The sequence below is a fragment of the Ostrinia furnacalis genome, unplaced genomic scaffold (assembly GCF_004193835.3).
Source record: "Ostrinia furnacalis isolate ACB-3 unplaced genomic scaffold, ASM419383v2 OfSCF4768, whole genome shotgun sequence".
NCBI lineage: Eukaryota > Metazoa > Arthropoda > Insecta > Lepidoptera > Crambidae > Ostrinia > Ostrinia furnacalis.
Genome location: NW_021135007.1, coordinates 1 through 115,009, shown reverse-complemented (window position 1 = coordinate 115,009; position 115,009 = coordinate 1). Strand labels below are relative to the sequence as shown.

At 41.5% G+C, this 115,009-nt stretch overlaps 6 protein-coding genes across 6 annotated transcripts; 4 read left to right on the top strand and 2 right to left on the bottom strand.

The window, feature by feature from the left end:
- Positions 1–2,061: 2,061 nt before the first annotated feature.
- On the top strand, positions 2,062–20,903 carry Indy (tricarboxylate transporter protein I'm not dead yet; the record flags this gene model as incomplete). Its single annotated transcript, XM_028314514.1, has 14 exons — positions 2,062–2,211; positions 3,275–3,394; positions 4,393–4,412; positions 4,456–4,581; positions 5,486–5,611; positions 6,640–6,765; positions 7,888–8,002; positions 8,498–8,589; positions 9,379–9,479; positions 11,813–11,905; positions 13,521–13,714; positions 15,040–15,177; positions 15,699–15,864; positions 18,287–20,903. Coding segments are annotated over 14 exons (1,746 nt in total), but the record flags the coding sequence as incomplete, so codon positions are not given.
- Positions 20,904–21,062: 159 nt separating this feature from the next.
- On the bottom strand, positions 21,063–24,938 carry LOC114359968 (protein I'm not dead yet-like). Its single transcript, XM_028314513.1, has 17 exons — positions 24,919–24,938; positions 24,269–24,398; positions 24,037–24,180; positions 23,820–23,947; positions 23,593–23,707; positions 23,386–23,447; positions 23,237–23,301; positions 23,098–23,158; positions 22,899–23,021; positions 22,634–22,748; positions 22,390–22,475; positions 22,219–22,331; positions 22,047–22,143; positions 21,682–21,871; positions 21,463–21,600; positions 21,138–21,273; positions 21,063–21,094 (listed from the first exon to the last, which is right to left on the bottom strand). The coding sequence occupies exons 1-17, from the start codon at positions 24,936–24,938 to the stop codon at positions 21,063–21,065; spliced, it is 1,755 nt and encodes a 584-aa protein (XP_028170314.1).
- On the top strand, positions 24,902–63,355 carry LOC114359965 (alpha-tocopherol transfer protein-like). The gene is made up of 5 exons (XM_028314509.1): positions 24,902–25,287; positions 27,059–27,183; positions 48,905–49,001; positions 60,620–60,761; positions 62,504–63,355. Exons 1-5 carry the CDS (start codon positions 24,995–24,997, stop codon positions 62,750–62,752), a joined length of 906 nt encoding a protein of 301 aa, XP_028170310.1. The 5' UTR covers positions 24,902–24,994; the 3' UTR covers positions 62,753–63,355.
- A 6,015-nt stretch (positions 63,356–69,370) lies between these two features.
- On the top strand, positions 69,371–71,935 carry LOC114359970 (uncharacterized). Its single transcript, XM_028314515.1, has 2 exons — positions 69,371–69,525; positions 69,784–71,935. Exon 2 carries the CDS (start codon positions 69,790–69,792, stop codon positions 71,668–71,670), a length of 1,881 nt encoding a protein of 626 aa, XP_028170316.1. The 5' UTR covers positions 69,371–69,525; positions 69,784–69,789; the 3' UTR covers positions 71,671–71,935.
- An 11,756-nt stretch (positions 71,936–83,691) lies between these two features.
- LOC114359967 (uncharacterized protein DKFZp434B061-like) lies at positions 83,692–84,264 on the bottom strand. The gene has a single exon (XM_028314511.1). It carries the CDS (start codon positions 84,262–84,264, stop codon positions 83,692–83,694), a length of 573 nt encoding a protein of 190 aa, XP_028170312.1.
- A 12,918-nt stretch (positions 84,265–97,182) lies between these two features.
- Positions 97,183–98,760, top strand: LOC114359966 (transcriptional regulatory protein AlgP-like). The gene has a single exon (XM_028314510.1). The coding sequence runs from the start codon at positions 97,183–97,185 to the stop codon at positions 98,758–98,760; it is 1,578 nt and encodes a 525-aa protein (XP_028170311.1).
- The last annotated feature ends 16,249 nt before the right edge of the window (positions 98,761–115,009 follow it).

Here is a 115,009-nt window from a genome sequence, read left to right as displayed (position 1 = left end):
CATACTCCTTGACAAACTACGTAATCGCCCCATACAACTTGACTTTCCCAAATGTTGCCAACTGCCCGAAAAATGCATTTGAAAAATCGAAAATATAAAACTTTTTACAAAATGGCCGCCCGCTCAGCCGCCATCTTGATTTTCCATGATTTCGGATTTTTCCCATAGTCTGGGTCGTATAACCGACCAAACCCTATTTTCAGATTTTCCCTGCCATATCTCCTTCTGTCCGTCCTTAACTTTAAAGACACCCATGTCGAAAAAAATACTTTTCCGCGTAGCTCCCAGTGTTGCCAGGTGATCGAGATGAAAATGGTCAAATGTCATTTGCACAACTCCTTTGCAGGAGGCGTCATCCAAATTTTCGACCGGAAGTCGTTATTTCTACTTTCGACATTTTTGGACCAAATCTCCTAAGGTATGGCAACACTGGAGAAATTTCTTCACCCAAGCGAAACCTCTTGACAAGACACACAACCGCCTCATACAACTCGACTTTCCAAAGTGTTGCCAACTACTCGAAAAATGCATTCTAAAATTTCGAAATTTTCAACTTTTTACAAAATGGCCGCCCGCTCAGCCGCCATCTTGATTTTCTGACATTTCGGATTTTTCCCATAATCTGGGTCGTATATCCGACCAAACGTCATTTTTATTTTTTTTCTGCCATTATTCTTTCTGTCCGTCACTAACTTTAAAGACACCCATGTCGCAAAAAATACTTTTCCCCATAACTTTCAGTGTTGCCAGACTTTTTTCATAAAAATGCTGAAATGTCATTCGGGTCCCCAAATGTCACCAGACTGCATTCCAAGTTTATGGAATTTTTGGAAATTTCCATTTTCTACTATCCGGGGCCGTGGTGGAAAATTTTCTTCCAAAATGGTAGTTTTTTCCGATTCATGGCAACACTCGAATAACAGACCAACAATCGCCCCGAACATTGTACCCCACTCCGGTGTCGCCATCTACCGGAAAATTGCTGTCAAAGTTTAGAAATTTTTTGATCGCAACAAAATGGCCGACGGCTCAGCCGCCATCTTGTTTTTCGATAATCTGTGAATGTGGCCTTGAAGCAGACTATATACGTCACAAAAACTCAAAAGAAGTTTTAAAAAAAAATGGCGCACCTCGGAATGACACCTCCTTAAAATCACCTCGAAATCGCATTTTCAATCCAAGATGGCGGCGCGGCCATTTTGTTTTTCCATTTTTTTCTCACATTTTTTAACTCATCTTGGCAACCCTAATAAACTCCCAAAAAGGAAAAAATTCAGGATGAAAAACAAAAAAGTTGTTGTCTCAAAAAATGCCGCCATTTTGTTTTTTGGTTCAAAAAATGTAAAAAACCTGGGTGTCAAAAAATCTTGTAAAAAACAAACACCAACAATTTTACCCCTTTCCCCTCTAAACACCCCAAAAATACCCCTGATCAGTGAGTGAGTCAGTGAGTAGGAATCGAGCTTTATATAATATAGATATACTACACATGCATTAATTATAAAAGATGTAGTAAAAATAAATGCTTACAGGCTTTTTTAGCCTACACCGTGAATAAAAATAATCAATATGAACAATAAAAGCAAGTTTTTTTTCTCATAAGAACAAGTGGGCAGTTAAAATCTGTTATGTTTTTTAAAGAAAAAAAATACTGTACTTTTAATTTAACTTTGCAGAACTGCAGACTAGCAATAAAACTTACAGAAGTTGATTTCATCAAGCTGTCACCACTGTGTAAATCTTGCAAAAGTTGGCTTGCCACAGCTATTTATACAGTGGTAAACAGCTTGCGAGTTTTATTGCTAAATCCCGGTCTGTGAGCACGTAGAATTTTGTCCATTGACCCCAAGCTACCCATCCTTATCGTTCGCGCGTAATTGTGTTGCTGTCGCGGTCGCACACTCACTGCGGGCGCCCGTCGCACAGTCGCGACAGCAATATAATTACGCTCGAGCGATAACGATGGGTAGCTTGGGGTCATTGGACGAAATTCTACGTGCTCACAGACCGGGCTTTAGTCTAATAAACCTCTCTTGAAATTCGTTCTCGTATTTTTTCTAGGCCTACAGATGCATGTACGTGGTGCTCATCATGGCGATATTCTGGGTGTTGGAGCTGCTGCCTCTGCCGGTCACCTCCATGCTGCCGATCGTCCTCTTCCCCACCATGGGAATACTGAACTCGGACCAGACCTGTGCTGCTTATATGAAGGTAATTTCAACCACAGGAGCAGGACATAAAGGGTCTCCCAGAATGGGTAAATCAAACTGCTAGGCGAGGTAGCTTTACTAATGTACTATCCCTAAAAATATGAAAAAAGAAATAAAGCGCATAAAGAAACAAAAAAAAAGTGAAAATAAATCAGCTTTGCCTAAGTATCTGACTATAATTGCTGTGTTAGGAGTTTATTTGTACTTTTTCTAACTAATATTAATTGTACATGATCGCTTTGTTTATTTGTAAACAAACTTTTGAAAATAATGACTAGATTTCGAGTTTAGACACTTTATTTAAACAAAAATTCCGAACTCAATTTTTTTTTTCATATTTTTTAAGGATAGTACATTAGTAGAGCTACCTCCCCTAGCAGTTTGATTCACCCATTCTGGGACACCCTGTATAGGCTTCCCCCAATGATTTCCATATGATGGGATATTGTTACTCTTTCACGCAAAAAAGAAGTTTAGAAGCCACGATAGCCGAACTAAAAAAAAGCTATTGAATGAATTTGAACGAAAACTGCAGTATCAAATATAACATATTGCCACAATTTCCACACAAATTGTAATAATCGAAAAGGAATTTGACATCAAATATTGTTTACTACCCATGGTACAAGTTTTGCTTAGTTTGGTACTAGAGGCGCATTGTAAAATACCCAAGGATATTTATTTAAATGTGTTTTTGAGACTTTAATGTTGATTCCATTATTTAAAAACTAGATTTCATTACAGAATCAACCTTTTTGTTTGAACACATACCAAAGAAACACCTTGTATAAAGCCCGGTCTGTGAGCACGTAGAATTTTGTCCAATGACCCCAAGCTACCGATCCTTATCGCTCGCGCGTAATTATGTTGCTGTCGCGCTCGCACACTCACTGCGGGCGCCCGTCGCACATTCGCGACAGCAATATAATTACGCGCGAGCGATAAGGATGGGTAGCTTGGGGTCATTGGACGAAATTCTACGTGCTCGGCGGCCAGACTATAGTATAATTTGATCTGTTTTGTATCTTTTTATGCAGTAAATAACTTTGATTTTGTATTCGCAGGAGACAAACATGATGTTCATGGGCGGGCTTATGATAGCGGCTGGCGTCCAGCATTCCAAGCTTCCGAAGCGAGTGGCGCTGTGGACTGTCCAGGTGGTGGGCTGCTCGCATAGGAGGTTCGTTTTCTTTAACCCTTTATAAGAAAAAAAAGTGGGAATATAGTTCCCACCTCTCGTTCCCACCGCTGCAACTCCCGTGTAGCCAGGATCTACAGCTTGACCGCCAATAAAAACCCAACCAATGGAGGTTAAGTTATACGGCAGTGGGAATATATTTCCCACCATGTTTTGAACTTTATTCCCTTCTATTAAGGTCCTAAAATACTGAAATATTTGGACTTGTTATATAAAAAAGGGAACGGGGAAAATATTATAAACAACTTAGTATACCTTCACTGAGAAACACAAATTTCCTGCAAACCTAGATATTACGATAATACCTACCAGGAGTGTCACAGTCCTGACACTCCTGGCATGTGACGTCATGTGAAAGCTTTATGATTTTCAATGTGGTGCCCCTTACAAATCATGTATTTTCAAAACTAAATAAATCGACGTCGGACTATGGGTTTTTGCCACTGGATTTTGAACTTTACTGAAATGAAACAAGTTTAAGAAATATTTTTCTCTACACTCTCTAAAGAGTCCCAATTTTTCTCATTGCAAGCTAAACATCGGTATCATGTTCACGACGATGTTCGATGTGGGTTTTTGCCACTGAGTTTTGAACTTTATTATGCAATAATAACCTCTATTACTTTGATGGTAGGGTCGGAAATCGTGTAATTTAAAAAATACTTAGCGAGAAATACGCGGTGCGTGTAATACACGACTACGTATTATGCAATAATAACCTCTATTACTTTGATGGTAGGGTCGGAAATCGTGTAATTTAAAAAATACTAAGTGGATCAAGTATTTTAAAAATTGGAATAGGTGCCACTTAGTACTGTAAAATACCTAGTGTGTGGACCTGTTCTAGTAAATACGTCTCATCTCTAGCTTGTATTGCCATACAAATAGTATGGGAGAGTTTCGTTTTGACAGTTTTAAAAAGTACGTCAATTGATTGGTTGTGTCAACACGTCTATTTATAAATAACGTGACCTTTGGCGTGAGTTAAAGTCCCAACAGAAGCAGTAAATTTTCTCATAAATAATCATAATTCATAACGTCTCCCAGGGCGCCAATTCCCAGCAACATAACCATCTGCTACTACCTGAGCATCGCCTACGCTTCGACACTCGGCGGCTGCGGCACTTTAGTGGGAACCGCCACTAACTCCGCCTTCAAGGGGATATTTGATTCGTAAGTATATTGTATTGTTTAAAAAATTCCATCATCATCATCATCATCATCATCTCAGTCATAGGACGTCCACTGCTGAACATAGGCCTCCCCCAATGCTTTCCATGTTCAACATCACGAAACTTGTCCATTGGTGAACGGTCAAGTGGTAGGAGGACTATCGCGTTTGCAATCACTAAATAGGTGCCTTTGCAGCTTCGTCGAGTAAATGGCGCCAACTGGTATAATATAAAAAAACCGTAATTGGATGCCTAGGGCCTAGGCATCCAAAAGCTGGCATCCAATTTATATGCCTAGGCCAAGACTTGGCCGACTATTGAAATTTAGATTAGAGAGTAAATTAGTGGTTATTAAACCTGATGGCTGACTTCCTAATCTTTATGATTTTTGTTGTGGAATTGTGTAAAGCAATCGTAATCATTTGACAGTTCATAACGTACGATTATTCTGTCAAACACTTTGTATAACTGACTTTACCGTACGTTATGAACTGTCAAATGATTACGATTGCTTTACACAATTCCACCTCTGATGGCTGACTTCTTAGGTCCAGAACAGACGGTGAAACGAAACTGCAACGAAACTGCAACTGCTAGTTACTTTTGAGTTGCATCTAAGTTTCTGCCATAGCGTCCGTTGAGAGACCACACATGACGCGACCAGTTTGAAACTTTCAGTTTCAGNTAAATATACAACAATCATGTTAATTAATACTTATGAAATAGTAAGTTGAATAATGTATCTTTTATTATATACCATGGACATTAGCAAAAACAAAAGAAAACTAGGTGTAAAATGGGATTGAAAAAAACTGGTCCAAATTAGCGGACTCTCCCTTATAAGCTGTATGTTTTCCTAATAAAGAAAATAAAATAAAAAATAACGTGACGTCACCGTCTCCCAGGGCGCCCATTCCCAGCAACATAACCATCTGTTACTACCTGAGCATCGCCTACGCTTCGACGCTCGGCGGCTGCGGCACTTTAGTGGGAACCGCCACTAACTCCGCCTTCAAGGGGATATTTGATTCGTAAGTATATTATGTTGTATTGTTTAAAAATTTTACTTACTTCAAAATTGTTTATCAAGCTATGTGTTCATTAGGCAACATTTGTTGATAAACACTGTTTATAAACAGTCCATAAACATAGGTGATGAAACATTGTTTCTGATACATGTTGCCGTGCTCCCCGCTATGAGTGTGGACGGCCAAGATTCAGAAACCTGTGTTTATGGTAAACTTGTTTCACACTAGTCATAAACAGTTTGTCAACAAATGTTGCCTAATGAATACATGGCTTAAGATTAATGCTTCAACCACACCAATGCGTGCAGATCGCCATCGCTGGCGCGATCATAGGGAAATGACAGGTCGTCAACTGTCATGGGTCACGCGACCTGTCATTGGCCTTTGATCGCGCCGGCGATGGCGATCTGCACGCATTGGTGTGGTTGAAGCTTATGGCAATATTGAAAAAAAAACTCATTTATATTTGCGAGTGCCATACATTAAAAACCGACATCCAATTTATATGCCTAGGCCAAGATTTGGCCGACCATTGAAATTTAGTTTAGAGGGTAAGGCGATTATCACACTGCGCCGCGGTCCGCATGATTTCATATAAAAAATCCCGCGCGCAGACGCGTTGTCAGTCTTGTCAGTGTGTTGTGCCGTGTGTGTTTTCTATACAAACTGAGGTACTTGCATACAATGATTAAATCTGTCGTCCCGCGTACCGCGGCGGAGCGCGGCGCAGTGTGATAACCCGCCTTAGTGGTTATTAAACCTGACTTCTTAGGCCCAGAACAGACGGTGAAACGCAACTGCAACGAAACTGCAACTGCTTTGAGTTGCATCTAAGTTTCTGCCATAGCGTCCGTTGAGAGACCACACATGACGCAACCAGTTTGAAACTTTTAGTTTCAANAGTTTCAGTTTCATTCATCAGAATCATCAGAAAGTTGCAGTTTCGTTGCAGTTGCGTTTCACCGTCTGTTCTGGGCCTTAATCTTTGTTTTTTGTTGATGATGCTCTAATAACATGTTTTTCTTCCCCAGCGAGTTCCCTGAATACGGTCCATCAGTGAACTTCTTCTGGTTCATGGCGTACAGCACTCCGCCCATGCTGATCATGCAGCTTCTGGTCTGGGTCGCGCTACAGGTCACTTTTATGGGCATGTTCAGGTAATGACCCTTATGCAGGCGGAATATGGGTGGTTTTGCAATAACGCCTGGCTAGCCACCACCATCTTACCTAAGTCTGTCGCCATAACAACAATGTTAACAGCATTGTTGTGTTCCGGCAGTTAGAGGTAAGATAGCCAGTTCCTCCGTGGTTGAGGATTCCGGGTGAAGCTCGCTTCCACCTTCGGCCTGATCGTCACTTACCATCAGGTGAGATACAGGCCAAGAGCTTCCTCGTTGTTTATAAAAAAGAAACACGCATTATAGGCTGCTTAACGAAACTTGAGGCGAACACATATTGACACTGATGTAATATTCAAATACAGAACACAGATCAACGGGACTTATCCAACCACACTTTCCCAACTAAAACTCCTGTATAGCCAGGATCTACAGCTTGCCCTCCCTTCATGGGCATGTTCAGGGAATAATATACCTTGTGCTGTTGGAATTGGAGTGGTTTTGCAACCACCGTCTGTCGGACGAGAACAGATCCTTGGGCAGTCGCTAGGAGGGACTGTGATACTCAAGTGAGAAGTGTGAAGTCAGTCTCACAGTTTCCCTCCACTTATGGTGGCTAGCGAGTGACGGAGCACGAAACTTTGGTGCTAAGTGCGGGGACCCTGCTTAAAAAATATACACTTGACGTTATGAGTATTCAGATATTATTGGTTAGTTGTGTGTATAGAAGTTATTGACTAGCATCTGCTCAGATATTAATGAAGTAACGAATCTTCAGATATTAATGGTAGCTTGTAGTGTATAAGGCCTGGTCCGTGAGCACGTAGAATTTTGTCCAATGACCCCAAGCTACCCATCCTTATCGCTCGCGCGTAATTATATTGCTGTCGCGACTGTGCGACGGGCGCCCGCAGTGAGTGTGCGAGCGTAACAGCAAAATAATTACGCGCGAGCGATAAGGAAGGGTAGTTTGGGGTCATTGGACAAAATTCTACGTGCTCACGGACCAGGCTTTAGAACTTATTGACATTTTAAAATGTTCAGAAGTATTTGGTCACTTTGTCTGCTCCAATATATCTGACGGCGACTGTACACAATCTTTATTCGACTGCATTTTTTCATTCCTATTTTTATTTATATTTTCTCATACTCTCCGCACAGGCCAAACAGCGAAGCGGCCAAGAAAGTGGCGCTAGCGTCGTCAGGCTCCTCCACCACCATGAAGGTCATCAAGGAGCAGTACAGGAACCTGGGACCCATCACCTTCCACGAGAGGGTGAGTTCACACTTGCTGATTAAGTGCCTGATAGTTTATCGGGAACTTATCTGTCAGATAAACTTCGATTGTTAGGTTTACGGCATGTTTCAATGCTTGCTGATAAAGTCCCATGTTAGTCTATCAGACTTATGCCCGTTTTCACCATCAATCCCTAATTTTTAAGTGACCCCTATGACATCAAAATTCCTGTTATTTGTTACCATAGGTCACTTAAAAATTAGGGCTTGATGATGAAAACGGGCATTATTGTCAGATAAACTACACCTGTAGGCATAGGAAATACAATTAGGTTTAAGACATGTTTCAACACTTGATGATAAAGTCCTGGTTAGTGTATCCGGAACTTATCTGACAGATAAACCATAACTGTAGGTTTAATTTTCACTTTATTGCTTACTTACTTTATTGATAAAGTCCATGATAGTTTATCAGAAACTTATCTGTCAGATAAACTAAAACTTATTTAGTGTTTAATTAACTGCTTGTCCTCAGTCGTCCGGTCTGCTGTTCATCTTCGCTGTGTTCCTGTACATCTTCAGAAAACCAGGATTCATGCGGGGCTGGGCTGACGTCATGACGGACTTGTAAGAACCATCATTTTATTCTGTTGTTCTGGCCCCTACCGTGGTTAAATTCCTCGACGAAAAGAAATGAATTAAAAATAAACACAGTAATGCGATTCCATACTCAAAGAAAAGAAGATTTCTTAAAATGTAATTTGACCAATCATGTATCTTACCATTATTGTATGCTCATGCGGCGGAACATAGCTGATCTATCATACAAAAGACAATGCCGGAAATTGGCGTCTTTTTTTTTCGCGCGGCCATCAACCAAACCTTGTTTTTTGATTACAAAATAGTATAATAAACCAAACTTACTATGACATGTATACCTCTAAACTCAGTCTGAACTGAGTTACGAGCATTAGATAAACACAATTTGAATTTAAATTTGAATTTGATGACGCCAAAAGCGCTCTGTAAATATGTCAAGCCAAAAAAATTGTGACAATTTATGATTACTTGTTTTGTGGGAGATCTTGCATGCGAACGTTTATTTATGGATAGATGATGACTGGTGTCATTGTAGGTAGACCTTATGAACGAAGGTTTTTAAAGCCCGGTCTGTGAGCACGTAGAATTTTGTCCATTGACCCCAAGTTACCCATCCTTATCGCTCGCGCGAATTAATATTGCTGTCGCGACTGTGCGACGGGCGGCCGCAGTGAGTGTGCGAGCGCGACAGCAACATAATTATGCGCGAGCGATAAGGATGGGTAGCTTGGGGTCATTGGACAAAATTCTACGTGCTCACAGACCAGACCATAGATGTAGAATATTCTCTAAAATATTCTGTTCTGTTCTCCTCAGGAAAGTAAAGGACGGTGTGACATCAATGTTCATAGTGGTGCTGATGTTCATCATTCCCATGTCCATGGACTTCATGAAGTTCTTCTGGTCTTCTAGCTCTTGTAAGTATTTCATGGAACTGTTTTCACTGTACACATACAGTGTGAGTCACGTTAAAGTGTACATATGAAAATAGATGAAACTAGACCTATTTTTATCGACAAAAAAGAGGTCAAAAAATTTTTGAGATTTTTTTTAAATTTTTTATAGTTTTTTTTTTCTTCCAATTACTTATTGTAAAGAAAACGTAATAACTTTTAAACTAAGCGGTATATCCTGATAAAATAAAAACAGTAATAATGCTAAATAACAGGCGATACTAAAAAAATACATAAAATACACAAAAAAAGCCAACAAATAATAAAAAATGATACTTTTTGAAAAAAACCTGCTTAAAAATTCGTGTTTTTTTGGTTATTTGATAAATTTCTCCAAAAAATGCCCCTATAACCGGTAGTTTTTATTACTTTGTATTGTTCTCTATCGTATTATCTTTGTAAAACCAAAAATCGCATGTCCCTATCCCTATCACAACATTTGCCATGATCGTTTGAACAAAGGCCTGCCACAACATTATTCTCCGCTACAGGTAGAGACAATTTTAATTTTAACTAAAATGCTTATTTTACTTCTAAATCTTTTGTTTTTATTTGAAATCTAACTTGTCTTTATCAAAATTACAAATATAGAGCCATCTTCAGTTTTGTTGTTAACGAATCGTTGAATGGCGCGCCCGGAGAGGCTTAGTTCAAACGATCATTGCAAACGTTGTGATAGGGATAGAGACATGCGATTTTTGGTTTTGCGAAGGTTATACGATAGAAAATAATACAAAGTAATAAAAACCACCAGTTATAGGGGCATTTTTGGAGAAATTTATCAAATAACCAAAAAAACACGAATTTTTAAGCAGATTTTTTTCAAAAAGTATCATTTTGTATTATTTGTTGGCCTTTTTTGTGTATTTTATGTATTTTTTTAGTATTGCCTGCTATTTAGCATTATTACTGTTTTTATTTTATCAGGATATACCGCTTAGTTTAAAAGTTATTACGTTTTCTTTACAATAAGTAATTGGAAGAAAAAAAATTCTATAAAAAATTTAAAAAAAATCTCAAAAAATTTTTGACCTGTTTTTTGTCGATAAAAATAGGTCTAGTTTCATCTATTTTCATATGTACACTTTAACGTGACTCACACTGTATAGGGTGTTTTTTTTAGAGGTATAGAACTTTAAAATGAAATAAAATACATAAAACTATATTTTATTCACATGGTATTGGTTTTGTTTAAAAGGTATTCTAATGCCATTTATGCTTCAAAATGATTTCGGGCCTAAGAGTGCTATGGTTGGCTCAAATGTAGCGTAATCGAGATGTCTAATTTTCAATTTCTTTTTCGAGCAACTGGGGCCATACATTGGCAATAACGCGACAAATCTTGGCATTGATTTCCGTAGTTTATCTGCGTAGTAGTGGACTTCACATATCCCCAGAGAAAATAATCCAAAGGTGTGAGATCACCCGATTGTGGAGGAAAATTCAAAGATCCATCGCGTGAAATTATGCGCTCATCGAATGTTTCCCGCAATAAATTGAATGTGTCGCGTGCTGGTTGGATGGTAACACCATCTTGTTGAAACCATAGCTCTGCCACATTAATATCATTCATCTGAGGAATGAAAAGTTAAGAAAATTACGTCGACCGTAATATGGACGTTTGTATGGAAAACTGAACCATGATTTTTAAAATACATTTTTGCACAATATGCAAACGTTGTTCTGAAGTAATTCTATTTAATTATGAAATGGAAAAACATACTGTCCACAACTGTACCACCAACTATCAAATATAATATCACTAGAAACAGTGTAACCAATTTAAAGTTGTATACCTCTAAAAAAACACCCGTTAGTTTTGTTATGTCTTATTTTTTAAAATGGCGAGAGGGGTACAATATTATCAAGGTGTCAAGATCGTTTCATCCACAAAGACGCGCTACACAAATTTTTGGTCTCGGTCGCGCTGGATGCGGGGAGTTTGATCCGAGCAATCCGAGCGGCATTATTGTAGTTTGCGTATACACTCGTGGCTAATATAGCGTGTAGGTACCGATAACATTCAAACATTAGCGGAATAATGTTGGGGCACGTCTTCATGGATGAAACGATCTATAAATTGAGAAGTGATCTTATTTTCAGAACTAGTATAAAGTATATTTAGAATAGGAATATTATTTGTGCCTTGGGCTTATTTTATAATCAGCTTTTGCCTGCAGCTTCAATTACAGAAGACTACCTCGCGTATATACCTTTTGTTTTCAAGACTTGATCCTAATTTTATTTGTGCTAGAAATTTGAGATATTTACATTGTGTTTACAAACATTTGTTTCAGACGAAGAGTTGGCAGCGTCTAAGCCATCCCCTGGTATTGTTACTTGGGCGATTCTGAAGGACAAAGTCCCATGGGGACTTCTCTTCTTGTTGGGTAAGTTAAAAGTACATTGAAAACTATTACAGAACTATCATAATCATCATTTCATGTAATCTCCATTGCAGAAGCCCGACTCTCTCCAACTTACTATAGGCAAAAAGAGGATTTGTCGCCTCTTTCTTACGACATCTATATCTATACTTATAATAAATCTGTAGAGAGGTCAATTCTGTAAATGAAATATATTTTCAAAATAACTATCAGGGGGTGATTAGTGATCGATACTGATGCCAAAAATGCAATCAGTAAAATTTTTGTCTGTCTGTCTGTCCGTCTGTATGTTCCTTATAGAAACAAAAACTACTCGACGGATTTTAACGAAACTTGGTACAATTATTCTTCATACTCCTGGGCAGATTATAGTATACTTAGGAATTCCCACGGGAACAGGAATTAGCGGGAAAATCCTTTTGTATGAAAAATCTAAACTGCTTAAGTTAGACGCTTGAAATTTGGTATGTAGGTACCTTAGTAAACTTAAAGCTTAGTTACAACAAGGAATTCCCGAAATTCCCACGGGAACGGGAATTCTCGGAAAAATCCTCTTGTATGAAAAATCTAAACCGCTTAAGTTAGACGCTTGAAATTTCGCATGCAGATACCTTAGTAAACTTAAAGCTTAGTTACAACAGGATATTGCAAAATTCCCACGGGAATGGGAGTTAGCGGGAAAAAACATTTGTATGAAAAAATCTAAACCGCGTAAGATAGATGAAGGGGGTAAAACGGGATCCACGCGTACGAAGTCGCGGGCGGCCGCTAGTCCACAATAAGAGTGGGAGTGGTCCTATTCTACTCTGTCGGTGTTTAAAACGTGGAAATCCTTGAGGGAGATCTTTGTACAGCAGTGGAATCCTTAGCCTGATATGATGAATTTTAAAATATTATTAAAATACGTTCTCCTATAAATGCCATATTATTATGACGTCAGCGTCAAACGTTCAGCGTCAAATATAAAGTAAGCATTGTGACGCGGCTTACGGCGTTTATAACACAGCCTTTTTGTGCCCTTAAATTTTTTATTATGTTATTTAACTGTAATTAAAACAATATTTTTCTATGCAATTTGAATAAGTATATTTTTGTAAACACTTGTAAAACGGGGTAAAACCATATCGATTCATTTTTTATAATAAACAAAAAACATTTGTAAAAGCTCAAGTCCCCAAAAGACAGGATTACCTAGTTCGGGGACTACTAGTAAGGCTAAGAACTCACGGCGCGATTTTCACGGCGGTGGTTGTGGAAATGCGGTTTTATTTAAAAACTCACGGGAGCGGTTATTTGCGCGGTTATTCTAAGAACTGACGGTGCGATTTGAAATCTCGCCGCGTACTAAGTAACTGGTACAAAATGGGCGGTTTTCGCGCGGGTGAAAACCGCCGAGCGGGACCCGATTACAACCACGCCCGCTGCGGGCGAAAACCGCGTCGTGAGTTGTGCATTAGTTTTTACATAAGTACATTTATCTGCATTCTACAGAAGCTACGGGCCCGCAACCGCCGCGGGCGCGTGTGAAAATCGCGCCATGAGTTCTTAGGCTTAGTCATCATAAAACTGATAATACTAAGTGTATTTTTCTGTGAAATAAATTTATTTATTATTTCAGGCGGAGGCTTCGCCCTAGCCGAGGGCAGCAAGGCCACCGGCCTGTCCTCCATGATCGGTAGCTCCCTCCACGGCCTCCATGGTCTACCGCATTCCTTAGTACTGCTGGTGGTTGTCCTGGTGACGCAGTTCATCACGGAGTTCACGTCTAATGTGGCCATCGCTAATCTGATACTGCCCGTGTTGGCTAATATGGTGAGTCTACATTTTATTTATCCTACACCACGAAATAATAGTAAGTACTACGTACAGAAAGTTTTCTTCGCGAAGATATTTAAAAAGATGTCTTCTAAAGCCCGGTCTGCGAGCACGTAGAATTTTGTCCAATGACCCCAAGCTACCCATCCTTATCGCGCGTGAGTAATTATGTTGCTGTCGCGCTCGCACACTCACTGCGGGCGCCCGTCGCACAGTCGCGACAGCACTACAAAATTCTACGTGCTGTTTCTAGGCTGTCACAGGACTATAGCTCTTAACGCCTTGTAATAACGCCCACAGTCGCGCGCACTAGACATGGACCCGCGCTACCTGATGGTGCCGGCCACGCTGGCCTGCTCCATGGCCTTCCACATGCCCATGGGAATGCCGCCCAACGCTATCGTGGCTAGTGTAGTACACAGCCCATATAGCTGGGCATAGAACTATAACTCTTAAAACGTTTGCATAACGCCCACAATCGCGCGCGCTTTACGTAATGAGCGTAACAGCTAGTCCTTTGGTTTAGCTGTCACAGGACTATAGCTCTTAACTCGTTGTCATTGCGCCCACAATCACGCGCGCTGATAGAAAGAGACAACGGTCCCTCCTGTCCTATTCCAACTATGATCTAGCTGTCACAGGACTATAGCTCTTAATGCCTTGTCATAACGCCCACAGTCGCGCGCGCTTAATATGATAACGCCAGCTAGTTTTAAAAAAAGATATCAACTGTTGTTTCTAGGCTGTCACAGGACTATAGCTCTTAATCCCTTGCCATAACGCCCACAGTCGCGCGCTTAATATGGTAGCGCCATCTAGTTTTTAAAAAAGAGATCAACTGTTGTTACTAGACGGTCCCTCGTAGTTTATTCCAGCCGAGTCATAGGACTATAGCTCTTAACACGTTCGTCTTGCGCTCACAGTCGTGCGCACTGAACAAACACCGTTGTATTCAGCTATTACAAGACCTTAGCTCTTTATCCCTTGTCATAACGCCCATAGTCGCGCGCGCTTAATATGGTAACTGCATCTAGTTTTTAAAAAAGAGATCAACTGTTGTTTCTAGGCAGTCACGGGACTATAGCTCTTATTCCCTTGCCATACCGCCCACAGTCGCGCGCTCTTAATATGGTAACGCCATCTAGTTTTTTAAAAAAGAGATCAACTGTTGTTACTAGACGGTCCCTCGTAGTTTATTCCAGCCGAGTCTATAGCTCTTAACACGTTCGCATTGCGCTCATAGTCATGCGCACTGAACAAAGACCGATCCATTCAGCTGTTACAGGACTATAGTTCTTAATGCCTTGTCATAACGCCCACAGTCGCGCGCACTAGACATGGACCCGCGCTACCTGATGGTGCCTGCCACGCTGGCCTGCTCCATGGCCTTCCACATGCCCGTGGGAACGCCGCCCAACGCTATCGTGGCTGGAGTGGCACACATCCCTACCGCTAGGATGGTAAGTCAGAATATTTACTTAGAAAACATTATTTTGAACTTTATTGCCTTGTGTTTAGATCTAATAAAAAAATCTGAAAACCCCTTCAAAATTAGTTCAGCCAAATGCGAGATAATCGTCGCGATAAAATCAGGGTTGCAATATCTTACTTTAACTTTATTAAACGTCAAAAGTCTGTAAAACTCAATATAAAACACTGGTTAAAGTCATAGTTACGGTTACAGTTAAGGTGATGCAACGCAGCCTTTTGTGTAAAAACACTAACAAATTAATAACAATCAAGTTGATATTAATCTTGATTGTATTAATTTGTTATTTTCAATTTTAATTCAGACTCAGAGATTTTGTTTAATTCAGACTTCGTAATGTGTGAAATTAAACTGTATCTCCATACAATAGGTTCGGGAATTCTTTATAAGGGTGTCCCAAAATTATGATGATATTTGGATTATTTTTTGAGACATTATTGTAGCCAGCATTTTTTTTCTAAATTGCAGTACTAACAAAAGTTTTCTCCACAGGCTGTCGGAGGTATCGGCCCGAAAATCATCACTACCCTCATCGTATGGGGCGCTTACCCCACATGGGGATCTTACATATTCCAGCCCCTCCAAAACGCTTCCAACGCCACAGCCTTGGCCAGTGTTGCCAACGCTACATCATTAGTTGCGAACGATACAATCGCAAATACTNTACAACCGCGCCCGCTGCGGGCGAAAACCGCGTCGTGAGTTGTGCATTAGTTTTTACATAAGTACACATCTGCATTCTACAGAAGCTACGGGCCCGCAACCGCCGCGGGCGCGTGTGAAAATCGCGCCATGAGTTCTTAGGGTTAGTCATCATAAAACTGATAATACTAAGTGTATTTTTCTGTGAAATAAATTTATTCATTATTTCAGGCGGAGGCTTCGCCCTAGCCGAGGGCAGCAAGGCTACCGGCCTGTCGTCCATGATCGGTAGCTCCCTCCACGGCCTCCACGGTCTACCGCATTCCTTAGTACTGCTGGTGGTTGTCCTGGTGACCCAGTTCATCACGGAGTTCACGTCTAATGTGGCCATCGCTAATCTGATACTGCCCGTGTTGGCTAATATGGTGAGTCTACATTTTATTTATCCTACACCACGAAATAATAGTAAGTACTACGTACAGAAAGTTTTCTTCGCGAAGGTATTTAAAAAGATGTCTTCTAAAGCCCGGTCTGCGAGCACGTAGAATTTTGTCCAATGACCCCAAGCTACCCATCCTTATCGCGCGCGCGTAATTGTTGCTGTCGCGCTCGCACACTCACTGCGGGCGCCCGTCGCACAGTCGCGACAGCACTAAAAAATTCTACGTGCTGTTTCTAGGCTGTCACAGGACTATAGCTCTTAATGCCTTGTCATAACGCCCACAGTCGCGCGCACTAGACATGGACCCGCGCTACCTGATGGTGCCGGCCACGCTGGCCTGCTCCATGGCCTTCTAGTTTACCTAGCTAGCTGTCAGAGAACTATAGTTCTTAACCCCTTGCTATTGCGCCTATAATTGCATGCGCTGGACAGAAACCGAGAATGGTCTTTCCTTCTGACTTATCCTAGCCGTGTATCTGTTGAGCCGTCACAGGATTCTAGCTCTTAACACCATGTCAAAACACCCACAGTCGCGCGCGCTTAATATGGTAACGCCATCTAGTTTTTAAAAAAGAGATCAACTGTTGTTACTAGACGGTCCCTCGTAGTTTATTCCAGCTGAGTCATAGGACTATATGGCTATATAGCTCTTAAAAAATAGCTCTTAACACGTTCGCATTGCGCTTACAGTTGTGCGCACTGAACAAAGACCGTTGCATTCAGCTATTACAAGACTTTAGCTCTTAATCCCTTGTCATAACGCCCACAGTCGCGAGCGCTTCATATGGTGACGCCATCTAGTTTTATAAGAGATCAACTGATGTTTCTCGGCTGTCACAGGACTATAGCTCTTAATGCCTTGTCATAACGCCCACAGTCGCGCGCTTAAAATGGTAGCGCCATCTAGTTTTAAAAAAAGATATCAACTGTTGTTAATAGACGGTCCCTCGTAGTTCATTCCAGCCGAGTCTATATTAACTGTCACATGACTATAGCTCTTATAACGTTCGCATTACGCCCACAATCGCGCGCGCTTGACGTAATGAGCGTAACAGCTTTGGTTTAGATGTCACAGGACTATAATTCTTAACCCGTTGTCATTGCGCCCACAGTCACGCGCGCTGGTTAGAAAGAGACAACAGTTCCTCCTGTCCTATTCCAACTATGTTTATATATAGTTGTCACAGGACTATAGCTCTTAACGCCTTGTAATAACGCCCACAGTCGCGCGCACTAGACATGGACCCGCGCTACCTGATGGTGCCTGCCACGCTGGCCTGCTCCATGGCCTTCCACATGCCCGTGGGAACGCCGCCCAACGCTATCGTGGCTGGAGTGGCGCACATCCCTACTGCTAGGATGGTAAGTCATAATATTAACTTTGAAAACATTATTTTGAACTTTATTGCCTTGTGTTTAGATCTAATAAAAACTTTTCTGAAGACCACTTCAAAATTAGTTCAGCCAAATGCGAGATTATTCGTCGCGATAAAATCCGGGTTGCAACATCTTACTTAAACTTTATTAAACGTCAAAAGTCTGTAAAACTCAATATAAAAACACTGGTTAAAGTCATAGTTACGGTTACAGTTAAGGTGATGCAACTCAGCCTTTTGTGTAAAAACACTAACAAATTAATAACAATCAAGTTGATATTAATCTTCAGACTTCGTAATGTGTGAAATTAAACTGTATCTCCATATAATAGGTTCGGGAATTCTTTATAAGGGTGTCCCAAAATTATGATGATATTTGGATTATTTTTTGAGACATTATTGTAGCCAGCATTTTTTTTCTAAATTGCAGTAGTAACAAAAGTTTTCTCCACAGGCTGTCGGAGGTATCGGCCCGAAAATCATCACCACACTCATCGTATGGGGCGCTTACCCCACATGGGGATCTTACATATTCCAGCCCCTCCAAAACGCTTCCAACGCCACAGCCTTGGCCAGTGTTGCCAACGCTACATCATTAGTTGCGAACGATACAATCGCAAATACTACCTTCAAACCGCTGCTTCTTCAAGAATTGGCTCTCAACTGCAGCGCTACCTTGGGTTCTTTGACCAAAAACGGAAGATTCAGGTGTGACGTTTCAAACGACATCGGAAACAGCACAGCACTAGCGTCGATAGCGAAAGGTATCTTCTCATGTGACTATATTAGTAAGCGTTAAACGCCAATAGGTCAATCTAGGTAATCCGCCATTTTGTGCTCGCCACTGTGATTTTGAAACTGAAGTTTTTTGAGGATGTGCTCCTCTAATGTAGATATACTTACCTACTTGTATTCACAAGTAAACTAAAAATGCAGGCAACATTAGTGAGTTGCCAGTACCAAAATAACTGGGTGTCGCCATTTCAACTGTCAGTTTGACAGCTAAGGAACATAATCTGTATTTATTCGCAATAATCCTGCCATTATAAAGCATTTGCAACGTAATGGTCAGTGTTTCGGTGTACAGTGCTGATGGAATTGAATCTAGTTAGTGCCATAAATTAGAACAATTAATATGCACAAATATATTTGAAAAATATTGATAACTATAAAACTTTATATAAAATCGCAGCATATTTGTATAGTAGTTTCTATCAACGATTTAAAATAATATATTTTATATAAATAAACTATGTATTACAGTTTATAATATCGAAACATGGGCCCTACAAAGCATTTAATATACCTACATAATATATTTCACTGAAAAGGCATCCCACCATCTTTTCAGTGATATATTTTACCAAATAATTATATGTATAAGTTATATATTGCATATAAATATAGCGGGAAAGCGGGTGTGGCTTAATAATAAACAAATATATATTATAACTAATAATATGTAAATTAATTGTAGTGTTTATTAAAGTATAATTATATTTTCGTTATGATAGTTTTTGTTCTAAAAATATTTTGTCTACTTATTATGTTATGTTTAAAATTTTATTACAAAAGTATAAAAATATCAGAATCCAAAAAACTATGGATACCTATTACTTCCAAAATTTATTCATGTCACAAAATTGAGAAAAATAATCTAAGCAAACATTGATATATTTAAAGATTGCTGTATTATATTGCTAAGCTATTAAGTGTATAAGGTTTCATAATTTCAATTTGCAGAATATGGTTCCATACCAATTTCTTAAGTTGTTGGTACGTATTAATTTATTTGGGTATGCGAGAGAACAGTGATATTTTTTCTGTTATTTATATAACTTGCATAAGTGTTTCGTATATTTATATTTCTGGGCTGTTTGTGGAATTTAAATTTTGTTCATTGGTATGAATGCCACCAGTTGTAAACCCAGTAACAGTTAAAAGGAAACATTTTACCAAAGAAAACGATATTTTTTATTATAGAATTTGTAAAATTTATATGAACGAACCAGAAATGTAAAGAATGCGTAAAATCAAAACAAAATACACTACAAGCAACAGATTTTTATTTCAATGTGTGCAAAACTGTAATTTATCTATGGAATGAAAGATTCGCTTGAATGTATTGAAAGTTGTGGATTGTGATTTTAGAAGTCGAGATGGTATAATACTGTATGGGTTTTTGTTAGTCCAGTAGTTTAAAATGGTGTAGTTTACCATGACAGTGTGCCTTAAAACTTGGTGATGATATTTCATTTTAGCAATCTGTATAATTATATTTTTTAGTTTTTGTGTCTACTGAAAATTATACATTTTGAACTTATGATTATCTGAAAACAGCACTCATATTTTTTTAATATATTATGATACAAATGCCCATATATAAGTTATATAAATCGTGTATAAGTAAATCATAGATGGGAAGTGCAAATTAGATTTAATGACATAAAGAACACTAATAATGATTTCATGGTGAAGATGCTATTAATTTTTGTCAAAATAGAAAAATACACGTACCTCACGACACATTGAACACAGTATCCGATTTGGACTGGTAGAAAAGACTGGTGTACAAAATATTTTATTGGTCAATAGCCAAACAAAATGTTTAATACAACAAACAATTTAATAAACTGTATTAAATTCTTAGATAGAAACCGAACCTTATATTTCGAAGAAATTCTAATTCATATATTTTTACTATTTACTCATATTATTGAGTAGTTTTTGGGCGTAGTTAGATGGGTTTTATAAATGCTACTATTGTTTGATATATTTATGTATTTTTATATTAGTATTGGACGTTTGAATCTCTTAGCTATGCCTAAATGTAGTAAAATGATATTCCTATATTGTTGTATAGAAATGTATGGAAACTAGTATTATGTTGTTTGTGACGAGAAATAATGTGCCTCGTGTGTCCTTATAGGTAATAATTTCTTAAGCCTTATATTTACTTAGGGACTTTATAACATCCTGTAGCCAGAACTAACGAGCGACATATAACATAGCAGATATTTACACTTCTCTAGACGTAATTGTCTGCTAGTAGTGTTACTTACCTTAATTTTAAAAATGTAACAAATCACAAATATCATTTCGCCAGTAGAGCGAGATTACATAAAGTTAAAATATATAAATGTGGTGCCCGAGGTTGTGAAAGTGCGTTATTTTTTGTCATAAATATGTTAGTGTACATGCTCATTTTGTAAATAGCGGAATGGAGAATTGTATTGTTAGTTGTTATTTTAATAAAAAATGTTCAAATAATTATAGTTTTATTTTTTAATGGTAACACCACAGAATAATAATAAGTACAACACTTCGTGTTAATACGCCAGGGCCCTACTAAGGGCTAGGATCAAGGGCTCATTTAGACGTTTTAATTTATTCAGATCATGAATAATGAATGCATTTTGGTTTTACTCCTGAAACAATAAAGTAAATAAAACGATCTCGAAATTAGACTACTTTTATTATCAAAATGTATGTATTCAGCCCACTCTGGGCGAAGGTGGATATCGGTCCATATAGCTTTAGACCACACAGCCACGGTAAACCAGCATACTGCTACCGCGATCACGGACGGACCGACACCAGCTGACATCTGCCAATAAAATAGTGTAATTTTGTATTGTAGTACTTATTTAAATTGAAACAAGTTTCATATTTGCATTTTCAGAAAAATTTTGGACGATGTAAAAGAAGGTTCAGACCAGATTTACCTATAATTTAACCACCTCCCTAAATCATTTAAATAACAAAGTTATTCACTTAGCTTAAGGAAAGTCCTTACCATCTTCCAGGGAGGTATAGCTACATAAGCAGCCACCATGGCGTTGACTGGCGATCCCGTGACGAGGTGGAAAGAGAGAGAACAGGACAAAGTGGCTGCCAGCATCAGGTAGTGTGGATTAACTGAACTGGCTACACTCTGTAGGAAAGGTATTGATGTAGATTTAATATGTCGGGTAAATAAAGTAAAGACGAACAGAACATGATTTCCAGTAGTTACCAGTCTAGCAATAGCCGGAAGCAGACAGTACACAGAGCACGAGTTGCTTGCGAACTCGCTTAAAACCTTGCAGAAGGAGATGACCAGCAAAGCCAGAACTGGTGCAGGCCAGTTGATAGCGAACATCAGCATGTTTCCAAACTCATCGGTCATACGGGATTCTTTCAAAGCCTCAAAGCAACTGCAACTACTTGCTGAGGATATACAGAGTAGTTATGGACTTAGCTAAGTGCTTAAAGGATCCACTGTTAAATAATTTAGTTGCGATAAAATAAGCTTCTCTTTTTGGTCAATCGATACAGGAATAAGCTGTGATTTATAGGTAGGAGAAGACTACTTAGAGGTTCTCAAATTTTTTCAGGAACTTACCAATAATAAATAAAACACACCAGCTAACATTATTTTGCACCATCTTCCAAGTTAGACATGATCTAGCTGGTAACATTGGCAATGGTTCATTACCTGTGAAATTTTAAGTTTTATTAATGTGGCAGTTCTGTTAACAGGACTAGACTACAAAAAAAATTAAATATTTACCCCGTTTCTTGAAAAACTTTATAAAACTTAAGTTCGTGGGTAATACAAATAAAAGAATAACACAGAACATTGACGGCGCAGAAGTTTTCAAATGGCTGAAAACAGTGAATATGCTGATAAGTACGACTATTTTTTTTACTTTAATAATGTTACTTTAATTATTTTACTTACCTATGAGATTGTGTATAATTATTAAAGTGCGCTGAATTAAATGCGGACTGAAGGATACATGTTAATAAAATTATTGCACCAACTATCTGAAATAAAGTAAGATTGTGATAGCCAATTAGGAATCAAATACATAGGTATCTTTTTTAACATGTTCCAAAAATTACTACATCAAGATGTAGTAGATTTTTAAAGACACAACTTTAACGGCAGGCTATGACTCGAAATGTGTTTAAAAGCTACATACTGCTTCATGAAAATGTATCTTCCCAAGTTGTTGATACTGCATCTTTAGAAGTGTACTAATGTATTCTGCTTCTTCTTCTGACATCCCTATTTCTAATGCTATATCGCTTCTTGCCCTGAAAAAGAATATCCATAAAAAGTATGATTTATACGTACTTACTTTGCCGACTACCTACGATCCGTCGCTTTTATTTAATGGTAAAGTAAACGCTCATAAGAATTAAATTTGCCCTCAGCGGGATTCAAACCAACAACTGTAGTTTTACCTGAACATGCCTAGGAAATAGAAGTTCATCCACATGTATAAAAGAGCCTCCATAAGCAAGACTGCTGGTAAATTGAGTAGGAATAAATGAGGAAATTCTATCTTCGGGCTTGATGGAAACAGACTGTATGAGAGAAAATGAAGTTAATCAGAAGGAAGAATTGTTTTTTATTATATTGGGGCCCAAGGCAAACCAGTACCTTTCACAATACAACTTAAAGATTTGATTTGTTTGACTCCCAGCGATTGTTGCTATGCTTCCTAAAATAAAATAAACCAAATTAAAAAAAAAAAAACTTTATGAAACTAATGCAATATGCAGACATTTTTTCGTCATACCAATGGAAGATGAATAGGCAATTCCTAGAAAATAAAACACAGTGAAATCGGTCGGTTTAGGACTTCTGAAAATAATTGAAATTTAAAAATTGAATTTTACAACAATTATTATGGACATTCAACATTTTATTTTTAATAAACTTACCTACTTCAGTTCATAATGTTTTCCGTTTGTTTTCCCTATTGCATGGTGCATCTCCAGTATTCCCATCTAGGAACAAGATTTTCTATAGGTCAGATAACCGACAGGAATTTTTATATTAGTTTGAGATGAGATGAGCCCCACAGGCCCACACTACTACCCTTAGTGCGGCCCTGACCAAAAATATAAAGTTATTTTAATAAATATTATTTACCTTCTCCAATTCAACAAGAACAGCTTTTACTAAGGGCATCATGAGTCCACATGCAATAATATCTGATATCCACATTGCAAGGAACATGCAACTGAAGAATAGTATGAAACTCAACCTAAAAAGGCGGGAAATTCATTATCTGTCAAGTTTAAATTATGTGCCAAAATTAGGGTTACCAGGAATAAATATCAAATGGAAATAGTAGATTTTCAATTAACGATTCGTACCTGTAATGGGAACATCCAAACACCATCATTAATTTGATGGCGGCTCTTCTATTTAGTTTACTTTCTTCAATTCCTACAGTAATCATCATTATGCTTATGCAGTCCAAGAGCTCACTTCTTATGAAAATCTGCAGTAGGTATTTAATTAAACTATTTTTATGTGTTTGTAAAGAAAGAGTTACCTAACTCAAGCATATTAATTGCCTTGAAAACTTACTTGATTTAAATATTCACTATCTGTTAATCCTGTACCTAAGAGCGTGTATAATGTGATAGGCATTAAAGAAATGACACCTGGATGAATTGTATCAGTAATCCAATAAATGGCACATACTAGAAATATGTAAAAACACTTGTAAGCCTGAAAATGAAGCAATATTGATTGCCTTCACATGACTTGTTTGTTGACTCTATTTTTAATTACTTACTGAAGAATGTAATTGACTTACATTTGTGTTAGCTAATACGTAAACAGGTAATAACAATATCGGTGTTGTAAGAAGAACACATAATCTCCAATATAATCTGCAGAAGAGCTTTAAACGAACCCTCTTGGTTAATATTACTAGGTTTGTATCCCTGAAAATAATTTAAGAAATAATAATCTGGGATATTTAGACTCCCAGTTAGTTGTTCTTATTGAAATGTAGTACTAACGAATCGGATTCCATATTATTATTACTGCATTCAAAAGTATATTTATATGGACATTTAATGAAACTACATACATCAATAATATTTTAATTTTTGATTGTTGATCTAGTTGGTTTGTGTGATATAGATAGAATTGAACACTTATTACGACCTTAATCTACACGATTACACCATTCTACATTAAAAAACATCCCTTTAAAATTGTGTTCCATTACCAATGAATTAAACAAAACCAAAATCTGTACTAATGCTGCTCTTCAATCATATCTTCAATTCATGCATGGATAAAATATGTCGTAAATGTAGTAATTATATTGCTTTTAATGTAGCAACACTTTACATTTCCGGTCGCTGGCAAAATCACTTGTGTCCATGTTCATAATCTATAAAAAGTTCAAAGTTTGACATCTTTGTTTAAATTTTTTAGTTGTCATTTTGTTGTTACCGCGAATGGTTGTACAACATTTTCAATTAAAAACTCAACATTTAATTTACGTATTCCAAGATATTAATCGTTAAAAATGCCTGTCGAGTTAGAATACGATTATGCAGCGGCTACATCGGCTATGGATACATTTTCGCAAGATGATATCAATTATTTGAAGCAGTGGACTCAAAATTTAGACAAATCAAAATATGTGCCGAAAGATTTGACTGATAAACAATTGGTGTTATTTTATAATGCTTGTTATGGGGATTTAGAGAGGACAAAAACTTGTGTGGAGAAGTATTATTCGTGCAGAAAGAACTCTCCAGAGTTCTTTGACAACAGAAAAGTGAATTCACCTGAAATGGCACCAATCGTGGAGGCATTGTAAGTATCTGTTTTCTTAATATTTTCCGTGTTGCATCTAGGTTTTTTGTTTCAATACTGCATAGTATTGTGTGCAGAGATTGTGACGCAATAGACGCACCTAGACTAACGTAAATAGATTAGCATTTAAATAGCACCTTAGCACTAAAATTCGATTTAGGTGACATTAAAAGGCTTGAAGTAAACAAACTGGCTTTTTATAAACACAGCATCATGTGGACTGTGTTGTAATAAAGGTAATCTATTCTTGAAAAAACAAGTAAAGGTTTTAAAACAGCAATTTACTATTACCTGTAACAGCTATTTTTATTCACCTACACACATCACTCATTTCATTTTACCCAAATCCATGCCTATTAGCATTACAAATTATTTCATCAGCAGATATTGCCATGAAAGTCGTCTTAAAACGCAATTCACATCATAAATTTACATAGTTTAAAAAACATAAAATGCACAGAATTTATTACAATATGGTCCTTATTTGCAGAGGTCATGATTTTACTTGATAATCTCTATTGTTCTGTAGCTTATTAATATCAATGTTGCATATTTATTATACCTACAACATGTTGAATATTTTATTACAGTAGTATTGCTAGTAGTTGGTCAAGTAATAGCCATATTAACACATCGATGGACAATAATGTCCATGGGCGTTCAGGTAGTAAATAATGATACAATAGACTTCATAGTTTTTTACTTCTTTTATTGTTAAATAATTAATGATTCCTGAAATATATGATAATACTTTATAATATAAGTACTGTCGCCAATAGTATTAACTGCCCATTGAAAGTAATGTCATCTCGTTCTATCGCAAAGAATTGCCGTTTGATCAGAGTGAGAGCAAAAATGGAAATGGATAGTTAACAGTGTGGGCATGTGTACATATGTTTTTCCCAATTTAATCAGACACAGTCCAAATTTTATTTTATTTTATTTATTTATTAGGTATATACTACAGTTGACAATCGAGTTTTGTTAGTAGATACTTAAGTACACCATGGTTAGTAGTTAAGAGCTAGATTGACAACCTAATTCTAAAGAAAGTGAAGCATCGGCTAAGTAACTTTTATTTTGAGACTTATATCTTATTTAAATCAAGATCATTAGACTTTCATGCCGAGCTGTGTCTCAAAATATATGTCATCCATTTACTTTGTACAATATACATTATTAATTGTGTCAAGGAATAAACACAATGCTAATTGTTTACAAACAATACACAAAGGTGAGGTTTGTTCATTGTCAATGTATGATGAGTTTTCATTTATGGTCTTGAAGGTTGCCATTAAAATATAATAAGTACCTATTTGTCTTAATTCAATTAGAAAAACGTGGTTAGTGGTTTGTTTAATGGACTTTTAGTAGACATGTACGTCTTTGAGGGTCATTATCAAGGCCTAGCTAGACGATGTGCCTAAATTCCAACTTGCTTATAATTATTCAGAAATTTTGCTTTATTCAACCTGTTTCCTTTTTCTGAGGGCATTGCTTTGGAGCCCTTCACACATTCACGCCAACGCCAACTTTTTTTTAATTGATCGTAAAAACGGTAGCCCTCATAGGCTAAGAACTCACGGCGCGATTTTCACACGCGCCCGCGGCGGTTGTGGAATTGCGGTTTTATTTCAAAACTCACGGTAGCGGTTATTTGCGCGGTTATGCTAAGTCACTGGTACAAAATGGTGAAAATCGCGCCATGAGTTCTTAGCCATAGTATAGCTCTACAAAAGTCTACAGGTATTAACACATTCCCTCATTCCAGGGAGTTCTCCGTGCTTCCCGGGAAGTCAGTGGAGGGCTATGACGTCATCTACCACCGGCTGCACTACACAGAACCCTCGAAATACAACTTCGAGTTGGGGGTCAAGCTGTTCTTCATGACTATTGGTGAGAACTTTCGATCATTTTGGATAATAAGATCTTCGTCATCACTACATAAGTAAGTATAAAAAAGTCGCTTTTGCTGTCTGTCCCTATGTGTATGCTTAGATCTTTAAAACTGCGCAACGGATTTTGATGCGGTTTTCTATATCTATTAGGGTGGTCCTTATTCCTACGAAAAAAAAATTTTTTCTTATATTTTGCGGGGCACCACGTAATTTGAATATATACCATATGAAAGTCTTTCATTATTATTTTTTTAATTTTTAAAAGACATTTAGGGGTCGCTACCAAGGTTTGAATTTTAAGTAAAAACACAAAATCTGTATTTGTTAGATTCATTTATTTTTAGCCAAAGCCAAATAAAAATATTACAAAATTATTGTTGTTGCTATGAACTAAGATATTATGTACAATGTACATTTGAATCAATTATTTTTAAGATATAAGAGTTTACGTCGGTACCATGGTCGGTACAGAAGAGGGGTTGAGGGGAGAAGGGGACAAGAACCGACTGTCTATTTTATCTATGCGATGTTCATTTGCACCTAAAATGTGATATAAACACTTAAATAAAACATTTATGAAACCATGATTTAAGATCTTCAAAGCTTTTGTAAATATTTTGACAGCTGGTAGCGACCTCTAAATCTTAACCAAAAAAAAAACAAAAAAAGCTAATTTCATATTTAGAGGTATATAATTGAATGAGAAAGTGCCCCGGGGATAATTCAAAAGTCGAAAAATAAGGACCACCCTAATATCTATACTAATATTATAAAGAGGAAAACTTTGTTTGTTTGTTTGGTTGTAATGAATAGGCTCAAAAATTACTGGACCGTTTTTAAAAATTCTTTCACCATTCGAAAGCTACATTATCCACGAGTAACATAGGCTAAATTTTATTTTGGAAAAAAATAGGGTTCAGGGGTCCACGCGCGCGAAGCCGCGGACGGAAAGCTAGTCTTTAATAAATAGAGTGATTCAAGAGGAAGGTTTATAAGTATAAAATATGCATAACATAGAAGAGAAAAGCCGAGAAATTCCATTGCAGCCGGGGCGGGCCGCTAGTTTATAATAAGGTGTAGATGTTTCACAAGGTACAGTCAGCGTCAAATATGTAGATTGTAGATGCTTCATTAGATACAGTCAGAGTCAAATATAGTGACACCTAAAGTGGCCAAAAAGTTGACAACGCAACTTTATTCAAATTTTAACAAAGACGGGACTATTCCCACCTCTCGTTCCCACCACTGCAACTCCTGTGTAGCCAGGATCTACAGCTTGACCGCCACAAAAACCCAACCAATGAAGGTCAAGTTTGTCCCGGGGGAAAGTTAAACTGTCATTGGACCCGCAACGAAATNCCGCTCCCGCGCCGCCGCCGCCGCCGCCCCGCTGCCCGCTAAGTTCGAGGCTGAGGCCTAAAGCCTGGTCCGTGAGCACGTAGAATTTTGTCCAATGACCCCAAGCTACCCATCCTTATCGCTCGCGCGTAATTATGTTGCTGTCGCGCTCGTACACTCACTGCGGACTGCGGGCGCCCGTCGCACAGTCGCGAAATTCTACGTGGTCACGGACCAGGCTTTAGATGTTTCACAAGGTACAGTCAGCGTCAAATATGTAGATTGTAGATGCTTCATTAGATACAGTCAGAGTCAAATATAGTGACACCTAAAGTGGCCAAAAAGTTACAACGCAACCTTATTCAAATTATAACAAAGACGTGTTACGTTTACGGCGACGAATGGAGAATTAATGAATAGGTGCAATAAATCAATTTTTATGTTAATTAAGTGGACACTTAAAGCCTAAAGGCCACTAGAAAATCTAGTTCCGCGGTGTTGTCTAACTGGTCAGGATATTATTCCAATTTAGTATTTTCACAGCTTAAATGCTTAAAAAAAGCAGACAGATTTTGATTCTGTTACTAGCCGAGGTTTTACGAATCAAGAATTCCCTATTTTATAGCGTTACTCGACCCGAGAGAAAATGTTTCGTGAATATTTTCTTGAAAATTCTTCTGAATTCTCGAATACTTAATATTTAATTGTAAATTCATGAGCATCGGATCTCACAGCCCTGATCATCTTTTACTTCAGACGGTAGACGGAGTCTCCGTTAAATTAATTAAGTAATTTAATTAACCGCCTCTATGGTCTATTGGTAAGACCACCTGCTTCAGTCGCGGAGGTCCCGGGTTCGATTCCCAGTGGGGGAAGATTTTTCTGTTCGGTTTGGTTGGTGGTAGGGNTGGTAAGGCTTGTTCTAAGTCCGCCTGGCTAGCTACCACCATCTTACCTAAGTCTGTCGCCATAACAACAATGTTAACAGCATTGTTGTGTTCCGGCAGTTAGAGGTAAGATAGCCAGTTCCTCCGTGGTTGAGGATTCCGGGTGAAGCTCGCTTCCATCTTCGGTCTGATCGTCACTTACCATTAGGTGAGATACAGGCCAAGAGCTTCCCCGTTGTGGATAAAAAAATATGATTTCTTAGCAAATAGAAAGATGTGTTTACAACAACAGGAAAATTACCATAATACCAATAAAACTGTAAACATGCAACCTTTATCGCAATATCCTATATTTACTACGCAGTACGATTTCTAAAAGATTTCTAAAGGTACAGTAGGTATTTTGCATCCAGTATAATAAAGGTCAAAGGGTAAAAAAATAAGACATTATTTTAGGCGAATGTTTACTTTATAAAATGGAGACAAGATAGCGGGTATGAAATATAAACTCACAAATAATTGTTTAGGAACGCCAAATACCACGAAAGCGGAACCCGGCTATATTTATATTTTAACTAGCTTTTGCCCAAAGCTTCGCCCGCATGAGTTTCAGATAGATTTATGCCTGTTTTCACCATCAATACCTACTTTTTAAGTTTTGTTTTCAAAGGGGTCACTTAAAAATTAGGAATTGATGGTGAAAACGGGTATTAATCTCGCCTCTGTTTCAAAAACTCGGTCTCAATTTATTAATAATCTTTTTACCAAATCGTTACATAAGTATCCCCTTATTACAAAAAGTTAAACTCGTGTTGATTACTAGTTTAAAGTGACATTTAGGCTGAGTTGCACCAACTAACTTTGACCGTAACTATAACGATAACCGGTGTTTTTTGTATGGAGTTTGACACATTATTGACGTTTGTCCAAGTTATAGTAAGATGGTGCAACCCATGGTGTTGGTGGTGGTGGTGATGGTGCAGCCTTAGTAATGGAAATGTCATTTTAAACCAGTGTTCATCGCGCGTTTAACTTTTTTGCAATTAGGCACATCGGAGTTACTCATGATTCTACCTATAATATTATAGTATCATGTTATCTGTAATATTACTATTAGTATGGCAGTCATATTTCCATATTAATATCAAAGATATGAATGCAAGGTATTAACTCAACAGCTTATTACAAACCACCATAAATGATGTTGCGTAAATACGCAGTGGGTTGTTTACCAAAACAAAGCTTAAAATAATTAAGACCAAAAGCCACAATACTGCAGTGCTAATAGGCTGCTTAATCGATGTCACTAGTGCTACCACGCAAACAGTTTTTTGTGGGACGCGAGTCCCGATTTTTATCTCTACATTTAAGGCTGTTTTGCTGCAAAACTTTTGCACCACCTTACTTTAATCGTAACTACACTCGACAGCAAATAAATCGCACCACCCGCGACAAGCACTTTCCAACGTATGCATCCCGACTTCACACCAATATTGGTACCATTCAAAAGCCTAGTTCTAAACTTCATTTCATTATAGGGAAGGTTTTTACCCCAAAAATGTTTCTTTAGAAGGATCCAGAGTCACTTCTTCAAAAAATAGATAGTTACGCTTGAGCCAACTTTTATGGCTATAAAACTATTAAGTTGGGATTTATCGCCATCTGTTAAAGAGGACACGTGTGATCATTATTTGGTTTTATAACCATAAAATTTGGTCTAATTTATCCCAGAGGTGAGCCCAAAGTGAGGTCTTTTTTCAAGTCACATTTATGGTATATTTATTAAGAAATTAAATGTGTTTTTCTTTAAGGATATTTATTGGGCTTTCAAATAACACCAATATTGTTGGGGCACCATTATTGTGTCAAAAGAAAATCTTTAAAGTTCGCGTCGCGGGTGGTTCGATTTATTTGCTGTCGAATGTATAAAATAACCGGTGTATTTGCATGGAGTTTGACAGATTTATGACGTATGTTAAAATTAAAGTAAGATGGTGCAACTCAGCCTTAGAGTCTCAGCAGTCTACAGACTTTATCCGCCGATAATTTGGTTGACTTCAAATTAGTATGAAGAATCAGCTGAAGAAATCGTTAATTAATGCGCGTACTTTCATATCTACATGTTCAAACTGATTATCAGCCAAGCCAAACTATCGGCCAACATAAACGCCCGTATTCATAAAACGATGCTTGCTTAAGTGAAGCAGCAAATCAAACGCACAGCGCACGCACGCGCACTGTGAGACCTCATAGTAATGTTTGTGAATACGGGTGAAAGTGTAGTCTGTAAAAACTCATAACCAGGATATAGCTTTAAACACTTTATAACTGTAACTTTTACCAGGAGTAAGTAGTAAAAGTTAAACGCGCGTCGAACACTAGTTTTAAAGTATCGTTTAGTATGGAAATTGTATTTTAAATGCAAAGTAGTAGTAGTAGCACTTTTTGTCTCCTAAAAAGCTCACAGCTTGGAGTCTCTAGTCATTATGACCTAGTTCTTATTCAAGGAACCTCGTGGATTGTACCGATCTTTTGTCCGAGCTTTGTACATAATGTGTGTACATATAAAGTAGTTGTAGGGTTGTAGGGAAACGCAGTAATTAAAGAGGGCAAACATAATATCATAGATGGATAGGCAAAAAGTTTAAAAGAGAACAAAAAACAGGAGTACTCAGCAGAAAAATAGTGATATAGCAACAAAAACAGGAGTACTCAGCAGAAAAATAGTGACATAGGTAAAAAGCAATAAAATAAAGTTAGCAGAAAGGCGTTGGATGCAGGCCGCTCTACCAACCGGGCGATAATTATGGAAATCATTGGGGGAGGCCTATGTTCAGCAGTGGACGACCTGTGGCTGAAAATTTAATGATGATGATGATGTGCTTCATCAAAAAGAAAATCCTGCGCTAAGATGCGTGTCGCAGCGATGCAAAAAGCAGAGAGCTTAGTGTAAATACAAAGATAAATAAATAACGAATGAAATCGCGGGGCAAAGCCAGTCGTTCCCAATTTAATGTAAACCATGTCAATTTACCTTTTTTAATATAGCAGAAATGTATTAATTAGGATTCGAAGGTGACCATTTTGTATTTAATGTCTTAAAAAGGAAAACAACTTTTTTATCTGAAGGTTTTTTGTACAGTCGCCAGTTGATCAATTATTATTATTTATCACAAAATTGAGAATTTAATCAATGAAGTTCTTGAAAGTTTCCGTTAAAGGCGTTTTAGGTACAATCCGTCCTACATTTAATGTCACATTTTACCACAGTCGATATCGAATTCGTTTAACGTAAACTCGCATTACGCCCCCTTACTTTGGTTTTTTTATGCCTAACAAAGGTATTTGACCGCAATCGCACCTGGTGTTAACTGAGATGCAGTCTAGGATGGTAACATATCTGCCCTGTAAGTGACTATTCACTATTGCCTTGAAAAGGCCCGGATTTANCGATTTCTAAAGGATTTCTAAATGTACAGTATTTTGCATCCAGTATAAAGGTCAAATGGTAAAAAAAGAAGACATTATTTTAGGCGAATGTTTACTTTATAAATGGAGACAAGATAGCGGGTATGAAATATAAACTCACAAATAATTGTTTAGGACACTTTAGGAACGCCAAATGCCACGAAAGGAGAACCTGAGGCCAATTTTCAACTAACTTTTGCCCAAAGCTTCGCCCGCATGAGTTTCAGAAAGATATACTTAATCTCGCGCCTGTTTCAAAAACCCGGTTTCCCTGGGTCTCAAATTATCTTTTTACCAAATCGTTACATAAGTATCCCCTTATTACAAAAAGTTAAACTCGTGTTGATTACTAGTTTAAAGTGACATTTAGGCTGAGTTGCACCAACTAACTTTGACCGTAACTATAACCATAACCGGTGTTTTTTGTATGGATTTTGACAGATTTTTGACGTTTGTCCAAGTTATAGTAAGATGGTGCAACCCAGCCTTAGTATGGAAATGCCATTTTAAACCAGTGTTCATCGCGCGTTTAACTTTTTTGCAATTAGGCACATCGGAGTTACTCATGATTCTACTTATAATATTATAGTATCATGTTATCTGTGATATTACTCTTAGTATGGCAGTCATATTTCCATATTAATATCAAAGATATGAATGCAAGGTATTAACTCAACAGCTTATTACAAACCACCATAAATGATGTTGCGTAAATACGCAGTGGGTTGTTTACCAAAACAAAGCTTAATAATTAAGACAAAAGCCATAATACTGCAGTGCTAATAGGCTGCTTAATCGATGTCACTAGTGTGGCCAAGTGAACTGTTTTTTGTGGGACGCGAGTCCCGATTTTTATCTCTACATTTTAGCCTAGGCTTAGTTACTAGCTAGACCACCGACTTTTTGTTGGCCGATCGTTAGGTCGGACTGTTAATCAGTATGGCCATGTATGAAAGTGCGCACATTATGTAGGTACACCGATTTGTTCTTCATACAAATTAGAATCGGGCCCAGCTATCGGCCGACTTTTTAGTCCGTTTTCATCATCAATCCCTAATTTTTAAGTGACTCCTTTGAAAACAAAATTCCTGTTATGTGTAACCATAGGGGCCACTTTGAAAACAAAATTCCTGTTATGTGTAACCATAGGAGTCACTTAAAAATTAGGGATTGATGATGAAAACGGACGTTAAAGTCCCAGCAGTATACAGACTTTTTATCAGCAGATAATTTGTTCGGCTTCAAATTAGTATGAGGAATCGGCCGAAGAAATCGGTGTTCTTTAATTACTTACATTTTATGTTCAAACTGATTAACAGTCCAACCTAACTATCGGCCAACAGAAAGTGTAGTGTGTGGAGAATCTTTTAACCAGGATATGTTTAAAACACTTTGTAACTGTAACTTTTTAGTTTTGAAGTTAAACGCGCGTTGAATACTATTTTATTTTAAAGTAACGTTTAGTATGGAAATTGTATTTTAAACTAGGGGTTACTTTTTAAAGTTTAACAACTTTGCACTTTTGTCTCCTAAAAAGCTCACAGCTTGGAGTCTCTAGTCATTATGGCCTAGTTCTTATTCAAAGAACCTCGTGGATTGTACCGATCTTTTGTCCGAGCTTTGTACATAATGTGTGTACATAGTAAATAGTTGTAGGGAAACGCAGTAATTAAAGAGGGCAAACATAATATCATAGATGAATAGGTAAAAAGTTTAAAAGAGAACAAAAAACAGGAGTACTAAGCAGAAAAATAAAATAAAATAAAATAAGATAAAAAAAATAAAAAATATAAAAATAAAACAAAATAAAATAAAATAAATAAAATAAAAATAGTGATATAGCAACAAAAACAGGAGTACTCAGCAGAAAAATAGTGACATAGGTAAAAAGCAATAAAATAAAGGTAGCAGAAAGGCGTTGTATGTAGGCCGTTCTACCAACCGGGCAACCGGGCGATAATTATGGAAATCATTGGGGGAGGCCTATGTTCAGCAGTGGACGTCCTGTGGCTATAAATTTAATGATGATGATGATGAAGCAATAAAAAAGAAAATCCTGCGCTATAAGATGCGTGTCGCAGCGATGCAAAAAGTAGAGAGCTTAGTGTAAATACAAAGATAAATAAATAACGAATGAAATCGCGGGGCAAAGCCAGTCGTTCCCAATTTAATGTAAACCATATCAATTTACCTTTTTTAATATAGCAGAAATGTATTAATTAGGATTCGAAGGTGACCGTTTTGTATTTAATGTCTCAAAAAGGAAAACACCTTTTTTATCTGAAGGTTTTTTGTACAGTCGCCAGTTGATCAATTATTATTATTTATCACAAAATTGAGAATTTAATCAATGAAGTTTTTGAAAGTTTCCGTTGAAGGCGTTTTAGGTACAATCCGTCCTACATTTAATGTCACTTTTTACCACAGTCGATATCGAATTCGTTTAACGTAAACTCGCATTACGCCCCCTCACTTTGTTTTTTTTTATGCCTAACAAAGGTATTTGACCGCAATCGCACCTGGTGTTAACTGAGATGCAGTCTACGATGGTAACACATCTGCCCTGTAAGTGACTATTCACTATCGCCTTGAAAAGGCCCGGATTATAGTCTTCGGAAAAGACAGCAGCAGGCAGCGAATTCCCTAGCTTTTCGCATTATAAAAGAGTTATCGAAACGCTTAGTGCGAGCTGGTGGAATGTCGACAATGTAGGGATGGTACGCTAACCTGCGTAAACTTTTAAACTCAAGCATAGCTACAAGCTACAAAGAAATTGATTAGGTACATTAATAAATGGCAACACTGCTCCTTCTTTACTCTAGATTTAAATTAGGTTTTGGGCTTTGTTTCATAATACGAGTCGTTGTAAAAATAATGTAAAAAGTTTAAGTAGGTATGTGGTTTCATAAAACAAGAACATTTAATACTTTTGGATATCTTATTGCCAACCAGTTTTTGCACTCAGTCCTTGATAAAGGGTATACAATGTATACCCAAATATGTATACTATACATTATTTGATTATTTACTGTTTTGATTTGATTATTACATATGATAACAGATGATTAGTAGATAGTAGATACTAATTATACCTGCATAATCCAATAATTAATTGCAGCTGTCTTTGGCATATCTTCGAATTATCGGCTGCATTTTAAGGAAAGTTTTAGCGTTTTCTTTGGATTTTTAACAAGATAAAGCTTCAAGGCCGATAAACCTCTTTATAGGTAGAGAGAAGATGCATATTCTCGTGAAAAATGTTTGCTTCCATAGCACTTTCTTAAGACATTACAATTTTGTTCTAAAATCGCAGTTATCCAGTTTGATATACCCTCATCTTTACTCAGGAAAGCATACTAAGGAAGCTACTTTAGCAAAGTACGAAATATTAGAGTAGTTAGTTATTTTTCTGGAGGCATACATTAGTTCGATGACATAATATAATTCTTATATGCCCTCGGATTTTTCCCTTTTCTGTTACCTTATACTTTTTTGTATGTTGGAAAACTCTACCGACAAAAATTTCTCATGTTGTCCTCTCGAAAGTTCTTTAGCCGATCCTAGCCTTTCATCTGAAAGTGGCTGAACTATAAAAACAGAAGATTGTGCCATTTAATGCCATTGATGCTCCTTTTGGGCTATAGTCTGTTAACGCCCGTATTCACAAAACGATGCTTGCTTAAGTGAAGCAGCAAAACGAACGACGCACAGCGTTGAATAGAGTTCTGTGATTGGTCCATGTGTCATCCTGTGTGTTCACGCGCACTGTGAGACCTCATAGTAATGTTTGTGAATACGGGCGTGGGGTGCTATTGACAAGTTTAATGAGTGTTTTAGTGTCGGATGTATGTCAGAATCTGAAAGGTCGTTACCACCAAAACTAGTCTTAGGTGTATCCCCGTTAATAAAGCTTTGCAAATACATCTTTTGCCCATTTAATCGAAAAATATCACGACCGTTTTCATGTATAAATAACATGACCAAATAAGGAAAAATATGTCAAGACAAAAGCTCTGTCTCTAAAAAGGTTGTGCTATCATGCATATTGTAAACCGTACCCTAAAAGTAGGTAAGGGAGGGTTGCCGTGTCTCAAATTACGCAACCAGGTGGCTTACACCTGTATTCACAAACGATGCTTGCTTAAGTAAAGCCGCAAATCACACGCACAGCGTTGAATAGAGTTCTGTGATTGGTCCGTGTGTGACCCTGTGGGTCCACGCGCACTGTGAGACCTCATAGTAATGTTTGTGAATACAGGCGCTAGCGACTGCGTAAAAAATGACATTATGTATGATAGATTGTACAGCGTCCCTAGCGGATACTTTCAAGAACTAAAATCTTAATATTTTTTGACACAGTCGCTAGCGCCTACGTTTAATGCAAACTCGCACTAAGCACACAGGACAAGACGCGTGGGAACCCCATTTTGGAGCCAAGAATCCGGCCATGTCATGTTTTTTTTAAGTTAGTCGCGTTCGTTAGCCGACATCGGTCTAAGAATGAAATATTTAAACCCGGACTACAAAATGAAACACCGCCCCGACGCGACGCCCTATAACTAAACTAGGATAAATCCGGCGAAACCCGAACGAATGGCAACCCTACCTAAAGGTTATTCTGAAGAATACACGCTAGAGATATTGATTTTTTGATCCTTTCTGTGTAGGTTAATCCAGCCTAAATGGCTGGGAAAGTGGATACCCTTTTAGTAGTCATGGTAACTAATAATTAATGGGAAGAGCTAGTCTCAGTAATTAATAATATTAAGGCCTGATTTATTCGAGAATAAGGCCCAGAACGAACACACGGTGAAACGCAACGAAACTGGAACTTCTAGTTACTTTTGAGTTGCATCTTACTTTCTGCCGGTCTGAACCGTGTGTGCACCGTGTGTTCTGGGCCTAACTCCTGGTATAACTGGCACATTGACAGTTTCAGTAGGTATGAGAAATATGTCAAAACTGACGATTTATTCTGACTCTTGATTGATCGAATCCACCCTAAAGGGAAAAGTAGGCCGACTCCTCCATTTGCCTCTGGTATATTAGAGAGGGTCATGCTTCTGTCAAAGTCGAATTAAAATCAAAAACATTTTGTTAAATTTTGACCAGTTTTTGGCACTTATGAACTGCATCTGCAGTGGAGACTAAATGACCTGCAGGCCTAGGATGCGCGGCGCGATAAGACTTTATCACGTCGTTTAATCGATTTTACGCGATAAGCCCATACATTTGTCGTCTAAAATCATCGAAATAATTTTATCCTAGCCCGGCTGGTTATGATTCCATCATAACCACGGTATCCACTTCTCTTTTCGTGACAGCTGGTTTGTTAACACCCTTAGGCCCTTCGTACACAATGCTACGCTAATCTTCAATACCCAATTGTGGTCTCTAAGGGACAATACAAATTCATAGAGGTTCATAAGGTACGCGCTTGCCCACAGAGCACGGAATCGTCGCGCGCCGCACCGGGCAGCGCCGATTCCATGCTCTGTCTGTGGCGTTGCCAAATCGTCAGGTATCAAAGATTTGCGTAGCCTCGTGTACGGAGGGCCTTAAAAGTATTATAATTTTAATTAAGCAAGCTTAAATAGGGTCCAATTACCAAAATAATAAAAGCCTTTAATTGCGTCACTACCACAAGTAAAGACGTTGTAACTGTTAAGTAATCTTTGCCGTAAGTGTCCATGTTATAACAAGTGCAAATATTGTCTTTGTACAGTCAGAGTCAAGTAGTTCAATACCAAAAGTGGCCAAAAAGTTGACAAGACAACCTTAAGGTAGCCTTTCGAACTAAGCGTCACAGACGCAGCGTCTTTAGCTTTGGTCTTGTGCCACCAACGCCGCGTCACTAATACTCGCTTCGAAAGGCTACCTTTAAGACCCAAGCTAAAGACGCTGCGTCTGTGACGCTTAGTTCGAAAGGCTACCTTTACTGCAAGTAACAAAGACGCGTTGCGAACTTTTTGGCTAATTGGCTTCGGCAAATAACGTCCACTGCTGGACAAAGGCCTCCCCCAAGGATTTCTATAACGACCGGTCCTGCACTACCCGCATCCAGGCACCTTTACCAGATCGTCGGTCTACTTAGTGAGGGGCCTTACTACTTTGGGCGTCACGAAGTATTTGACGGCGACTGTACCGATGTTGCCATGGGTTGCGTTTGCGTCATTCGCGAAATGTAGGTACAGCCTTTAAGAAAGGTCAGTGGTGTAGACAGCACCAAGGTGCCAGACCTTATAAAGCTGCAAATAGGGGTGGTTTTGTAACAGTAATATAGCTACTGTCTTAACATAATAAAATATAGGGTATGAGGGAGGGCTGCCAAAAACTTGAATAGGTAGATACAGGACGTGTTTGAGAATCGAAAACCAGTGGAATTTCTCTCCGGAAAATTCACGAGTTTCTCTCATTTTTAACCGACTTCAAAAATGGAGGAGGGTCTCAATTTGTCTATGTTTTTATTTACAAATATAATCTATTCTATGGGAAATACTCCCTTAATTTTAAATTATAATACACACATACCACAATAATAGGACAAACTGGATCATTGCGAGATTTTTAGATCAATTTATTTGGAATACTTACCTTATATGACAGATTTCGAAATGCTTTACCAAACATACTGAGGTTTGTCATAATTTCGACAATTTAATAGATAGGACAAGCTAATATTTATATCAATATAATGTAAATTAGATCGTATTGATAAGGCCTCAAAATATAGGTACAGTAGAACGCCGATTATCCGAATTAATTGGGACCGGGGTCGATTCGGATAATCGAAAATTCGGATAATCGGACATAGACTGATAATAGCGAAAAACCAACTGTCACACATAAAATACACTTTAATTAGTTTAACAAACAGACAATTTCTACTTGGCGTTATTGTAGAACTGCTACAAAATCGCTCAGTTGAAATTTATCCTAATTCCAACAAAAAAAAAATTGTTTTTATTTTTTTATATTAACGCTTAGGACCGATTCGGATAATTGGCGATTCGGTTAATCGGCGTTCGGATAATCAGCGTTCTACTGTACTATCAATGGTAAAATAGAAATAATTTATGTGTTAGTGAAATATAGATTTTGGGCACATATCAATAAACGGTTTTGGATATAAATAAATCTGTGTGACCGTGCTCACAAGGTCGCCATGTGGCAAAATGAAGTAAGTATTATTATTTAACTTTTCCAAACCTGATATTGCAATAACTGCCTCCTCGACCCTTTTAGCCGAGGTTATGACAAAATAAAAAATGCAGTCCAAAATATAAATGTGCTATAAAAATACGTTCAAGTGCATTTCGACTTTGCAGTGTAGGGTTCCGTAGTTGCCAATTTGGGTACCTAGAAGTCACTATGATGCTATGGTATTTTCTGCCAGCTTATCCTACTAATATTGTAAATGCGAAAGTTTGGATGTCTGGATGTGTGTTACTCTTTCACGCAAAAGCTGCTGAACGGATTTTAATGAAACTTTACAGTATTATTGTTTATAATGTGACAAACTAAATTTCACGCGGGTGAAACCGCGGGCAAAAGCTAGTGACAGATAAATGTAACTTCTAAATATTTTTTGTATTAACTCTATGTTGTACTTAGCTACTATTGTTATGTTATAAGCAAGCATATAACATTGAGGTTTTTATATCTAAATCCGTACCTACATACTCTTTGCCTGAAGGAGTAACAAACATTAACATCCATCTTAATCCATGTACTACACAAACGTGTATGTGCAACTTCACACCTTACTTTTAGAGAAGTTATACTTAAAGGTACCTTCTTCAGAATGACGTAGAAACAAAATAAATAATATAGCAAGAATCCGGTATGGAATGTTACATAACAACTTTGACTGCAAGTAGTAAGTATATATTGTTAACATAACCACAAATTATACAGCACATAATGTGATAGATAACTAAGTTACAACTTAACCATAAGATTGTTACATTGTAACTAAGATTGTCATTTATTTATATCTATTTTTAGTTTTGATTACTTCATTTCTCTCATCCGAAACACAAAAATCTTATATTTTTCCATTACGTTAAACCATAATAAAAGACACCTCATTGACAAACGAGTTTAAATGCGCAAGTTAGGATGTTTGTTGTTGAAAACGTTTATTATTAGAAGCTGCAGTGCATATAATATACATACATAAAATTGTCAACGTCATTTATGGGTGGGTAAAGGTGAAATTAACAAAAAAACCCATTAAGTATATTTAGATAGAGTCATGAACTGCATGAACTTTTAGTTAGTAAACCTTCAAGGTTCATGAACCCATGTTACTTAACATAGTGTAAAGGTAAATGAGTTTCTTGCGCTGCTTCTCACCACTGGCCCATTTCTTACAGTGGTATTAGTTCGTTTCATCAATGAAGACGCGCCCCACAAATTTTTGGTTGAGGGAAGTGCGGGGAGTTTGATCCGAGCAATCCGAGCATCATTATTGTAGTGTGCATGTGCACTCATGGATGATTTAGCGTGTACAGATAACACTCAAACATTAGCGGAGGAATGGTGGGGCGCGTCTTCATGGATGAAACGATCTATAGGGTTAAAGAAATACTGGGACGTGTAAAAGCGCTTCCCAAAAGCTTATTTGCAAAAAATATATGACTTTTAAACACCCAGTTTTTTTTATATATTGTCGCTTTACATTGAACTCCCTTTTAAACTGTTTCAACTGTTTAAACATAACAAGACATTTTGACTTTGTACACTGAAAATACGTACTTACTGGCAGACATAAGGTATCTGCCACGGTCTTGAAATTAGACGTTTTGAGCCAAACGTTATGTTTGCACTTTGCTCGATCGCACACGGAAAAATGTGTGACAACTGATATGAAATGATTTCTAAATTAGTACACAGTGTGTTGTAGTCTAGACTAGGGATGTTATGGATATGTAGTTTCGGTTATGGATACGGTTACGGATATAGGAATAATATTATACCGGTTTCGGTTACGGTTACGGATATCCATAACCCTGGTCTGGACAACGACTGACGTCCTGCTCAAAACATCAAATTTGAAAGAGCCCTTGGTGTACAAGCACCATCGATTCAGGAAAAATGCCAACAACGTTAATAATTCACAAGAACACAACGGGCAAACTTACTTAATTATGAAAAGAGCGGAAAACCACGAAAAGTTCTTGAACACATGAGACCCAAACCCTAGTAACAAGCCTCTACCAAAGTTTGTGGCTTATTATAAAAAAGTAAGTAAGTGATTTTGGGTCATTGCCCAAATTAATAAGTAAAATTAATTTCTCGAACACTCTTATTATGTAAACTTAACTGCTTTAAATAAGTAAGTTACTGCAATGTTAAAAGTGTTTTAATTTGAAAACATTGCGAACGAAATCTTTCATGTGAAAACAAGTGGCCGAAAAATAAACATATTATTCGTTCGTTCGTTCGTTTCAGCCGAAAGACGTNCGCAACCAGGGGGCTTACACCTGTATTCACAAACGATGCTTGCTTAAGTAAAGCCGCAAATTGCACGCACAGCGTTGAATATAGCTCTGTGATTGGTCCGTGTGTGACCCTGTGGGTCCACGCGCACTGTGAGACCTCATAGTAATGTTTGTGAATACAGGCGCTAGCGACTGCGTAAGAAATTACATTATTTATGATAGATTGTACAGCGTCCCTAGCGGATACTTTTAAGAACTAAAATCTTAATATTTTTTGACGCACTAGCTAGCGCCTGCGTTCAATGCAAACTCGCACGAAGCACACAGGACAAGACGCGTGGGAACCCCATTTTAGAGCCAAGAATCCGGCCATGTCATGTTTTTTTTAAGTTAGTCGCTTTCGTTAGCCGACATTGGCCTAAGAATTAAATTTTTAAACTAAACTGGGCCAAATCCGACAAAACTCGGACTAATGGCAACCCTACCTAAAGGTTATTCTGAAGAATACACGCTAGAGATATTGATTTTTTGATCCTTTCTGTGTAGGTTAATCCAGCCAAAATGGCTGGGAAAGTGGATACCTTTTAGTAGTCATGGTAACTAATAATTTAATGGGAGAGCTAGTCTCAGTAATTAATAATATTAAGGCCTGATTTATTCGAGAATAAGGCCCAGAAAACACGGTGAAACGCAACGAAACTGGAACTTTTTTTTTTTTTTTATCCACAACGAGGAAGCTTCTAGTTACTTTTGAGTTGCATCTTAGTTTCTGCCATAGATTCCGTTGAGAGACCACACATGACGCGACCAATTTGAAACCGGTCTGAACCGTGTGTGCACCGTGTGTTCTGGGCCTAACTCCTGGTATAACTGGCACATTGACAGTTTCAGTATGGCAAATATGTCAAAACTGACGATTTATTCTGACTCTTGTATGGTCGAATCCACCCTAAGGGGAAAAGTAGGCCTAATCCTCCATTTGCCTCTGATATATTAGAGAAGGTCACGCTTCTGTCAAAATCAAATTAAAATCAAAAACATTTTGTTCAATTTTGACCAGTTTTTGGCACTTATGTACTGCATCTGCAGTGGAGACTAAATGACCTGTAGACCTAGGATGCTCGGCGCGATATTCGTTTGTCACGCCGTTTTATCGATTTTACGCGATAAGCCCATACATTTGTCGTCTAAAATCATCGAAATAATTTTATCCTAGCCCGGCTGGTGATGATTCACACAGAGCACGGAATCGCCGCGCGCCGCACCGAGCAGCGCCGATTNGTTATCTATGTATATCTATATCTGTGGCCGATTCCATGCTTTGTGGCATTGCCAAATCGTCAGGTATAAGCTTAAATAGGGTCCAATTACCAAAATAAAAAGCCTTTAGTTGCGTCACTACCACGAGTAAATACGTAGTAACTGTTAAGTAATGTTTGGTGTAAGTGTCCATGTTATAACAAGTGCAAATATTGTCTTTGTACAGTCAGAGTCAAGTAGTTCAACACCAAAAGTGGCCAAAAAGTTGACAACACAACCTTAAGGTAGCCTTTCGAACTAAGCGTCACAGACGCAGCGTCTTTAGCTTTGGTCTTGAGCCACCAACGCGAACGCCCCGTCAATCACTCGCTTCGAAAGGCTACCTTTAAGACCCAAGCTAAAGACGCTGCGTCTGTGACGCTTAGTTCGAAAGGCTACCTTTACTGCAAGTAACAAAGACGCGTTGCGAACTTTTTGGCTAAATGGCTTCGGCAAATAACGTCCACTGCTGGACAAAGGCCTCGCCCAAGGATTTCTATAACGACCGGTCCTGCACTACCCGCATCCAGGCACCTTTACCAGATCGTCGGTCTACTTAGTGAGGGGCCTTACTACTTTGGGCGTCACGAAGTATTTGACGCTGACTGTACCGATGTTGCCATGGGTTGCGTTTGCGTCATTCACGAAATGTAGGTACAGCCTTTAAGAAAGGTCAGTGGTGTAGACAGCACCAAGGTGCCAGACCTTATAAAGCTGTAAATAGGGGTGGTTTTGCAACAATAATATAGCGACTGTCTTGTACATATAGGCACAGAATAATAATAAGTACTACGTACAGAAGTTTTACTTCGCGAAGGTATTTAAAAAAATGTATGCTCAATGTCATTAACAATATGGTGTAATTTAGCCTGTCTCAAGAGTCAAGCACCATTTTGTTGACAAACGTCAGTGATCGGCACTGCGCCGAAGCTATAGGGCTGACTTCGGTAAAATGATGTGACGTGAGGTGCCAAACTGCGGAAAATGGCGGAGGAAATACATGATTTAGCATGAATTATCATGAATAATATTAACTACTTATTTACCTCTTAGTGTCTTGAGGCAACTTAAAAGAGTACATTCTGTGTTTTTATTATTATTTAGGCAGTACTAGCTTTCCGCCCGCGGCTTCGCCCGCGTGGAATTTTGTCTGTCACAGAAAAACTTTATCGCGCGCGTCCCTGTTTCAAAAACCGGGATAAAAACTATCCTATGTTCTTTCCCGGGACTCAAACTATCTCTATGCCAAATTTCATCAAAATCGGTTGCGAGGTTTAAGCGGGAAAGCGTAACAGACAGACAGACAGACAGAGTTACTTTCGCATTTATAATATTAGTTGGGATTTCGAAATGCTTTACCAAACATACTGAGGTTTGTCATAATTTCGACTATTTAATAGATAGGACAAGCTAATATTTTTATCAAAATAGCTTTCCGCCCGCGGCTTCGTCCGCGTGAAATTTTGTCTGTCACAGATAAACCGGGATAAAAACTGTCCTATGTCCTTTCCCGGGACTCAAACTATCTCTGAGCCTTTCATCAAAATCGCTTCAGTGGTTTAGGCGTGAAAGCGTGACAGATAGACAGACAGATAGACACACAGACAGACAGAGTTACTTTCGCATTTATAATATTAGTATACAGGGTGTTAGGTAAATGGGTATATGAGCCGACACTAGCCCATGTTAACATGGGCATATAAATGGTATGGTGAAGTCAGAAAGTTGATATCATCATTTATTTTTTTTTTTAATTTTCATACAAAATAAATTTTATAAAATCCAATTTGTCTGAAAATTAAAATAATTAAATTTAAGATATCAATTTTCTGACTTCACCATACCATTTATATGCCCATGTTAACATGAACTAGTGTCGGCTCATATACCCATTTACCAAACACCCTGTAGATATAATGTTAATTAGATCGTGTAATAAGGTCTCAAAATATAGGTAAGTTACCAATGGTAAACATTGAAATAATTTATGTGTAAGTGAAATATAGATTTTGGGCACATATCAATAAACGGTTTTGGATATAAATAAATCTGTGTGACCGTGCTCACAAGGTCGCCATGTGGCAAAATGAAGTAAGTATTATTATTTAACTTTTCCAAACCTGATATTGCAATAACTGCCTCGACCCTTTTAGCCGAGGTTATGACAAAATAAAAAATGCAGTCCAAAATATAAATCCCAACTAATATTATAAATGCGAAAGTAACTCTGTCTGTCTGTCTGTCTGTCTGTCTGTCTGTCTGTCTGTTACGCTTTCCCGCTTAAACCTCCTAACCGATTTTGATGAAATTTGGCATAGAGATAGTTTGAGTCCCGGGAAAGGACATAGCTAGGATAGTTTTTATCCCGGTTTTTGAAACAGGGACGCGCGCGATAAAGTTTTTCTGTGACAGACAAAAATCCACGCGGGCGAAGCCGCGGGCGGAAAGCTAGTGTGCTATAAAAATACGATCAAGTGCATTTCGACTTTGCAGTGTAGGGTTCCGTAGTTGCCAATTTGGGTACCTAGAAGTCACTATGATGCTATGGTATTTTCTACCAGCTTATCCTACTAATATTGTAAATGAGAAAGTTTGGATGTCTGGATGTGTGTTACTCTTTCACGCAAAAATTGCTGAACGGATTTTAATGAAACTTTACAGTATTATTGTTTATAACCCAGATTAACATAATATAGGCTATAATTTATGACAATCTGTGACAAACTAAATTTCACGCGGGTGAAGCCGCGGGCAAAAGCTAGTGACAGATAAATGTAACTTCTAAATATTTTTTGTATTAACTCTATGTTGTACTTACTATTGTTATGTTATAAGCATATAACATTGAGGTTTTTGTATCTAAATCCGTACATACTCTTTGCCTGAAGGAGTAACAAACATTAACATTCATCTTAATCCATGTAAGTACCTACTACACAAACGTGTATGTGCAACTTCACACCTTACTTTTAGAGAAGTTATACTTGTAGGTACCTTCTTCAGAATGACGTAGAAACAAAATAAATAATATAGCAAGAATCCGGTATGGAATGTTACATAACAACTTTGACTGTAAGTATGTAGTAAGTACGAGTATACATATATTGTTAACATAACCACAAATTATACAGCACATAATGTGATAGATGCTAAGTTAATCATAAAACTGTTACATTGTAACAAAGATTGTCATTTACTTATGCCTAGTTTTGATTTGTTCATTTGTATAGAGTTGTAGCACATAAAATACGTATGAATACACATATTTTTTCAGTTTAAGACTGTTAATATTGTTGTATGATTATTCTCCAAACATTCACAAAAGAAAATCTTTGGCGACTTGCTTATTAATTATAAGACATAATTACCTATTTCATGCTAAACACAAAAGCCTTATATTTTTCCATTACGTTAAACCATAATAAAAGACACCTCATTGACAAACGGGTTTAAATGCGCAAGTTAGGATGTTTGTTGTTTTGAAAACGTTTATTATTAGAAGCTGCAGTGCAATAACATAAAAATGTCAACGTCATTTATGGGTGGGTAAAGGTGAAATTAACAAAAAAACCCATTAAGTATATTTAACTAGATAGAGTCATGAACTGCATGAACTTTTAGTTAGTAAACCTTCAAGGGTCATGTACCCATGTTACTTAACATAGTGTAAAGGTAAATGAGTTTCTTGCGCTGCTTCTCAGCACTGGCCCATTTCTTACAGTGGTATTAGTTCGTTTCATCCACAAAGACGCGCGCCCTATACATTTTTGGTTGAGGGAAGCGCGGGGAGTTTGATCCGAGCAATCCGAGCATCATTATTGTAGAGTGCGTGTGCACTCATGGATGATTTAGCGTATACAGATAACACTCAAACATTAGCGGAAGAATGGTGGGGCGCGTCTTCATGGATGAAACTATCTATAGGGTTAAAGAAATACTGGGACGTGTAAAAGCGCTTCCCAAAAGCTTATTTGCAGAAAATATATGACTTTTAAACACCCAGTTTTTTCATACTTATACTAACGCCGCTCTACATTGAACTACCTTTTAAGCTGTTTTAATCGTCTAAACATAACAAAACATGTTGTCAATTTTTATATTTATTTTCCATAAAACCCAGTGAAAAATACGTACCAATTTATGTTATCTACCACTTAATGCGTTAAGTGCTTCAAGTTAGACGTTTTGAGCCGGACGATAGTCGTCCGTTTGCTGGACTGCACTTGGAGAATTTTATGACTACTGCATTGGAATAATAATGATTTACCAAACAGTTGCATAGAATGTTGTAGTCTGGACAGCGAACGACTGAAGCTAAACTAACTGAGCTTAGCTCTTGGTCTGCAACCCGCGTTATGGTGTACATAGCACCATCGATTCAGGGAAAATGCCAACAACGTTAATAATTCACAAGGAACCAACGGGCAAACTTACTTAATTATGAAAAGAGCGGAAAACCACGAAAAGTTCTTAAACACCTGAGACCCAAACCCTAGTAACAAGCCTCTACCAAAGTTTGTGGCTTATTATAAAAAAAAGTAAAGGTCTTACTTTTTGTACATTGATGGTTTTGGGTCATTGCCCAAATTAATAAGTAAATTTAATTTATCGAACACTCGTAAGCTTAACGGCATTAAATAAGTAAGTACTGCAATGTTAAAAGTGTTTTAATTTAAAAACATTGCGAACGTAATTTTTCATGTGAAAACAAGTGGCCGAAAAATAAACATATTATTAATATGGTTAAAAGATTTTTTAGTACGAATATACCCTTATTGACATAATGGTGGCCGTACAGGATTCCCCGTCTATGTTTATTTAGTCGTGGAGCACTAAATGTGTTCCTAAAGTAGGTAGGTAGGTACTTAATAAACTTAAAAAAAAATCCAATTAAGCATGACTGTAGGTACGTCAATATTTTTTTACGGAAAAGTCCCGTCGCTTTGTGTGCCAGTGACGCAAGAATCAAAGTCAAAGAAAAAAGTAAAAAATGTATTTTTAATTGTTTATGAGTTTTACATAGTGCTTACAAATCGTCAAATATTTAAAGAAAAAAGTCAAATAAAAAAAAAGAGTTTTGTCTTAGCAAGCCTTTACATGTTTAATATTTGCCCTACCCGTCGATCCTACTAGGTTTGTTAAGGCTGTATGGCATAAAATATGCCTTTGCCTTTTCCGAAATACAAATAAAAAAAGTTTGTGCCAAAGATTGTTTCTTTTTTGTTTTAAAAAATAAACATAATTTGTTTGCTTTTAACTTATTAATTAATTTTGTTTCCAGACATGTGCCTGAGCAAGCGCGGGCCTCAGAACGGGCTCATTTTCCTGTTCGACATGCGAGGAGTCAAGCTCGGTCACCTCGCCCGGTGTGGACTGTCGTAAGTGTTTTGCTGTTTTGTTTTGGCTATGCGTTTATATAGGGTGTTGAATCAGCCGGGCTAGGATGCACGCCGGATAATATCTTATCGATGTTATTAGACGACAAACGTATGGGCTTATCGCGTACAATCGATAAAATGGCGCGATGAAAGCTTATCGCGGCGCGCATCCTAGGCCTACAGGTTTTAAATTGACGCATTTAAGGTCTCAAGTCAACATGCGTTTTGTAGTTATGCAGCTATTCCAATTCGGTGTCGATGCGTTAAAATCGCCACTATATTAAAATTCACTTCCAAATCCTTCATATTATAGTAATATCTAAGTATAGCATAGTATCTTTTTGGGTACGATATGACTTCCTTCCTACATGTAAGACTCGCGACTTTCATACTAAAAACACTATTTATTTTAAACTAGCTTTCCGCCCGCGGCTTCGCGCGCGTGGACTACATTATCTACATATTTTACGGAACCCTATTTTTTTCCAAAATATAATGTAGCCTATGTTACTCGTGGATAATGTAGCTTTCGAACGGTGAAAGAATTTTTAAAAACGGTCCAGTAGTTTTTGAGCCTATTCATTACAACCAAACAAACAAACAAAGTTTTCCTCTTTATAATATTAGTGTAGATTAATTTATTAAAACATTTAAAACCCTAAAAGTCACAAAGCAAAAAAAAACTGGGTGTTTAGTTAGTTCTGAACTAGGGATGTTATGGATATGTAGTTTCGTTTCGGGGATACGGTTACGGATAATATTATACCGGTTTCGGTTACGGTTAACGATGTTTTTTTTATTTCGGATATCCGAAAGTTTCGGTTACGGTTACGGATATCCATAACATCCCTGCTCTGAACATAGAATCGCCATCAACAATCAGACAAGATTATAAAATACAGTCTTTTCTAACCAAAATAGAACTACATAAACCTATGAAATTGTAAATATCCGTTTCATGTTTTATGAGCTCATAATGCCTGTAATTTAAAAGGTATTTTCATTTTCTTTTTGTTGAGTATAGATTTCAAGGTTTTCATCTGCGCATTAATGTTTCTATTGTTAATGAAAAAAATATGCTGTTTATCGTAATATTTGTGTCGTTTCATTGTTTTAAACAAATATAAATTATTCATTCCTGAAAAAAACAATGATTGTGCTGAAAATTTTGTATTCTTCCTATTTGGTAGGCAAGGAAGCACCTGTATTAATTTATTTCAATCACAAACTTTATTTTACTAAAACATTTGGAATTATTTTATTTGCAGTTGCAGACTTATAGGCCTGGCACATAACTCAGTCAGTACCTGAGGTATGGGAGCGGCACGGGAGGGTATTTTTGTAGACGTCAAACGTCAGTGAGACTTCGGATTTGTATGCTCTGTCACGTCATAATAAATAAATAATAAATAAATAAATCTTTGGACAATTTCACACAGCGCCAGCTAGCCCCAAAGTAAGCAAAACTTAATGCTTGTGATATGGGTGCTAGCTAGCTTAACGGATATACTACTTATATACTTTTTTTTTAAATACATAAATATTATTCATAGTCACACCCAGACCCGTCACATAAATTAAAATTCATCATTTCAATTTCTGCCCGGCCGGGAATCGAACCCGGGACCTCTCGGCATAGTAGTCCGTTCTGAACCACTACACCAAACGGCCGACTAATTTATATCAATCCCCTACCCGTACCGCTACAATACCTCAGGGATTCCGTGGAGGGTAGTTGAACGGGATTAGTATGGTCGATCTGTTTTAATGGTTTCAATTTATTATTGGACTTTAGTGTACAAATTTGGTGTTATTTATAAAAAAAAAACATTGAAACACTTCGAATTTGAGCGCGCATCGAGTGTCGAGTGGGTTGTCGTATGAACAACCCGCTTTGGACCCGGTGATGGCGGCTTGAAACCTGCTTACGGACATACCTACTTAACTCCACGGAATCCATGAAAAATCAATAGAACTGAAACACCCACGTTCTATTGATGATATTATGTCAATTTTTCACTCGACATTGGCAGAAATAAACCTCCCAGAGAGGTTTGGTTGGCACTAAATAAAAAAAAACAAACCTCAGGCACGGACTGAATTAAGCACTAGAACTATAATTCTTATTATCACATTAATATTTATAATTTAAGCCACATTTGCCGTCTCTTTTACCTCTGTCATTTTGTTTCGTTTGATTTATTTTTAGCGAGATTTTTGGTATCTTTAGACAGTATCAAATTCAATACCTTTATCATCTCTTTATCATCTGATTACTATAATCATATTATGTCCACTCCATCATTCTAAAGTCTACAAATCGAATTAAACTCGTCCCATCTGACAACTGAATCTAAAATAGGTCAAAAAATCATCATTATCATCAGATCATTATGCCCGTTTTCACCATCAATCCCTAATTTTTATGTGACCCATATGAAAACAAAATTCCTCTTATGTGTTGCCATAGGGGTCACTTAAAAATTAGGGATTGATGGTGAAATCGGGCATTATAGCCTTAGGAACGCGGCTCTAGCTAATTTACCAGAGGGAAAATGAGGATTTGGCTTAAACTCCCCTGGCCAGATGGATTAGAGAGGCCTGATGTTCTGAGGTCACGTTTTTATGGAGCACCCTGTATTTTTTTTAATAAACGCTTAATTTAAATTAATGGTATTTTTTTAAGGTTACTTGCTTTTTTTTTATTACAACTTTGGTAACAGTTAATTTCATTCACACCTGGAATTTAAATCCCCACCAAAACTTAAAAATGTTCTAATCTTTATTGTGTATTAAAACAATTTATTTTTTTAGCTTTCAAAAGGATAAACAAAGGTAAAAGACGTGCAATTTATGTATTTATGCTTTCTATGTGCACTATTTATAAGTATTTATGTATGTATTTTATCTATTGCTAAATGTTCACTTAGTATATGTTTATTTATTGATGCACTATTGATTTATTGATGTTTTAGTTTTTAGCTGAACACCGTTATCCTGATTTTAGCCATAAGAGAAAAAAAAGTTTTTTTATAGTTTTTACTCTTCCTTTATTTTCACCCCTTAAATATTTTTTGTTTTAAATATTAAAGTTTGCCAATGTCCTTTTTTTCATAAAAAAATTTCTCAGCTGTTCAGGCTTAAATTCGCAACAGACAGTCGTACTTTCGCATTCATACTATTATTTTCATTATGTATTTTTAAAACTTTCGATTCTTTGCATACAAATCTACGCTTAGGAGCTCTTGTAGTTTCGTATGCGAATCAGAATTCTAGTGCTTCTTAAATAAGGCTGTAGTTTGAGATTTTCACAGCCAAGGTTTCTACTAAAGCTGTTACGTAAACGACAGAATATTTAGCAAAAGGCTTCATAGTTAGCACGTGATCATTATCACGGCGTAGACAGTACATCAAACTAAATACTTATTGACATCTTTAAGTAGTTGAAATAAGTGCTATTATTGCAAAAAATGTGACATGTGATGTACAGCAGCGTCAAATAGTTCGTGACACCCAAAGTGGCCAAAAAGTTGACAACACAACCTTATTCCAATTGTAACAAAGACGTGTTGCGAACTTTTTGGCTACTTTGGATGTCACGAACTATTTGACGCTGACTGTACTACATAAATCGAATGCTTCTAAGTTGATAATTCGATTCTAATGCGAATTGAATTAAAAGTATCGCATAGTACGATGGTGCCGGCATTTTTATTGGTCATTAACACTGGTAAATAAAGCTGGTAAATACCTAAAAATATCATATCCGTGTCTAACTAATATTGTAGATTCTGTCCGTGACTGTGTTAGTCTGGATTTAAATTCTTTAGCATCTCGAAAACGAAAAAATCTCGGAAATCAAAAGGTCATAAGGTAAGTGCCCCCTACTTCGGTATATTAAGGCTCTTACGACTTTAACATTTTATTTAAAAATAACCAAGCATGATATCAGTATGAAAGCTTTTGTATGCTAAACTTTGGTCTTTTGACAGTAAGTTAATACATAATTTATAGTTATATAGTTTGAACTTTTTTTTATATTAATTGTTCTGCGGACCTCTTGTTTGGNCCCCCCCCCCCCCTTCTCCTCATAATCCCACACCTGGAGCTGTTTCAAGTAAGGGTAGCCCCCCCCTGAAAATAACCGCAGATACGCCAATGACTCATAATAAAAAGTAAGTAATTAATTAATTTCATAGGTAGGTAAGTATTACAAACTAAAAAATATATCGATTTCTTTGATGGTATGTGTCATAAAAGTACCTAACACCATACATTTATATATCACGAACTTGGAAAAAAAGTAACAATAATACGGCTCCTTGTTTCGTGATACTGATTATTCCAAATTCCCCAAGTAAAATTCATGGATTATTGTCAAAATGTATCAATTAACTATTATCTATCCCATATACAATACAAATAAACAAAGATAAATAAAATAAATCGAAATAAATCCAAAATTATGCTGGTACTACTTATGCTAATTTATCTTAAAATTGGTCATTTATGTGAACTTCAAACTCGTGTCATACAAATTCTAGTGAACGAAACATATACCGAATGTAGGTCATGAGAAACTTAAATAAATGCATTATTTGTTTCATAACTGACATTTAAAATATCATAAATAATTATTTAAAAACCAAGCATCAAAATGTTATCCATAATATCCTTGAATCGGTAGTGTCACGAAATAGGGGACAACCGAAAAATAATATGTACGCTATTTCGTGAGTCAATTAATCGCAATTTTAAAGGAATTCTACGTTTTCATATAACTTTTTTCTAAGCCGAATCAATTGTCAAGGAACACATGAAACCACTATTACAAGTTTTATTTAAATGGACGTTCCTTCGCCTTTTTATAAGCTTAAGAAGTTGGAGCGCTAACCTTACGGTGAGAGCAACCTTTGCAAGCCGCACGGATGGTTTTGGCTCTCTGAGAGTTTGAAGCTTCGTATTGCTCTCATTTTTGGCGCCACAATGCTGGTACTTGGTTTTTTAGATAGCTTAAGGGGGTGCAGCGCCGACGAAAAATTACGATTTGCTAGCCGAGATAGCGGTGGCGCAACGAACTAACACGATCGCACACGAACTACTTTACAGAGTAGAGACAAAAGAGACTCAATACAGAGTAAAAACACGTATTTCACTAATTTTGCTAAACAAAACGTGAGTTTATAATACTTTAATTAGGAAAAAGGAAGGATTTGATTTTTTGTTGGTATTGCTGCGAAAATTCTTACACAATAAAAATCCTAACTAATATTGATTCTTCTGATGAACAAAGGCGTTAAAAAAGTTTCGTAAAAGAGTATTTTTCCTAGACGTTCAATTGAGAATGTTACTAGGTATGCAAAATCACTTGAAACCTATGTTACAGTTAAGCTTTTACATTTACAAATACATTTAGTATAAGATCCCGCTATACAACGACCTTCACCGAGATGCTTATTTGATGAAACATATTTTATATTCTATTTAACATGTCAATAATTATATTGCTTAAGGGTTGCCTAATAAATTTCAGTCCAGGATATGATTAATTAATCATTAAAAAAAGATTTTTTTTTTTAATATTTCATCGGTTTGACTATTAAACAAACTCCATACCAATCGAAAGTATGAAGCCCATAGAATATGCAAACGTTAGGTTGCCTATTCTTTTCCAGTCATAACTCTCGGGTTGCCAGGTATAAACAGGTAAATTGATAGAGCATTTTGCATCGGTCTGATAATATAAGGCTGATTTTTCAATCGTCGGATAACTTTTAACTAAAGAATAAGTTTGGCACATTGACAGTTTTAGTATGAGAAATATGTCAAAATGACAAGGTTATTCTTCAGTTAAAAGATATCTGACGATTGAAAAATCAGCCCTTAATCAAATTTAAATGAAAATAAAGATTATTTCATTATGAACACGGTGGTATAGGGTTGCCTGCGAAAAATCAGTCCTGAATGACGGTTGTCGAATTTTGTAAAGTGAAATTAAAACTGAAAGGTGACATTTTTCGAGTAGTTGGCAACATTTGGGAAAGACGAGTTGTATGAGGCGTTTGTGTGTCTTGTCAAGAGGTGTCGCTTGGGTGAAGAAATTTCTCCAGTGTTGCCATTCTTTCGGAGATTTGGTCCAAAAATGTCGAAAGTGGAAATAACGACTTCCAGTCAAAAATTTGGATGACGCCTCCTGCAAAAGGGTCGTACAAATGACATTTGACCATTTTCATCTCGATCACCTGGCAACACTTGCAGCTATGGGGAAAAGTATTTTTTTTCGACATGGGTGTCTTTAAAGTTAGGACGGACAGAAGGAGATATGGCAGAAAAAATCCAAAAATGGGGTTTGGTCGGTTATACGACCCAAATTATGGGAAAAATCCGAAAATTCAGAAAATCAAGATGGCGACCGAGTGAGCGGCCATTTTGTAAAAAGTTTCAGATTTCTGATTTTTCAAATGCATTTTTTGGGCAGTTGGCAACATTTGGGAAACTCGAGTTGTATAGAGCGATTACGTAGTTTGCTAAGGAGTATCGTTTAAAAAACAACAGTGTTGCCATACTTATTGCATTTTTCGCTTAATCTAGACCATTTTCCGCGCCGAAACCCATTTTTAATTTTTTTCTAACTTAAACCAATCCCGTGAAACAATTCCTTAAAACCACCCAAGTCCCAAAATTTTGTGGCCCCGTAACTGCCAGTGTTGCCAGGTAATCGAGATAAAAATAGTCAAATGTCATTAGTTTGACCTATTTGCAGGAGGCGTCATCCAAATTTTGGACCAAAAGTCGTTTTTTCCATTTTTTACATGTTTTGACCAAATCTTTCAAAGTATGGCAACACTGGAAAATGTTGTTTTTCCAAACGATACTCCTTAGCAAACTACGTAATCGCTCTATACAACTCGAGTTTCCCAAATGTTGCCAACTGCCCAAAAAATGCATTTGAAAAATCAGAAATCTGAAACTTTTTACAAAATGGCCGCTCACTCGGTCGCCATCTTGATTTTCTGAATTTTCGGATTTTTCCCATAATTTGGGTCGTATAACCGACCAAACCCCATTTTTGGATTTTTTCTGCCATATCTCCTTCTGTCCGTCCTTAACTTTAAAGACACCCATGTCGAAAAAAAATACTTTTCCCCATAGCTGCAAGTGTTGCCAGGTGATCGAGATGAAAATGGTCAAATGTCATTTGTACGACCCTTTTGCAGGAGGCGTCATCCAAATTTTTGACCGGAAGTCGTTATTTCCACTTTCGACATTTTTGGACCAAATCTCCGAAAGCATGGCAACACTGGAGAAATTTCTTCACCCAAGCGACACCTCTTGACAAGACACACAAACGCCTCATACAACTCGTCTTTCCCAAATGTTGCCAACTACTCGAAAAATGTCACCTTTCAGTTTTAATTTCACTTTACAAAATTCGACAACCGTCATTCAGGACTGATTTTTCGCAGGCAACCCTATACCACCGTGTTCATAAATTTGATTAAATTATCAGACCGATGCAAAATGCTCTATCAATTTACCTGTTTATACCTGGCAACCCGAGAGTTATGACTGGAAAAGAATAGGCAACCTAACGTTTGCATATTCTATGGGCTTCATACTTTCGATTGGTATGGAGTTTGTTTAATAGTCAAACCGATGAAATATTTAAAAAAAAATAATCTTTTTTTAATGATTAATTAATCATATCCTGGACTGAAATTTATTAGGCAACCCTTAAGCAATATAATTATTGACATGTTAAATTGTATATAAAATATGTTTCATCAAATAAGCATCTCGGTGAAGGTCGTTGTATAGCGGGATCTTAGACTAATTAGTTTTTATTTCATTCAAAAATACCCAGTAGTTATGATTTTATAGGCATTCAAAGTTCGCTTAAATATTGAGTCCCGCCGACGGTCACGTGACCCCGTGTGACGTACATTCACAGCGTCCGCTCACTTCTTCTTTTCGTGTCGACAACAAACCTACACAGTGTCAGCCCAAAACTCCGCCACAAGAGTGGCGTTGTCAGTAGCACTCATCAAATCCTCCTGAGTGCAGTTGCTTGGGCACTCAGGGCATGACACTCCGCTCACTAGAAAACGGATATAAACATACTTAAATAATTTTTTTTTGTAAATACAAACTTATTATACATATTAACACCCAGACCCATCACAGAAATTAAAATTGAACCAAACCCAAACTTGATGCGATTGTGTCGTTTTATTGCGAATTACCTTCCAGCTCCATCATTAGACCCCGATTACTATATAGAATTAAAATACTCATCAATACAAAACGAACGAGCCCAAACTCGATGCATTTAAGTCGTTTTATTATAGAGTTCCTATGGCCACCTTCCAGCTCCATCATCAGATCAGCTCCATGTCATCATAATATTGCATGGTCATCCAAATCACATGTGTTTGCGAAATTTCAGCTTAATCGGTTGCCTGGAAGTGGGTCTTAATTCAGTTTGCAAGATTCCACCCATACAAATATGAGCCAGTCTTTTCTATCGTATTACCTTTGTAAAACCAAAAATCGCATGTCTCTATCCCTATCACAACATTTGCTATGATCGTTTGAGGAGAAATGAGGAGATCCGTAGGAGAACCAAAGCGGGCGTGGCACATAGCTCGTACAGCTGATGGCCGCTGGCGCAGGAATGTTCTTGAGCGGCGACCACGAGCCGGAAGACGTAGCGTGGGCAGGCCTCTTACTAAGTGGACCGACGATCTGGTGAAGGTCGCGGGTGGTACCTGGATGCGAGCGGCGTGGTACCGGTCTTTGTGGAAATCCTTGGGGGAGGCCTTTGTCCAGCAGTGGACGTCTTTCGGCTGAAACGAACGAACGGCAAAGAAAGGTTGCAAGGGTTTTCTAGCCATATTAACTATAAAATAAGTAAAATATTTTTTCGTAACAATCGAAGTCATAACAAAAGAGATACTATTTGCATGCTCTGCGCTCTACACTACTCTGTAAAGGATTGACAAACACACATTTGACACTTGACAGCTACGATAAAGCAAAACGCCTGATGATTTCTTCACGGCAAAGTTTTTTTGGGAAAATCAAAAATTCTCAATATTAATGCATTAATACCAAAAACGAAAAAGGGGGCGACCTTCAAAATATTAATTTAAACATTTCCATATAAAAAATATTGCTTCATACGTTAAATTAACAAAGTTCTCGAAGAAATAAATTTTCCATATGTCTGCATTTTAAATGTTGTTTATCAATTTTTTACGTATTTATTCAAAATTTCGAAAAGGCGGCGACCTAGATCAAGGATTGGGCTACCCTACACAAGTTACTTTGATGTATTTAAGTCACTAATCGCAGAGCACTCGTGATTTAAAAATATGACAATTTTAAGGATTCTGTGCAGGACCCCCTTAAATAATAGAGTTTTTGTAGTAATGAAGAATTTTTATAAATAATATTCCATTTGCTTATTATTTGAGCTAGAAAAAAAACTTACGAACTTACGTACTATCACGAACTAGTAGCCGTTTACCTTAGTCTAGTCTCTAGTCAATTTTACTCCATAAACAATAACATAATTATCGTATTGTAAATAAGAAAAAATTGCCATGTTTCAACTTTAACTTTTGAATTACATAAATGCTGTTACCCAATGAGGGTTTTCGCGAATGAAAAATCCGCCAGATGGCAATACGTAGACGCGAGGTCCAAATGCTGCATGATTGGTTATTTTTGACATGACATTGACAGATATGTCAAAATCCACTAATCACGCAGCAGTCAGACCCCACATCCACGTCCCGCCATCTAGCGGATCTTTCATTTGCGAAAACCCTCATTAGGATATAGTCTTAGATTAATGATATAGTTATAAAATTATTCCAGACTCCAGAGATAGCATAAGTGAGTAAGGAATACCTAGTTTAAATACGTTTTCAATCTGGTGGGTCACGAAATCTTATTGGGATCGCGAAGCCTTTCGGAGAGTTACCGGTAAATGGAAAAAGGAAAGTTTCTACACTACAATAAAATACAATTTCAATTTCAGTGAGAAGCTCTTGCTTGTTTCTTTTCAAACTTTTTGCTGGTCCCTATAGCCCCAACCGGTGAAGAACTTTTCGCATTAAATACATTGAAAAACACTGGACCTGTACAGTGACCCCCCACAAAGTACAGACTTATACAGGGTGGAATTTTGTAATGCCATCTGGAGGGAAAGTACTGTTAATACTGTAGATAGAAAATTTTACTCAAAGTAAACATTCCTTTATTTTTGAAAGAAAATATAACTGCATTCAAAGATTTTCAAAAATTTGCTTGCCATACCCAGGAATTGAACCAACTAAAATCTGTTAAAAATTACACCTTGTATTTTTATTGAATCGATCGTTGGGGTTAAGTATAAGGATGAAATCTCACTATCAAAATATCCGAAAGTATTTTATTATTTCGGATATCCGAAAGTTTCGGTTACGGTTACGGATATCCATAACATCCCTGGTTTAAAGTGCCTAACACAATCACATTTAGCTTACCACGAGGGGTTATTACTAATATTCTTTAAAAAACGACAAACAGTAGAAAGAAGAAGTCCACGCGGACAGTCACGGGCAGGAGCTAAATAGTATGCAATAAACTTACGTAAAGCATAATGAAGTGGCACAACATTGTTGTTATGAGTTTCCTCTAGTTGATGACCGCAATCTGATGTCTGTTACGTAATCCGCAAATTAACTGCATTGGACTTTAGCTCGTTATGCAAAAACTACGTATTAATAAATTAATGGTCATTGCTGAGAGATTGCTAGCGAAACACGGTTTTTAAATTGTCATGTTCATCGCCGAATCGCCATAGGGATCAGCCATGGGATTCATCGGACGGAGCATAGTTTATACAGTACATAGGCCCTTTCCAGGGCACTTATACACGTCCCAAATACGTATAGCTTGCCCTCACATCACTATGATCTGAGAGCTTGCCCTACCACCACTTCGGGATAACGTATGGGCTGTTGCTGAGAGGAAGTGGTGGAAGAAACTCAGTCACCTTCATCTCAATATTTAGTTTGTTTTTCGGACAAAAATAAAGTCGTCAATATTTAAATCACACACAATCATTAGTCCCCCAAAAATATAAATGGAAGATGGACAAAAAATGGTAGGTATACCTACCTAACTAATTTTCTCCACACAGCTCCAGATTTTTTTTCAGTTTTTTACACTGTTTTATGCCAATATTTGTAACACAACCTTTCCCACCTCTCGTTCTCACTGCTGCAACTCTGCAGCCAGGAAATACAACTTATCTACCTATAAAAACCCTAACCAATATTTTTAGTTAATAACCACTTTCGTTACCTTCCATTCAACTAAAAGACGTCCAATGTTGGACAAAGGTTTCCCCCAAGAATTTCCACTACTACCGGTCCTGCGTTGCCTGCATCCAGGTGCTTCCCGCAATCTTTACTATTTTGCCCGCCCATCAAGTAGATCGGAAACCACTCGAGGACATTTCTGCCCTATGACCTTTTTTTTACTAGCTATGTGTCCCGCTCACTACCATTTCATTTTTGAGATTCTGGCTATGCCATAACCTAAAATAAATATATCTGTATTTACAGGGGCTTCCGCAAATTCTTCGTGTACCTGCAAGAGGCGCTGCCAGTGCGCATGCGTGCTATCCATATCCTGAACACCGAGCCGGTGCTGGACAAGCTGCTGCTCATCATCAAGCCGTTTATGGAGAAGAAGTTCTATGATATGGTGAGTTTTCATGGCGGAGATATAACTTGAAGGGGTTACAGGACAATTACCATCTTTTTTTTTAACGGGGAAAAAATGCGTTGAATCGCATACCTACCCTGCGGGGACAGGGTAGGTTATGTGGAGCTCACCAAGTCAGAAGGACGAGGCATACCCACTAAAAAGACCCCGGTGCTCCGTCACTCGCCATAAGTGGGAGGAAACTGTGGGTTTCCGGACAACGCCTTCTCTACCACAGCCCCTCCTGGCGATTGTCCGCCTACACGGCGGGCCCTACAAGCCCCCCAGGACGGGGGGCGACAGGAGCAGCTGGAAGCACAAAGCTGTTCCCGTCCGACGGTGGTGGTGGCCTGTGCAATGCAGGCGGGGGCGCCCCCGGCCCGCTGGCCATCACCGAGGAGAGGAAACTGGAGGCGATCATATTGTCGCCTCCTCTGACCCCTCCGCCGTCGCCGAAGCGAGGGCGCGTTTGGATCATCCTCGCGCTCTGGCTCCAGGACAATTCCCACCTCCTGCAACTTCTGTGTAGCTAGGACCTACAGTTTCTTCTTTGCCCCACTCGTTCCCCTTATAGATCGTTTCATCCACGAAGACGCGCCCCACCAATTTTCGGTCGAGGGAAGCGCGGGGTGCGGGGAATTTGATCGCGTCATTATTGTAGTGTGCGTGTGCACTCATGGATATTTAGCATGTTCCGATAACACTCAAACATTAGCGAAAGAATGGTGGGGCGCGTCTTCGTGGATGAAACGGTTTATACACGGGGTTGGCTTTCCTTATCATACGGCGCCATTAATTTCCATGGTAAGCATCGTCAGTTATCCACTGACTCAACTCCCACATACCATCTCTCCTTGGTTGGATACTTGTCATCCAGGCAGTTTGCGGTCTGATTCTACCAGGATTACTACAATAAAAACCCAATCAGCGAAGTCCTAGTTTTTTCTAGAGCAACGTTAATACTGATGGCTAGTCTGTATGTATTACCTTGGTGGTAGGAACTTTCGAATATATTTTAAAACAATATGCAAAGTCGGAAGTAGTAGAAATCACTTCTTACATAATTTGTTTCCGTGCGGTCAAAGTCCTCTAAAATACTAAAATACATCTCTTATTCAAAATTGAATGTTTCTTTAACTTTCCCCCGGGACAAACTTGACCTTCACTGGTCGGTTTTTATTGGCGGTCAAGCTGTAGATCCTGGCTACACAGGAGTTGCAGCGGTGGGAACGAGAGTGGGAATAGTCCCGTGACCGTTTCTTTCTATGTTTATCTAACTTTTAAAGACTGTATTTAGGTATAAACTGCTTTGAATATGGTTTCTAGTAATTTTAAACTAAGGTAGATGCCCCATGTCGTGTTTGCGATGCCTTTAAGGTCGACCAGTTAGCAACCATTGTCAATGGCACAGATATTTGTCTTTAGCACTTACAGTAAAGTATCTAAGCCTATGTAATGTAAGTATATTTGTTTTCCTCTAATTGAGTCGGAATATTTGAAATAACTTGTGTCACGTCAACTATTGCAGAGGCAGTAAACAATTTTTTTAGCCTTCACAATATTTCAGTATCCGAGCGTCATTATTGTAGTGTGCGTGTGCACTCATGGATAATTTAGCGTGTACCGATAACACTCAAACATTAGCGGAAGAATGGTGGGGCGCGTCTTCGTTGATGAAACCATCTATACTATCTATGAATGTTTTAAACTCTTAATCCTAACACAACATTCAACATTTCCAGCTAAACTTCCACCACAAAGATGAGGACCTCGAATCATTTTTCGAGACCGTCATCCCTCGCTCTGTCGTCCCCCAAGACCATGGCGGCACTCTCCCTGACACCCAGACCTTGCATAAGAAGTGCATGCAGTTCTTACAAGCCATGGAGCCTTACTTCAGGGAGGAGGAGGAGCAGAGGATCCTGGCCCTCCCGGATAAGAAGCGGGATAAGGCCATGGAAAAGGCTTTCAAGAATCTGGATATTGATTAAGGTGGTATGGGATTGGTTTGGAGTTTCGCACACTAATCGCCGGTATCAAGTAATAGGCCTTATTTTAGGAAGAATTATGCCCGTTTTCACCAACAATCCCTAATTTTTAAGTGACCCCTATGGTAACATAACAGGAATTTGGTTTTCATTGGGGTCACTTAAAAATTAGGAATAGTTGGTGCAAACCGGTATTAGCCAAGTAAAGTATTGAACTTCCATTGATCCAAAGTTAAATGAACTAAGAAAAGAAGATAAAATGAAGCGGGCAAGAAGATGGAAAATCCGTTTGCGGATAGTGTGCGGTACTTTTAGATTTTTGTTGGTTATTATTATGACAAATTTTCAGCATTTTATTGTTAGAAATTTAACCTGCCGTAGTTATTAGGCTGTTAATACGTTAATTGTTGTATTGTATTGTATATTTCGTTCGTTTGATCCTATAGTTTTTATTAAAATTGTTCGATTGTAAATATCAATAAAAAACATTCCTCAACATGTATTTGTATACTGCAGCGTCAAAAAACAAGACGAAAATAGAAATAATTCAAAACTTCTTAGTACAGTCAGCGTCAAATAGTTCGGACATCCAAAGTAGCCAATAAGTTCGCAATACGTCTTTGTTACAACAGACATGTTGACACCACCAATCAATTGACGTACTTTTAAAAAATGTCAAAACGAAACTCTCCCATAGAATTTGTATGCCACTACAAGCAAGTGACGTCACTATTTTGTCAACTCAATTGAACTACTTTTTTCAATTGTATGTAATTATAGCGACCAAAAATCGTAATTTATAGGTACCTAATTTAAAATTAATTAATATTTTAAGACCAGAATGAAATGTCTTTTTAGAAAAGTTGTGATTTAGAATTATTATTGGGGAATGGTGTCAAATTGTCTATTGGAATAAACGAACTATTTGACGCTGACTGTAATGTAAGTTGACAGTACATTAAACTACACATTTTTGGTGTAAAATAAAACTTATTAGAACTGAATAAGATTCTAATGCTTAACTAAAGTCCGGTCCGTGAGCACGTAGAATTTTGTCCAATGACCCCTAGCTAGATAGTCATCCTTATCGCTCGCGCGTAATTATATTGCTGTTGCGACTGTGCGACTGGCACCCGCAGTGAGTGTGCGAGCGCGATAGCAACATAATTACGCGCGAGCGATAAGGATGGGTAGCTTGGGGTCATTGGACAAAATTCCACGTGCTCACGGACCAGACTATAGATGTGCCGTAGTCCATACCACCATTCCAGCGCAGTATAAAGTCTGCCTTTGGTAATTTAGTAAAAATATTGATCATGTATTTTGTCATATGAAAATTGCACATATTTTCGTAATATGTACGAACGTCGACAGCACATCAACCTCTCACAAAATGTGAAATTAGACCTTATTCTATGAGGAGAAGGTTCAAAATTCTTTGTCGATTTTCGTGCTTTTGTGGTAGGTTGCTGTGCTGATCACTGTTCATATTAAATTGGAAAGTGTATTTTCTTGAAATATAAAGCTTTTATTGTATTTTTAAAGTGTAGGTAGCTTAAGAAGAATTGTATTTACAGGGACGTATTATTTATTTATCAAAGTAGCGCCTTCTATCATAAGAACACTATATTTATTACTTTGCCTCTTTAAGTATTATTGCGTGTATGTTTTTTATTATTTTATTGTTTATTTATTTGTCTGTTATGTATGTATATTTTACGTATTAATCCTGTTTTAGATATAATGTACTTTACTGTTCGTGTCTCTCTGGTAGTGAATGCTTTTAGAAATAAGTCGGCCAATTGTACACATTTGCTGTGAATATAAATAAATAAATACGTCCCTGTGTTGGTTAGCTAAGAGTAGGCGCACACCGTTGATTTTTAGTTGGCCGATAGTTGTGCCCGATTTTAAATTGTATGAAGAATCGGCCAAATCGAATCGGCGTAGTGTGCGCACTCCCATTCATGCCCATACTGATCAACTGCCCGACTAAACAAAATCAACGGTGTGCGCCTACTCTAAATATTTAAAATCGATTGATTTTTAATTTTGCTCATTGTTATAGTGAGAGATAAAATGAAAAAAGATTGAGGTATAAAAATGAGGAAATTAATGAAGTCAATTATATTCGTACCTTCTTAGAAAAAATATTGTCAAATCGCTTAAATTTTCTCTATGTCCTTTCATTTATTGATGCATTGTTTTTTAAATAAGTTTTATAAATAAACCCGACAATGTTTTAAAATAAAGGTGATTCTTTTCTACACTCAAAGCATTCGCATGACATACAGTTTAGATTGAAAACATTTGTTTAGTCTGAGTTAGTTTTATAGTTTTTTATAGTCTAAGAACAAACGACAGTATAAACGTACCTTTTTTGCTTCCATTGCTAATGTTACCGATTATTTTCGTACAGTTTGTGATATTTATGTGTTATTAGTATGTAGTAGTTTGTTAATTTTTATTGGGTACCTACTTAACACTATTATATCAATTTATTCTAAGACATAACTTCTCAAAAAGAATATTCTAATGCCCGTTTTAACCATCAATCCCTAATACCCCTCCTTTAAGTGACCCCTTTGGTTACACATAACAGGAATTTTGTTTTCAAAGGGGTCACTTAAAAATTAGGGATTGATGGTGAAAACTGTCATTGATTGTTGGTATCAATGGTACCCTATTAATTTATTCTTCCATTAAAATACCACTGGTTTAGGTCACTTGTAGAAAGTACAGCACACATAGAATTTGATATAATTAATTATGTATGTATTATATTTATTATCATGGTAATTATGACATTTGTCCAATATAATGTTCCTTGACATAATAATGTATTTAAAAAGTACTTATTTATTTATTAGAAATAGCTTTTTGCTGGCAAGTACAATATTAAGTTTTTTGCTCTCAGCATTTTATGTTATAGATTTTATTCATAAATTATAATCTATTTAATTGTAAGTACATGTGTAAAATAAGAATATTCTTAACTGCGGTAATTTTAAGGGATTTTGTGGGTGATATTTTAAGTATACCTCTATTATTTTAATTATTCTTTCTATATGAACCAGCTAACTTTGGCATATAGATGACCCACGCTGAACTGTCCCACCAAACTCAATGACAGGGGGGCGCTACCATCGTTCAACTATATGGTTTCCAACATGGCAAAAATCTGAACCAGCGATCCGGTATTGACGGTGGCGCCCCACTGTCAATGTCATCGACAGGACAGTCCAGTATTTTGGAACTATAAAACATGTTTTTTTGAAAAATTGTCAGTTCAAACTGACAGATACAGAATCCTGTTTTATTCTAAAGTCAAAAAGTGGACATATGAATAGTTACTTAATGCGCATACGCTCAAAAAAGCGACTCAACGTTTTTGTTCTAAAAATTAAAAAAAACAGTCAAATAACGATTTTATGCGATGGGCACACGGTGCATATTTCAGGAAGAGTCGATTATGTGAACGCAGAAATTATAACTTAGCTAGAAGTCGACGAAATATGAACGTTATGCTATAAGGTCCTTTATTGCTTGACGCCACTTTCACCATATTTTTTAATTGGTAAAGTTTTGTTGTCAAGAGTTGTAACTAGTACGACTTTTGATGACTTGTTGTTTGTTGTCCATCCACTAAAGTGTGACATAATATTATGTAGTACAAAATGTTCTTAAAAAAAATGGCAATGATACTTATTTTTGTAGAATGTACCATAATGGATAATGCTTAAAGCTTACAATGATGTACAAAGATGTAAAGCTTACTAAAATGTAAGATATGAAAATTATTGCTCATTGTATTAAATTAGTATGTTCCTTAATAAAATCGACATCAATGCTGTCTAAACTGATGTGTTTGGGTTTCTTTGATTGTGTATACCAGTTGGCGCCGCCGGCTCGTAAGGTCCTGTCACTTGCTAAGTGGCTATTCTAATGGCGCCAACTATGGCCTAATTCATGTATTTTGACAGTCAAGATCTCGCTGACGTTCAGAAGTCGTCCCATTGAAAAACAGTTCTAAATCCGTATTCACAAGGGTTATTTTTGATAGAACGATTACACGATAGGATCGCAACTCAGTGTTTTGTTGTCGTTGAAGTTTTGTTACGTGAATAAGGCTACTGGTGACCGCTGAAGCGGTAGGACTACGCATTTGCATTCATCAAGATGGCGCCACTTTCGAGTAAGGTACTATCACTCGCTAGTGGCGCCCACTGGTGAGCACATTTAAGGAAACTCAGTGACATTTAATCTTAAAATAATTATTTAAAACTATCAAATTAATTACGCAGTGAGCCAATAGCAGCTATTAGAGTAAGAAAAAAGTATTTAAAAAAAATATTTAGTATTGCCCAAAAATACAGAAAAAATAGTTGTATCATTATTGGTGTTATGTTGTATTTTTCATTGTACTTAATTAGTTTGTAATGTTACACGTTTGATTATTTGGGGTCTGGTTGTCTGTAATCAGTAATCTGTATCAAGCAATTTAAAAAAAATATTATGTAGGTAGATAATTATGATGATTTTTCAGTACTTACATTCATTGCAAATATGCATAGAGGTTAATAACTCTATGCAAATATGTCACGTTAACAGGGACCTACCATGTCTAGCATTTCAATTACCTAACTAGCGTTTAGTGTGGACTCGAACTCGATCTCTCTTGTTTCAATATCCATGATTGAAGAAATTTGTCATTTTGAGAAAGGTCAGATAAGACGTCATCAGGGGCATTCAGGGGTCGAGTTCATAAGCGAGCACTAACCTTAAAAGTTTCACGGATAGCGCTAGTGTGTTTAAGCCCTAAATCAAACATTTTTGTAATAGAAAAAAAATCCTAATTCTATAATATAATGTCTGGTAATTTCTATGCGTAGGTATTATATTAGAATTATTATCCTTTGGTTCCAAGAACTGGTTTGATCTGATATTATTAGCAATATATTTTTATTGAGCGTTCTTTGTGTTTTATTTCATTTTGGAACCTGTTGCTAAAATGCAGGAACCCTTCTCTTCCTTTATGTACCTAGTCCAAAATAGTAATACACGTCGTGTGTAAAAAGTTAAAAACACTTTTGAGCGAAAATTTGTTAACAGCTTTATCACATATTTCGTCTATTATAATGAAGAATGTTCACTAATTTTGTTTTTTAGCTTTCTGTATTCTCTGTTAAAAATAAAAAATACACGTGAAAGAATTATTTCGATACGTCAATTAGTTTCCAAGATATTTAATTTTAAAAGTGCGGGCGGCGGCCGGCCCGCCATTTTATGCGCGTGACGTCATATTACAGTGACTGGCTCATATTTGTATGGGTGGAATCTTGCAAGCTGAATTAAGACCCACTTCCAGGCAACCGATTAAGCTGAAATTTTGCAAACACATGTGATTTGGATGACCATGCAATATTATGATGACATGGAGCTGATCTGATGATGGAGCTGGAAGGTGGCCATAGGAACTCTATAATAAAACGACTTAAATGCATCGAGTTTGGGCTCGTTCGTTTTGTATTGATGAGTATTTTAATTCTATATAGTAATCANTTCAAAAATATATATCTTTCTTATGTCTTAAAGATTAACGTAGATACTAGTTTTATTGAATTTTCTACAACAGTACTGATCCTCATTATTATCCTTTGGTTCCAAGAACTGGTTTGATCTGATATTATTAGCAATATATTTTTATTGAGCGTTCTTTGCGTTTTATTTCATTTTGGAAAAATGCAGAACCTAACCCTTCTCTTCCTTTACCTAGTCCAAAATAGTATAAGTACTATCGGCAACAGTGTAACTATCCATTGCCAGTCATGACATCTCGTTCTATCGCAAAGAATCACCATTTGATGAGAGCGAGAGCAAAAACTGAAATGGATAGTTATTATAGCACTGGCCGTGTGTACGTGTGTAAAAAGTTAAAAACACTTGAGGGAAAAGTTGATAGAAGCTTTATCACTTAATTCTTCTATTATTTTAACACTAGCTTTCCGCCCGCGGCTTCGCCCGCGTGGAATTTTGTCTGTCACAGAAAAAACTTTATCGCGCGCGTCCCTGTTTCAAAAACCGGGATAAAAACTATCCTATGTTCTTTCCCGGGACTCAAACTATCTCTATGCCAAATTTCATCAAAATCGGTTGCGAGGTTTAAGCGGGAAAGCGTAACAGACAGACAGACAGACAGACAGACAGACAGACAGACAGACAGACAGAGTTACTTTCGCATTTATTATATTAGTTGGGATAAAAGTATTGATATTACAATTGTGTTTATTCAGAAGACATGCAGAGAAAGTCAAAGCGCTTTTTACTAGACAAACATCGAATTTCCGTAACAATTGCAAATGCAATTTATTACCTAATGAATGAATATTTTCAGTAATTTCATATAAGAATCTCATCGAATAATCATCGTTATAAATGTGAAAACCATTTTATTAAAACTCCAGAATAGGACTATTTTGTTAGAGTTATTTTTTTTCCAAAAACAAAAACTCAAACTGACCATATGTCAGCTCCTTCTAAAAGGAACTCTAGGCGTAGCATTACCAACGCTTCGCTAACCAAAAGTCTAAAAAAAAAAAACTGTCATTTTGTAACCGTCGCCGAACACCTGCCGAATCTTTTTGTTTACCAAAGAAAAACGAAAATTCTGAATGAAAATCTAATTTATATTAAGTTTTATGAATTAAAAATTGTGTATTAGTGTGTGCTAGAACTGTACTTTCAAATGTTTGGAAAGACAACACTGGAAATTCAAGGTAAACTTATGTTAATTTTGTAATGTTTCGTGTTTCGTAGTTCAATAAATTTACACGTATTTTGCAATTAAATTAGAATATTCTTGAAGTAGAAGTATTTACTATCAACAGACGAAATCAGGAATCGTCAACATACTAACAAAATGTTGATTCTTTGTTTCTCAAAAATGTTTTTTTGTTCTTTGCAAGTTCATTAATTTATCTGAGCTTATTCTTCAAAAACATTATGTCAGCTAATATTTAACATTTTTGTTACAGTAAACTATGAGCGGCATAGACAATAATATCTTTGAAGTGAAACCAAATTCAAAAAGCAAGAGAAAGATCACCACTCCATGCCCGAACGCTTACCTGAACCCAGCGTTAGACCTGCTAGCCAACGAGGATCCCATGTGCAACACCGCCATGGAAATAGTACCGATTAAAAAGCGTAAACGCTCCAGAAGCTGTGATATTGCTGCGTTCGAAAACACCGGCCTAGATTTAGGCATCAGCAAGGCAGCTGTGAATGCATTTCTAGTGAGAGAACTTGAAAATGTACGTCAGAATATGAAGTGTGCCAGTCCTATCGTTGAAAGAGAAAATAATGCCCCAGCTGCAGCTACCGAAGCTGTTATTGAAAGACAAAATTTTGCTACTATCATGGAAACGGAACCTGCTATTGAAAGGGAATATGTTGCACCAATCACAGTTATTGAGCCTGTTATTGAAAGAGAAAACATACCGATCGCAGAACCAATCTATGCCAATTTAACTGACTTGTCTGTACCACAAGCAAGTTGCCCTGACGAGTCCATCGTAGAAATGAACCCAACTCCTTATAATGATTTGTCTGGATTTAACCCTGATTTCAGTGAAATCGAAATGGATTCTGGTATATCAGTTTTGGAGCAAAAATCCTTGACCACTACTAATACAATTAGTCAAATTAACAACAATTTGACTGATATCTCTGGAAATGCCACAAGTGTTACAAATAAAGTTATAATAAACAATACCAGCCAAATAAACCTGAGTTTCATAGACAGGCTAGCTTTGGATTCACCGAATTTATCAAATCAATCGCTGTACCTTGACGATGACCTGAACGAAAGCAATATTATGGAAGTCAAAACCATAACTATAATAACTAAAAAGAAGCGAATCATAAGCAAAAAGAAGAATACCAACCCATTTTTAGATCCTAATCTTAATATTGAACCGTCTGAAGATTATTCACAAGAATCTTGCAATGAAACTCAAAACCCTTTCCTAACTCTGGATTCTACAAAACCAGAGCTAGAATACAATGATGAAGTGATGAGTAGACCAGCAGAGGTTCTAACACCACAAGGAAGTAATTTAATGCCTAGAAGATTATTTTCTGGTGATACTAACAGCACTATTTCAACGATGAATGAGTCTATGAACGTTGACCAACATGAATATGAAAATATCGATGGATATCGATCTGAAAGTCCCATCTATGAGAATGTGAGCGGAGACTCCATTGATTCTGCTTATAACAAACAAAGCAAAATCTTGGGCCATGATGTTTCGAGGTTCAGTGCTATCGATATCATGAATTTAAATAAACATTCAGAAGCGAACAGTTCAAATGAATCTAATGACAGCAAGAAAGATTTAAAATATCAGTTGCTCAAAGCTGGTAATAAATTATCAAAAAAAGTGTTCAAAACGTTGAAGAAAACTTTCAAACATGACAAAGTTGAACACAATGTGACGTTGAACCCATATGAGGTACCGAGAAAACTACCAAAGCAGAAACCGCCTGCACCGAAAGACTGTGGTATAGAAAATCCTGCTCTAAACCTGAATAATTCGGATGAAATTGAGATTGAAGAGTTGGAGGATGACGAAGAACACCAGTATGAAACCGTTAAAACGCTCAGAAACACACAGCTCAATATGAATGTCACACCTTTGAAGGAGAGAGATGAAAATGCTGATTTTTCTCATAGCAGACTAAACACTCCAGGGAAAAAGGTTCGTTTTGACTCAACGTTGAATAGAGAGAAAGTGATAACCGGAAACAGCTTTGATTGTGATATACAAAGCCCGGGGTTTGATGTGAAAATTGATAAATATCATGATGAATTAGAAAACTGTATAAATGAGAAAAAGTTTTTGCAGCAAAATATGTAGATGATAAGAAAATGTATTTTAAAATCCCTTGTCCAAAATTTCACTCAATGAAAAAACAATTAATTTAAATCAATAGCAATTAACAATCATGTGTTTAAACTTAAGTATAAGTACTTATTCATACAAGTGGCCTTTACAGAAAAGCTGCTTGATTTTCCAATTACTAAATCCAAAAAATCCCAAAGCAAATTATTTATAAACTTAGTTTTAAGGAACCTTTTACATTATCGTCCTATTTTTTACCTATGTTTTTATCTTATAAGTTTTTAAACTTTTGTAACCAAAATTACATTATGTATTTGAGGCTAAACTTAACTTATTATGAATTTAATGTTAAAGACTAATGTATCAGTACCTGTATTGATAATAATTTATTGCATAATTTAATTTAAGACCTAATTTATTATGAAGTAAGTAAGATCTTGCCAAATAAAGCATATATTTTAATAATAATTGTCTTTATTTTTGAAAACTATTCCTTCCTTGTAACTCTACAATATAACTTTCTTTGATCTAATTTCTCTTTACTTTGGTAGTGTTGAAATTATAATAACTCCTAAAACTAATTATGAAGTTCACTACTACTGTACATTATGGCTTCCTAGTTTATCTTTTTATTTTACACTAGCTGACCCGGCGAACTTCGTACCGCCTTATATCAATCTTTCTGAGAGATTTTCTTAATATTTTTTTCCGTAAGAACCATCCTTGGACTTCCACAAACATTTAAAAAAAAGAATTATCGAAATCGGTTCAGCCGTTCACACGTGATGCCGTGACAACGCGAAACGGGTTTCATTTTTATATATATAGACTAGGTTTCCACCCGCGGCTTCGCCTGCGTGGAATTTTGTCTGTACCGATACCAAAAACCGGGATAAAAACTATCCTATGTCCTTTCCCGGGACTCAAACTATCTCTATGCCAAATTTCATCAAAATCGGTTAAGGGATTTAGGCGTGAAAGAGAGACAGAGTTACTTTCGCATTTATAATATTAGTATAGATGGATTTTTATACATACTTATACTTTTTAAATATTATACTACGTCTTGTAAATGGTTGTTGATTCGAAAGTATTTTTATGAGTAATACTCGCTCACTCTTTATTGCTTGCATCGGTTTTTTATTGGCCACTCATTGAAACAAATAAAATGTTTTTGACCGACTGAATGTCAAATGAGGTCAATATTGATGATAGAGACGATCAGATAGTGGATACGCGCTACTAAGATTTATGATTTTTAGATGAGATATTAGGATTTTTTTAGTACAGCGAGAGAGGGGAGTCACTGAGTGCAAATAGTGCATTCCTTCCTATTTCTTGCATTCCAGCGAGGTGCACTGTTAAAGAATTTCCCACACTGAATGCGTTCTGTGATCTGCGGTTCGGTCAAAGTGGCATTAATTAAGTTCGCCTATGTAAAAAAAGTGTCCTAGACATTTTTGTTTGCATCAGTAGTGTTTTTGCTTTCCATTTTTTTGAATGTTGACATGTTTTTGTTGATTTCGTAGGGCAAAACGCTAAAGACCCGGCTTTAGACACACTAATAATCCTCTTTCTAGCGCAGTCGGGCAAAAAGATGCCAAAGGCACAGTGGACTTGAGGTGTGTCTGTTCTGTACCTATAATCCGAGTGCATGCTAGCCTTGACTGCAATACTGCGTTTTATTGGATAATCGCCGCCACGTGGGATCTATATTTGTCGAGCTGATGGACTAATGGGGCTTGATGATCCTGTTTATTCAGCCCAGGAGGGTTTTCAATATACCTGACATTACTATGTAAGCGAGTCATGTATCTTACTCATATGTTTGTCATATACCAGTAAACGAGTCATGTACCCTACCTACTCATGTGCATAGTGAGAAAGTCCCAAATTTACTTAAACTGACGAAACATGTATAAAGGGACCTCTTTTCTAATTTAATACTGCCAGCCCCCTAGACAAAATACCATGAAAACGAATCATGTAGTACTTTAAGTCTCATGTGTATAAGTAGTCAGTGAGAAAGTCTATTATACTGACGACCTTCAGTTTTCTTTCTTTCAAAGTTGCTAGCCCCTCTTTTTTTTTCGTCGGGAAATGCTTTGTGCATACCCACTGGTCTATGGGGACGGCCAGTGGGTTATGTGGGACTCTCCCCGCCTACCCACTAAAGTCGAGGCCTACCCACTAAAACCCGACGGTTTCCACCAGAGCCCAAAGAAACCGAGCCACGAGTTATTGTCCTGGTTGGAAATTCGTCCGCAGCTCCGCCTCAAGCTAGATGCTCGCTCACGAGCGAGCCTCTCTGGCTTCGAGGGAACCCCCAATCCCCTCCTCCAGTTGTTTTTTTTATAGAGGTTTTCTCCTCGCGGCCCTGATACAACCGGTCCGCCGTAGCGGGTTACGGTCTGCTCTATGCCCCTGCTCGGTCAGCTCTGCTGATCAGAGAAGTACCGAGAGCGGCCCTCCAAAGAATGGGCCCGGGCAAACGCCCCGCCAGCCCCCACCTGTGGGGGTTTTTAAAGATGTCCCCTGCATCGTGGCCCGTGGAGTTGACGAGACCTGCCGCGCAGGTGAGAAGTTAGCCGCCCGCGTGATCAGACCACGCGGACTTTGCCCAAGGTGCACCACGAGGAGGTCCCTCACCATCGCACCCCAAGTTGCCAGCCTCTCTATCCAAAGTAGACACCCCGCAGACTGCAGATTTTTAGTCTGCCTCGACTTCCAATTTGTATGAGGAATCGGCCGACTCGACACCAAATCAATGTATTAACTTAGTGTGCGCACTTCCATACATGTTCTGAATGGAACATGATACAAGCTGAGTAGGAGCCATTTTGGTTCAATAAATTATGTATGTAATTTAAATTGTGTAAAACGTCTGTTTGAACCAAATAAACAATTTTTCTTTCTTTCTTTCTTTCTAACAGCCCGACCAAACTAAGGGCCAACAAAAAGTCTACAGCGAAGCGATTTTGGTATTACAACTTTCAGTTTCCACTAAATTGGAGAGAAGAGGTTACGAAAGGAGATGTGTTTTGAATGACCAATGAGATCTCCGAACCGAAGCTGAGCGGAGAGAAGTGGAAATAACGAAATTATTGTTTTTTTCCAACATTATGGCTGCTTGCGGCTTGCACTAGCCAGTGTCAAGTAAGTAAATTCTATTATAGCCTGACCAGGAACATAAAAACCCTCGCCATGTTGCGGAAAACTAATGGTACTAATTTCTTTTAATGGCAACAGTAACTGAAAACTTCATTGACATGTCACCTTGCATGTCAGTCTATTGCTGTCAAAGTGTAAACAAACTTTATTTTAAATGTGCGCAATTGATTTTGTAAATGAAATTGCTAAAATATTTTTATAGTCGTCAAAGAAAAGTGGTTCACAATGTGTTAAAGTATTTGTCGAAGAGAAATACCAAGGGTTCGGACAATATTTTCATTGAATAATGTTTCTAACAAAGGTTGTCAAATTGACTGACATGTTTATCGTATAGTACAGTCCACTATGAAAATTAGCTGTGGTTTGTTTCAACTACCTATTTTAAATTTTTTTGTCACTTTCTAAGTGTTGAATTTTATGGGATTGGGAAAGAAGTACCGAGTTTGAAGCGTTCANTTTATTTTGTGCTAATTACCTTTATGTTTAATTTTCATGTTTTGTTCGTACTATTGTTTTGATGTTTTTATGTTTAATTTTGATATTCAAGTCGTTCAAATTGTTCAACAATTTGACTCCGATTTGCTTTCCGAAATTTTTTACCGATTTAGAATTAGAATTTTGGTTTTTTAATGTATAAGCCGAATAGTCGCAAATAGAGTCCTTTTTAACAGATTTTAAAAGATATTTCCCTAACCACCTAACACCTTGTACAAGGAGTATGATAGAGTGCTGTATTGTGAGCTGGTTGGTATTCGCACCTAAAACGATCTCAACAGTATGCCACTGCTGACCTGGCCAACGCATCCCACCGCCTGCGCACTGGGCAGTCGCTGCTAAAAGCGTTATGAGCGACGTGCTCCGCTTTGGCTCGCTGGCAGTTTCGGCACGATGGTGCCCCACCAGCGAGCTTCTCGGCGCAGTCGGCGCTGAAGTGTGGCCCGCCGCAGTGGCTGCAAACGTCGGCGGGCTCCGTGCAAAATCGTCTACTGTGGCCGTATCCCAAGCACTTAGTGCACTGCACCAGTGGTGATTGGTCGGCCACTCTGATGTGCTGTAGGTCGATATGCACGGATCCCGCCGCGATCGCTCTCGTCCAGATCGTTGGGGAAACACTCACGACTACATGTTGTGTGTGCGGGTTCCTGGCCTTCTTTCTATACCTGATTGTGATACGGTCCTCCCCCTCGCGGAGGTCATGAAAAATACTACCATTCTGCTTCCTTAATGCTTTCAGGACGTCGCCGTCGGTGTTCATCGACAGGACGTCCCTGAGCACAAGGAGAGGGTCTTTATTTTTCACTTCCTCCGCGACGAGGAGGCCACCCGTACTCTCAATCCTCTCTTTTAGTTTGCTTCTCTCTTCCTCTGTCTCGCAACTCATAATGATTTTTGCATTCTTAGCCTTTCTTGTTCGCTCGACTCGCACCCAGCCTTCCTTAGCGTTGACGGCTTCCCTGACCTTCCGCAGCACATCCTCCCCCGTCTCCATCTTATCTTTCGATGAGACGACGACGGAGTGGAGGGCCGACCTGACTTGTTGGAGCTGCTGGTTGGGCACGGAAGCCGCCACGCTGGCATAGGTCGTCTTCTCTACGGAACCACGCTGTTTTTCTATCTCCTCCTTTATAGCTTCCATTTTAGAACCATTCTCCAACAAAAGTCTCCTGTTTTCCCGTATCATTGCCACTATCCTTTCTTCATCAACTCTCTTATCCTCTTCCCTATCCTTTTCCTTCTCTCTTTCAGGTTCAGGCTCAACCATGCTCTTGCTGGGAGCCTTCCCCTTCCTTTCCGTTTCCGATTCCTTAACGAGCTGGTACAGCCGATCCAGAGCCTCTACGACGGTGGTCTTGATGTCGCCCCTCAGGTTGCGGGCGGTGCCAAGGCTCACCTTGGCCTTCTGAAGGGAGGCTCTGGCTTCGGCTGTCCTGTCTCTGGTGACAGTGGCAGTGGGGGTTTTAGGTGAGTTCACCGAAGCCTCCACAGAAGCTCGGCGCAGAGGCGCGGGCTTCTTTGGAGCCTTCGGCGGTTCCGCTCGCGGCGGGGTTGAGTCGGATGCGGAGGAAAGCCCAGCTTTCCCCGCCTCCCACTCCCCGACGCTGCGCCTCACTTTACCCGGTCTTCTGATGGGCGGGGAATCAGGAGACTTTTGCTGGTTCTCATCGTTGACCCTCTTAGCGGGTGTTCTAAATCCGAACATACTGTCAGAGGTATGCGTCAATATAATAAAACAAATTAGGTCTTAGGACCGCGTAAAAATAAAAACGTATAAAAGGTAAGTTTGTAAAAGTTGTAAAATGATATATAATATAAATTACTTAAAAAGTTCTGTTTCAGGTATCCCCGATGGACTTTGAGNACCACATGGTTAGTGTGCGGATTCCTGGCGCGCTTCTTGAATTTAATCTGCAGACGGTCCTCCCCGTCGCCGAGGTCGCGAAACAAGTCCTTGTTTTGGCTCCTGATTGCCTTAAGGATGTCCTCGTCGCTGTTGAGCAACAGAACATCCTTAAGGAGCAGGAGCGGGTCCTTGTTCTTCACCTCCTCGACGACGAGCCGATCGCCTGCACTCTCTATCCTTGCCTTCACTTTAGCTCTCTCCTCCTTGGATCCGCAGCTCATGATAATCCTTTGATCTTTCGCCTTTCGGATCCGCTCGACCTTGACCCATCCTTCTTTCGCATTAACAGCCTTCCTCACTTTACTCAGCACAGCGTCCCCGGTGTCGTAAACGTCCTCCGAGGACACTATGACTGAGTGAAGTGTCTTCGTCACTGGTGACCTCCCACTCGAGTGCTGGGGCGGCACAGCCGCCGCAACACTCGCGTAGGTGGCCGCCGTGTCCAGTTTAGCCGTCTGTCTCTCCATTTCTGTTCGGATCTCTTCTATTTTCCTATTATTTTCTATAAGCAGCTTGTTATTCTCCTCTATTTTTTCCATAATCCGATCAGACTCAATCCTCTCACACGTCACTTCCTCTCTTCCTGTCTCCCCCGCTCCCCTCTCAGAATCCCCGCCACTCCCCCCCTCTTTTCTCTCCGCCTCTGAGCCTTGATGAGTTTTTTTTTTTTTTTTTTTTTTTTTTTTTTTTTTTTTTTTTTTTTTTTTTTTTTTTTTTTTTTTTTTTTTTTTTTTTTTTTTCTCGTTCATTTTGGCCACTCAGAGGATTTTTATTATGGGAAGGGACGTTCACAATAAAACTTAGGAACTAACTTACGCTAGTTACAATTTTTTCACAAATTTTCGACCCTTATGTACCGGCAGGCGTGCCACTCGAGAGTTGGTGGNTCTCGTTCATTTTGGCCACTCAGAGGTTTTTATTATGGGAAGGGACGTTCACAATAAAACTTAGATACTAACTTACGCTAGTTACAATTATTAACAATCTTCGAACCTTAGGTACCGGCAGGCGTGCCACTCGAGAGTTGGTGGAGTTGCGAGCCGGGCACGCGGCCCTCCAAGGCGGTTAGGGATGCCTGCTCATGGAGGGCCTGGGGGGACAGACAACAAATAGACTGGGAGTGCTGGGGGAAGAAGTGAGAAAGTTTCCCCCAGCACTAGCCTTTACAGGTGTGAACATAGGCCGCCCAGTGCGGATGTTACAACAAAAGATCTTAACCTAACTTATAGCTAATTAACAGAGCAAAGTGAATAACACAAGGATGACAATTTTTTCCAAGGTTTCAACTAATGACACTAGTTTAACTTAATTATTTATACTACTTATGATGGAATTATACACGAATATAATCTACAAAGCAAAGTGAATAACACAAAGAAGACAAAATTTTTCAAGGTTACAACTAATGACACTTGTTCAGCTTAATTGTTTATACTGTTTACATGAAATTATATACGTATATAGTTAACAAAGCAAAGTGAATACACAAAGAAGACAGAAAATTTTTTATAAGGTCTCTACCAATAACACTTGTTCAACTTAATTATTTGTACTGTTGACGATGAAGTTATACACGAATTATGGCTATGATTTATCAGTTTCTACGCACACAAATTTAAAATATAAAAAAATTAAAATACACATGCAAAAATTAGTTGATCTGTCTACAGAATGTCAATCTCATTAATAACATTTAATTTTATGTTTATATGATACAAGGAGGTGATGAGTTCTTTCCAAAATCGACTTTAAATAAATGAAATCGATCAATTTGTTGGGATTTGACTGTTTTAGGCTTGTTGTACGGTCAAGGTCCGCGATGCCGTCCCCAAGGATCCCCAGCAGCACCCTGTGGGCCGGGACCGTGCATAGATCCTAATAGGCCACTGGGGCCGGGGACAGCCCGGTNAAAAAAATATATAGGCCGCCCAGTGCAGGTGTTAAATACAAGAGATCTTAACCTAACTTACAACTATTTACAAGACATAATGGATTACACAAGACCAAATTTTTCCATGATTTACAATTGATTACTCTGGTAGACTTAGTTATTTATAATGTTTACAATGGACTTTATTACACAACATGATGGATAATACAAAAAAAAGGGACTTAACATGGTTGACAGTTAGTTACTCTGATTGACTTAGTTATTTATAGTGTTTACAATGAATTTACGCACTAAAAATGATTGTGATTAATCAATTACTGCACAATTAAAGTGGAGTATAAACAGAAATCGGTTAGCTTGTGTACAGAATGCCGATGTGTTAAAATTTGGATACAGTTAAGATTAATTAGAAAATTAGCAGTTAAATAATACAAGTGAGGTTAGTTATTACACATTGGAGAATGTGAAATCGATCAATTAATTGGAGTATAACTGTTTAAGATTTGCTTGCTGAGCGGTCGANAGCCCGGTGGAGGACTGATCCTTTTGAATTGCCGACCCCTTGAGCCCCTCGGATCGCCTGTCCCACCAGCGCCAGCGGTGGGCGGGCTTACCCTCAGGCCGGCTCGCGGACCATAGACAGTGCGACATATTATATGCAAAACTTGTTAACGGAGTATGTAAGCAGGTTATCGTAAATTAATCGATTTCAAGAAAGGGAAGATAGATTATAGTTAGAAGATTAAACGCTATATGTGTACAAGGGGTTATGGTTGTTAAGTAAGATACCGCAGTCAGCTCCGCTCCGCCAGGCCTAGACTCCCACACCGGTCAAGAAGCCGAAGGCCGGGCGCGGGGACAGCAAGCCAAGCCCAAAGGTTAGAGCCGACCGTCCCCGCGCCCAACCCACGGCCCCCAACCCAGCGCAGATCAGCCTGTCGGAGCGGAACCCATCACGGCACCCACAAGATACGAGTCATGAGCAATCTACGTTGACACAAAGAGAAAAATGCAACAGGACAAACTATATACAAATTAAAAGAGATGAAATGATTAAAGGATTGAAACTAAAAAAAAAGGCAGTCGCACGGCCGCCAAGGCGCAGCCCGCGGCCAGTCCACAGATGTTATGTGGCTGGAGGACTACAGAGAGTAGTCCACCTTGGCCATGATTCTGGCCTTCATGGCCTTTTGCCTAGGGCAGGCCTGGTCGAGGGCTGCGTGCTTGGCGCTCGTGCTGGACTTAAACCTTGCGTTGTGAGTTGTGCAATTGGCGCAGCTNACGGCCAGACCACTGATGTTGTGTGGCTGGAGGTCTACAAAGAGTAGTCCACCTTGGCCAAGACTCTGGCCTTCATGGCCTTTTGCCTAGGGCAGGCCTGGTCGAGCGCTGTGTGCTTGGCGCTCGTGCTGGACTTAAACCTGGCGTTGTGCGAGGTGCAGTTGGCGCAGCATGGAGCCAGCGCCTTGTTGGGACACTGCGCCGGCAGGTGACCGGCGGTCGCGCAGTGTGCGCAGACTGGAGTCTCGGCGGGGCATCGCGTCTGTGTGTGCCCGAACTGGAGGCAGCGGCGGCACTGCAGGAATGGAGAAAACTCCTCGGCGTGCACCCTCTGGTGGTCGAGGCGCACACGGCCGAGAGTGATGATGCTGTGGAACACCCTGGGCGGCACAGTGAGGACCGCGTTGTATAAATTAGGGTTCCGGTTCCTCCGCAGGAAGCGCAGTTTGATCCTCCCGTCATCCTCCAGCTCAGGGTTTTGTTCTCTCAAGGTGGCAATGAGGTGGTTGCTTGCCGTGTCTCTAGAGATGCCCTTAAGAGCGATCATTGGCATGAGTTTCCGCTCCGGTTCAGCACTGACGCCGGAGGTCTCCGTCTTGCTGTTAATTCGCCTCATAGCCTCCTTGAGGTGGTCTGTCGAGTCAAATTCGACCCTCGCTTTTCCTCGCGAGAGCATTTCAACCTTGGCCGCAGTGAATTTGACCTCGCGGAAAGGAATGGTTGATCGCAAGGTCTTGGTCACCGCCTGTCGGTCGGCCTTCTGGTCTTTAGAGGCCATGATGAGCGCCGGGCGTGTGCTTCTCTCTTCCCGTAGCCGGGGCTGAGTGTCCCCTGCCACAGGTTGAGCCGGCGTGGAGGCGAGTGACTGGGCGTAGGTCTTGGTAGTGGCGGGGAGGGGTTGAGCGGTCAGCGTGGGCTTCATGCGCCCAAACTCTGTCCTTACCGCCTGGGTGACCGCCTTAGTCACGGCGGCCGCGAGAGTCTCCTCGCAGCAGTGGTTGTTGGTGATGGCAGCGGTGGTGGTGGTGGTAGGTGCCGCCGGTGCTGGGCCCTTGTCCCGGCCAGATGTTGATGACACCTCCAGGTGTTTGAGGTGTACCTTCTGCAGCAGTCGAGCTGCATCCATGCTGCACTGGACCGCCCGCTCTCGGTTCTCCCTTCTCACACTCTTCTCCTCGTTGAGCAAGACTGGTATGGTGGCCATAAGGCCGTGGAGCTCCAATAGTAGCGAGGAGAGGGGAGTGTCTCCAAAGTCAGCACTGGGGAAGTAGTTCGCTGGTGTTCTACGTTTGCAGGCTGACTGCGAGGCGCCGGTGGCAGGAATGTTGCGAGGGCGCGGAGCACGGCCAGTCCACTGATGTTGTGTGGCTGGAGGTCTACAAAGTGTAGTCCACCTTGGCCATGATTCTGGCCTTCATGGCCTTTTGCCGAGGGCAGGCCTGGTCGAAGGCTGTGTGCTTGGCGCTCGTGTTGGACTTAAACCTTGCATTGTGCGTGGTGCAGTTGGCGCAGCATGGAGCCAGCGCCTTGCTGGGGCACTGCGACGGCAGGTGTCCGGCGGTCGCGCAGTGCGCGCAGACTGGAGTCTCTGCGGGGCAGCGCGTCTGTGTGTGCCCGAACTGGAGGCAGCGGCGGCACTGCAGGAATGGAGAGAATTCCTCGGCGTGCACCCTCTGGTGGTCGAGGCGCACACGGCCGAGAGTGATGATGCTGTGGAACACCCTGGGCGGCACAGTGAGGACCGCGTTGTATAAGTTGGGGTTCCGGTTTCTCCGCAGGAAGCGCAGTTTAATCCGCTCATCGTTCCCCAGCTCAGGATTCTGCTCTTTTAAGGTGGCAATGAGGCCTTGGCTTGCCGTATCCTTGGAGATGCCCTTGAGGGCGATCATCGGCATAATCTTCCGCTCCGGTTCAGCACTGACGCCGGAGGTCTCTGTGTTGATGTTAATGCGCCTCATTGCCTCCTTTAGGTGGTCCGTTGAGTCAAATTCAACTCTCGCCTTTCCCCGCGAGAGCATCTCAACCTTGGCCGCCGTGAATTTGACCTCGCGGAAAGGAATAGTGGCTCGCAAGGTCTTGGTAACCGCCTGCCTGTCGGCCTTCTGGTCTTTGGAGGCCATGATGAGCGCCGGGCGTGCGCTTTTCCCTTCCCGTCGCTGGGGCTGAGTGTCCCCAACCTCGGGCTGAGCCGGCGTGGAGGCGAGCGTCTGGGCGTAGGTCTTGGTGGTGGAGGAGGCAGGCGGCTGGGCAGTCAGAGCGGGTTTCATGCGCCCGAACTCTGTTCTCACCGCCTGGGTGACAGCCTTAGTCACGGCGGCCGCGAGAGTCTCCTCGCAGCAATGGCTGTTAGTGGTGGTGGTGGCAGCGGAGGTGGTGGTGGTAGGTGCCGCTGGTGCCGGAGCCGCAGCCGGAGCTGGGCCCTTGTTCAGGCCAGGTATTTCCTCCAGGCAGTCGAGATATGTAAGATGTACCTCCTGAAGCAGCCGGGCAGCGTCCATGCTGCACTGGATCGCCAGCTCGCGGTCCTCCTTCCTCACACTCTTCTCCTTGTTGAGCAATGATGGAATGTTAGCCATTAGGCCGTGGAGCTTCTGAAGCAGTGGGGTGAAGAGCGTGTCTCCGAAGTCGGGCTCGGGGAAGGGAGTGGCCGGTGTCTTGCGCTTGCAGGCGCCAGTGGCAGGAACGCCGCGCGGGCGCGGAGTGGTCTTCGCCGGGGGTTGGTAAACTCCGAGACCCCCAAGGCTCCCGAAGTCGGCAAAGTCCAGAGAGTGCGGTGAATCTGGCCGAACCGTACCCGCTGAGCTGACTCGCGACGGGCACCTCTCGCTCTCTATAGATACGAAGGAGTTGTCCCTAGAGTGCGCCTCAGAGAGTGTGCTGAGGGTTGGGGAGCGAGAGGCCGACCGGGTGTTCGGTGCCTTGGTGACCTCCCGCGATTGCGCGCGGGTGACCCTTCGGTTGGGGGGTGGTGACCTGGCTAGCGGCATCTTGAGCACTTACTGTCTGTCCAACGTCCAAGTGTACACTGCAATCCAGGTATCACTGCAATCCTTTGATGTCACAATCACTACACGGTTTCACAGTCGCAAGGTCACCACACAATGTTAAACTACACAGTTGAAAGTCGCAGCACAAAGTCCCACTCAGTCCGATGTTTTGCCGGTATTAGGTGATAGCCAAGCGCGAGGGTCTGGCGCGAGGACCGCGCAGTCGTCGATGAAGTTGAAACCGGTACTTGGTGATAACCGGGCGCGAGGGTCGGGCGCGAGGACCGCACGGTCGTCGATGTGTGTTACACCGGCACTTGGTGATAACCGGGCGCGAGGGGCAGGCGCGAAGGGTTGGCGCGAGGGGTTGGCGCGAGGGCTTGGCGCGAGGGCACGGCGCGAGGGCCGGGCGCGAGGGGCAGGCGCGAAGGGTTGGCGCGAGGGGTGGCGCGAGGGGTTGGCGCGAGGGCTTGGCGCGAGGGCACGGCGCGAGGGCCGGGCGCGAGGGGCAGGCGCGAGGGGTTGGCGCGAGGGGTGGCGCGAGGGGTTGGCGCGAGGGCTTGGCGCGAGGGCCAGGCCCGAGGGTCGGGCGCGAGGGGCAGGCGCGAAGGCAAGGCGCGAGGGGCTGGCGCGAGGGCCAGCCGAGGGTCGCCAACCGGTATCAGGTGATAACCCAAGTCACGCCCGGGCGCGAAGGCTTGGCGCGAGGGCTCGGTACCTAGGCGCGAGGGCCGCGGACCGGGCGCGAGGGGCGGGCGCGAAGGCTTGGCGCGAGGGCTAGGTACCGTGGCGCGAGGGCCGCGGGTCGGGCGCGAGGGGCAGGCGCGAAGGGTTGGCGCGAGGGCTCGGTACTTAGGTGGGCTTGAGGGGTGGGCCATTTTTTTTTTTTTTTTTTTTTTTTTATAGCAGCTTTGTCCCCTGATATTCTTCAAGGATTTTATTTTCAAGGGGATTTTTTGTATTCTTTGTTTCTTTTCTGCATGCGATTTGCTTATGCCTGCTGGCTTAATAATAATTATACTCATATTTTCTTTTATTTCTAAATTGCTTTTTCTTTTGCAATTTGCTTTTTCTTTTCTTAATTGCTTTTTCTTTTGCGATTTGCTTATTCTTTTGCTTTTTCTTTTCACTATTTCTGTTACAATTTTCTTATTCTATTTCTTATTCTATTTACTTCTCTATTTTATGCTATTACATTTTTGCTTACTGTCTATGTCCTAAATAACTATGTTAACACACAAACGTATATAATTTACTAATTATATATTGCAGTATGATTAACTATTCCTTTTGTTGACAATGTTACAAATTTTTATGCAATAGCTTATAAATTTATCTCTACTTGCCTTGTTAGTTAATAAAGTATGCAGATTTTCTTTAACAATATTAATATCTAATTTGCAACCTAATTCATAGCGTTCGCGCTCATGGATGGGACACTCTGTCAGGAGATGGATTACTGTCTCCTCGCATGCAGGGTCGCAGGCGCATGATGGGTTGTCCCTGCACTTGAAGCGGTTCAAGTACTGGGAGAACCCACCATGCCCCGTCAGAATTTGGGTGAGCATTCCCGTCGGGCCTATTTTACGGACGAACCTAAACGCCTGGATGGCGTCTGGTAAGAATACCTTCGTAATCGACGCGGTGTCGCCCTCTAGATACCGGTTGTTCCATTGTTCTAGCGTTGTATCACGGATGACTTTTTTAACGTGTGATACAGGGCATTTGTCGTAGTCGGGTTTTCTTTTTAATAAGAGAGCCGCCTCCTTAGCCAATTCGTCCGCGCGTTCGTTGCCTGGAAGACCTGCGTGGGCTTTCACCCAGAACAAAGACACAGCTTTGCCCTGGGCCAAGGCCGTCCGCAGGTTCTTCCTAGTCTCCACTGCAAGAGGGTGAAGTGAGCTATGGTTTGCGATCGTCTCCAGCGCTGCCCTCGAATCGCTATATACACCATAACTCTCTTCCCCCCCTCTCAGGATTATGCCCGAAGCTTTCCATATAGCCAAGAGTTCCGCCTGGTAGACTGAGCAGTACGCAGACAGAGCAAGTTTGAGGCTACTGGTCTCGGCCTCATTATTCCATACGGATAATGCGGCTCCGACTTTCCCCTCAATCTTACTTCCGTCTGTAAAGATGCGCACCGCTTGCATGTTATGCTGCTCTACACGCTGTTGGTCTACCAAACTCATGAACTCCAGGTCTATATGTTCCGCCGGATGTAGAGCTTCTGAAAACCTTATCGCACTCTCGGTCTCTCTGTCTCCTAGAGCCGGCGGGGGCGACCCTCTCTTGGCCTTATACAGGGCGGCTGCCTCCTGTATTCTAAGGTCGAGAGGAAGTATCCCCGCCAACACCAGCGCCGAGTGTAGAGAGACTGTGCGGTACGATTTACAGAGCTTTTGGGCAAAACCCCGTTGCACAGTGGAGAGCAACTTTCGCACACCTAGCTTCTCCGATGCGGGAGCCCACGCCGCTGCGGCGTACATGATAATTGGCTCTATGGTCGCGACGTATATGGTCCGGATTATTTCGGGGTGTAAACCCCAGTTGACCTTAGCAGCCTTAGACAACTGCTTATAAATATCCAGTGCTTTCCTACACTGCGTCGCGACATGGGTGTTAAAAGTGAGCCTATCATCTAAGACTACCCCTAATATTTTAACCTCCCTAGAGATCTCAACGTTCACTCCCCCCATGGTCAGCAATGGGTTGTCGTATTTCAGCTTCTTGGTCAAGACCATTGCGCAAGTTTTATGCGGCGCAAACTTCAGCTTATTACGAACCCCCCATTGCTGAACATAGGCGAGAGCGGCGTTGGCCTGTCTCGAAACTTCGAGACCTGTGTCCCCATCGAAGAGCATGACCACATCGTCCGCGAAAGCCTGCACATAATGCCCCATGTTGTCAAGGTCACGTAGTAGAGGGTCAAGGAGGATGTTCCATAGGATGGGACCACCGATTGACCCTTGCACACATCCTTTGTTTGTGCTCCTCGTGCATTCTTCCCCGGCGTATCTTACTCTGACTTTTCTGCAGTCGAGATAGCTATCTAGTAGCCTCCTGATGTTGACCGGACACTTTTCCTCAGCCAGACGGACTCTGATTGCTGGCCACCACGCGCTATCGAAGGCCCCCTCTATATCCAGTGAGACAAGGGTTACCAGCTTCTTCAGCTTAATCTTACCCTGAATATGGTTCACTAGAGTATAGAGGGCGTCCTCGGTGCTCCTCTGGGGCATGAATCCGTACTGGCGAGTACTAATCCTCGGTACTAGGTGCCATTTGATCCTTGCTACTATCATCTTCTCCAGGATCTTCCCCAAGACTGGCAGTAGACCTATCGGTCTGTATGACTTGGGGCTCGTGTAGTCTTCCTTGCCCGGTTTTCTTAGTACCACCACTGTGGCCTCCTTCCATATGTCCGGGAAGTGTCCCAATATGAGACACTTGTTGGCCAGGGCAAGGAATGCGTCCAGATCCTGAGAGATAGCTCGACTGCAGATGTCTGCTGTGAAGCCATCCGCTCCTGGGGCCTTCTTCGGGTTAAAACTTCCCATCGCGGTTCTTAGCTCCAGCGAAGTAAACGGCGGATCATGTTGTTCATCATGGCCCGGTTCGTTTACCCGCTCTGCCGTCATTCTTGTCCGGCGATGATCCTCATTATCCGTTGCCTCCAGGTCTTCGGGGTAGAAAACTTCCGCTAGTAGGCGCGCCGATTCTGTTGGGTTTAAGAATGCACCGTCTCTGGTTAGGGTCAAGTCTTCTTGTCTCCTGGTGGTCCTTCTGATGACTCTGTAGATACCTTCCCAGAGTCCTTCTCTGTCTTGCTTTTCACAGAACGATTTCCAGCTTTCTATTTGGGCTTTCTTGGCTTGGCACTCGTAGGCTTCTTTCTTTTCTAGGTACTGGGCTACCACTATATCTCTGCGGTACGGTGCCGCGTTCTTGATCTTGCGCCTGGAGGTAGTGGCAGCCTTTTTCAGCCTCGCGAGCTCGTCGTTCCACCACGGGACTCTAAGGACCTCTGTAGTCCTCTTAGCCGGCATGCTCTCCTTGCACGCAGCTGAAATGCAGGACGTGTACTTCTGGATCACATCATTTAGTTCCAGTTTGGTGTCAATGTTATTGACGGACTCTACATTGATGTTACTTGCAGTTTTGTGCTCCAGAAGCACCCGCCTGAAGATGTCCCAGTCGGCCTTTTTGGTATTGTAGAGTCTGGTGGTTCTCTCTACTTTCATGCCCTTACTCCTACGTAGAGCAATGTGGAACAGTATGGTGTTGTGGTCTGAGCTCGTCACAGTCTGGTCTACCCTCCAGTTGTCGACTATGTCTAGTAAATCTGCGGTACAGGCTGTGATGTCGACGTGACTGGTATATGCCCTTCCACCTCTAACGGTGTCAAAAGTCGGCATATCACCATTATTCAGTACCTGAAGCCCAGACTCTTCCAGGGTCCCGGACATTTCTTTACCCCTGTGGTCTTCTACGGTGCTGCCCCACCAGGTACTCTTGGCGTTACTGTCGCCTCCTAACAGCAATGGTGTAGAGCCCAGCTCCTCTCTGATGGTACGTAACTGCTCCAAGTATGGCTCTATGGGCTGATCCGGTTCAAAGTAGAAGGATACCGCCGCGATTTCCCAGGCCGTGGTTCGGATCCTCACAACAACAATATTGTTGTTTGTGAGTTTCGGGCACTGGATGACGTCAAAGCCGTCGTTAAAGACGGCAATTGCCGCCTTCACAGTCCCATCTCCTACTACCTCGTTCTGGAAGATTCTCGCCCCACGGTAGCTCTTCATCCTTTTNTTGGTAAAGCCTATCCAGACACCGGGTGACCTCGACTTTAATCTCAGTCCTGAGATTACGCGCGTCACCCAGGTTGGTCTTAGCCTTTACCAAGGCGGCCCTCGCCTGGGCAACTCTGTCCGAGCTGGTGGTCTGCTTGCCCGCAACGGGGCTGTCGGCGGGAACGGAAGGCTTCTTTGCCGCCTTTGTGCCCTGCGAGGGCGCCAGCTTAGTCCTGGGNTCTCCTCTATTTTTTCCATAATCCGATCAGACTCAATCCTCTCACACGTCACTTCCTCTCTTCCTGTCTCCCCCGCTCCCCTCTCAGAATCCCCGCCACTCCCCCCCTCTTTCCTCTCCGCCTCTGAGTCCTTGATGAGTTGGTAAAGCCTATCCAGACACCGGGTGACCTCGACTTTAATCTCAGTCCTGAGATTACGCGCGTCACCCAGGTTAGTCNGGGGCGACCCTCTCTTGGCCTTATACAGGGCGGCTGCCTCCTGTATTCTAAGGTCGAGAGGAAGTATCCCCGCCAACACCAGCGCCGAGTGTAGAGAGACTGTGCGGTACGATTTACAGAGCTTTTGGGCAAAACCCCGTTGCACAGTGGAGAGCAACTTTCGCACACCTAGCTTCTCCGATGCGGGAGCCCACGCCGCTGCGGCGTACATGATAATTGGCTCTATGGTCGCGACGTATATGGTCCGGATTATTTCGGGGTGTAAACCCCAGTTGACCTTAGCAGCCTTAGACAACTGCTTATAAATATCCAGTGCTTTCCTACACTGCGTCGCGACATGGGTGTTAAAAGTGAGCCTATCATCTAAGACTACCCCTAATATTTTAACCTCCCTAGAGATCTCAACGTTCACTCCCCCCATGGTCAGCAATGGGTTGTCGTATTTCAGCTTCTTGGTCAAGACCATTGCGCAAGTTTTATGCGGCGCAAACTTCAGCTTATTACGAACCCCCCATTGCTGAACATAGGCGAGAGCGGCGTTGGCCTGTCTCGAAACTTCGAGACCTGTGTCCCCATCGAAGAGCATGACCACATCGTCCGCGAAAGCCTGCACATAATGCCCCATGTTGTCAAGGTCACGTAGTAGAGGGTCAAGGAGGATGTTCCATAGGATGGGACCACCGATTGACCCTTGCACACATCCTTTGTTTGTGCTCCTCGTGCATTCTTCCCCGGCGTATCTTACTCTGACTTTTCTGCAGTCGAGATAGCTATCTAGTAGCCTCCTGATGTTGACCGGACACTTTTCCTCAGCCAGACGGACTCTGATTGCTGGCCACCACGCGCTATCGAAGGCCCCCTCTATATCCAGTGAGACAAGGGTTACCAGCTTCTTCAGCTTAATCTTACCCTGAATATGGTTCACTAGAGTATAGAGGGCGTCCTCGGTGCTCCTCTGGGGCATGAATCCGTACTGGCGAGTACTAATCCTCGGTACTAGGTGCCATTTGATCCTTGCTACTATCATCTTCTCCAGGATCTTCCCCAAGACTGGCAGTAGACCTATCGGTCTGTATGACTTGGGGCTCGTGTAGTCTTCCTTGCCCGGTTTTCTTAGTACCACCACTGTGGCCTCCTTCCATATGTCCGGGAAGTGTCCCAATATGAGACACTTGTTGGCCAGGGCAAGGAATGCGTCCAGATCCTGAGAGATAGCTCGACTGCAGATGTCTGCTGTGAAGCCATCCGCTCCTGGGGCCTTCTTCGGGTTAAAACTTCCCATCGCGGTTCTTAGCTCCAGCGAAGTAAACGGCGGATCATGTTGTTCATCATGGCCCGGTTCGTTTACCCGCTCTGCCGTCATTCTTGTCCGGCGATGATCCTCATTATCCGTTGCCTCCAGGTCTTCGGGGTAGAAAACTTCCGCTAGTAGGCGCGCCGATTCTGTTGGGTTTAAGAATGCACCGTCTCTGGTTAGGGTCAAGTCTTCTTGTCTCCTGGTGGTCCTTCTGATGACTCTGTAGATACCTTCCCAGAGTCCTTCTCTGTCTTGCTTTTCACAGAACGATTTCCAGCTTTCTATTTGGGCTTTCTTGGCTTGGCACTCGTAGGCTTCTTTCTTTNTAATGTCGTCTTGCTTAAACAATATTATAAGGTTCGCATTATCTCTTACAAGTTGTTTGGGTATTTTAGTGTAAGTTTGATTGATATAAAAACAATCAATATTCTTATGTCGACCCATCGCAAAATAGTCACGTATATTGTTTTGATTTTCACAAGCAACATCGTCAAATATAATAATCGAGTTAGGCAAAGCCTCTTGTGGACTTAGAACTTCACTATTATGGTTATACTTGTTATAGGTAGTGCCAGCAACGTTTTCTAATACCTTTTCTAAAAAAACGTATTTAGGTTGATATAATGACTTTGAATACACATACAAGTTGCGAAAACGCAGTCCCTTCTGGTGTAGCAGCAGGCTGATAACTAAGTTGGTCTTCCCGCAGTTCGAGGGACCGCAAACAATACTACGTATAGTATTTGGCAACAAGTTTCCATGACGCTTAACCATGTTCGGTGATGTTGGGCAGATACATTCTAATTTCAGAGATTCTTTTTGTTTAAGAAATTTCATATCAGATTTGAACTTGACCGCTGTGGTTGATGTATTACAACTAAATGACGATAATTCTGTCGTTCGATTAAATTAAAAGCTCAAAAATATTTCCTTATGGAATTGGGCCGTTCTAGATCACGTTCGAGCAGCGCTAGCTGCGACGAGCGACGGATGATCTAGAATGCCCAATTCCATACTACTGACGTCAAAGCCGTCATTAAAGACGGCAATAGGCTAGTTGCCTAAAAAAATTTTTTTAGTCCGTAATGTTTAATATCAAAAAATATTGGACACATATATTTTTATTTGTCAATCTAACAAATAATTACATAGTTATGGTGCGTTGAAGTTGCGCACGACGTCACAACGTGCGGCATTTTTAAGCAAGCGTTGACGTCACGGGCCTCTTCTTATGAACTTTGGGGCGCTTTATCTCTTTAAATTTTCATTAGTTTCGCCGCCTTCACAGTCCTATCTCCTAATACCTCGTTCTGGAAGATTCTCGCCCCACGGTAGCTCTTCATCCTTTTCACCCCGCCCACATACGGCTCCTGGAGCAGTGCAAATGCGAGTTTTCGCTCACTGGCCTCTATCATGAGTTCAAGCGTTGCCAGTTCCTTCCTCTGGAGGTTTGCTTGGGCTGCCTGCCCCGGGAACGCCATCGTTGCCCTTAGCAATACGCTACTTTAGCTCTAGCCAGTGCCTCCCACCTCCTACGCACAGGGCACTCAGAGCCAAAGGCGTTATGCTCCGTTGATGTGTCCACCTTTGCCGCCACGCAGTTGCAGCACGTCGGTGCCGCCGTCGCCATCCACTCCGCGCACTCGTTGCGCATATGCGGGCCGCCACAGTGACTGCACTTCGGCACGGTCTCCTTGCAAAAACGCCTGCCGTGTCCATAAGCCAGGCACATGGAACACTGGACCAGGGGAGACTGGTCTTCGACCTTCACCCTCTGCATGTCTATGTGGACCGTGCCGTTATGCATCATTCGGTTGTAAATCTTCGGTGACACTCTCAGGACAACGTGGTTCATAAGAGGGTTTCTCGCCTTGCGGCGGAATTTCAACTCTATCCTATCGTCTGCCTTGTCGAGGCCCTGAAAAACCCCTCCGTTCTGGTTCCTCAAGGCTGCAACGACATTGTCGTTGCTGTTGTACGACAGCACATCCTTGAGGACCAGCATCGGGTCCTGGTTCTTCATTTCCTCGACAAGCAGCCGATCTCCTGCGCTCTTCAATCTCTCCTGTACCCTCTGGCGTTCCTCGATCGTTCTACATCCTATGATGACCTTCTTGTCTTTCACCCTCCTTACCCTCTCGACGGTCACCCAGCCGTCTTTGGCGTTAACAGCCTGGCGGACCTGTTTCAGGACCTCTTCGCTGTTTTCAGACTCATCCCGGGACGTGACGACGATGGAGTGTAAAGAGCTCCGATCGTTCATCTGCTTCTTGCTCTGGTCTCCGGCGACTTCGGCGTAAGACGCTCTCTGGGTGGCCACAAGGTTGCTGTCGACGGACTCTTTGAGCTTTGTCAGTTCTACACTATTCTGTTCTATCTTTGCACTTTGTTCCTTCAGCATCCTAATAACTTCCTCATTATGCGCTCTTNGAGCTCTCAAGTCCTCAACCTCTTTCTCTGACCTTCCTATCACTCTATCTCCATTCCCCTTGTCCTTATTTCCTATATTCTTCCTTTTTTCCTCTTCCAATTCAGCCACGGTATCTTTTAATAGCTGGTAGAGCCGGTCTACCGCTGTCAGTAAACCCTCTTTAAGATCGCCTCGCAGGTTGCGTGACTCTGTCACGTGTGTCTTAGCCTTAACCAGCCAAGCGCGGCCCTCCTGTACCCTTCCCGTGGGTTTGGCAGCTGGTGATGACTTGGTGGTTGCCGCTGGGGCTTCCACCGAGGTCCTGCGCGTCGTCAGTCGTGGGTCAGTCGGGGGCGCTGGCTTCTGCTTGGGTTTCGGCTGGCTTGCTGTTTTCGCGGTGGTGGTTTTTGTAGGGGGCGATATGTTGATCAATTGCGGATGTGCCTGTGCAGTTGATGTACTCGGCTTTGGCTCTGCCTTACCACTTTCCCACTCTCCAATACTACGCCTCACACTGGAGGCTGCGGTCTTGCTTGTAGGCGAGGGTCCTGCCCTCTCCTTATCGTCATTTGGGGAAGTGGTGGGCTGTTCAGTCGTCTTCTTTCGCGGGGTGTGGGTCATGGCGAACATTTTGGGGGACAAAGCCTTGTCAATAGTTTAAAATTAAAAATGTAAATAATAACTCGGTGCCTACAAAGTAGACCGGTCGTAAAAACACGGTACGAAAATGTAAAAATAAAACAATGTAAAAATAAAACAATGTAGAGCAATAAAACAATAAAAGTATAAAAATAAAATATGATAAAATTAACCCTAAAATAGCCCCAAAAAAGGTAAGTCTTATATCTAAGTGGACCGGTCAATAAACTCGGTTCACGTACGTCAAGGGACAGGTAGGGTAAGTGGTAGAGTTTAATAACTTTATTTCCTGTGTGTGTGTGTATGAGAGTTTGTGTGTATGTGTATGTATGTATGTGTATGTATATGTGTATGTGAGTGTATGTGTATGTATGTGCGTGTGTAGTATGTGTGTGTGTGTATGTGTGTGAGAGTGTGTGTGCAAGTGTTAATGTAGATGTGTATGTATGTGTGTGTGTGACTTTATGTACTAACCTTCTATTTTCTTTCTTTCAGATCGCGCTCTACCTACGCGTCAGTTCCAGCAGGGATGCTCACCTGGATGTCTAATTATTGGTAAGTCAAGATTTTTATTTAAATACAGCGAAAATATTTTTTGCTATGTAAACTATTATGTAGAGTCCTAAAATTAGGCGCTCTAATGTCCCTATTAGTACTTAAAACCTAACACCTTAGTTACAGAATAAAATTTAAAAATAAAATTTCAAGTAAAAATTTTTTGTAGAGTTGGCTCTACCTAGAGCAGCGTACTGTATGCCTTCCTGTAGGCCTAGCTGTGGGCTTATACCCAACCAAAACCCCGTCGCGCTACGACCACCAGAAGCGAAGATGCGAAACTTTGAAGTTTTTCAAGATGGCGGCCAAAATGGCCGACGAAACTTCAAAGCGGTCTAGTTTTCGAACGGTGGGTCGCAGAGAGACGTGCGACGGGTCCCTGAAATTGTCTTCGCGAGCTCTATCCGGAAATGTCACCCGCTCTACAAAAGGTAGAGTCGCGTCCGATCTGCTATTTATCACCTGGGTTTGGTCGGGCAGGTCGAGCCTTTGATGCTGTTGAAAACCCCGTCCTCCCACGACTCTCCTGTCCGAAGTTACGGCGTGTTTTCTAAAAACAAGATGGCGGCCCAAAATGGCTGCCGAAAGTTAAAATGCCTGTATCTCCGGAGTCCTAAGCCGTAGAGGGTCGTGCGAGGGTTCGTTGTTCTCGTCTCGACAAGCTCTGTACGCTGGTACTATTCCCTGAAAATGGTAGAGTCAAAAGATAGTAGCTCTACCCAAATGTAGAGTTTGCCCGTTATTTATAATAGACTCCTATGGTAGGTTTACGGCCTACTTATGTCAACCCTTTGTAATTTCACGCCCAAATCCAAAACTCTACCGGCTCTACGTAGAGTCTCGGACTCTATACCAAAGTTGTAGCTCTCGACAAACTACACTAATAGCCGAAAACCCCGTGTCGATAGACCTAATAGTTGCCGAGATAATGAATTTAGAAAATTTTCCCTAATTTTAAGTTACGTAATTTAAAACCGAAAATGACCCCCCTGAATTTTGAAGTTAGAATTTTGAATTTTTGAGAGTATGTAGAACCGGCAGAAAAAATGACCTGAGCGTTGAAATATTTTAAAAATATAATCCCGTTTACGAAATAAGTCACCCCAAAGTTTAGAAAAATTTTTTGTTTACAAGCTAAGGGTCGACTAAATTTGCAAACTCTTGTCTTAGTTAAAATTAAATAAAAAATAAACTACAATAACTACACTAATTAACTTAATTTCTATTTGCAGGATATGGTCGTCCCCAGCAGCTGGCGCCGGTGTCGTTGTCGTGGTGCTCGTCGTTCACCCCCAGGAAGCCCGGGAAGTTAGGGGTTGCACCACTTCTGCAAGTAGCCCCTGGAGCCTTCAAATGCGCCCGAGGGATGGTGCTGACGGGCTGAGGTTGCTCAGGAAGGTCCCAGGAGTTTATCCCAGGTGGTCGGGATGAAGTCGGTAAGGGTTGGTCTAATAAATTAGGCCTACCAACTTAACTTTGCAGTTTTGTTAACGGCACCTGTCACGGTTAATGTTTGTTAACTCTAACAACCCTTAAGTTAAAGTTCAAAAATTTTGTATATTTTAACACTGTATGAAATTGTCTATGTAAATGTGTCCAAAAAAGTTAAGGGTTATATTCAAAATGTTTCATAAAATTCAACTGAAAAATCGCGCACTAAAAATTTTATGTTCACAAATATCTTGGTACCTCACTAGTCCTTGGTTTTCACTCGGGGGTGGAATGTCCAGAACAAAAGTTGTTCCCAAGGCCTGTCTTTTTATTTTGCACCTGATGACTTTGAAATTTGACGCGATTTCGAGTTTGACCTAGTTATTGACCTACTTTCCGCGTCAACAAGCGTTCACTACAAACTTAACTAGGCGCTGGTTCAAAGTCACTAATCCCGGTTTTTGCTCTGGCGCTCGGGAACCACTCGCGGGAAAATTTTTAAGACTGGTCCAATCGATAGTATATTAAATTGTCTAAAGGGTGGTTAATTAAATTTAGTAGGTTATCGATCTAATTTAGAAATTACAGCTAATTAACTTTTACGGATAAATTTTTTCACACGCACTAAATTTGTAAATAGGCTAGGTGCTCGAGCTTAAGTCCAAAATCAATTTTGAAAATACCTTTAGAGTCCTTGTCAAATTCCCTATCGATAGACACCCATGACCTAGGCCCAAGTTCAGGAACAACGAAGTTGGGAACCACGCGGGATTTGTTTATTTGCTTCCTGTGTCCCGGATTTCCAGGGAAAAATTCCGGAATTTGTCTTGAGAGGTCCGGGGGGCACAGGGGGTCCTTGTAGCAGTCTCAAAAAAGTAGGTCACCGATCGCTTTTTTGAGTTATCAGCGAAAAACGAAAATCCAGGTGCCAATCTTGTTTTGTTTTCGTTGTAAACAAACTGCTACCTGCCAACTTATGTGTGCGGTCCGTTTGAGGCACTAGTTCCAGTCTTTTGATTGGCGTTCGGGAACCACTCGCGGGAAAAATCTAAACACTAATTTCCTATAATGTATATTAAATTCACTATCGAGTGGTATAATAAAATTTTGGGGTTACCGCTTTAGTTTGAGAAATATAACCGCACAAAGTTAACCACTAAATTTTGTCACTTTCACGATAACTTGGTAACCCCTAGGTGCTCGAATTTAGGTCCAATTTTAATTTTGAAAACACCTTCAGGGTCCTTTCAGTGTCCTCTATCGATGGCTGCAAAGAACTTGGGCCCAAGTTCCAGGACTGCAGAGCTGGATACCACGCGGAAAAAGTTTTTCCGCTCCTGTGGCCCGAATTTCCACGGGAAAATTTCGGGACAAAGCCTGAGGGGTCCGGGGCACTCAGGGGGTCCTTGCTGCAGTTCCAGAAATATGGGTCGTCGCTCAATTTCCAGAGTTTTTGCAGGTGTAAACAAATTTTCTTGGTTATATCTGGCACGTGTTTACACTTTACTTAAGCGAATGTTTACGACACTTATATCACTGGATAGGTCTTGAAAGCGCGATTCGAGTGATATATTGCACTTGGGTATACACTTAAAAAATACCACTTTTCCGATTTTTTAATCGCGGAGCGAGGTAAAATCGTGGCGCTCGGCTCGAGGGGCGCGGGGGGACTGGGGGTTAGGTTAGGTTAGGTTAGGTTAGGTTAGGTTAGGTTAGGTTGGGGTGCGGTGGTGAGGGACCTCCCCGTGGTGCACCCCGGGCAACGGCCGCGTGTTTTGTCACGCGGGCGGCTGACTTCTCACCGGCGCGACAGGTTGCGTCAACTCGGCGGGCCTGTCGGGCAACCCGTAACCCCCCAACGGAGGGGGGCCGGGGGCCCCGGCTACGGAAGTCGGGGTCAAGACAAGGAAAAGTCTATAAAACCCTCAAATGCCAAGGTCTGGGGGGGGCCGAGGAGCAGTGTCGGGTGTTATTAGCTCGACACGGTCGGTGGAGTATCACCGGCCGTTACCCTTCCCGGGAGTGAGGGGGGGCAGCTGCGCCCGCAAGCAGTTTGAAATATGAATAGTGTTAAAACGGATAAAACTACCCGGGCGGGTCCCAGCCATGCTGGGGAATCCCGTGGCCGCTCACAAGGCGGTCGGCCCTGTGTATACGGGGGGGCCAACACTATTCCGCGGTCTCGGCCGCGCCACGACGACAAAAGCAAACCCAAAATGGACTCGAATTCGCCCTACGATTCGGAACTTGACGATCAGGAGGTGGAGGCCTGTGCCCCGAAGGTACACGCCGAAACCAGCGACCACAGCAGAAACATGACGGACTCTGAACAGGGGTCGGAGGCTTCCGCAACCTCTGCGTTGCCGGATAAGGAGGTTCGACCCAAACCTACACGAAAGCGCCGGAAAGAGATTGCCTCTCTGCATGAGAACTCTTCTCTTTCGGAGGAGGAAGTGGCCCCAGCGCCTAAATTCAGTACTGCCCGCCGCGGTAAGAAGACCGGCAGTGGCCAGCGGGCCCAAGATTATTACAGGAGGGTGGAGGAGCTGGAGGAGCTCGACTTTAATGCCGACCTCGATAGGAGGGCCAAGGCCAGTCTGGTCCGCCGAGAAAAGAGTCGGGCGGGCTCTGTCTCGCCGAACCTTGAGGATCCCAAGTCCAAGGTGGACTATGAGAGGCTGGACCTGGAGCAGCTGAGGGCTCGCGGGGGACTGTTCGTCTCCGAGATCGCCCGCGTCTCTCAGATATCCGGACGTCTACAGGGTCCCCTGAAAGGAGCCCTCAACAGGTCAGCGGATAACCTCGCCGGCATCCTCGACCAGCTGGCAGCCCGCTCCGAGACGGAGGAAAACCGCCGGCTGAGGATCGACAACGCCAACTTGAGGCGGGAAATGGAAAGTCTCCATGTGGAGATCCGCGCCCTTAAGCGCGAGATGGCGGAGTTGACTGCCAATGTCGGCATAAGGAATGCGACGCCCCCGCCGGCAGTCAACGAAGACGATATGGAGGCCCAGGCTCCCGCGAGAGACCCCCTCCCCCAGGGCGCATTATGCGCCCAATCTATAGAGGAGCTCCTGCAGATGGCCTGCCAAAGAGCTATAGACTCGGCGGCCAAGCTCATAGACGCCAGAATCGGAGACCTGGAGAGCCGTCTGCCGCCCCAGAGGACCATCCGCCCCCCACTAGCGGCGGACTCAAGAACTGCCCCGGCCCCTACGGCAAGCTCAGCCCCTGCGGCAGGGCCAGCTCCTGGACCGAAGCGGAAACGCACGGCGGCTAAGCCGCCGCCCCCATCCCAGCCGGAGCCGGTGGCTTCCAGCCAAGAGGCCCGGGCGATTCCCTCGACTGCCCCACCAACGGAGACATGGGCCACCGTGACGCGGCGGGGGAAAAAGGGTAAACCCCGGTCTGCGGCAGCTTCCCAGCCGGCCCATGCACCCAAGACGGCCCCGACGGCACCCAAGCCCAAGCCGAAGGTGAAGTTAACCCCTCCCCGCAGCGCAGCCATTGTTGTGACGCTGCAACCTGAGGCGGAGAAGAGAGGGGCAACTTACAAGAAGGTGCTCACCAAGGCCAAGGCTGCAGTGGACCTAGCCGAGTTGGGAATCCCCAACATCAAGGTCACCGACTCGGCGACCGGAGCCCGCCTAATTGAGGTACCAGGCGCTGAGTCCAAGGACAAGGCAGACAAGCTGGCCATTCAGCTGAGGGCGGCTCTCGGTGGCGACGTTATCGTCACCAGGCCTGAAAAGCGCGCAGACATGCGCATTATCGGCCTGGACGAATNAAATTAATCAACACATACACAGAAAATTAATCAACACAGGCAGATTAGATAAAGGAGAAATGCTAAGTTTGGTCACATTTTACTATAGTCAATCAATCAATCAATTAATGGGACTTTATTGTTTGAATATTAAGCTTTTAAGGCAGTCCAGACCCGCGAGCCATCCCCAAGGGCCACCAGCCTCACCCTGTGGGCCGGGACCGTGCACAGATCCTAATAGGCCACTGAGGCTGGGGCTAGCCCAGTGAAGGGCCACTCCTATTAAAAATGCCAACCCCTTGAGCCCCTCAGATCGCCTGTCCCACCAGCGCCAGCGGTGGGCGGACGAACCCCGAGTCCTGCCCGCGGGTCAAAGACAGTTAGATGCATGTGCAGGATTATCATAAAAGGCGGACTGATGTCTTAAATTAATTGATTAATTGACTAAAGAGGCTACAAAGTTGTGAGAGCAATCGGGGCCGGCCCGAGGGCCGCCGCCCCCCTCAGACGCCAAGACAGACCTTACTTGGCTGCCGGGACTAGATGTCTTTCCAGTCCCGGGGACCGTTCCGGCCAATTTACCCATTTTACCCATGACGACATCGGAGGATCGCAGGATCGACGAGCCGCGGGCCAGCCCCGAGAGCCACACAGAGTATGGTACACAGTGACGATCAAATATTAAAGCAATGTTTGTAAAAAAAGAGGCAACACAGTGAATTTACTCCTGTAATCGGCCCCGCTCCGCCAGGCCCAAACACCCGCACCGGTCAAAAAGCCGAAGGCCGGGCGCGGGGACAGCAAGCCGAGCCCAGAGGCTGGAGCCAACCGTCCCCGCGCCCTACCCACGGCCCCCAACCCAGCGCAGATCAGCCCGTCAGAGCGGAACCCATCGCAGGTACCCAGAACATACAAGTCATGAACAATCCAAATTGATACAAAAAAAAGGAGAAAAGGGATAAGAGGACAAACTTATATGCAAATCAAAAGAAACACTGGAATCGGACATAAGATTATATAAAGAAATTCTTGCACTGATTTGCGGTTGTATACAATCAACTCACATTTTTAACAAGCAATAGACTCCCTTGAGTAACATAATCAACTAAGGCGCAGTTGCACCTATTAATCATCATACCAGTTGAGAAGCCGGGCGCCGGGCGCGGGGCCGACAAGCCAGGCCCAAGGGTCGAGGCCAACCGTCCCCGCCCCCGGCCCCCGGCCCCCAACCCGATACGTTCATCATTTGTTTACATTTGCATTATACATACACTATACTTATTCTAGTTCTTTGATCAATAATCAACAGGGAGAGTCAATCGATAATTGGGGTTATAATGGAATCACCTCGGAGCTACGAAAACAGATATATAGCCAATAAAGAGAGGGCTGTCAAAGCCAATCAATCAATCAAGACAACCGCCCGCGAGCGGATTGCAATAATAGTAAGAGAATTACAATAATAGGTTCAGGTGATTGGGACAAATCCCGCCCCATCGACTCGATCCTATCCTATACTATACTAGAGCGGACTGCAAGTTAACAGATTAAGCGCTACTGCTGAGGGAGGGCAAAACTTTCTACCACTCCCTCCACCCCAACCAATGATGCCGGGTCCACTCTGGCCCCCGGCGGGCAGGTTGCCATTATTTGGCTTGAGTAGAAGAAAAGGCCCCGAGGGTAAGAGCGGTCGTAGCGATTTACCGGGACTTCATATCCCTGGTGCTTCTTAGCGAAATGCCTGGCCACGTGGGAGTCCAGTTTCCTTCCGCACAGGATGCATTGCCTGAACTTCAACGCAGACGGCCCACTGGTAGTTGGATGCCAGCCCCAGTCCGGCTGTGGCTGCCGAGCCTGGGGTGCCTCAGATGTGGAGGGGGCATGAGGAGGAGTGGCCATAGTATGAATGTTTCCTCGCCCAGTGTGCCGAAGGGCGGGGGAGAGAGAGCAAGAGCGAGCCGCTGCCGGTAGATCCCGGAGCCGGTCAGGGGACGACGGCGATAAGGTCCCGGGGGCCGAAAGTCCCGACCCCGGCGATCGCGAGCCCGAGCGACCCGGGGACCCGATTGGCGATATTAGGGGGTTCATACCGGTCATTTCGGCCAGCATGATACCCACCTCCGGACAAGCCAGGTCCCCCGGGCCCCCCAGATCCCCGCCGCCAGAGGCCGGGACCCGTGCCCGCGGTGCGACCGAGGAGGGGTCCGCGACCGCACCAGCGGGCCGGCCGACAAGCAGGTGGCCCTCCTCGACGGCCGGCCCCAGGATGGTGTCTAAGAGCGTATTGCTCTGGTTTTGAAGTCCTAGCAGCTGTGCCGCGTATCTACGGTACCCCTCCAGATCCTGGAGGAGTCTCGCGTGCGCCTCCCTAACGGCCACGCATCGAGGGCTGGCACAGCGCGGTCTGTCAGACATGTTGGTCGCAGGCGGCAATCGAACGGGTGATAAAAACAAGAGCAAATTGCTGTGTCTAGAAGAAAAACAGGGAAAAACGACACTTAAGGGGGAAGGATACCAAATATAGTATGAGACTATGTGACACGAACGTTGCAGGAGTGCAAGGCCGGAGGGGGTGAATCTAATTGAGCGAAAAGGACTCTAAAATCCGACCAAAAGTGGCCAATTTATAAGATATTCGTTGAAAATTAACTAAGTCAATTTAATAAAACATAAAAGCCAATAAGTACGCGGAATGAATACACAGGGGCCTCAAAGTGGCACAGGGGTGTAGGCAAAAATTTTACGCTTAAAATGATGTATGACACCTATGGGTGCAGTACAATACTTTAGAAATTAGGAGTTGGAAATTGATTTGTCGAGCTTCACCACGTAACCTCGGTTTGGACAATTTGACGATAGATAATGGCGATTTTCCAGACTTCCCGGACTCCGATCGCAACGAATGAGGTGTCCATGGATAGAGCTCGTCAAGACGAACCCGAAGAACCGATAAACGCTAGGGGTGAGCCTAGAAAATTCTGAGAATAATGGCCGAAAACCCTTCAAAACTCTAATAAAAACCCTAAAATCCGCCGAGAGAGCCAAATTCGATGCGAAAAGATGCCGGTTGAACGTTGCTGGGGTGTTAAGCCGAGGGAGGTGAATCCATAGAGCAAAAAGTCCTAGTGAATAAGTGACTGTACACGACTAATATGAGGTAAAATACACAAGGAACATATGGAAATATAAAAAAAAGAGAACAGATGAGCATTATAAAGTAAAGTATGTAAAGTATGTAAAATGTAGGACGAGGTCAGAGAGTAGAATGTCAATCGCACGGCCGCCGAGGCACAGCTTACGACCAGTCCACAGGTGTTAAGTGGTTGGAGGTCTACAGAGTGTAAGGGTGTGGAGAGTCATCACAGGGGTAGGTACACATAAGGTGTTGAGACTTTCTTAGTTTACATGTATTTATGACTGATCTAACTGCGCCCCACTGTTAAATGACTTTATCTGGTCGTAGATATATACTATCAAGCGCACAACCGACTGGACCAGCTCGTCCTTTCCCCCCAACGCCACAAAGTCGAACGGTTCCACCCCTCTCAGCCCACACAGGATGTCGTGCTCCAGGCGCTTTGCCGCGAAGCGTGGGCAGTGAACCAATAGGTGCCAAGGGTCCTGAGCGGAGGAGCCGTCGCAGGGGCAGGCAAAAGTTGTCGAAATTTTAAAGCGGTGCAGGTAACTGAGGTGCGCCCCATGCCCCGAAACAAACTGTGTCAGCTGGAATGACATCGGAGCCAGCGCTCGGAACCGTAGTAAGTCCGCGAGAGTTGGGAATAGCCTCTTTGTTTGGGACCCCTGGGGCGCCTCCTCGTACCTGGTTTGCCACGCCTGGTGGGTCTCCGTCCGCAGGATCCCCTTGACGNTGGTGGGCCTCCGTCCGCAGGATCCCCTTGACATATGACATCGGGAAGTGGCAATAGTTTGGGGCCGTTCTCATGACCGCCGCCGCCCCGGCCTCCATATCCGCCCGGACATTGCCCGGAATTGCGGCATGGCCCTTGACCCAACAAAATCTGATTTCGCCGACTGGGGAATGCTCATGCACAATGCGATGAATCGCGGTCAGGATGGGCGCGACCGTGCTCCGCCGCTCCAGGGCGGTCAGGACGGATAGGGAGTCCGAGCATATCAAGGCATCGCGGTATCCCCGTAACGAGGCCAGGCGGCACGCCTGTAGGATGGCAAACGCCTCCGCCTGAAACACAGTGCACACATCGTGCAGCTTGAATCTGCGGGTGAGCACCGTGGGGCGCGCGTCCAAGTCGACACATACCACCGCGGCACCCACCGCTCCGTTCTCCTGTTTGCTCCCGTCTGTGTAGATCTGCACCGTGTCCCCCCGACATGCTGAACTAACGGCATCCGGTGAGATTGCAGTGCAGATCTGTGGCGAGATCCTATGTGCAGGATGCAGGAGCTCCTCAATTCCAACAGGGGATTCTAAAGTGAGGTCGTCCGGCAGTTTTTTTTTTTTTTTTTTTTTTTTTTTTTTTTAAGCAGCTCTGTCCCCTGATTCGTTTTGTCAAGGATTATAGTTCAAGGGGCTCTTTATTTATCTATTTTCATGTTTCTTACACTTATTGCTTGTGCCTTCTGGCTGAATATTGAATAAACTGCTTTATTTCTTTATTTAGAAAAAATCAAAATACTTAAAATTAAAACATTTTTCTTAAGACTAACATGTTTTCTTTTATACAGTGGGATCTTATTCTAGTTTACTATTTTCTTATACAATTCTAAAACTTATTCTAGTACACTTTTATTTTCTATTTTCTTATTATGCTAACAATTTTCTGTCCTATTTTTGTTTTCTTTCTGGCTTACTTACTATTGTTATATAAATTCAATTATACTTAATAGTAAGTCTTAATTGCTATTCTTTTTGTTTACTCTTATTCCTATGCTAGTACAATATTCTATAAACTTATCACTACTTGTTTTATTTACCATTAATGCATTTAGATTTTCTACAATTATTTTCATGTCCAGTTTATACTCTATGTCCATTCTTTCGCGGGCGTAAATCGGACACTCCGTTAGTAAATGGAGGACAGTTTCCTCGCACTCCGAGTCGCAGATACACGATGGATTATCCCTGCACTTGAACCGATGCAAGTACTGGGCGAATCCACCGTGTCCCGTCAGAATTTGGGTGAGCATCCCTGTTGGTCCTACCTTACGCGCGAACCTGTACGCCTGAAATGCGTCAGGCAGGAAGGTTTTTGTTACGGCCGCGGTGTCCCCTTTTGTGTACCTCTCATTCCATTTTTCCAAAGTGTTATTTCGGATGACTCTCTTAACAAATGAGATGGGACATCGATCGTAATCCGGCTTCTTTTTTAAACCTAACGCTGCCTCCTTTGCCAGCTCATCGGCGCGTTCGTTGCCTGGAAGACCTGCATGGGCTTTCACCCAGAACAAAGACACAGTTTTGCCTTGGGTGAAGGCCGTCCGCAGGTTCTTCCTCGTCTCCACAGCAAGGGGGTGAAGCGAGTCATGGTTTGTGATCGTCTCCAGCGCTGCCCTCGAATCACTATATACACCATAACTCACTTCCGCCCCTTTTAGGATTTGGCCCGACGCTTTCCATATGGCCAAGAGTTCCGCCTGATAGACCGTGCAGTACGCGGATAAGCTAAGTTTGAAGTTCCGAGTCTCGACCTCATTATTCCACCAGGATAATGCGGCTCCGACCTTTCCTTCAATCTTGCTCCCGTCGGTGAAGATTCGCACCGCCTGCACGTTGTGTTGGTCCACAAGGTGTTGATCTACCAGACTCACGAACTCGAGACTCATATGTTCAGCGGGATGTGGAGCTTCTGCAAATCCCACCACACTCTCGGTCTCTCTGTCTCCCAGAACTGGCGGAGGCGACCCTCTCCTCGCAAAGTACAGGGCAGCTGCCTCCTGTATTCGCAGGTCGAGAGGAAGTATCCCCGCCAGTGCCAGCGCCGAGTGTAGAGAGACTGTGCGGTAGGATTTACATAGCTTTTGGGCGAAACCCCTTTGCACTGTAGAGAGCAACTTCTGCACCCCCAGCTTCTCCGATGCAGGCGCCCAAGCCGCAGCCGCGTACATTATGATGGGCTCTACTGTGGCTACGTAAATGGTCCTGATGACTTCTGGATGGAGACCCCAACTAGCTTTGGCTGCTCTGGAAAGCTGTTTATAAATGTCCAGCGCTTTCTTGCACTGGACAGCTACGTGGGTGTTAAAGGTCAGTTTGTCATCAATTATAAGCCCTAATATCTTTATTTCCCTAGACAGTTCAATATTCACCCCCCCCATGGTCAGCAGCGGATCGTCGTACTTCAACTTTCTGGTGAGTACCATTGCGCAAGTTTTATGCGGCGCAAATTTCAGCTTATTGGTGACGCCCCACCGCTGAACAAAAGACAGGGCTGCATTGGCCCGTCTAGACACTTCCAGACCAGTGTCGCCATCGAACACCATCACAACGTCGTCCGCGAAAGCCTGGACATGATAGTCCCGCTGTTCCAACTCCTGCAGCAGAGGGTCAAGAAGGACATTCCACAGGATCGGGCCACCGATTGACCCTTGCACACATCCTTTGNCTTTTATTCAGATTTTACAATTTTACTTTTCTTATATCTATTGATTCTATATAATTCTAAATTTTTATTTCTATTTTATTAATATTTATAACAGTATTGTTTACACACACGAACGTTTATAATATACTTATTATATATTGCAGTATGTATAACCCTTTATGCACTGTTACGTTTATTAACAATTTTACAAATTCCAAGACAATAATTTATAAATTTTTCTCTTGTATTTTTATTAGTCAACAGAACATGCAGGTTTTCTCTATTTACTACTAGATCACATCTATTTTCTAGGTCGAAGCGCTCCCGACCATGAATCGGGCACTCCGTGAGCAGATGGACAACTGTTTCCTCACATGCTGGGTCGCAGGCGCATGATGGGTTGTCCCTGCACTTGAATCGGTTCAAGTACTGGGAAAACCCACCATGCCCCGTCAGTATTTGGGTGAGCATTCCCGTCGGTCCTATCTTCCTGACGAAACTGTATGCTTGGGTAGCGTCCGGCAAAAAGAGTTTAGTGACCGACGCGGTGTCGCCTTCCAGATATCTGTTGTTCCAGTGATATAAGGTTTCATTTCGTATAGTCCTTTTGACGAATGAGATTGGACACCTATCGTAGTCTGGCTTCCTCTTAGATCTAAGGGCCGCCTCCTTCGCAAGTTCGTCCGCGCGTTCGTTGCCTGGAAGACCTGCGTGAGCTTTCACCCAGAACAAAGACACAGCTTTGCCCTGGGCCAAGGCCGTCCGCAGGTTCTTCCTAGTCTCCACTGCAAGAGGGTGAGGTGAGTCATGGTTTGCGATCGTCTCCAGCGCTGCCCTCGAATCGCTATATACACCATAGCTCTCCTCCCCCCCTTTCAGGATTATGCCCGAAGCTTTCCATATAGCCAAGAGTTCCGCCTGGTAAACTGAGCAGTACGCAGACAGAGCAAGTTTGAGGCTACTGGTCTCGACCTCATTATTCCATACGGATAATGCGGCTCCGACTTTCCCCTCAATCTTACTTCCGTCTGTAAATATGCGCACCGCTTGCATGTTATGCTGCTCTACACGCTGTTGGTCTACCAAACTCACGAACTCCAGGTCTATATGTTCCGCTGGATGTAGAGCTTCTGAAAACCTTACCGCACTCTCGGTCTCTCTATCTCCTAGAGCAGGCGGGGGCGACCCTCTCCTGGCCTTGTACAGGGCGGCTGCCTCCTGTATTCTAAGGTCGAGAGGTAGTATCCCCGCCAGCACCAGCGCCGAGTGTAGAGAGACTGTGCGATATGATTTACATAGCTTTTGGGCAAAACCCCGTTGCACAGCAGAGAGCAACTTTTGCGCCCCTATCTTCTTGGACGCCGGCGCCCACGCTGCTGCTGCGTAAATGATGATGGGCTCTATCGTGGCTATGTAAATAGCTCTAATCACCTCCGTGTGGAGGCCCCAATTGACCTTGGCCGCCTTTGATAGCTGTTTATATATGTCTAATGCTTTCCTACATTGGATTGCTATGTGTTTGTTGAAGGTCAGCTTGTTGTCGATTGTGAGGCCTAAATTTTTATGTCTGTGGACATTTCAATGCTCACCCCTCCCATGGTCAGCAGTGGGTTATCGTATTTAAGTTTACGGGTCAGTACCATTGCGCACGTTTTGTGCGGTGCAAATTTAAGTTTGTTGGTGACACCCCACTGCTGGACATAGGCAAGAGCTGCATTGGCCTGTCTCGAGACCTCGAGTCCTGTGTCCCCATCAAAGACCAGCACGACGTCGTCAGCAAATGCTTGCACGTAGTACTCCCTGTTCTCCAACTCCCGCAGTAGAGGGTCAAGAAGAATATTCCACAGGATCGGGCCACCGATTGACCCCTGCACACATCCTTTATTCGTGCTCCTCGTGCATTCCTCCCCGGCGTACCTTACTTTGACTTTTCTGCAGTCAAGGTAGCTATCCAGTAGCCTCCTGATATTGACCGGGCACTTTTCCTCAGCCAGACGGACTCTGATGGCTGGCCACCATGCGCTATCGAAGGCGCCCTCTATATCCAATGACACTAGGGTTACTAGCTTCTTCAGCCCAATCTTACCCTGAATGTGGTGTATAAGATTATAGAGGGCGTCCTCGGTGCTCCTCTGGGGCATGAATCCGTACTGGCGAGTACTAATCCGCGGTACTAGGTGCCATTTCATCCTTGCTACTACCATCTTCTCCAGGATCTTCCCCAAAACTGGCAGCAGGCCTATCGGCCTATATGATTTGGGGTTCGTGTAATCTTCCTTGCCCGGTTTTCTCAATACCACCACCGTGGCCTCCTTCCAGGTGTCCGGGAAGTGCCCCAATGTGAGACACTTGTTGGCCAGGGCAAGGAATGCGTCCGGATCCTGGGAGATTGCTCGACTACAGATGTCTGCCGTGAAGCCGTCCGCTCCTGGGGCCTTCTTCGGGTTGAAGCTCCCCGCCGCGGTTCTCAGCTCCAGCGATGTAAACGGTGGGTCATGTTGTTCATCATGGCTCAGGTCGTTTACTCGCTTTGCCGCCATTCTGGTCCGGCGATGATCTTCATTGTCCGATTCCTCCAGGTCTTTTGGGTAGAACGTCTCCGCTAGAAGGTTAGCCGATTCTCTTGGGTTTAGGAATGCACCGTCTCTGGTTAGGGTCAAGTCTTCTTGTCTCTTGGTGGTTCTTCTTATCACTCTGTAGATGCCTTCCCATAGGCCTTCCCGATCCTGTTTATGACAAAACTCCTTCCAGCTTTCGATTTGGGCTTTCTTGGCTTGGCACTCGTAGGCTTCTTTTTTCTCAAGGTACTGAGTTACCACTGTTTCTCTGCGGTACGGCGCCGCGTTTCTAATCTTTCGCCTGAAGGTAGTGGTAACTTTTTTCAGCCTTGTGAGCTCGTCATTCCACCACGGGACACGGAGCACTTCAGTACTCTTCTTCATGGGCATGCTTTCCCTGCACGCTTCGGTGATACACTTTGTGTACAAGGTTGTCATGCTCTCTATGTCATTTTTATTGCTCAAGTTATTTATTGTGTCTGCGCAGATGTTGTGTGTCGACTTAAGATCTGACAGTTTAGAGTTGAAGGTGTCCCAGTTAGCCTTTTTTGTATTGTACAATCTAGTGGTTCTTTCCACTCTTAGGCCTTTACTTTTGCGGAGATTTATGTGGAATAGTATTGTATTGTGGTCTGAGCTCGTCAGTGTCTGGTCTACCCTCCAGTTTTCTACTAATTCTAGTAGGTCTGCGGTACAGGCTGTTACGTCTACATGACTGGTGTATGCTCTTCCACCTCTGATGGTATCGAAGGTAGGCATGTCACCATTGTTCAGTACCTGAAGCCCAGACTCTTCCAGGGTCCCGGACATTTCTTTTCCCCTGTGGTCTTCTACGGTGCTACCCCACCAGGTACTCTTGGCGTTGCTGTCGCCTCCTATTAACAGTTTTATAGAGCCCAGTTCCTTTCTGATGGTACTAAGTTGTTCCAGGTATGGCTCTATGGGTTGGTCCGGTTCGAAGTAGAAGGACACCGCCGCGATTTCCCAGACTGCAGTTCGGATCCTTACCACAACAATATTGTTATTGGTAAGTTTCGGGCACAGGATTGCATCCAGACTGTCATCAAAGACAGCTATTGTCGCCTTCACTGTCCCATCTCCTACTGCTGCATTCTGGAAGACTCTCGCCCCACGGTAGTCCTTCATTCTTCTTACCCCACCCACATACGGCTCCTGAATCAACGCAATTGCGAATTTTCGCTCACTGGCCTCTATCAAGAGTTCGTTGGTCGCCAGTTCCTTTCTTTGGAGGTTTGCTTGGGCTACTATATATCTTCTGGTGGGGTTGCCTGCCCCGGAACGGTCGGTGTTGCCCTTAGCAGTACGCTATTTTTGCTCTCGCCAGTGCCTCCCACCTTCTGCGAACGGGGCACTCGGAGCCGAAAGCGTTGTGCTCTGTAGAGGTGTCTACTTTTGCGGATACACAATTACAGCATGTTGGTGCTGTCTTCGCCAACCAGTCCGCACACTCCTGTCTCATATGAGATCCACCACAGTGGCTGCACTTTGGCACGGTCTCCTTGCAGAATCTCCTGCCATGCCCGTAGGCTAGGCACATTGAGCACTGTACAAGTGGAGATTGATCTTCTACTTTAACTCTCTGCATGTCAATATGGACCGTGCCAACGTCCAGCATTCTGTTATAAACTTGCGGTGACACCCTAAGGACAACATGGCTCATTAGCGTGTTTCTTGCCTTCCTTCTAAATTTAAAATCTACCCTGTCGTGCTCCTTGCTGAGGCCGTGAAAAACCCCTCCGTTCTGGTTCCTCAGGGCAGCTATGATGTCATCATTGCTGTTGTACGAGAGTACGTCCCTGAGGACCAGCATCGGGTCCTGGTTCTTCATCTCCTCAACAAGCAGACGATCTCCGACTCCCTTCAATCGCTCCTGAACCTTATTCCGTTCCTCTATAGTCCTACATCCTATTATCACTTTCTTATCTTTCACCTTCCTGACCCTCTCCACGGTCACCCAGCCGTCTTTCGCGTTGACAGCCTGTCGGACCTGTTTAAGGACCTGCTCGCTGTTTTCCGCTTCATCTCTGGACGTGATGACGATAGAGTGTAGAGAGCTCCTATCAGTCATCTGTCTCCGACTCTGATCTGCGGTTATCGCAGCGTATGACGCTCTCTGGGTGGTAATCTGATTTGTTTCGATAGACTCTCTAAGCTTTGCAATTTCAGTATTTGTTTGCTCTATTTTGTCACTTTGCTTCTTTATGAGCTTTACTATCTCGTCATTTTGCGCTAGCGAGTCTTCGACCCCTTTATTACTTTCTCCTACTATTTTTTCTTCCTTTCCCTTTTCCTTTGTCCCCTTGTTTTTTCTTTTTTTCTTCTTCTAATTCCGTTACTGTTTCTTTCAATAGTTGGTAGAGCTTGTCTACTGCCAAAAACAGCCCCTCTTTTAGGTCACCCCTTAGGTTACGCGATTCGCTGATGTGGGTCTTCGCTTTCACCAACCAGGTTCGTCCCTCCTGGACTCTACCTGTAGGTTTCGTCGTAGTTGGTGATTTTTCAGTTTTCGCAGGTGCCTCCACCGAAGCTCTGCGCATCGTCGGTCTTGTATCCGTCAAAGGTGTTGCTCTCAGCTTCGGTTTTGGCTGTGGCTGACTAGCCGCTTTTGTCATGGTCTTAGCTGGTGGCGAGATGTTAATCACCTGCGAATGCGAATGTGCGGCTGACGTACACGGTTTGGGGTCGACTTTACCGTTTTCCTCTTCTTCAATGCTACGCCTCGCTTTGGAGGTTGTTGTCTCTAGTTTAGGTGAGGGTCCTGCCCTCTCCTTCTCATTTGTCGGGGATGCGGTAAGTCGATCCGTTGTCTTTTTAAGGGGGGTGTGGGCCATTGCATACATTTTACAGGGAAGAGCCTCGTTAATATGTAAAAAGTGAATGTGTAAAAGTAAAGGTGTATAAATCTACGAAGTAGACTGGTCGTATAAACACAGTAAAAATCAAATAGAACACTAAAAATAAAATAAATAAAACAGAGGAAAATATAAAAGTAAGTAAAACTTAGTCTAAGTGGACCGGTCAATAAACTCGGTTCACGTACGTCAAGGGACAGGTAAGGTGAGTGTGGTAGAGTATTTCCTATATGTGTGTGTATGAGAGTTTGTGTATATGTATATGTATATATGTATGTGTGTGTGTAAATGTGTATGTGAGTGAGTGTATGTGTATATGTATGTGTGTGTATAGTGTGTGTGTGTGTATGTATGTGTGTGGGAGTGTGTGAGAGTGTGTGTACAAGTGTTAATGTGAATGTATGTATGTGTGTGTCTGAATCTATGTACTAACCTTCTGTTTTCTTTCTTTCAGGTCGCGCTCTACCTACGCGTCAGTTCCAGCAAGGATGCTCACCTAGATGTCTAGTAATTGGTAAGTCAAAGATTTTTATTTAAATACAGCGAAAAATATTTTTTTACAATGTCAATTTTTATGTAGAGTCCTCAAATTAGGCCCTCTGTTGTCCCTATAGCTACTTAATACTAACACCTTAACAATAAAATAAAATTTAAAATTAAAAAATACAAAGTAAAATTTAATGTAGAGATTGACTCTACCTAGAGCAACGCACTGCACGCCTTCCTGTAGGCCTAGCTGTGGGCTTATATTCACCCAAAACCCCGTCGCGCTACGACCACCAGGAGCGAAGTTGCGAGACTTTAAAGATTTCCAATATGGCGGCCAAAATGGCCGACGTGAGCTTCGATTATGTCTAGCTCCTGAACGGTGCGTCGCAGAGCGACGTGCGACGGGTCCCTGAAAACGCCTCCGCGAGCTCTACCCGAAAATGATATTAGCTCTACTAAAAGTAGAGTCGCGTCGGATTTGCAATTTACCGCCTGGGTTCCGTCGGGTGGGTCGAGCCTTCAATGCTAACGAAAGCCCCGTCCCTCTACGACGCTCCTATCCAAAGTTATGGCTTATTTTACAAAAACAAGATGGCGGCCCAAAATGGCTGCCAGATGTTAGAACGCCTGTAACTCCGGAGTCCGAGGTCGCAGAAGGTCGTGCGAGGGCTCGTTGTTCTGGTCTCAGCGTGCTCTACAATGTGGTACTACCTGCTAAAAATGGTAGAGTCAGAAACAAGTGGCTCTACTTGTAAGTAGAGTTAGTCCGTTTTTTCGACTATAATTCCAGGATGTAATTACGGACTACTTTTTTCACCCCCGAAATAATTAACCCTAATAATTAAAACTCTACCGGCTCTATGTAGAGTCTTGGACTCTTCACCAAAATTGTAGCTCTCGGCAAACTACGTTATTAGCCGAAAACCCCGTGTCGATAGGCCTAATGGTTGCCGAGATACGGATTTTAGAAAATTTGACCTAGTTTCGGTTTACGTAATTCGAAACCGAAAATGACCCCCCCGAATTTTGAATTTAGAATTTTGATTTTAAGAGTGTGTGTAGAGCCGGTCGAAAAAATAGCCTTAGCGTCGAGACTTTTTGAAAATTTTGTCCGGTTTCCGAAATATGACCCTCTGAATTTTTTGAAAATTTTGTTTGTTTACCTTTTTTAATTACTATTACGCGCGAAGATATATAACCAAAAATTTTGAAACTTTACCTCTTGATTCTAAATTTACTGCTTTATATTTCTGGACTTTAAAATTTTCGAAAAATGCCGACCTTAATACTTTTCAGGCCAAGTTCGTAAAACGACAGCTTTTAAAAATGTTTAGCCGCTGAAAACAGTGTGTATTACAGATTTTTGAATTTTGAAAACAAACTAATAAAACTACGGACTATTTAAATGTATTCCTAATATAATTATATTTTTAAGTTTAATTTTTACCTATTTAATTTTTGTTATGATTTTTGCCAAAAATTTCAAAATGACCTCGTATTTTTGTTAATTAATTTAAAAATAATTTAATGCTAGGATCTAAAACTAAGTAAAAATGAATTTTTTCTTGCTGAGAAGAAATCCTGAAAAAACTACCCCTTGTGCCTGAAATAATTTTTCAAAAATTTCAAGTTCAGAATTTTGAAATTTTTTGCATGAACTATCGAAGACTTGGGCCCAGGATACCGGCAAAAATAGTGAAATTTTTGTATAGCTTTTTATTTCCGAATTATATCGACTTAAAGTCAGTGACCTGGTAATTCCCAACTTATTTGTGCAGATTTTGGGCGAGTTCACTTTGTATTCCAGGCCCAAAATATTCCCCGATGTTGGTGACGCCTGGGATTTGATGGTGTCGTTGGATAGGGTGTAAAGGGCTCTATCGAACGACACTTTAATCAAAATTTTTTGACCACCCCTTCTATGATATTTTTATTTTACAAAATTTTGTTTACCCAAAAAGTAGCTGCAAATAACTTGGTAATCCTATTTTAAAATATATTTTATTGCTAAATTTAAAATCTAAAAATGTGTATATACTAATTGAAACTTCTTTTTAAAACTATAAAAATTTTGCTACTGTAGGGGGTGGTTTTCACCCTTAAATAATTTATTCTAATTTTAAAACCTTAATATCTTTTAAACTACTAATTATTTTAACACAAAATTTAAAACACTTATTAAGCTAAAACTTATCTTTAATAATTAGTCTCTTTTTCTAGGGTTGTCACCACAGCGTCGACTCCAGGGCTGCCACAAGGTTTGCAACGCCGGTTTGGGGTTGTTCCGTCGTTGCAACCCCCACGTGTTGGGTGTCGTTGAAAAGGTCTTGACGTGGCCGATGTGATGGTGGTCTTCTTTTGAGCCAAAAGACTCAAAAAGACGGACCACGTGCCACGTGGTTTATATTTTTCTGTGTCTCCCACCCCGAGGGTTCACCAAAAAATTTTTTGGGAGGTCTCGAGGGGTAGGGGACGTCCAGAAGAACACGGGCGCACGATGAAAACTGTAGGTCGTCGCTGAAAATCCCGAGCTATGGCCGCTGAAAGTCCCGAAATCGGTTTTCCGTCCACAACTCGCTGAAAATTAGTCCGATTTTCAGGATTTCTTCAGTGCTGGAACGGGCTCGTCGAGGCGCTTCTTTTGGTGTATCACACTGGTGGTAACAAACCGGTTTTAGGTGACTTTCTAATACACTGACTGTTTGTGAGGTTAGAAGTATNTTTCTTTACTTCGTAAAGAGAGGCTGCCTCCCTGATCCTGAGGTCCAGGGGAAGCAGCCCGGAGAGTATTAGAGCCGAGTTGAGTGATGTCGTCCTGTACGCCTTTACCATCTTCTGAGCAAACCCTCTCTGTACCTCGTTTAGGTGCTTACGAACGCCTATCTTTTCCGCTGCTGGTGACCACACACTTGCCGCATACAAGATTATCGGCTCTATAACCGCTACATATATCGTCCTGATTATCTCCGGCGAGAGCCCCCACTCTACCTTGGCGGCTCTGGCCAGTTGTTTGTAAATGTTGAGAGCCTTCCGACAGACGCCAGCTACATGTGTATTAAACGTGAGCTTGTCGTCTATCGTAAGGCCCAACACTTTTATTTCCCTGGACATGGCAATGTCCCTCCCGCCCATGCGTAGGAGCGGCGTGTCGTACTTCAGCTTCCTCGTTAGAACCATCGCGTTTGTCTTGTGTGGAGCAAACTTAAGCTTGTTCTCGACACCCCACTCCCACACATAGGCTAGAGCTTCATTGGCCCGTCTCTGGATTTCCAGAGCTGTCTCGCCGGAGAAAATCAGTACGACATCATCTGCAAAGGCCTGACAGTAATCCCCCCTTGCTTCGAGTCCCTTCAGTAGTGGATCCAATAAGACGTTCCAAAAAGTCGGCCCTCCTATCGATCCTTGGACGCACCCTTTTGTAGTTTCGGAGGCGTACTCCGCTCCAGCATATCTTACCCTCACCCTGCGATTGCTGAGGTAACTGTCGATGACCCGACGAATATTCAGTGGACAGTTTGTTTCCGCTAATCGGCATCTTATGGCGGGCCACCATGCGCTGTCGAAGGCTCCCTCTATGTCCAACGACACCATCACCACAATCTTCTTCTGTTGCAGGCCGACCTTGATGTGTGCCATCATGTCATAGAGGGAGTCCTCGGTGCTGCGCTGCGGCGTGAAGCCATATTGCCTTTTGCACAAACTGTCCGCCGTGTGCCATCTTATCCGCCGGATCAACATCTTCTCCCATATCTTGCCGAGCACCGGCAAAAGACCAATCGGCCGGTATGACTTGGGAG

Excerpts from the sequence above, each read along its gene's own strand:
- LOC114359965 (XM_028314509.1), top strand. The coding sequence starts at position 24,995 with ATGCCTGTCGAGTTAGAATACGATTATGCAGCGGCTACATCGGCTATG. Across the intron at positions 25,288-27,058 it reads GCACCAATCGTGGAGGCATT|GGAGTTCTCCGTGCTTCCCG; the intron begins GTAAGTATCTGT and ends CCCTCATTCCAG. Across the intron at positions 49,002-60,619 it reads CTCGCCCGGTGTGGACTGTC|GGGCTTCCGCAAATTCTTCG; the intron begins GTAAGTGTTTTG and ends CTGTATTTACAG.
- LOC114359967 (XM_028314511.1), bottom strand. The coding sequence starts at position 84,264 with ATGGCCCACCCCTCAAGCCCACCTAAGTACCGAGCCCTCGCGCCAACC.
- LOC114359970 (XM_028314515.1), top strand. The coding sequence starts at position 69,790 with ATGAGCGGCATAGACAATAATATCTTTGAAGTGAAACCAAATTCAAAA.
- LOC114359968 (XM_028314513.1), bottom strand. The coding sequence starts at position 24,938 with ATGTTGTACAACCATTCGCG. Across the intron at positions 23,708-23,819 it reads TTTGGATGTTCCCATTACAG|GTTGAGTTTCATACTATTCT; the intron begins GTACGAATCGTT and ends CCGCCTTTTTAG. Across the intron at positions 21,095-21,137 it reads CATACATTTTGATAATAAAA|GAGTAAAACCAAAATGCATT; the intron begins GTAGTCTAATTT and ends TTATTGTTTCAG.